Source organism: Podarcis vaucheri (assembly GCF_965113315.1).
Source record: "Podarcis vaucheri genome assembly, chromosome: 2".
NCBI classification, from domain to species: Eukaryota; Metazoa; Chordata; class Lepidosauria; order Squamata; family Lacertidae; genus Podarcis; species Podarcis vaucheri.
The window spans coordinates 12,037,871-12,182,049 of record NC_138760.1 but is presented as its reverse complement, the minus strand read 5'-3'; positions in this window follow the sequence as shown (position 1 = coordinate 12,182,049).

The window sequence follows — 144,179 nt, the reverse complement described above, 5'->3', positions numbered from 1 at the left end:
TTGAGAAGAAATTGTGACCCCGCGGCTTAGGGATTTTTTCAAAAAAAGTTGTTCAGACGTCGAGGGCTAATTCTGTTTCCCATGATAAAAACCCATCTGTTTCCACCGAAAAACATTTCAGGGGATCACTTGCAACAGTTTGCCAACATTTTTGAGTGAATTGCAGAACGTCCGATTTTGATAAGAAATTGTGACCGCGCGGCTTAGGGATTTTTTCAAAAAAAGGTGTTCAGACGTCGAGGGCTAATTCTGTTTCCCATGATAAAAACCCATCTGTTTCCACCTAAAAATATTTCAGGGGATCACTTGAAACAGTTTGCCAACATTTTTGAGTGAATTGCAGAACGTCAGATTTTGAGCTGAAATTGTGACCGCGCGGCTTAGGGATTTTTTCAAAAAAAGTTGTTCAGACGTCGAGGGCTAATTCTGTTTCCGATGATAAAAACCCATCTGTTTCCACCGAAAAACATTTCAGGGGGTCACTTGCAACAGTTTGTCAACATTTTTGAGTGAATTGCAGAACGTTAGATTTTGAGAAGAAATTGTGACCACGCGGCTTAGGGATTTTTTCAAAAAAAGTTGTTCAGACGTCGCGGGCTAATTCTGTTTCCGATGCTAAAAACCCATCTGTTTCCACTGAAAAACATTTCAGGGGATCACTTGCAACAGTTTGCCAACATTTTTCTGTGAATTGCAGAACGTCAGATTTTGAGCAGAAATTGTGACCGCGCGGCTTAGGGATTTTTTCAAAAAAAGTTGTTCAGACGTCGAGGGCTAATTCTGTTTCCGATGATAAAAACCCATCTGTTTCCACCGAAAAACATTTCAGGGGATCACTTGCAACACTTTGCCAACATTTTTGAGTGAATTGCAGAACGTCAGATTTTTGGCAGAAATTGTGACCGCGCGGCTTAGGGATTTTTTCAAAAAAAGTTTTTAAGACGTTGAGGGCTAATTCTGTTCCCGATGATAAAAACCCATCTGTTTCCACCGAAAAACATTTCAGGAGATCACTTGTAACACTTTGCCAACATTTTTCAGTGAATTGCAGAACGTCAGATTTTGAGAAGAAATTGTGACCGCGCGGCTTAGGGATTTTTTTTAAAAAAGTTGTTCAGACGTCGAGGGCTAATTCTGTTTCCGATGATAAAAACCCATCTGTTTCCACCCAAAAACATTTCATGGGATCACTTGCAACAGTTTGCCAACATTTTTGAGTGAATTGCTGAACGTCAGATTTTGAGAAGAAATTGTGACCGCGCGGCTTAGGGATTTTTTCAAAAAAAATTTTTAAGACGTTGAGGGCTAATTCTGTTCCCGATGATAAAAACCCATCTGTTTCCACCGAAAAACATTTCAGGAGATCACTTGTAACACTTTGCCAACATTTTTCAGTGAATTGCAGAACGTCAGATTTTGAGAAGAAATTGTGACCGCGCGGCTTAGGGATTTTTTAAAAAAAAGTTGTTCAGACGTCGAGGGCTAGTTCTGTTTCCGATGATAAAAACCCATCTGTTTCCACAGAAAAACATTTCAGGGGATCACTTGCAACAGTTTGCCAACATTTTTGAGTGAATTGCAGAACGTCAGATTTTGAGAAGAAATTGTGACCGCGCGGCTTACGGAATTTTTCAAAAAAAGTTGTTCAGACGTCGAGGGCTAATTCTGTTTCCGATGATAAAAACCCATCTGTTTCCACCAAAAAACATTTCAGGGGATCACTTGCAACAGTTTGCCAACATTTTTGAGTGAATTGCAGAACGTCCGATTTTGATAAGAAATTGTGACCGCGCGGCTTAGGGATTTTTTCAAAAAAAGTTGTTCAGACGTCGAGGGCTAATTCTGTTTCCCATGATAAAAACCCATCTGTTTCCACCTAAAAATATTTCAGGGGATCACTTGAAACAGTTTGCCAACATTTTTGAGTGAATTGCAGAACGTCAGATTTTGAGCTGAAATTGTGACCGCGCGGCTTAGGGATTTTTTCAAAAAAAGTTGTTCAGACGTCGAGGGCTAATTCTGTTTCCGATGATAAAAACCCATCTGTTTCCACCGAAAAACATTTCAGGGGATCACTTTCAACAGTTTCCCAACATTTTTGAGTGAATTGCAGAACGTCAGATTTTGAGAAGAAATTGTGACCTCGCGGCTTGGGGATTTTTTCAAAAAAAGTTGTTCAGACGTCGAGTGCTAATTCTGTTTCCGATGATAAAAACCCATTGTTTCCACCGAACAATATTTCAGGGGATCACTTGAAACAGTTTGTCAACATTTTTGAGTGAATTGCAGAACGTCAGATTTTGAGCAGAAATTGTGACCGCGTGGCTTAGGGATTTTTTCAAAAAAAGTTGTTTTGACGTCGAGGGTAATTCTGTTTCCGATGATAAAAACCCATCTGTTTCCACCGAAAAACATTTCAGGGGATCACTTTCAACAGTTTCCCAACATTTTTCTGTGAATTGCAGAACGTCAGATTTTGAGCAGAAATTGTGACCGCGCGGCTTAGGGATTTTTTCAAAAAAAGTTGTTCAGACGTCGAGGGCTAATTCTGTTTCCGATGATAAAAACCCATTGTTTCCACCGAAAAATTTTTCAGGGGATCACTTGAAACAGTTTGTCAACATTTTTGAGTGAATTGCAGAATGTCTGATTTTGAGCAGAAATTGTGACCGCGTGGTTTAGGGATTTTTTCAAAAAAAGTTGTTCTGACGTCGAGGGTAATTCTGTTTCCGATGATAAAAACCCATCTGTTTCCACCGAAAAACATTTCAGGGGATCACTTGAAACACTTTGCCAACATTTTTGAGTGAATTGCAGAACGTCAAATTTTTCGCAGAAATTGTGACCGCCCGGCTTAGGGATTTTTTCAAAAAAAGTTTTTAAGACGTTGAGGGCTAATTCTGTTCCCGATGATAAAAAACCATCTGTTTCCACCGAAAAACATTTCAGGAGATCACTTGTAACACTTTCCCAACATTTTTCAGTGAATTGCAGAACGTCAGATTTTGAGAAGAAATTGTGACCGCGCGGCTTAGGGATTTTTTAAAAAAAAGTTGTTCAGACGTCGAGGGCTAATTCTGTTTCCGATGATAAAAACCCATCTGTTTCCACCGAAAAACATTTCAGGGGATCAATTGCAACAGTTTGCCAACATTTTTGAGTGAATTGCAGAACGTCAGATTTTGAGAAGAAATTGTGACCGCGCGGCTTAGGGAATTTTTCAAAAAAAGTTGTTCAGACGTCGAGGGCTAATTCTGTTTCCGATGATAAAAACCCATCTGTTTCCACCGAAAAACATTTCAGGGGATCACTTGCAACACTTTGCCAACATTTTTGAGTGAATTGCAGAACGTCAGATTTTTGGCAGAAATTGTGACCGCGCGGCTTAGGGATTTTTTCAAAAAAAGTTTTTAAGACTTTGAGGGCTAATTCTGTTCCCGATGGTAAAAAACCATCTGTTTCCACCGAAAAACATTTCAGGAGATCACTTGTAACACTTTGCCAAAATTTTTCAGTGAATTGCAGAACGTCAGATTTTGAGAAGAAATTGTGACCGCGCGGCTCAGGGATTTTTTTAAAAAAAGTTGTTCAGACGTCGAGGGCTAATTCTGTTTCCGATGATAAAAACCCATCTGTTTCCACCGAAAAACATTTCAGGGGATCACTTGTAACACTTTCCCAACATTTTTCAGTGAATTGCAGAACGTCAGATTTTGAGAAGAAATTGTGACCGCGCGGCTTAGGGATTTTTTTAAAAAAAGTTGTTCAGACGTCGAGGGCTAATTCTGTTTCCGATGATAAAAACCCATCTGTTTCCACCGAAAAACATTTCAGGGGATCAATTGCAACAGTTTGCCAACATTTTTGAGTGAATTGCAGAACGTTAGATTTTGAGAAGAAATTGTGACCGCGCGGCTTAGGGAATTTTTCAAAAAAAGTTGTTCAGACGTCGAGGGCTAATTCTGTTTCCGATGATAAAAACCCATCTGTTTCCACTGAAAAACATTTCAGGGGATCACTTGCAACAGTTTGCCAACATTTTTCTGTGAATTGCAGAACGTCAGATTTTGAGCAGAAATTGTGACCGCGCGGCTTAGGGATTTTTTCAAAAAAAGTTGTTCAGACGTCGAGGGCTAATTCTGTTTCCGATGATAAAAACCCATCTGTTTCCACCGAAAAACATTTCAGGGGATCACTTGCAACACTTTGCCAACATTTTTGAGTGAATTGCAGAACGTCAGATTTTTGGCAGAAATTGTGACCGCGCGGCTTAGGGATTTTTTCAAAAAAAGTTTTTAAGACTTTGAGGGCTAATTCTGTTCCCGATGATAAAAAACCATCTGTTTCCACCGAAAAACATTTCAGGAGATCACTTGTAACACTTTGCCAAAATTTTTCAGTGAATTGCAGAACGTCAGATTTTGAGAAGAAATTGTGACCGCGCGGCTCAGGGATTTTTTTTAAAAAAGTTGTTCAGACGTCGAGGGCTAATTCTGTTTCCGATGATAAAAACCCATCTGTTTCCACCGAAAAACATTTCAGGGGATCACTTGCAACAGTTTGCCAACATTTTTGAGTGAATTGCAGAACGTCAGATTTTGAGAAGAAATTGTGACCGCGCGGCTTAGGGAATTTTTTTAAAAAAGTTGTTCAGACGTCGAGGGCTAATTCTGTTTCCCATGATAAAAACCAATCTGTTTCCACCGAAAAACATTTCAGGGGATCACTTGCAACAGTTTGCCAACATTTTTGAGTGAATTGCAGAACGTCAGATTTTGAGAAGAAATTGTGACCGCGCGGCTTAGGGATTTTTTCAAAAAAAGTTGTTCAGACGTCGAGGGCTAATTCTGTTTCCGATGATAAAAACCCATCTGTTTCCACCGAATAACATTTCAGGGGATCACTTGCAACAGTTTGCCAACATTTTTGAGTGAATTGCAGAAGGTCAGATTTTGAGAAGAAATTGTGACCGCGCGGCTTAGGGATTTTTTCAAAAAAAGTTGTTCAGACGTCGAGGGCTAATTCTGTTTCCGATGATAAAAACCCATCTGTTTCCACTGAAAAACATTTCAGGGGATCACTTGCAACACTTTGCCAACATTTTTCTGTGAATTGCAGAACGTCAGATTTTTAGCAGAAATTGTGACCGCGCGGCTTAGGGATTTTTTCAAAAAAATTGTTCAGACGTCGAGGGCTAATTCTGTTTCCGATGATAAAAACCCATCTGTTTCCACCGAAAAACATTTCAGGGGATCACTTGTAACACTTTGCCAACATTTTTGAGTGAATTGCAGAACGTCAGATTTTGAGAAGAAATTGTGACCGCGCGGCTTTGGGATTTTTTCAAAAAAAGTTTTTACGACATCGAGGGCTAATTCTGTTTCCGATGATAAAAACCCATCTGTTTCCACCGAAAAACATTTCAGGAGATCACTTGCAACAGTTTGCCAACATTTTTGAGTGAATTGCAGAACGTCAGATTTTGAGAAAAAATTGTGACCGCGCGGCTTAGGGATTTTTTCGAAAATAGTTGTTCAGACCTCGAGGGCTAATTCTGTTTCCGATGATAAAAACCCATCTGTTTCCACCTAAAAATATTTCAGGGGATCACTTGAAACAGTTTGTCAACATTTTTGAGTGAATTGAAGAACATCAGATTTTGAGCAGAAATTGTGACCGCGCGGCTTTGGGATTTTTTTAAAAAAGGTTGTTCTGACGTCGAGGGCTAATTCTGTATCCGATGATAAAAACCCATCTGTTTCCACCGAAAAACATTTCAGGGGATCACTTGCAACACTTTGCCAACATTTTTGAGTGAATTGCAGAACGTCAGATTTTTGGCAGAAATTGTGACCGCGCGGCTTAGGGATTTTTTCAAAAAAAGTTTTTAAGACGTTGAGGGCTAATTCTGTTCCCGATGATAAAAACCCATCTGTTTCCACCGAAAAACATTTCAGGAGATCACTTGTAACACTTTGCCAACATTTTTCAGTGAATTGCAGAACGTCAGATTTTGAGAAGAAATTGTGACCGCGCGGTTTAGGGATTTTTTTAAAAAAAGTTGTTCAGACGTCGAGGGCTAATTCTGTTTCCGATGAGAAAAACCCATCTGTTTCCACCAAAAAACATTTCAGGGGATCACTTGAAACAGTTTGCCAACATTTTTGAGTGAATTGCAGAACGTCAGATTTTGAGCTGAAATTGTGACCGCGCGGCTTAGGGATTTTTTCAAAAAAAGTTGTTCAGACGTCGAGGGCTAATTCTGTTTCCGATGATAAAAACCCATCTGTTTCCACCGAAAAACATTTCAGGGGGTCACTTGCAACAGTTTGTCAACATTTTTGAGTGAATTGCAGAACGTTAGATTTTGAGAAGAAATTGTGACCACGCGGCTTAGGGATTTTTTCAAAAAAAGTTGTTCAGACGTCGCGGGCTAATTCTGTTTCCGATGCTAAAAACCCATCTGTTTCCACTGAAAAACATTTCAGGGGATCACTTGCAACAGTTTGCCAACATTTTTCTGTGAATTGCAGAACGTCAGATTTTGAGCAGAAATTGTGACCGCGCGGCTTAGGGATTTTTTCAAAAAAAGTTTTTAAGACGTTGAGGGCTAATTCTGTTCCCGATGATAAAAACCCATCTGTTTCCACCGAAAAACATTTCAGGAGATCACTTGTAACACTTTGCCAACATTTTTCAGTGAATTGCAGAACGTCAGATTTTGAGAAGAAATTGTGACCGCGCGGCTTAGGGATTTTTTTTAAAAAAGTTGTTCAGACGTCGAGGGCTAATTCTGTTTCCGATGATAAAAACCCATCTGTTTCCACCCAAAAACATTTCATGGGATCACTTGCAACAGTTTGCCAACATTTTTGAGTGAATTGCTGAACGTCAGATTTTGAGAAGAAATTGTGACCGCGCGGCTTAGGGATTTTTTCAAAAAAAAATTTTAAGACGTTGAGGGCTAATTCTGTTCCCGATGATAAAAACCCATCTGTTTCCACCGAAAAACATTTCAGGAGATCACTTGTAACACTTTGCCAACATTTTTCAGTGAATTGCAGAACGTCAGATTTTGAGAAGAAATTGTGACCGCGCGGCTTAGGGATTTTTTTAAAAAAAGTTGTTCAGACGTCGAGGGCTAGTTCTGTTTCCGATGATAAAAACCCATCTGTTTCCACAGAAAAACATTTCAGGGGATCACTTGCAACAGTTTGCCAACATTTTTGAGTGAATTGCAGAACGTCAGATTTTGAGAAGAAATTGTGACCGCGCGGCTTACGGAATTTTTCAAAAAAAGTTGTTCAGACGTCGAGGGCTAATTCTGTTTCCGATGATAAAAACCCATCTGTTTCCACCAAAAAACATTTCAGGGGATCACTTGCAACAGTTTGCCAACATTTTTGAGTGAATTGCAGAACGTCCGATTTTGATAAGAAATTGTGACCGCGCGGCTTAGGGATTTTTTCAAAAAAAGTTGTTCAGACGTCGAGGGCTAATTCTGTTTCCCATGATAAAAACCCATCTGTTTCCACCTAAAAATATTTCAGGGGATCACTTGAAACAGTTTGCCAACATTTTTGAGTGAATTGCAGAACGTCAGATTTTGAGCTGAAATTGTGACCGCGCGGCTTAGGGATTTTTTCAAAAAAAGTTGTTCAGACGTCGAGGGCTAATTCTGTTTCCGATGATAAAAACCCATCTGTTTCCACCGAAAAACATTTCAGGGGATCACTTTCAACAGTTTCCCAACATTTTTGAGTGAATTGCAGAACGTCAGATTTTGAGAAGAAATTGTGACCTCGCGGCTTGGGGATTTTTTCAAAAAAAGTTGTTCAGACGTCGAGTGCTAATTCTGTTTCCGATGATAAAAACCCATTGTTTCCACCGAAAAATATTTCAGGGGATCACTTGAAACAGTTTGTCAACATTTTTGAGTGAATTGCAGAACGTCAGATTTTGAGCAGAAATTGTGACCGCGTGGCTTAGGGATTTTTTCAAAAAAAGTTGTTTTGACGTCGAGGGTAATTCTGTTTCCGATGATAAAAACCCATCTGTTTCCACCGAAAAACATTTCAGGGGATCACTTTCAACAGTTTCCCAACATTTTTCTGTGAATTGCAGAACGTCAGATTTTGAGCAGAAATTGTGACCGCGCGGCTTAGGGATTTTTTCAAAAAAAGTTGTTCAGACGTCGAGGGCTAATTCTGTTTCCGATGATAAAAACCCATTGTTTCCACCGAAAAATTTTTCAGGGGATCACTTGAAACAGTTTGTCAACATTTCTGAGTGAATTGCAGAATGTCTGATTTTGAGCAGAAATTGTGACCGCGTGGTTTAGGGATTTTTTCAAAAAAAGTTGTTCTGACGTCGAGGGTAATTCTGTTTCCGATGATAAAAACCCATCTGTTTCCACCGAAAAACATTTCAGGGGATCACTTGAAACACTTTGCCAACATTTTTGAGTGAATTGCAGAACGTCAAATTTTTCGCAGAAATTGTGACCGCCCGGCTTAGGGATTTTTTCAAAAAAAGTTTTTAAGACGTTGAGGGCTAATTCTGTTCCCGATGATAAAAAACCATCTGTTTCCACCGAAAAACATTTCAGGAGATCACTTGTAACACTTTCCCAACATTTTTCAGTGAATTGCAGAACGTCAGATTTTGAGAAGAAATTGTGACCGCGCGGCTTAGGGATTTTTTAAAAAAAAGTTGTTCAGACGTCGAGGGCTAATTCTGTTTCCGATGATAAAAACCCATCTGTTTCCACCGAAAAACATTTCAGGGGATCAATTGCAACAGTTTGCCAACATTTTTGAGTGAATTGCAGAACGTCAGATTTTGAGAAGAAATTGTGACCGCGCGGCTTAGGGAATTTTTCAAAAAAAGTTGTTCAGACGTCGAGGGCTAATTCTGTTTCCGATGATAAAAACCCATCTGTTTCCACCGAAAAACATTTCAGGGGATCACTTGTAACACTTTGCCAACATTTTTCAGTGAATTGCAGAACGTCAGATTTTGAGAAGAAATTGTGACCGCGCGGCTTAGGGATTTTTTTAAAAAAAGTTGTTCAGACGTCGAGGGCTAATTCTGTTTCCGATGATAAAAACCCATCTGTTTCCACCGAAAAACATTTCAGGGGATCAATTGCAACAGTTTGCCAACATTTTTGAGTGAATTGCAGAACGTCAGATTTTGAGAAGAAATTGTGACCGCGCGGCTTAGGGAATTTTTCAAAAAAAGTTGTTCAGACGTCGAGGGCTAATTCTGTTTCCGATGATAAAAACCCATCTGTTTCCACTGAAAAACATTTCAGGGGATCACTTGCAACAGTTTGCCAACATTTTTCTGTGAATTGCAGAACGTCAGATTTTGAGCAGAAATTGTGACCGCGCGGCTTAGGGATTTTTTCAAAAAAAGTTGTTCAGACGTCGAGGGCTAATTCTGTTTCCGATGATAAAAACCCATCTGTTTCCACCGAAAAACATTTCAGGGGATCACTTGCAACACTTTGCCAACATTTTTGAGTGAATTGCAGAACGTCAGATTTTTGGCAGAAATTGTGACCGCGCGGCTTAGGGATTTTTTCAAAAAAAGTTTTTAAGACTTTGAGGGCTAATTCTGTTCCCGATGATAAAAAACCATCTGTTTCCACCGAAAAACATTTCAGGAGATCACTTGTAACACTTTGCCAAAATTTTTCAGTGAATTGCAGAACGTCAGATTTTGAGAAGAAATTGTGACCGCGCGGCTCAGGGATTTTTTTTAAAAAAGTTGTTCAGACGTCGAGGGCTAATTCTGTTTCCGATGATAAAAACCCATCTGTTTCCACCGAAAAACATTTCAGGGGATCACTTGCAACAGTTTGCCAACATTTTTGAGTGAATTGCAGAACGTCAGATTTTGAGAAGAAATTGTGACCGCGCGGCTTAGGGAATTTTTTTAAAAAAGTTGTTCAGACGTCGAGGGCTAATTCTGTTTCCGATGATAAAAACCAATCTGTTTCCACCGAAAAACATTTCAGGGGATCACTTGCAACAGTTTGCCAACATTTTTGAGTGAATTGCAGAACGTCAGATTTTGAGAAGAAATTGTGACCGCGCGGCTTAGGGATTTTTTCAAAAAAAGTTGTTCAGACGTCGAGGGCTAATTCTGTTTCCGATGATAAAAACCCATCTGTTTCCACCGAATAACATTTCAGGGGATCACTTGCAACAGTTTGCCAACATTTTTGAGTGAATTGCAGAAGGTCAGATTTTGAGAAGAAATTGTGACCGCGCGGCTTAGGGATTTTTTCAAAAAAAGTTGTTCAGACGTCGAGGGCTAATTCTGTTTCCGATGATAAAAACCCATCTGTTTCCACTGAAAAACATTTCAGGGGATCACTTGCAACACTTTGCCAACATTTTTCTGTGAATTGCAGAACGTCAGATTTTTAGCAGAAATTGTGACCGCGCGGCTTAGGGATTTTTTCAAAAAAATTGTTCAGACGTCGAGGGCTAATTCTGTTTCCGATGATAAAAACCCATCTGTTTCCACCGAAAAACATTTCAGGGGATCACTTGTAACACTTTGCCAACATTTTTGAGTGAATTGCAGAACGTCAGATTTTGAGAAGAAATTGTGACCGCGCGGCTTTGGGATTTTTTCAAAAAAAGTTTTTACGACATCGAGGGCTAATTCTGTTTCCGATGATAAAAACCCATCTGTTTCCACCGAAAAACATTTCAGGAGATCACTTGCAACAGTTTGCCAACATTTTTGAGTGAATTGCAGAACGTCAGATTTTGAGAAAAAATTGTGACCGCGCGGCTTAGGGATTTTTTCGAAAATAGTTGTTCAGACCTCGAGGGCTATTTCTGTTTCCGATGATAAAAACCCATCTGTTTCCACCTAAAAATATTTCAGGGGATCACTTGAAACAGTTTGTCAACATTTTTGAGTGAATTGAAGAACATCAGATTTTGAGCAGAAATTGTGACCGCGCGGCTTTGGGATTTTTTTAAAAAAGGTTGTTCTGACGTCGAGGGCTAATTCTGTATCCGATGATAAAAACCCATCTGTTTCCACCGAAAAACATTTCAGGGGATCACTTGCAACACTTTGCCAACATTTTTGAGTGAATTGCAGAACGTCAGATTTTTGGCAGAAATTGTGACCGCGCGGCTTAGGGATTTTTTCAAAAAAAGTTTTTAAGACGTTGAGGGCTAATTCTGTTCCCGATGATAAAAACCCATCTGTTTCCACCGAAAAACATTTCAGGAGATCACTTGTAACACTTTGCCAACATTTTTCAGTGAATTGCAGAACGTCAGATTTTGAGAAGAAATTGTGACCGCGCGGTTTAGGGATTTTTTTAAAAAAAGTTGTTCAGACGTCGAGGGCTAATTCTGTTTCCGATGATAAAAACCCATCTGTTTCCACCGAAAAACATTTCAGGGGATCACTTGCAACAGTTTGCCACCATTTTTGAGTGAATTGCAGAATGTCCGATTTTGAGAAGAAATTGTGACCGCGCGGCTTAGGGATTTTTTCAAAAAAAGTTGTTCAGACGTCGAGGGCTAATTCTGTTTCCGATGATAAAAACCCATCTGTTTCCACCGAACAACATTTCAGGGGATCACTTACAACAGTTTGCCAACTTTTGAGTGAATTGCAGAACGTCAGATTTTGAGCAGAAATTGTGACGGCGCGGCTTAGGGATTTTTTCAAAAAAAGTTGTTCAGACGTCAAGGGCTATTTCTGTTCCCGATGATAAAAACCCATCTGTTTCCACCGAAAAAAAATTTCAGGGGATCACTTGCAACAGTTTGCCAACTTTTTAGTGAATTGCAGAACGTCAGATTTCGAGAAGAAATCTTGACCGCGCGGCATAGGGATTTTTTCAAAAAAAGTTGTTCGGACGTCGCGGGCTAATTCTGTTTCCGATGATAAAAACCCATCTGTTTCCACCGAAAAACATTTCAGGGGATCACTTGCAACAGTTTGCCAACATTTTTGAGTGAATTGCAGAACGTCAGATTTTGAGAAGAAATTGTGACCGCGCGGCTTAGGGATTTTTTTAAAAAAAGTTGTTCAGACGTCGAGGGCTAAATCTGTTTCCGATTATAAAAACCCATCTGTTTCCACCGAAAAACATTTCAGCGGATCACTTGCAACAGTTTGCCAACATTTTTGAGTGAATTGCAGAACGTCAGATTTTTGATGAAATTGTGACCGCGCGGCTTAGGGATTTTTTCAAAAAAAGTTGTTAAGACGTTGAGGGCTGATTCTGTTTCCGATGATAAAAACCCATCTGTTTCCACCGAATAACATTTAAGGGGATCACTTGCAACAGTTTGCCAACATTTTTGAGTGAATTGCAGAAGGTCAGATTTTGAGAAGAAATTGTGACCGCGCGGCTTAGGGATTTTTTCAAAAAAAGTTGTTCAGACGTCAAGGGCTAATTCTGTTTCCGATGATAAAAACCCATCTGTTTCCACCTAAAAATATTTCAGGGGATCATTTGGAACACTTTGCCAACATTTTTGAGTGAATTGCAGAATGTCAGATTTTTGGCAGAAATTGTGACCGCGCGGCTTAGGGATTTTTTCAAAAAAAGTTGTTCAGACGTCGACGGCTAATTCTGTTTCCGATGATAAAAACCCATCTGTTTCCACCGAAAAACATTTCAGGGGATCACTTGCAACACTTTGCCAACATTTTTGAGTGAATTGCAGAACGTCCGATTTTGAGAAGAAATTGTGACCGCGCGGCTTAGGGATTTTTTCAAAAAAAGTTGTTCAGACGTCGAGGGCTAATTCTGTTTCCGATGATAAAAACCCATCTGTTTCCACCTAAAAATATTTCAGGGGATCTCTTGAAACAGTTTTCCAACATTTTTGAGTGAATTGCAGAACGTCAGATTTTGAGCAGAAATAGTGACCGCGCGGATTAGGGATTTTTTCAAAAAAAGTTGTTCAGACGTCAAGGGCTAATTCTGTTTCCGATGATAAAAACCCATCTGTTTGCACCGAAAAACATTTCAGGGGATCACTTGCAACAGTTTGCCAACATTTTTGAGTGAATTGCAGAACGTCAGATTTTGAGCAGAAATTGTGACCGCGCGGCTTAGGGATTTTTTCAAAAAAAGTTGTTCAGACGTCAAGGGCTAATTCTGTTTCCGATGATAAAAACCCATCTGTTTCCACCGAAAAACATTTCAGGGGATCACTTGCAACAGTTTGCCAACATTTTTGAGTGAATTGCAGAACGTCAGATTTTGAGAAGAAATTGTGACCGCGCGGCTTAGGGATTTTTTCAAAAAAAGTTGTTCAGACGTCGAGGGCTAATTCTGTTTCCGATGATAAAAACCCATCTGTTTCCACCGAAAAACATTTCAGGGGATCACTTGCAACAGTTTGCCAACATTTTTCTGTGAATTGCAGAACGTCAGATTTTGAGAAGAAATTGTGACCGCGCGGCTAAGGGATTTTTTCAAAAAAATTGTTCAGACGTCGAGGGCTAATTCTATTTCCGATGATAAAAACCCATCTGTTTCCACCGAAAAACATTTCAGGGGATCACTTGCAACACTTTGCCAACATTTTTGAGTGAATTGCAGAACGTCAGATTTTGAGAAGAAATTGTGACCGCGCGGCTTAGGGATTTTTTCAAAAAAAGTTGTTCAGACGTCGAGGGCTAATTCTGTTTCCGATGATAAAAACCCATCTGTTTCCACCGAAAAACATTTCAGGGGATCACTTGCAACACTTTGCCAACATTTTTCTGTGAATTGCAGAACGTCAGATTTTGAGCAGAAATTGTGACCGCGCGGCTTAGGGATTGTTTCAAAAAAAGTTTTTACGACATCGAGGGCTAATTCTGTTTCCGATGATAAAAACCCATCTGTTTCCACCGAAAAACATTTCAGGAGATCACTTGCAACAGTTTGCCAACATTTTTGAGTGAATTGCAGAACGTCAGATTTTGAGAAAAAATTGTGACCGCGCGGCTTAGGGATTTTTTCGAAAATAGTTGTTCAGACGTCGAGGGCTAATTCTGTTTCCGATGATAAAAACCCATCTGTTTCCACCTAAAAATATTTCAGGGGATCACTTGAAACAGTTTGTCAACATTTTTGAGTGAATTGAAGAACATCAGATTTTGAGCAGAAATTGTGACCGCGCGGCTTTGGGATTTTTTTAAAAAAGGTTGTTCTGACGTCGAGGGCTAATTCTGTTTCCGATGATAAAAACCCATCTGTTTCCACCGAAAAACATTTCAGGGGATCACTTGCAACACTTTGCCAACATTTTTGAGTGAATTGCAGAACGTCAGATTTTTGGCAGAAATTGTGACCGCGCGGCTTAGGGATTTTTTCAAAAAAAGTTTTTAAGACGTTGAGGGCTAATTCTGTTCCCGATGATAAAAACCCATCTGTTTCCACCGAAAAACATTTCAGGAGATCACTTGTAACACTTTGCCAACATTTTTCAGTGAATTGCAGAACGTCAGATTTTGAGAAGAAATTGTGACCGCGCGGTTTAGGGATTTTTTTTAAAAAAGTTGTTCAGACGTCGAGGGCTAATTCTGTTTCCGATGATAAAAACCCATCTGTTTCCACCGAAAAACATTTCAGGGGATCACTTGCAACAGTTTGCCACCATTTTTGAGTGAATTGCAGAATGTCCGATTTTGAGAAGAAATTGTGACCGCGCGGCTTAGGGATTTTTTCAAAAAAAGTTGTTCAGACGTCGAGGGCTAATTCTGTTTCCGATGATAAAAACCCATCTGTTTCCACCGAACAACATTTCAGGGGATCACTTACAACAGTTTGCCAACTTTTGAGTGAATTGCAGAACGTCAGATTTTGAGAAGAAATTGTGACCGCGCGGCTTAGGGATTTTTTCAAAAAAAGTTGTTCAGACGTCAAGGGCTATTTCTGTTCCCGATGATAAAAACCCATCTGTTTCCACCGAAAAAAAATTTCAGGGGATCACTTGCAACAGTTTGCCAACTTTTGAGTGAATTGCAGAACGTCAGATTTCGAGAAGAAATCTTGACCGCGCGGCATAGGGATTTTTTCAAAAAAAGTTGTTCGGACGTCGCGGGCTAATTCTGTTTCCGATGATAAAAACCCATCTGTTTCCACCGAAAAACATTTCAGGGGATCACTTGCAACAGTTTGCCAACATTTTTGAGTGAATTGCAGAACGTCAGATTTTGAGAAGAAATTGTGACCGCGCGGCTTAGGGATTTTTTTTAAAAAAGTTGTTCAGACGTCGAGGGCTAAATCTGTTTCCGATTATAAAAACCCATCTGTTTCCACCGAAAAACATTTCAGCGGATCACTTGCAACAGTTTGCCAACATTTTTGAGTGAATTGCAGAACGTCAGATTTTTGATGAAATTGTGACCGCGCGGCTTAGGGATTTTTTCAAAAAAAGTTGTTAAGACGTTGAGGGCTGATTCTGTTTCCGATGATAAAAACCCATCTGTTTCCACCGAATAACATTTAAGGGGATCACTTGCAACAGTTTGCCAACATTTTTGAGTGAATTGCAGAAGGTCAGATTTTGAGAAGAAATTGTGACCGCGCGGCTTAGGGATTTTTTCAAAAAAAGTTGTTCAGACGTCAAGGGCTAATTCTGTTTCCGATGATAAAAACCCATCTGTTTCCACCTAAAAATATTTCAGGGGATCATTTGGAACACTTTGCCAACATTTTTGAGTGAATTGCAGAACGTCAGATTTTTGGCAGAAATTGTGACCGCGCGGCTTAGGGATTTTTTCAAAAAAAGTTGTTCAGACGTCGACGGCTAATTCTCTTTCCGATGATAAAAACCCATCTGTTTCCACCGAAAAACATTTCAGGGGATCACTTGCAACACTTTGCCAACATTTTTGAGTGAATTGCAGAACGTCCGATTTTGAGAAGAAATTGTGACCGCGCGGCTTAGGGATTTTTTCAAAAAAAGTTGTTCAGACGTCGAGGGCTAATTCTGTTTCCGATGATAAAAACCCATCTGTTTCCACCTAAAAATATTTCAGGGGATCTCTTGAAACAGTTTTCCAACATTTTTGAGTGAATTGCAGAACGTCAGATTTTGAGCAGAAATAGTGACCGCGCGGCTTAGGGATTTTTTCAAAAAAAGTTGTTCAGACGTCAAGGGCTAATTCTGTTTCCGATGATAAAAACCCATCTGTTTGCACCGAAAAACATTTCAGGGGATCACTTGCAACAGTTTGCCAACATTTTTGAGTGAATTGCAGAACGTCAGATTTTGAGCAGAAATTGTGACCGCGCGGCTTAGGGATTTTTTCAAAAAAAGTTGTTCAGACGTCAAGGGCTAATTCTGTTTCCGATGATAAAAACCCATCTGTTTCCACCGAAAAACATTTCAGGGGATCACTTGCAACAGTTTGCCAACATTTTTCTGTGAATTGCAGAACGTCAGATTTTGAGAAGAAATTGTGACCGCGCGGCTTAGGGATTTTTTCAAAAAAAGTTTTTACGACATCGAGGGCTAATTCTGTTTCCGATGATAAAAACCCATCTGTTTCCACCGAAAAACATTTCAGGAGATCACTTGCAACAGTTTGCCAACATTTTTATGTGAATTGCAGAACGTCAGATTTTTAGCAGAAATTGTGACCGCGCGGCTTAGGGATTTTTTCAAAAAAATTGTTCAGACGTCGAGGGCTAATTCTGTTTCCGATGATAAAAACCCATCTGTTTCCACCGAAAAACATTTCAGGGGATCACTTGCAACACTTTGCCAACATTTTTGAGTGAATTGCAGAACGTCAGATTTTGAGAAGAAATTGTGACCGCGCGGCTTAGGGATTTTTTCAAAAAAAGTTGTTCAGACGTCGAGGGCTAATTCTGTTTCCGATGATAAAAACCCATCTGTTTCCACCGAAAAACATTTCAGGGGATCACTTGCAACACTTTGCCCACATTTTTCAGTGAATTGCAGAACGTCAGATTTTGAGAAGAAATTGTGACCGCGCGGCTTAGGGATTTTTTCAAAAAAAGTTGTTCAGACGTCGAGGGCTAATTCTGTTTCCGATGTTAAAAACCCATCTGTTTCCACCGAAAAACATTTCAGGGGATCACTTGCAACACTTTGCCAACATTTTTCTGTGAATTGCAGAACGTCAGATTTTTAGCAGAAATTGTGACCGCGCGGCTTAGGGATTTTTTCAAAAAAATTGTTCAGACGTCGAGGGCTAATTCTGTTTCCGATGATAAAAACCCATCTGTTTCCACCGAAAAACATTTCAGGGGATCACTTGCAACACTTTGCCAACATTTTTGAGTGAATTGCAGAACGTCAGATTTTGAGAAGAAATTGTGACCGCGCGGCTTAGGGATTTTTTCAAAAAAAGTTTTTACGACATCGAGGGCTAATTCTGTTTCCGATGATAAAAACCCATCTGTTTCCACCGAAAAACATTTCAGGAGATCACTTGCAACAGTTTGCCAACATTTTTCTGTGAATTGCAGAACGTCAGATTTTTAGCAGAAATTGTGACCGCGCGGCTTAGGAATTTTTTCAAAAAAAATGTTCAGACGTCGAGGGCTAATTCTGTTTCCGATGATAAAAACCCATCTGTTTCCACCGAAAAACATTTCAGGGGATCACTTGCAACACTTTGCCAACATTTTTCTGTGAATTGCAGAACGTCAGATTTTGAGAAGAAATTGTGACCGCGCGGCTTAGGGATTTTTTCAAAAAAAGTTGTTCAGACGTCGAGGGCTAATTCTGTTTCCGATGATAAAAACCCATCTGTTTCCACCTAAAAATATTTCAGGGGATCTCTTGAAACAGTTTTCCAACATTTTTGAGTGAATTGCAGAACGTCAAATTTTGAGAAGAAATTGTGACCGCGCGCCTTAGGGATTTTTTCAAAAAAAGTTCTTCAGACGTCGAGGGCTAATTCTGTTTCCGATGATAAAAACCCATCTGTTTCCACCGAAAAATATTTCAGGGGATCACTTTCAACAGTTTGTCAACATTTTTGAGTGAATTGCAGAACGTCAGATTTTTAGCAGAAATTGTGACCGCGCGGCTTAGGGATTTTTTCAAAAAAATTGTTCAGACGTCGAGGACTAATTCTGTTTCCGATGATAAAAACCCATCTGTTTCCACCGAAAAACATTTCAGGGGATCACTTGCAACACTTTGCCAACATTTTTGAGTGAATTGCAGAACGTCAGATTTTGAGAAGAAATTGTGACCGCGCGGCTTAGGGATTTTTTCAAAAAAAGTTTTTACGACATCGAGGGCTAATTCTGTTTCCCATGATAAAAACCCACCTGTTTCCACCGAAAAACATTTCAGGAGATCACTTGCAACAGTTTGCCAACATTTTTCTGTGAAATGCAGAACGTCAGATTTTTAGCAGAAATTGTGACCGCGCGGCTTAGGGATTTTTTCAAAAAAAGTTTTTACGACATCGAGGGCTAATTCTGTTTCCGATGATAAAAACCCATCTGTTTCCACCGAAAAACATTTCAGGAGATCACTTGCAACACTTTGCCAACATTTTTCTGTGAATTGCAGAACGTCAGATTTTGAGAAGAAATTGTGACCACGCGGCTTAGGGATTTTTTGAAAAAAAGTTGTTCAGACGTCGAGGGCTAATTCTGTTTCCGATGATAAAAACCCATCTGTTTCCACCTAAAAATATTTCAGGGGATCTCTTGAAACAGTTTTCCAACATTTTTGAGTGAATTGCAGAACGTCAGATTTTGAGAAGAAATTGTGACCGCGCGGCTTAGGGATTTTTTCAAAAAAAGTTCTTCAGACGTTGAGGGCTAATTCTGTTTCCGATGATAAAAACCCATCTGTTTCCACCGAAAAATATTTCAGGGGATCACTTGCAACAGTTTGTCAACATTTTTGAGTGAATTGCAGAACGTCAGATTTTGAGAAGAAATTGTGACCGCGCGGCTTAGGGATTTTTTCAAAAAAAGTTGTTCAGACGTCGAGGGCTCATTCTGTTTCCGATGATAAAAACCCATCTGTTTCCACCGAAAAACATTTCAGGGGATCACTTGCAACACTTTGCCAACATTTTTCTGTGAATTGCAGAACGTCAGATTTTTAGCAGAAATTGTGACCGCGCGGCTTAGGGATTTTTTCAAAAAAATTGTTCAGACGTCGAGGGCTAATTCTGTTTCCGATGATAAAAACCCATCTGTTTCCACCGAAAAACATTTCAGGGGATCACTTCCAACACTTTGCCAACATTTTTGAGTGAATTGCAGAACGTCAGATTTTGAGAAGAAATTGTGACCGCGCGGCTTAGGGATTTTTTCAAAAAAATTGTTCAGACGTCGAGGGCTAATTCTGTTTCCGATGATAAAAACCCATCTGTTTCCACCGAAAAACATTTCAGGGGATCACTTGCAACACTTTGCCAACATTTTTCTGTGAATTGCAGAACGTCAGATTTTGAGAAGAAATTGTGACCGCGCGGCTTAGGGATTTTTTCAAAAAAAGTTGTTCAGACGTCGAGGGCTAATTCTGTTTCCGATGATAAAAACCCATCTGTTTCCACCTAAAAATATTTCAGGGGATCTCTTGAAACAGTTTTCCAACATTTTTGAGTGAATTGCAGAACGTCAGATTTTGAGAAGAAATTGTGACCGCGCGGCTTAGGGATTTTTTCAAAAAAAGTTCTTCAGACGTCGAGGGCTAATTCTGTTTCCGATGATAAAAACCCATCTGTTTCCACCGAAAAATATTTCAGGGGATCACTTGCAACAGTTTGCCAACATTTTTGAGTGAATTGCAGAACGTCAGATTTTGAAAAGAAATTGTGACCGCGCGGCTTAGGTATTTTTTCAAAAAAAGTTGTCCAGAAGTCAAGGGCTAAGTCTGTTTCCGGTGATAAAAACCCATCTGTTTCCACCGAAAAACATTTCAGGGGATCACTTGCAACACTTTGCCAACATTTTTGAGTGAATTGCAGAACGTCAGATTTTGAGAAGAAATTGTGACCGCGAGGCTTAGGGATTTTTTCAAAAAAAGTTGTTCAGACGTCAAGGGCTAATTCTGTTTCCGATGATAAAAACCCATCTGTTTCCACCGAAAAACATTTCAGGGGATCACTTGCAACACTTTGCCAACATTTTTGAGTGAATTGCAGAACGTCAGATTTTGAGAAGAAATTGTGACCGCGCGGCTTAGGGATTTTTTCAAAAAAAGTTTTTACGACATCGAGGGCTAATTCTGTTTCCGATGATAAAAACCCATCTGTTTCCACCGAAAAACATTTCAGGAGATCACTTGCAACAGTTTGCCAACATTTTTCTGTGAATTGCAGAACGTCAGATTTTTAGCAGAAATTGTGACCGCGCGGCTTAGGGATTTTTTCAAAAAAAGTTGTTCAGACGTCGAGGGCTAATTCTGTTTCCGATGATAAAAACCCATCTGTTTCCACCTAAAAATATTTCAGGGGATCACTTGCAACACTTTGCCAACATTTTTGAGTGAATTGCAGAACGTCAGATTTTGAGAAGAAATTGTGACCGCGCGGCTTAGGGATTTTTTCAAAAACAGTTGTTCAGACGTCAAGGGCTAATTCTGTTTCCAATGATAAAAACCCATCTGTTTCCACCGAAAAACATTTCAGGGGATCACTTGCAACAGTTTGCCAACATTTTTGAGTGAATTGCAGAACGTCCGATTTTGAGATGAAATTGTGACCGCGCGGCTTAGGGATTTTTTCAAAAAAAGTTGTTCAGACGTCGAGGGCTAATTCTGTTTCCGATGATAAAAACCCATCTGTTTCCACCGAAAAACATTTCAGGGGATCACTTGCAACAGTTTGCCAACATTTTTCTGTGAATTGCACAATGTCAGATTTTGAGCAGAAATTGTGACCGCGCGACTTACGGATTTTTTCAAAAAAGTTGTTCAGACGTCGAGGGCTAATTCTGTTTCCGATGATAAAAACCCATCTGTTTCCACCGAAAAACATTTCAGGGGATCACTTGCAACACTTTGCCAACATTTTTGAGTGAATTGCAGAACGTCAGATTTTTGGCAGAAATTGTGACCGCGCGGCTTAGGGATTTTTTCAAAAAAAGTTTTTAACACGTCGAGGGCTAATTCTGTTCCCAATGATAAAAACCCATCTGTTTCCACCGAAAAACATTTCAGGAGATCACTTGCAACACTTTGCCAACATTTTTCAGTGAATTGCAGAACGTCAGATTTTGAGAAGAATTTGTGACCGTGCGGCTTAGGGATTTTTTCAGAAAAAGTTGTTCAGACGTCGAGGGCTAATTCTGTTTCCGATGATAAAAACCCATCTGGTTCCACCGAAAAACATTTCAGGAGATCACTTGCAACACTTTGCCAACATTTTTCAGTGAATTGCAGAACGTCAGGTTTTGAGAAGAAATTGTGACCGCGCGGCTTAGGGATTTTTTCAAAAAAAGTTGTTCAGACCTCGAGGGCTAATTCTGTTTCCAATGATAAAAACCCATCTGTTTCCACCGAAAAACATTTCAGGGGATCACTTGCAACAGTTTGCCAACATTTTTGAGTGAATTGCAGAGCGTCAGATTTTGAGCAGAAATTGTGACCACGCGGCTTAGGGATTTTTTCCAAAAAAGTTGTTCTGACGTCGAGGGCTAATTCTGTTTCCGATGATAAAAACCCATCTGTTTCCACCGAAAAGCATTTCAGGGGATCACTTGCAACAGTTTGCCAACATTTTTGAGTGACTTGCAGAACGTCAGATTTTGAGAAGAAATTGTGACCGCGCGGCTTAGGGATTTTTTCAAAAACAGTTGTTCAGACGTCAAGGGCTAATTCTGTTTCCGATGATAAAAACCCATCTGTTTCCACCGAAAAACATTTCAGGGGATCACTTGCAACAGTTTGCCAACATTTTTGAGTGAATTGCAGAACGTCAGATTTTGAGAAGAAATTGTGACCGCGCGGCTTAGGGATTTTTTCAGAAAAAGTTGTTCTGACGTCGAGGGCTAATTCTGTTTCCGATGATAAGAACCCATCTGTTTCCACCGAAAAACATTTCAGGGGATCACTTGCAACAGTTTGCCAACATTTTTCAGTGAATTGCAGAACGTCAGATTTTGAGCAGAAATTGTGACCGCGCGGCTTAGAATCATAGAATCATAGAATCATAGAATCATAGAGTTGGAAGAGACCACAAGGGCCATCGAGTCCAACCCCCTGCCAAGCAGGAAACACCATCAGAGCACTCCTGACATATGGTTGTCAAGCCTCTGCTTAAAGACCTCCAAAGTAGGAGACTCCACCACACTCCTTGGCAGCAAATTCCACTGTCGAACAGCTCTTACTGTCAGGAAGTTCTTCCTAATGTTTAGGTGGAATCTTCTTTCTTGTAGTTTGGATCCATTGCTCCGTGTCCGCTTCTCCGGAGCAGCAGAAAACAACCTTTCTCCCTCCTCTATGTGACATCCTTTTATATATTTGAACATGGCTATCATATCACCCCTTAACCTCCTCTTCTCCAGGCTAAACATGCCCAGCTCCCTTAGCCGTTCCTCATAAGGCATCGTTTCCAGGCCTTTGACCATTTTGGTTGCCCTCCTCTGGACACGTTCCAGTTTGTCAGTGTCCTTCTTGAATTGTGGTGCCCAGAACTGGACACAGTACTCCAGGTGTGGTCTGACCAGAGCAGAATACAGTGGCACTATTACTTCCCTTGATCTAGATGCTATACTCCTATTGATGCAGCCCAAGCCCAGAATTGCATTGGCTTTTTTAGCTGCCGCGTCACACTGTTGGCTCATGTCAAGTTTGTGGTCAACCAAGACTCCTAGATCCTTTTCACATGTACTGCTCTCAAGCCAGGTGTCACCCATCTTGTATTTGTGCCTCTCATTTTTTTTGCCCAAGTGCAATACTTTACATTTCTCCCTGTTAAAATTCATCTTGTTTATTTTTGCCCAGTTCTCTAATCTGTCAAGGTCGTTTTGAAGTGTGATCCTGTCCTCTGGGGTGTTAGCCACCCCTCCCAGTTTGGTGTCATCTGCAAATTTGATCAGGATGCCCTTGAGTCCATCATCCAAGTCGTTGATAAAGATGTTGAATAAGACAGAACCCTGTGGCACCCCACTAGTCACTCTTCTCCAGGATGAAGAGGAACCATTGATGAGCACCCTTTGGGTTCGGTCAGTCAGCCAGTTACAAATCCACTGAGTGGTAGCATAGTCAAGACCGCATTTTACCAGCTTCTTTACAAGAATATCATGGGGCACCTTGTCAAATGCCTTGCTGAAATCAAGGTAGGCTACATCCACTGCGTTCCCTTCATCTACCAGGCTTGTAATTCTGTCAAAAAACGAGATCAGGTTAGTCTGACATGACTTATTTTTCAGAAATCCATGCTGACTATTGGTGATCACAGCATCCCTTTCTAGGTGCTCACAGACTGTTTGCTTAATGATCTGCTCCAGAATCTTCCCTGCTATTGATGTCAGACTGACTGGGCGGTAATTATTTGGGTCCTCTCTTTTCCCCTTTTTGAAAATAGGGACAACATTTGCCCTCCTCCAGTCTGCCGGGACTTCGCCTGTTCTCCAGGAATTCTCAAAGATGACTGCCAGTGGTTCTGAGATCACATCTGCCAGTTCTTTTAATACTCTTGGATGCAGTTCATCTGGCCCTGGAGACTTGAATACATCTAAACTAGCCAAATATTCTTGTACTATCTCCTTAGTTATTCTGGGCTGTGTTTCCTTTGCTGAATCATTTGCTCCAAATTCTTCAGGTCGGGCATTGTTTTCTTTATCGGAGAAGACTGAGGCAAAGAAGGCATTGAGTAGTTCAGCCCTTTCTGTGTCCCCTGTTTGCATTTCACCATCTTCTCCTCTGAGTGACCCCACAGTTTCTTTGTTCTTCCTTTTGCTACGAACATACCCATAAAAGCCTTTTTTGTTGCTTTTAACCTCTCTAGCAAGCCTGAGTTCATTCTGTGCTTTAGCTTTTCTGACTTTGTGTCTACATGTGCTGGCTATTTGTTTGAATTCCTCTTTGGTGGTTTCCCCCCTTTTCCATTTTTTGTACACATCCTTTTTTAATCTTAATTCAGTTAAAAGTTCTTTAGATAGCCACCCTGGCTTCTTTAGGCACCTTCCATGTTTCCGTCTCATTGGTATTGCCTGACGTTGTGCTTTTAGTATCTCCCTCTTAACAAACTCCCAGCCATCATGAACTCCCTTTCCTTTTAGTATTGTTGTCCATGGGATCTCACCCAGCACTTCCCTAAGTTTTATGAAGTCGGCTTTCTTAAAGTCAAGAAATTGAGTCCTAGTATGCTTGGCTGCTCCTTTCCACTGTATAGTAAACTTCAGAAGAGCATGATCACTCGCGCCTAATGATCCTTCCACTTCTACCCCACTAACCAGGTCATCAACATTGGTTAGGACCAGATCTAAAATGGCTGTTCCTCTTGTTGCTTCTCCCACTTTCTGGACAATGAAGTTGTCTGCAAGGCCAGTGAGGAATCTGTTTGACCTTATGCTCTTGGCTGAGTTTGACGTCCAACAAATATCCGGGTAATTGAAGTCCCCCATTACTACTATCTCCCTTCCTTTTGCATGCTTGGCCATCTGTTCCAGGAAGGCATCATCTATGTCCTCCGTTTGGCTTGGGGATCTATAGTAAACTCCCACAATGAGGTCTCTGTTATTCTTCTCTCCCTTAATTTTGACCCAAATGCTCTCACTTTGGCTTTGAGGATCTAAATCTTGGATCTCTTCACAGGTATACACATCCCTGACATATAACGCCACTCCTCCTCCTTTCTTGTCTGGTCTGTTTCTCTGAAATAGATTGTATCCCCCCATTATTACATTCCAATCGTGGGACTTATCCCACCAGGTTTCAGTGATGCCTATTATGTCATATTTAGTTTGCTGTACCAAGAGCTCAAGCTCATCTTGTTTATTTCCCATGCTTTGCGCATTAGTGTACAGACATTGAAGTCCATTAATCATTCCCCCGTGTCTCTTATTTAAGGATTTTTTCCTCCCACCACTAGGTCCGTGTGCTGTTTTCTCCATTTGGTCTATGACATTTGGATGATCATCTTCATTAATTGATAGGCTCCTACCTTCAGGAGCACTGTCTCCCTCCCCCACATTAGTCAGTTTAAAGCCCTCCTGATGAGGTTTCTGAGATTTTTGGCAAAAACATTTCTCCCAACCGTTGTGAGGTGCAACCCATCACTTGCCAGAAGTCCATCTTCAAGAAACTGCAGTCCGTGATCTAAGAATCCAAACCGTTCCTGTTTACACCATTTGCGAAGCCAGCTGTTCACTTCCACTATTTTCCCCTCTCTCCCTGGGCCACGTCGTTCAACTGGGAGGACAGATGAGATGACAATTTGTGCATTTAGTTGCTTCAATTTCCTGCCGAGAGCCTCGTAGTCTCTTTTGATCTTCTGGAGGCTATTGCTTGCAGTGTCATTGGTTCCCACATGAACCAAGAGGAAGGGGTATTTGTCAGTGGGTTTTATGATTCCTTGCAGTCGTTCAGTTACATCTTGGATCTTAGCCCCGGGGAGACAGCACACTTCCCGAGACATCTTGTCAGGCCCACAGATCACTGCTTCTGTTCCCCTCAGTAGGGAATCCCCTATCACCACTACACGCCTCCTCTTGGGTTTGGTCGGGGTTCTTCCGTGAGCTGTCCGTTCCAAGGTCGCCTGCACATTCCCTGAGGACTGACTTTGCTGCTCGTCTTCATATACCTGATTGACTGTAATGAGGGAGAGATCCTCAAATGGAGTCTGCTCTTCGTCTTCCATGCTAGGGGAGAGGACCTCAAAGCGATTGTGTATTTCTAAGCAATCAGAGTGAACCCTGGGCCTCCTACGTCTTTGAGTCACGTTTCTCCATATATCTGGCTCCTGTGTTGGTGAACTAGACTCCTTCTCAGGGTGGTCCCCTGTCTCCTCCTTGGTGGAGACGGTGTGCTCTGTTGCTTCCAAGAAGAGCTCCAGCTCTCTAATTCTTTGGAGCGTAGCTACACGTTCCTCCAGTTGCTGGACTTTGTCTTTTAAGAGAGCAATCAACATGCAATTGCTGCAGGTAAAGCTGCCTGCAACCTTTGGCAAGATGGCAAACATTGCGCAGGAATTGCTTAGGGATTTTTTCAAAAAAAGTTGTTCAGACGTAGAGGGCTAATTCTGTTTCCGATGATAAAAACCCATCTGTTTCCACCGAAAAACATTTCAGAGGATCACTTGCAACAGTTTGCCAACATTTTGGAGTGAATTGCAGAACGTCAGATTTTGAGCAGAAATTGTGACCGCGCGGCTTAGGGATTTTTTCAAAAAAATTGTTCAGACGTCGAGGGCTAAATCTGTTTCCGATGATAAAAACCCATCTTTTTCCACCGAAAAACCTTTCAGGGGATCACTTGCAACAGTTTCCCAACATTTTTGAGTGAATTGCAGAACGTCAGATTTTGAGCAGAAATTGTAACCGCGTGGCTTAGGGATTTTTTCAAAAAAAGTTGTTCAGATGTCGAGGGCTAATTCTGTTCCGATGATAAAAACCCATCTGTTTCCACTGAAAAACCTTTCAGGGGATCACTTGCAACACTTTCCCAACATTTTGGAGTGAATTGCAGAACGTCAGATTTTTAGCAGAAATCGTGACCGCGCGGATTAGGGATTTTTTCAAAAAAAGTTGTTCAGACGTCGAGGGCTAATTCTGTTCCGATGATAAAAACCCATCTGTTTCCATCAAAAAACATTTCAGGGGATCACTTGCAACAGTTTCCCAACATTATTGAGTGAATTGCAGAACGTCAGATTTTGAGAAGAAATTGTGACCGCGCGGCTTAGGGATTTTTTCAAAAAAAGTTGTTCTGACGTCGAGGGCTAATTCTGTTTCCGATGATAAAAACCCATCTGTTTCCACCGAAAAACATTTCAGGAGATCACTTGCAACAGTTTGTCAACATATTTTAGTGAATTGCAGTACATCAGATTTTGAGAAGAAATTGTGACCGCGCGGCTTAGGGATTTTTTCAAAAAAAGTTGTTCAGACGTCGAGGGCTAATTCTGTTTCCGATGATAAAAACCCATCTGTTTCCACCTAAAAATATTTCAGGGGATCACTTGAAACAGTTTGCCAACATTATTGAGTGAATTGCAGAACGTCAGATTTTGAGAAGAAAATGTGACCGCTCGGCTTAGGGATTTTTTCAAAAAAAGTTGTTCAGACGTCAAAGGCTAATTCTCTTTCCGATGATAAAAACCCATCTGTTTCCACCGAAAAACATTTCAGGGGATCACTTGCAACAGTTTGTCAACATATTTTAGTGAATTGCAGAACATAAGATTTTGAGAAGAAATTGTGACCGCGCGGCTTAGGGATTTTTTCAAAAAAAGTTGTTCAGACGTTGAGGGCTAATTCTGTTTCCGATGATAAAAACCCATCTGTTTCCACCGAAAAACCTTTCAGGGGATCAATTGCAACAGTTTGTCAACATATTTTAGTGAATTGCAGAACATAAGATTTTGAGAAGAAATTGTGACCGCGCGGCTTAGGGATTTTTTCAAAAAAAGTTGTTCAGACGTTGAGGGCTAATTCTGTTTCCGATGATAAAAACCAATCTGTTTCCACCGAAAAACATTTCAGGGGATCACTTGCATCAGTTTGCCAACATTTTTCTGTGAATTGCAGAACGTCAGATTTTGAGCAGAAATTGTGACCGCGCGGCTTAGGGATTTTTTCAAAAAAAGTTGTTCAGACGTCGAGGGCTAATTCTGTTTCCGATGATAAAAACCCATCTGTTTCCACCTAAAAATATTTCAGGGGATCACTTGAAACAGTTTGCCAACATTATTGAGTGAATTGCAGAACGTCAGATTTTGAGAAGAAATTGTGACCGCGCGGCTTAGGGATTTTTTCAAAAAAAGTTGTTCAGACGTCGAGGGCTAATTCTGTTTCCGATGATAAAAACCCATCTGTTTCCACCGAAAAACATTTCAGGGGATCACTTGCAACAGTTTGCCAACATTTTTCAGTGAATTGCAGAACGTCAGATTTTGAGCAGAAATTGTGACCGCGCGGCTTAGGGATTTTTTCAAAAAAAGTTGTTCTGACGTCGAGGGCTAATTCTGTTTCCGATGATAAAAACCCATCTGTTTCCACCGAAAAACATTTCAGGAGATCACTTGCAACAGTTTGTCAACATATTTTAGTGAATTGCAGTACATCAGATTTTGAGAAGAAATTGTGACCGCGCGGCTTAGGGATTTTTTCAAAAAAAGTTGTTCAGACGTCGAGGGCTAATTCTGTTTCCGATGATAAAAACCAATCTGTTTCCACCAAAAAACATTTCAGGGGATCACTTGCATCAGTTTGCCAACATTTTTCTGTGAATTGCAGAACGTCAGATTTTGAGCAGAAATTGTGACCGCGCGGCTTAGGGATTTTTTCAAAAAAAGTTGTTCAGACGTCGAGGGCTAATTCTGTTTCCGATGATAAAAACCCATCTGTTTCCACCTAAAAATATTTCAGGGGATCACTTGAAACAGTTTGCCAACATTATTGAGTGAATTGCAGAACGTCAGATTTTGAGAAGAAATTGTGACCGCGCGGCTTAGGGATTTTTTCAAAAAAAGTTGTTCAGACGTCGAGGGCTAATTCTGTTTCCGATGATAAAAACCCATCTGTTTCCACCGAAAAACATTTCAGGGGATCACTTGCAACAGTTTGCCAACATTTTTCTGTGAATTGCAGAACGTCAGATTTTGAGAAGAAATTGTGACCGCGCCTTAGGGATTTTTTCAAAAACAGTTGTTCAGACGTCGAGGGCTAATTCTGTTTCCGATGATAAAAACCCATCTGTTTCCACCGAAAAACATTTCAGGGGATCACTTGCAACAGTTTGTCAACATTTTTGAGTGAATTGCAGAACGTCAGATTTTGAGAAGAAATTGTGACCGCGCGGCTTAGGGATTTTTTCAAAAAAAGTTGTTCAGACGTCGAGGGCTAATTCTGTTTCCGATGATAAAAACCCATCTGTTTCCACCGAAAAACATTTCAGGGGATCACTTGCAACAGTTTGTCAACATTTTTGAGTGAATTGCAGAACGTCAGATTTTGAGAAGAAATTGTGACCGCGCGGCTTAGGGATTTTTTCAAAAACAGTTGTTCAGACGTCGAGGGCTAATTCTGTTTCCGATGATAAAAACCCATCTGTTTCCACCGAAAAACATTTCAGGGGATCACTTGCAACAGTTTGTCAACATTTTTGAGTGAATTGCAGAACGTCAGATTTTTAGAAGAAATTGTGAACGCGCGGCTTAGGGATATTTTCAAAAAAAGTTGTTCAGACGTCGAGGGCTAATTCTGTTTCCGATGATAAAAAAACCAATCTTTTTCCACCGAAAAACATTTCAGGGGATCACTTGCATCAGTTTGCCAACATTTTTCTGTGAATTGCAGAACGTCAGATTTTGAGCAGAAATTGTGACCGCGCGGCTTAGGGATTTTTTCAAAAAAAGTTGTTCTGACGTCGAGGGCTAATTCTGTTTCCGATGATAAAAACCCATCTGTTTCCACCAAAAAACATTTCAGGGGATCACTTGCAACAGTTTGTCAACATTTTTGAGTGAATTGCAGAACGTCAGATTTTTAGAAGAAATTGTGAACGCGCGGCTTAGGGATATTTTCAAAAAAAGTTGTTCAGACGTCGAGGGCTAATTCTGTTTCCGATGATAAAAAACCAATCTTTTTCCACCGAAAAACATTTCAGGGGATCACTTGCATCAGTTTGCCAACATTTTTCTGTGAATTGCAGAACGTCAGATTTTGAGCAGAAATTGTGACCGCGCGGCTTAGGGATTTTTTCAAAAAAAGTTGTTCTGACGTCGAGGGCTAATTCTGTTTCCGATGATAAAAACCCACCTGTTTCCACCGAAAAACATTTCAGGGGATCCCTTCCAACACTTTGCCAACATTTTTGAGTGAATTGCAGAACGTCAGATTTTGAGAAGAAATTGTGACCGCGCGGCTTAGGGATTTTTTTCAAAAAAAGTTGTTCAGACGTCGAGGGCTAAGTCTGTTTCCGATGATAAAAACCCACCTGTTTCCACCGAAAAACATTTCAGGGGATCCCTTCCAACACTTTGCCAACATTTTTGAGTGAATTGCAGAACGTCAGATTTTGAGAAGAAATTGTGACCGCGCGGCTTAGGGATTTTTTCAAAAAAAGTTGTTCAGACGTCGAGGGCTAATTCTGTTTCCGATGATAAAAACCCATCTGTTTCCACCGAAAAACATTTCAGGGGATCACTTGCAACAGTTTGCCAACATTTTTCTGTGAATTGCAGAACGTCAGATTTTGAGAAGAAATTGTGACCGCGCCTTAGGGATTTTTTCAAAAACAGTTGTTCAGACGTCGAGGGCTAATTCTGTTTCCGATGATAAAAACCCATCTGTTTCCACCGAAAAACATTTCAGGGGATCACTTGCAACAGTTTGTCAACATTTTTGAGTGAATTGCAGAACGTCAGATTTTGAGAAGAAATTGTGACCGCGCGGCTTAGGGATTTTTTCAAAAAAAGTTGTTCAGACGTCGAGGGCTAATTCTGTTTCCGATGATAAAAACCCATCTGTTTCCACCGAAAAACATTTCAGGGGATCACTTGCAACAGTTTGCCAACATTTTTGAGTGAATTGCAGAACGTCAGATTTTGAGAAGAAATTGTGACCGCGCGGCTTAGGGATTTTTTCAAAAACAGTTGTTCAGACGTCGAGGGCTAATTCTGTTTCCGATGATAAAAACCCATCTGTTTCCATCGAAAAACATTTCACGGGATCACTTGCAACAGTTTGCCAACATTTTTCTGTGAATTGCAGAACGTCAGATTTTGAGAAGAAATTGTGACCGCGCCTTAGGGATTTTTTCAAAAACAGTTGTTCAGACGTCGAGGGCTAATTCTGTTTCCGATGATAAAAACCCATCTGTTTCCACCGAAAAACATTTCAGGGGATCACTTGCAACAGTTTGTCAACATTTTTGAGTGAATTGCAGAACGTCAGATTTTGAGAAGAAATTGTGACCGCGCGGCTTAGGGATTTTTTCAAAAAAAGTTGTTCAGACGTCGAGGGCTAATTCTGTTTCCGATGATAAAAACCCATCTGTTTCCACCGAAAAACATTTCAGGGGATCACTTGCAACAGTTTGCCAACATTTTTGAGTGAATTGCAGAACGTCAGATTTTGAGAAGAAATTGTGACCGCGCGGCTTAGGGATTTTTTCAAAAAAAGTTGTTCAGACGTCGAGGGCTAATTCTGTTTCCGATGATAAAAACCCATCTGTTTCCACCGAAAAACATTTCACGGGATCACTTGCAACAGTTTGCCAACATTTTTCTGTGAATTGCAGAACGTCAGATTTTTAGCAGAAATTGTGATCGCGCGGCTTAGGGATTTTTTCAAAAACAGTTGTTCAGACGTCAAGGGCTAATTCTGTTTCCGATGATAAAAACCCATCTGTTTCCACCGAAAAACATTTCAGGGGATGACTTGCAACAGTTTGCCAACATTTTTGAGTGAATTGCAGAACGTCAGATTTTGAGCAGAAATTGTGACCGCGCGGCTTAGGGATTTTTTTCAAAAAAAGTTGTTCAGACGTCGAGGGCTAATTCTGTTTCCGATGATAAAAACCCACCTGTTTCCACCGAAAAACATTTCAGGGGATCCCTTCCAACACTTTGCCAACATTTTTGAGTGAATTGCAGAACGTCAGATTTTGAGAAGAAATTGTGACCGCGCGGCTTAGGGATTTTTTCAAAAAAAGTTGTTCAGACGTCGAGGGCTAATTCTGTTTCCGATGATAAAAACCCATCTGTTTCCACCGAAAAACATTTCAGGGGATCACTTGCAACAGTTTGCCAACATTTTTCTGTGAATTGCAGAACGTCAGATTTTGAGAAGAAATTGTGACCGCGCCTTAGGGATTTTTTCAAAAACAGTTGTTCAGACGTCGAGGGCTAATTCTGTTTCCGATGATAAAAACCCATCTGTTTCCACCGAAAAACATTTCAGGGGATCACTTGCAACAGTTTGTCAACATTTTTGAGTGAATTGCAGAACGTCAGATTTTGAGAAGAAATTGTGACCGCGCGGCTTAGGGATTTTTTCAAAAAAAGTTGTTCAGACGTCGAGGGCTAATTCTGTTTCCGATGATAAAAACCCATCTGTTTCCACCGAAAAACATTTCAGGGGATCACTTGCAACAGTTTGTCAACATTTTTGAGTGAATTGCAGAACGTCAGATTTTGAGAAGAAATTGTGACCGCGCGGCTTAGGGATTTTTTCAAAAACAGTTGTTCAGACGTCGAGGGCTAATTCTGTTTCCGATGATAAAAACCCATCTGTTTCCACCGAAAAACATTTCAGGGGATCACTTGCAACAGTTTGTCAACATTTTTGAGTGAATTGCAGAACGTCAGATTTTTAGAAGAAATTGTGAACGCGCGGCTTAGGGATATTTTCAAAAAAAGTTGTTCAGACGTCGAGGGCTAATTCTGTTTCCGATGATAAAAAACCAATCTTTTTCCACCGAAAAACATTTCAGGGGATCACTTGCATCAGTTTGCCAACATTTTTCTGTGAATTGCAGAACGTCAGATTTTGAGCAGAAATTGTGACCGCGCGGCTTAGGGATTTTTTCAAAAAAAGTTGTTCTGACGTCGAGGGCTAATTCTGTTTCCGATGATAAAAACCCATCTGTTTCCACCGAAAAACATTTCAGGGGATCACTTGCAACAGTTTGTCAACATTTTTGAGTGAATTGCAGAACGTCAGATTTTTAGAAGAAATTGTGAACGCGCGGCTTAGGGATATTTTCAAAAAAAGTTGTTCAGACGTCGAGGGCTAATTCTGTTTCCGATGATAAAAAACCAATCTTTTTCCACCGAAAAACATTTCAGGGGATCACTTGCATCAGTTTGCCAACATTTTTCTGTGAATTGCAGAACGTCAGATTTTGAGCAGAAATTGTGACCGCGCGGCTTAGGGATTTTTTCAAAAAAAGTTGTTCTGACGTCGAGGGCTAATTCTGTTTCCGATGATAAAAACCCACCTGTTTCCACCGAAAAACATTTCAGGGGATCCCTTCCAACACTTTGCCAACATTTTTGAGTGAATTGCAGAACGTCAGATTTTGAGAAGAAATTGTGACCGCGCGGCTTAGGGATTTTTTCAAAAACAGTTGTTCAGACGTCGAGGGCTAATTCTGTTTCCGATGATAAAAACCCATCTGTTTCCACCGAAAAACATTTCAGGGGATCACTTGCATCAGTTTGCCAACATTTTTCTGTGAATTGCAGAACGTCAGATTTTGAGCAGAAATTGTGACCGCGCGGCTTAGGGATTTTTTCAAAAAAAGTTGTTCTGACGTCGAGGGCTAATTCTGTTTCCGATGATAAAAACCCACCTGTTTCCACCGAAAAACATTTCAGGGGATCCCTTCCAACACTTTGCCAACATTTTTGAGTGAATTGCAGAACGTCAGATTTTGAGAAGAAATTGTGACCGCGCGGCTTAGGGATTTTTTCAAAAACAGTTGTTCAGACGTCGAGGGCTAATTCTGTTTCCGATGATAAAAACCCATCTGTTTCCACCGAAAAACATTTCACGGGATCACTTGCAACAGTTTGCCAACATTTTTCTGTGAATTGCAGAACGTCAGATTTTTAGCAGAAATTGTGATCGCGCGGCTTAGGGATTTTTTCAAAAACAGTTGTTCAGACGTCGAGGGCTAATTCTGTTTCCGATGATAAAAACCCATCTGTTTCCACCGAAAAACATTTCAGGGGATGACTTGCAACAGTTTGCCAACATTTTTGAGTGAATTGCAGAACGTCAGATTTTGAGAAGAAATTGTGACCGCGCGGCTTAGGGATTTTTTTCAAAAAAAGTTGTTCAGACGTCGAGGGCTAAGTCTGTTTCCGATGATAAAAACCCACCTGTTTCCACCGAAAAACATTTCAGGGGATCCCTTCCAACACTTTGCCAACATTTTTGAGTGAATTGCAGAACGTCAGATTTTGAGAAGAAATTGTGACCGCGCGGCTTAGGGATTTTTTCAAAAAAAGTTGTTCAGACGTCGAGGGCTAATTCTGTTTCCGATGATAAAAACCCATCTGTTTCCACCGAAAAACATTTCAGGGGATCATTTGCAACAGTTTGCCAACATTTTTCTGTGAATTGCAGAACGTCAGATTTTGAGAAGAAATTGTGACCGCGCGGCTTAGGGATTTTTTCAAAAACAGTTGTTCAGACGTCAAGGGCAAATTCTGTTTCCGATGATAAAAACCCATCTGTTTCCACCGAAAAACATTTCAGGGGATCACTTGCAACAGTTTGCCAACATTTTTGAGTGAATTGCAGAACGTCAGATTTTGAGAAGAAATTGTGACCGCGCCTTAGGGATTTTTTCAAAAACAGTTGTTCAGACGTCGAGGGCTAATTCTGTTTCCGATGATAAAAACCCATCTGTTTCCACCGAAAAACATTTCAGGGGATCACTTGCAACAGTTTGTCAACATTTTTGAGTGAATTGCAGAACGTCAGATTTTGAGAAGAAATTGTGACCGCGCGGCTTAGGGATTTTTTCAAAAAAAGTTGTTCAGACGTCGAGGGCTAATTCTGTTTCCGATGATAAAAAACCATCTGTTTCCACCGAAAAACATTTCAGGGGATCACTTGCAACAGTTTGCCAACATTTTTGAGTGAATTGCAGAACGTCAGATTTTGAGAAGAAATTGTGACCGCGCAGCTTAGGGATTTTTTCAAAAAAAGTTGTTCAGACGTCGCGGGCTAATTTTGTTTCCGATGATAAAAACCCATCTGTTTCCACCGAAAAACATTTCAGGGGATCACTTGCAACAGTTTGGCACCATTTTTCAGTGAATTGCAGAACGTCAGATTTTGAGAAGAAATTGTGACCGCGCGGCTTAGGGATTTTTTCAAAAAAAGTTGGTCAGACGTCGCGGGCTAATTCTGTTTCCGATGATAAAAACCCATCTGTTTCCACCGAAAAACATTTCAGGAGATCACTTGCAACACTTTGCCAACATTTTTGAGTGAATTGCAGAACGTCAGATTTTGAGAAGAAATTGTGACCGCGCGGCTTAGGGATTTTTTCAAAAAAAGTTGTTCAGACGTCGAGGGCTAATTCTGTTTCCGATGATAAAAACCCATCTGTTTCCACCGAAAAATATTTCAGGGGATCACTTGCAACAGTTTGCCAACATTTTTGAGTGAATTGCAGAACGTCAGATTTTGAGAAGAAATTGTGACCGCGCGGCTTAGGGATTTTTTCAAAAAAAGTTGTTCAGACGTCGCGGGCTAATTTTGTTTCCGATGATAAAAACCCATCTGTTTCCACCGAAAAACATTTCAGGGGATCACTTGCAACAGTTTGGCACCATTTTTGAGTGAATTGCAGAACGTCATATTTTTGCTGAAATTGTGAACGCGGCTTAGTGATTTTTTCAAAAAAAGTTGTTCAGACGTCGAGGGCTAATTCTGTTTCCGATGATAAAAACCCATCTGTTTCCACCGAAAAACATTTCAGGGGATCACTTACAACAGTTTGTCAACATTTTTGAGTGAATTGCAGAACGTCAGATTTTGAGAAGAAATTGTGACCGCGCGGCTTAGGGATTTTTTTCAAAAAAAGTTGTTCAGACGTCAAGGGCTAATTCTGTTTCCGATGATAAAAACCCATCTGTTTCCACCGAAAAACATTTCAGGGGATCACTTGCAACAGTTTGTCAACATTTTTGAGTGAATTGCAGAACGTCAGATTTTGAGAAGAAATTGTGACCGCGCGGCTTAGGGATTTTTTCAAAAAAAGTTGTTCAGACGTCGCGGGCTAATTCTGTTTCCGATGATAAAAACCCATCTGTTTCCACCGAAAAACATTTCAGGAGATCACTTGCAACACTTTGCCAACATTTTTGAGTGAATTGCAGAACGTCAGATTTTGAGAAGAAATTGTGACCGCGCGGCTTAGGGATTTTTTCATAAACAGTTGTTCAGACGTCAAGGGCTAATTCTGTTTCCGATGATAAAAACCCATATGTTTCCACCGAAAAACATTTCAGGGGATCACTTGCAACAGTTTGCCAACATTTTTGAGTGAATTGCAGAACGTCAGATTTTGAGAAGAAATTGTGACCGCGCGGCTTAGGGATTTTTTCAAAAACAGTTGTTCAGACGTCAAGGGCTAATTCTGTTTCCGATGATAAAAACCCATCTGTTTCCACCGAAAAACATTTCAGGGGATCACTTGCAACAGTTTGCCAACATTTTTGAGTGAATTGCAGAACGTCAGATTTTGAGAAGAAATTGTGACCGCGCGGCTTAGGGATTTTTTCAAAAAAAAGTTGTTCAGACGTCGAGGGCTAATTCTGTTTCCGATGATAAAAACCCATCTGTTTCCACCGAAAAACATTTCAGGGGATCACTTGCAACAGTTTGCCAACATTTTTCAGTGAATTGCAGAACGTCAGATTTTGAGAAGAAATTGTGACCGCGCGGCTTAGGGATTTTTTCAAAAACAGTTGTTCAGACGTTGAGGGCTAAGTCTGTTTCCGATGATAAAAACCCATCTGTTTCCACCGAAAAACATTTCAGGGGATCACTTGCAACAGTTTGTCAACATTTTTGAGTGAATTGCAGAACGTCAGATTTTGAGAAGAAATTGTGACCGCGCGGCTTAGGGATTTTTTCAAAAAAAGTTGTTCAGACGTCGAGGGCTAATTCTGTTTCCGATGATAAAAACCCATCTGTTTCCACTGAAAAACATTTCAGGGGATCACTTGCAACAGTTTGTCAACATTTTTGAGTGAATTGTAGAACGTCAGATTTTGAGAAGAAATTGTGACCGCGCGGCTTAGGGATTTTTTCAAAAAAAGTTGTTCAGACGTCGAGGGCTAAGTCTGTTTCCGATGATAAAAAGCCATCAGTTTCCACCGAAAAACATTTCAGGGGATGACTTGCAACAGTTTGCCAACATTTTTCAGTGAATTGCAGAACGTCAGATTTTGAGCAGAAATTGTGACCGCGCGGCTTAGGGATTTTTTCAAAAAAAGTTGTTCAGACGTCAAGGGCTAATTCTGTTTCCGATGATAAAAACCCATCTGTTTCCACCGAAAAACATTTCAGGGGATCACTTGCAACAGTTTGCCAACATTTTTGAGTGAATTGCAGAACGTCAGATTTTGAGAAGAAATTGTGACCGCGCAGCTTAGGGATTTTTTCAAAAAAAGTTGTACAGACGTCGCGGGCTAATTTTGTTTCCGATGATAAAAACCCATCTGTTTCCACCGAAAAACATTTCAGGGGATCACTTGCAACAGTTTGGCACTATTTTTCAGTGAATTGCAGAACGTCAGATTTTGAGAAGAAATTGTGACCGCGCGGCTTAGGGATTTTTTCAAAAAAAGTTGTTCAGACGTCGCGGGCTAATTCTGTTTCCGATGATAAAAACCCATCTGTTTCCACCGAAAAAACATTTCAGGAGATCACTTGCAACACTTTGCCAACATTTTTGAGTGAATTGCAGAACGTCAGATTTTGAGAAGAAATTGTGACCGCGCGGCTTAGGGATTTTTTCAAAAAAAGTTGTTCAGACATCGAGGGCTAATTCTGTTTCCGATGATAAAAACCCATCTGTTTCCACCGAAAAACATTTCAGGGGATCACTTGCAACAGTTTGCCAACATTTTTGAGTGAATTGCAGAACGTCAGATTTTGAGAAGAAATTGTGACCGCGCGGCTTAGGAATTTTTTCAAAAAAAGTTGTTCAGACGTCGCGGGCTAATTTTGTTTCCGATGATAAAAACCCATCTGTTTCCACCGAAAAACATTTCAGGGGATCACTTGCAACAGTTTGGCACCATTTTTGAGTGAATTGCAGAACGTCATATTTTTGCTGAAATTGTGAACGCGGCTTAGGGATTTTTTCAAAAAAAGTTGTTCAGACGTCGAGGGCTAATTCTGTTTCCGATGATAAAAACCCATCTGTTTCCACCGAAAAACATTTCAGGGGATCACTTGCAACAGTTTGCCAACATTTTTGAGTGAATTGCAGAACGTCAGATTTTGAGAAGAAATTGTGACCGCGCGGCTTAGGGATTTTTTCAAAAACAGTTGTTCAGACGTCGAGGGCTAAGTCTGTTTCCGATTTTAAAAACCCATCAGTTTCCACCGAAAAACATTTCAGGGGATGACTTGCAACAGTTTGCCAACATTTTTCAGTGAATTGCAGAACGTCAGATTTTGAGCAGAAATTGTGACCCCGCGGCTTAGGGATTTTTTCAAAAAAAGTTGTTCAGACGTCGCGGGCTAATTCTGTTTCCGATGATAAAAACCCATCTGTTTCCACCGAAAAACATTTCAGGAGATCACTTGCAACACTTTGCCAACATTTTTGAGTGAATTGCAGAACGTCAGATTTTGCGAAGAAATTGTGACCGCGCGGCTTAGGGATTTTTTCAAAAAAGTTGTTCAGACGTCGAGGGCTAATTCTGTTTCCGATGATAAAAAACCATCTGTTTCCACCGAAAAACATTTCAGGGGATCACTTGCAACAGTTTGCCAACATTTTTGAGTGAATTGCAGAACGTCACATTTTGAGAAGAAATTGTGACCGCGCGGCTTAGGAATTTTTTCAAAAACAGTTGTTCAGACGTCAAGGGCTAATTCTGTTTCCGATGATAAAAACTCATCTGTTTCCACCGAAAAACATTTCAGGGGATGACTTGCAACAGTTTGCCAACATTTTTCAGTGAATTGCAGAACGTCAGATTTTGAGAAGAAATTGTGACCGCGCGGCTTAGGGATTTTTTCAAAAAAAGTTGTTCAGACGTCGAGGGCTAATTCTGTTTCCGATGATAAAAACCCATCTGTTTCCACCAAAAAACATTTCAGGGGATCACTTGCAACAGTTTGCCAACATTTTTGAGTGAATTGCAGAATGTTAGATTTTGAGAAGAAATTTTGACCGCGCGGCTTAGGGATTTTTTCAAAAACAGTTATTCAGACGTCAAGGGCTAATTCTGTTTCCGATGATAAAAACCCATCTGTTTCCACCGAAAAACATTTCAGGGGATCACTTGAAACAGTTTGCCAACATTTTTGAGTGAATTGCAGAACGTCAGATTTTGAGAAGAAATTGTGACCGCGCGGCTTAGGGATTTTTTCAAAAACAGTTGTTCAGACGTTGAGGGCTAATTCTGTTTCCGATGATAAAAACCCATCTGTTTCCACCGAAAAACATTTCAGGGGATCACTTGCAACAGTTTGTCAACATTTTTGAGTGAATTGCAGAACGTCAGATTTTGAGAAGAAATTGTGACCGCGCGGCTTAGGGATTTTTTCAAAAAAAGTTGTTCAGACGTCGGGGGCTAAGTCTGTTTCCGATGATAAAAACCCATCTGTTTCCACCGAAAAACATTTCAGGGGATCACTTGCAACAGTTTGTCAACATTTTTTAGTGAATTGCAGAACGTCAGATTTTGAGAAGAAATTGTGACCGCGCGGCTTAGGGATTTTTTCCAAAAAAGTTGTTCAGACGTCGAGGGCTAAGTCTGTTTCCGATGATAAAAACCCATCAGTTTCCACCGAAAAACATTTCAGGGGATGACTTGCAACAGTTTGCCAACATTTTTCAGTGAATTGCAGAACGTCAGATTTTGAGCAGAAATTGTGACCGCGCGGCTTAGGGATTTTTTCAAAAACAGTTGTTCAGACGTCAAGGGCTAATTCTGTTTCCGATGATAAAAACCCATCTGTTTCCACCGAAAAACATTTCAGGGGATCACTTGAAACAGTTTGCCAACATTTTTGAGTGAATTGCAGAACGTCAGATTTTGAGCAGAAATTGTGACCGCGCGGCTTAGGGATTTTTTCAAAAAAAGTTGTTCAGACGTCGCGGGCTAAGTCTCTTTCCGATGATAAAAACCCATCTGTTTCCACCGAAAAACATTTCAGGGGATCACTTGCAACAGTTTGCCAACATTTTTGAGTGAATTGCAGAACGTCAGATTTTGAGAAGAAATTGTGACCGCGCGGCTTAGGGATTTTTTCAAAAACAGTTGTTCAGATGTCAAGGGCTAATTCTGTTTCCGATGATAAAAACCCATCTGTTTCCACCGAAAAACATTTCAGGGGATCACTTGCAACAGTTTGCCAACATTTTTGAGTGAATTGCAGAACGTCAGATTTTGAGAAGAAATTGTGACCGCGCGGCTTAGGGATTTTTTCAAAAACAGTTGTTCAGACGTCGAGGGCTAATTCTGTTTCCGATGATAAAAACCCATCTGTTTCCACCGAAAAACATTTCAGGGGATCACTTGCAACAGTTTGCCAACATTTTTCATTGAATTGCAGAACGTCAGATTTTGAGAAGAAATTGTGACCGCGCGGCTTAGGGATTTTTTCAAAAACAGTTGTTCAGACGTTGAGGGCTAAGTCTCTTTCCGATGATAAAAACCCATCTGTTTCCACCGAAAAACATTTCAGGGGATCACTTGCAACAGTTTGCCAACATTTTTGAGTGAATTGCAGAACGTCAGATTTTGAGAAGAAATTGTGACCGCGCGGCTTAGGGATTTTTTCAAAAACAGTTGTTCAGACGTCAAGGGCTAATTCTGTTTCCGATGATAAAAACCCATCTGTTTCCACCGAAAAACATTTCAGGGGATCACTTGCAACAGTTTGCCAACATTTTTGAGTGAATTGCAGAACGTCAGATTTTGAGAAGAAATTGTGACCGCGCGGCTTAGGGATTTTTTCAAAAAAAGTTGTTCAGACGTCGAGGGCTAATTCTGTTTCCGATGATAAAAACCCATCTGTTTCCACCGAAAAACATTTCAGGGGATCACTTGCAACAGTTTGCCAACATTTTTCAGTGAATTGCAGAACGTCAGATTTTGAGAAGAAATTGTGACCGCGCGGCTTAGGGATTTTTTCAAAAACAGTTGTTCAGACGTTGAGGGCTAAGTCTGTTTCCGATGATAAAAACCCATCTGTTTCCACCGAAAAACATTTCAGGGGATCACTTGCAACAGTTTGCCAACATTTTTCAGTGAATTGCAGAACGTCAGATTTTGAGAAGAAATTGTGACCGCGCGGCTTAGGGATTTTTTCAAAAACAGTTGTTCAGACGTTGAGGGCTAAGTCTGTTTCCGATGATAAAAACCCATCTGTTTCCACCGAAAAACATTTCAGGGGATCACTTGCAACAGTTTGCCAACATTTTTGAGTGAATTGCAGAACGTCAGATTTTGAGAAGAAATTGTGACCGCGCGGCTTAGGGATTTTTTCAAAAACAGTTGTTCAGACGTCAAGGGCTAATTCTGTTTCCGATGATAAAAACCCATCTGTTTCCACCGAAAAACATTTCAGGGGATCACTTGCAACAGTTTGCCAACATTTTTGAGTGAATTGCAGAACGTCAGATTTTGAGAAGAAATTGTGACCGCGCGGCTTAGGGATTTTTTCAAAAAAAGTTGTTCAGACGTCGAGGGCTAATTCTGTTTCCGATGATAAAAACCCATCTGTTTCCACCGAAAAACATTTCAGGGGATCACTTGCAACAGTTTGCCAACATTTTTCAGTGAATTGCAGAACGTCAGATTTTGAGAAGAAATTGTGACCGCGCGGCTTAGGGATTTTTTCAAAAACAGTTGTTCAGACGTTGAGGGCTAAGTCTGTTTCCGATGATAAAAACCCATCTGTTTCCACCGAAAAACATTTCAGGGGATCACTTGCAACAGTTTGTCAACATTTTTGAGTGAATTGCAGAACGTCAGATTTTGAGAAGAAATTGTGACCGCGCGGCTTAGGGATTTTTTCAAAAAAAGTTGTTCAGACGTCGAGGGCTAATTCTGTTTCCGATGATAAAAACCCATCTGTTTCCACTGAAAAACATTTCAGGGGATCACTTGCAACAGTTTGCCAACATTTTTGAGTGAATTGCAGAACGTCAGATTTTGAGAAGAAATTGTGACCGCGCGGCTTAGGGATTTTTTCAAAAACAGTTGTTCAGACGTCGAGGGCTAATTCTGTTTCCGATGATAAAAACCCATCTGTTTCCACCGAAAAACATTTCAGGGGATCACTTGCAACAGTTTGCCAACATTTTTCATTGAATTGCAGAACGTCAGATTTTGAGAAGAAATTGTGACCGCGCGGCTTAGGGATTTTTTCAAAAACAGTTGTTCAGACGTTGAGGGCTAAGTCTCTTTCCGATGATAAAAACCCATCTGTTTCCACCGAAAAACATTTCAGGGGATCACTTGCAACAGTTTGCCAACATTTTTGAGTGAATTGCAGAACGTCAGATTTTGAGAAGAAATTGTGACCGCGCGGCTTAGGGATTTTTTCAAAAACAGTTGTTCAGACGTCAAGGGCTAATTCTGTTTCCGATGATAAAAACCCATCTGTTTCCACCGAAAAACATTTCAGGGGATCACTTGCAACAGTTTGCCAACATTTTTGAGTGAATTGCAGAACGTCAGATTTTGAGAAGAAATTGTGACCGCGCGGCTTAGGGATTTTTTCAAAAAAAGTTGTTCAGACGTCGAGGGCTAATTCTGTTTCCGATGATAAAAACCCATCTGTTTCCACCGAAAAACATTTCAGGGGATCACTTGCAACAGTTTGCCAACATTTTTCAGTGAATTGCAGAACGTCAGATTTTGAGAAGAAATTGTGACCGCGCGGCTTAGGGATTTTTTCAAAAACAGTTGTTCAGACGTTGAGGGCTAAGTCTGTTTCCGATGATAAAAACCCATCTGTTTCCACCGAAAAACATTTCAGGGGATCACTTGCAACAGTTTGCCAACATTTTTGAGTGAATTGCAGAACGTCAGATTTTGAGAAGAAATTGTGACCGCGCGGCTTAGGGATTTTTTCAAAAACAGTTGTTCAGACGTCAAGGGCTAATTCTGTTTCCGATGATAAAAACCCATCTGTTTCCACCGAAAAACATTTCAGGGGATCACTTGCAACAGTTTGCCAACATTTTTGAGTGAATTGCAGAACGTCAGATTTTGAGAAGAAATTGTGACCGCGCGGCTTAGGGATTTTTTCAAAAAAAGTTGTTCAGACGTCGAGGGCTAATTCTGTTTCCGATGATAAAAACCCATCTGTTTCCACTGAAAAACATTTCAGGGGATCACTTGCAACAGTTTGCCAACATTTTTGAGTGAATTGCAGAACGTCAGATTTTGAGAAGAAATTGTGACCGCGCGGCTTAGGGATTTTTTCAAAAACAGTTGTTCAGACGTTGAGGGCTAAGTCTGTTTCCGATGATAAAAACCCATCTGTTTCCACCGAAAAACATTTCAGGGGATCACTTGCAACAGTTTGTCAACATTTTTGAGTGAATTGCAGAACGTCAGATTTTGAGAAGAAATTGTGACCGCGCGGCTTAGGGATTTTTTCAAAAAAAGTTGTTCAGACGTCGAGGGCTAATTCTGTTTCCGATGATAAAAACCCATCTGTTTCCACTGAAAAACATTTCAGGGGATCACTTGCAACAGTTTGCCAACATTTTTGAGTGAATTGCAGAACGTCAGATTTTGAGAAGAAATTGTGACCGCGCGGCTTAGGGATTTTTTCAAAAACAGTTGTTCAGACGTCGAGGGCTAATTCTGTTTCCGATGATAAAAACCCATCTGTTTCCACCGAAAAACATTTCAGGGGATCACTTGCAACAGTTTGCCAACATTTTTCATTGAATTGCAGAACGTCAGATTTTGAGAAGAAATTGTGACCGCGCGGCTTAGGGATTTTTTCAAAAACAGTTGTTCAGACGTTGAGGGCTAAGTCTCTTTCCGATGATAAAAACCCATCTGTTTCCACCGAAAAACATTTCAGGGGATCACTTGCAACAGTTTGCCAACATTTTTGAGTGAATTGCAGAACGTCAGATTTTGAGAAGAAATTGTGACCGCGCGGCTTAGGGATTTTTTCAAAAACAGTTGTTCAGACGTCAAGGGCTAATTCTGTTTCCGATGATAAAAACCCATCTGTTTCCACCGAAAAACATTTCAGGGGATCACTTGCAACAGTTTGCCAACATTTTTGAGTGAATTGCAGAACGTCAGATTTTGAGAAGAAATTGTGACCGCGCGGCTTAGGGATTTTTTCAAAAAAAGTTGTTCAGACGTCGAGGGCTAATTCTGTTTCCGATGATAAAAACCCATCTGTTTCCACCGAAAAACATTTCAGGGGATCACTTGCAACAGTTTGCCAACATTTTTCAGTGAATTGCAGAACGTCAGATTTTGAGAAGAAATTGTGACCGCGCGGCTTAGGGATTTTTTCAAAAACAGTTGTTCAGACGTTGAGGGCTAAGTCTGTTTCCGATGATAAAAACCCATCTGTTTCCACCGAAAAACATTTCAGGGGATCACTTGCAACAGTTTGCCAACATTTTTGAGTGAATTGCAGAACGTCAGATTTTGAGAAGAAATTGTGACCGCGCGGCTTAGGGATTTTTTCAAAAACAGTTGTTCAGACGTCAAGGGCTAATTCTGTTTCCGATGATAAAAACCCATCTGTTTCCACCGAAAAACATTTCAGGGGATCACTTGCAACAGTTTGCCAACATTTTTGAGTGAATTGCAGAACGTCAGATTTTGAGAAGAAATTGTGACCGCGCGGCTTAGGGATTTTTTCAAAAAAAGTTGTTCAGACGTCAAGGGCTAATTCTGTTTCCGATGATAAAAACCCATCTGTTTCCACCGAAAAACATTTCAGGGGATCACTTGCAACAGTTTGCCAACATTTTTCAGTGAATTGCAGAATGTCAGATTTTGAGAAGAAATTGTGACCGCGCGGCTTAGGGATTTTTTCAAAAACAGTTGTTCAGACGTTGAGGGCTAAGTCTGTTTCCGATGATAAAAACCCATCTGTTTCCACCGAAAAACATTTCAGGGGATCACTTGCAACAGTTTGTCAACATTTTTGAGTGAATTGCAGAACGTCAGATTTTGAGAAGAAATTGTGACCGCGCGGCTTAGGGATTTTTTCAAAAAAAGTTGATCAGACGTCGAGGGCTAATTCTGTTTCCGATGATAAAAACCCATCTGTTTCCACTGAAAAACATTTCAGGGGATCACTTGCAACAGTTTGTCAACATTTTTGAGTGAATTGCAGAACGTCAGATTTTGAGAAGAAATTGTGACCGCGCGGCTTAGGGATTTTTTCAAAAAAAGTTGTTCAGACGTCGAGGGCTAAGTCTGTTTCCGATGATAAAAACCCATCAGTTTCCACCGAAAAACATTTCAGGGGATGACTTGCAACAGTTTGCCAACATTTTTGAGTGAATTGCAGAACGTCAGATTTTGAGCAGAAATCGTGACCGCGGGGCTTAGGGATTTTTTCAAAAAAAGTTGTTCAGACGTCGAGGGCTAAGTCTGTTTCCGAAGATAAAAACCCATCAGTTTCCACCGAAAAACATTTCAGGGGATGACTTGCAACAGTTTGCCAACATTTTTCAGTGAATTGCAGAACGTCAGATTTTGAGCAGAAATTGTGACCGCGCGGCTTAGGGATTTTTTCAAAAAAAGTTGTTCAGACGTCGCGGGCTAATTTTGTTTCCGATGATAAAAACCCATCTGTTTCCACCGAAAAACATTTCAGGGGATCACTTGCAACAGTTTGGCACCATTTTTCAGTGAATTGCAGAACGTCAGATTTTGAGAAGAAATTGTGACCGCGCGGCTTAGGGATATTTTCAAAAAAAGTTGTTCAGACGTCGCGGGCTAATTTTGTTTCAAATGATAAAAACCCATCTGTTTCCACCGAAAAACATTTCAGGGGATCACTTGCAACAGTTTGGCACCATTTTTGAGTGAATTGCAGAACGTCATATTTTTGCTGAAATTGTGAACGCGCCTTAGGGATTTTTTCAAAAAAAGTTGTTCAGACGTCGAGGGCTAATTCTGTTTCCGATGATAAAAAACCATCTGTTTCCACCGAAAAACATTTCAGGGGATCACTTGCAACAGTTTGCCAACATTTTTCAGTGAATTGCAGAACGTCAGATTTTGAGAAGAAATTGTGACCGCGCGGCTTAGAGATTTTTTCAAAAACAGTTGTTCAGACGTCAAGGGCTAATTCTGTTTCCAATGATAAAAACCCATCTGTTTCCACCGAAAAACATTTCAGGGGATCACTTGCAACAGTTAGTCAACATATTTTAGTGAATTGCAGAACATCAGATTTTGAGAAGAAATTGTGACCGCGCGGCTTAGAGATTTTTTCAAAAAAAGTTGTTCAGACGTTGAGGGCTAATTCTGTTTCCGATGATAAAAACCCATCTGTTTCCACGGAAAACATTTCAGGGGATCACTTGCAACAGTTTGCCAACATTTTTGTGTGACTTGCAGAACGTCATATTTTTGCTGAAATTGTGAACGCGCCTTAGGGATTTTTTCAAAAAAAGTTGTTCAGACGTCGAGGGCTAATTCTGTTTCCGATGATAAAAACCCATCTGTTTCCACCGAAAAACATTTCAGGGGATCACTTGCAACAGTTTGTCAACATTTTTGAGTGAATTGCAGAACGTCAGATTTTGAGCAGAAATTGTGACCGCGCGGCTTAGGGATTTTTTCAAAAAAAGTTGTTCAGACGTCGAGGGCTAATTCTGTTTCCGATGATAAAAACCCATCTGTTTCCACTGAAAAACATTTCAGGGGATCACTTGCAACAGTTTGCCAACATTTTTGAGTGAATTGCAGAACGTCAGATTTTGAGAAGAAATTGTGACCGCGCGGCTTAGGGATTTTTTCAAAAACAGTTGTTCAGACGTTGAGGGCTAAGTCTGTTTCCGATGATAAAAACCCATCTGTTTCCACCGAAAAACATTTCAGGGGATCACTTGCAACAGTTTGTCAACATTTTTGAGTGAATTGCAGAACGTCAGATTTTGAGAAGAAATTGTGACCGCGCGGCTTAGGGATTTTTTCAAAAAAAGTTGTTCAGACGTCGAGGGCTAATTCTGTTTCCGATGATAAAAACCCATCTGTTTCCACTGAAAAACATTTCAGGGGATCACTTGCAACAGTTTGCCAACATTTTTGAGTGAATTGCAGAACGTCAGATTTTGAGAAGAAATTGTGACCGCGCGGCTTAGGGATTTTTTCAAAAACAGTTGTTCAGACGTCGAGGGCTAATTCTGTTTCCGATGATAAAAACCCATCTGTTTCCACCGAAAAACATTTCAGGGGATCACTTGCAACAGTTTGCCAACATTTTTCATTGAATTGCAGAACGTCAGATTTTGAGAAGAAATTGTGACCGCGCGGCTTAGGGATTTTTTCAAAAACAGTTGTTCAGACGTTGAGGGCTAAGTCTCTTTCCGATGATAAAAACCCATCTGTTTCCACCGAAAAACATTTCAGGGGATCACTTGCAACAGTTTGCCAACATTTTTGAGTGAATTGCAGAACGTCAGATTTTGAGAAGAAATTGTGACCGCGCGGCTTAGGGATTTTTTCAAAAACAGTTGTTCAGACGTCAAGGGCTAATTCTGTTTCCGATGATAAAAACCCATCTGTTTCCACCGAAAAACATTTCAGGGGATCACTTGCAACAGTTTGCCAACATTTTTGAGTGAATTGCAGAACGTCAGATTTTGAGAAGAAATTGTGACCGCGCGGCTTAGGGATTTTTTCAAAAAAAGTTGTTCAGACGTCGAGGGCTAATTCTGTTTCCGATGATAAAAACCCATCTGTTTCCACCGAAAAACATTTCAGGGGATCACTTGCAACAGTTTGCCAACATTTTTCAGTGAATTGCAGAACGTCAGATTTTGAGAAGAAATTGTGACCGCGCGGCTTAGGGATTTTTTCAAAAACAGTTGTTCAGACGTTGAGGGCTAAGTCTGTTTCCGATGATAAAAACCCATCTGTTTCCACCGAAAAACATTTCAGGGGATCACTTGCAACAGTTTGCCAACATTTTTGAGTGAATTGCAGAACGTCAGATTTTGAGAAGAAATTGTGACCGCGCGGCTTAGGGATTTTTTCAAAAACAGTTGTTCAGACGTCAAGGGCTAATTCTGTTTCCGATGATAAAAACCCATCTGTTTCCACCGAAAAACATTTCAGGGGATCACTTGCAACAGTTTGCCAACATTTTTGAGTGAATTGCAGAACGTCAGATTTTGAGAAGAAATTGTGACCGCGCGGCTTAGGGATTTTTTCAAAAAAAGTTGTTCAGACGTCAAGGGCTAATTCTGTTTCCGATGATAAAAACCCATCTGTTTCCACCGAAAAACATTTCAGGGGATCACTTGCAACAGTTTGCCAACATTTTTCAGTGAATTGCAGAATGTCAGATTTTGAGAAGAAATTGTGACCGCGCGGCTTAGGGATTTTTTCAAAAACAGTTGTTCAGACGTTGAGGGCTAAGTCTGTTTCCGATGATAAAAACCCATCTGTTTCCACCGAAAAACATTTCAGGGGATCACTTGCAACAGTTTGTCAACATTTTTGAGTGAATTGCAGAACGTCAGATTTTGAGAAGAAATTGTGACCGCGCGGCTTAGGGATTTTTTCAAAAAAAGTTGTTCAGACGTCGAGGGCTAATTCTGTTTCCGATGATAAAAACCCATCTGTTTCCACTGAAAAACATTTCAGGGGATCACTTGCAACAGTTTGTCAACATTTTTGAGTGAATTGCAGAACGTCAGATTTTGAGAAGAAATTGTGACCGCGCGGCTTAGGGATTTTTTCAAAAAAAGTTGTTCAGACGTCGAGGGCTAAGTCTGTTTCCGATGATAAAAACCCATCAGTTTCCACCGAAAAACATTTCAGGGGATGACTTGCAACAGTTTGCCAACATTTTTGAGTGAATTGCAGAACGTCAGATTTTGAGCAGAAATCGTGACCGCGGGGCTTAGGGATTTTTTCAAAAAAAGTTGTTCAGACGTCGAGGGCTAAGTCTGTTTCCGAAGATAAAAACCCATCAGTTTCCACCGAAAAACATTTCAGGGGATGACTTGCAACAGTTTGCCAACATTTTTCAGTGAATTGCAGAACGTCAGATTTTGAGCAGAAATTGTGACCGCGCGGCTTAGGGATTTTTTCAAAAAAAGTTGTTCAGACGTCGCGGGCTAATTTTGTTTCCGATGATAAAAACCCATCTGTTTCCACCGAAAAACATTTCAGGGGATCACTTGCAACAGTTTGGCACCATTTTTCAGTGAATTGCAGAACGTCAGATTTTGAGAAGAAATTGTGACCGCGCGGCTTAGGGATATTTTCAAAAAAAGTTGTTCAGACGTCGCGGGCTAATTTTGTTTCAAATGATAAAAACCCATCTGTTTCCACCGAAAAACATTTCAGGGGATCACTTGCAACAGTTTGGCACCATTTTTGAGTGAATTGCAGAACGTCATATTTTTGCTGAAATTGTGAACGCGCCTTAGGGATTTTTTCAAAAAAAGTTGTTCAGACGTCGAGGGCTAATTCTGTTTCCGATGATAAAAAACCATCTGTTTCCACCGAAAAACATTTCAGGGGATCACTTGCAACAGTTTGCCAACATTTTTCAGTGAATTGCAGAACGTCAGATTTTGAGAAGAAATTGTGACCGCGCTGCTTAGAGATTTTTTCAAAAACAGTTGTTCAGACGTCAAGGGCTAATTCTGTTTCCAATGATAAAAACCCATCTGTTTCCACCGAAAAACATTTCAGGGGATCACTTGCAACAGTTAGTCAACATATTTTAGTGAATTGCAGAACATCAGATTTTGAGAAGAAATTGTGACCGCGCGGCTTAGAGATTTTTTCAAAAAAAGTTGTTCAGACGTTGAGGGCTAATTCTGTTTCCGATGATAAAAACCCATCTGTTTCCACGGAAAACATTTCAGGGGATCACTTGCAACAGTTTGCCAACATTTTTGTGTGACTTGCAGAACGTCATATTTTTGCTGAAATTGTGAACGCGCCTTAGGGATTTTTTCAAAAAAAGTTGTTCAGACGTCGAGGGCTAATTCTGTTTCCGATGATAAAAACCCATCTGTTTCCACCGAAAAACATTTCAGGGGATCACTTGCAACAGTTTGTCAACATTTTTGAGTGAATTGCAGAACGTCAGATTTTGAGCAGAAATTGTGACCGCGCGACTTAGGGATTTTTTCAAAAAAAGTTGTTCTGACGTCGAGGGCTAATTCTGTTTCCGATGATAAAAACCCATCTGTTTCCACCGAAAAACATTTCAGGGGATCACTTGCAACAGTTTGCCAACATTTTTGAGTGAATTGCAGAACGTCAGATTTTGAGAAGAAATTGTGACCGCGCGGCTTAGGGATTTTTTCAAAAAAAGTTGTTCAGACGTCGAGGGCTAATTCTGTTTCCGATGATAAAAACCCATCTGTTTCAACCGAAAAACATTTCAGGGGATCACTTGAAACAGTTTGCCAACATTTTTGAGTGAATTGCAGAACGTCAGATTTTGAGAAGAAATTGTGACCGCGCGGCTTAGGGATTTTTTCAAAAAAAGTTGTTCAGACGTCGAGGGCTAAGTCTGTTTCCGATGATAAAAACCCATCAGTTTCCACCGAAAAACATTTCAGGGGATCACTTGCAACAGTTTGCCAACATTTTTGAGTGAATTGCAGAACGTCAGATTTTGAGCAGAAATTGTGACCGCGCGACTTAGGGATTTTTTCAAAAAAAGTTGTTCTGACGTCGAGGGCTAATTCTGTTTCCGATGATAAAAACCCATCTGTTTCCACCAAAAAACATTTCAGGGGATCACTTGCAACAGTTTGCCAACATTTTTGAGTGAATTGCAGAACGTCAGATTTTGAGAAGAAATTGTGACCGCGCGGCTTAGGGATTTTTTCAAAAAAAGTTGTTCAGACGTCGAGGGCTAATTCTGTTTCCGATGATAAAAACCCATCTGTTTCAACCGAAAAACATTTCAGGGGATCACTTGCAACAGTTTGCCAACATTTTTGAGTGAATTGCAGAACGTTGGATTTTGAGAAGAAATTGTGACCGCGCGGCTTAGAGATTTTTTCAAAAAAAGTTGTTCAGACGTCAAGGGCTAATTTTGTTTCCGATGATAAAAACCCATCTGTTTCCACCGAAAAACATTTCAGGGGATCACTTGCAACATTTTGCCAACATTTTTCAGTGAATTGCAGAACGTCAGATTTTGAGCAGAAATTGTGACCGCGCGGCTTAGGGATTTTTTCAAAAAAAAAAGTTGTTCTGACGTCGAGGGCTATTTCTGTTTCCGATGATAAAAACCCATCTGTTTCCACCGAAAAACATTTCAGGGGATCACTTGCAACAGTTTGTCAACATATTTTAGTGAATTGCAGAACATCAGATTTTGAGCAGAAATTGTGACCGCGCGGCTTAGGGATTTTTTCAAAAAAAGTTGTTCAGACGTCGAGGGCTAATTCTGTTTCCGATGATAAAAACCCATCTGTTTCCACCGAAAAACATTTCAGGGGATCACTTGCAACAGTTTGTCAACATTTTTGAGTGAATTGCAGAACGTCAGATTTTGAGCAGAAATTGTGACCGCGCGACTTAGGGATTTTTTCAAAAAAAGTTGTTCTGACGTCGAGGGCTAATTCTGTTTCCGATGATAAAAACCCATCTGTTTCCACCGAAAAACATTTCAGGGGATCACTTGCAACAGTTTGCCAACATTTTTGAGTGAATTGCAGAACGTCAGATTTTGAGAAGAAATTGTAACCGCGCGGCTTAGGGATTTTTTCAAAAAAAGTTGTTCAGACGTCGAGGGCTAATTCTGTTTCCGATGATAAAAACCCATCTGTTTCAACCGAAAAACATTTCAGGGGATCACTTGCAACAGTTTGCCAACATTTTTGAGTGAATTGCAGAACGTCAGATTTTGAGAAGAAATTGTGACCGCGCGGCTTAGGGATTTTTTCAAAAAAAGTTGTTCAGACGTCAAGGGCTAATTTTGTTTCCTATGATAAAAACCCATCTGTTTCCACCGAAAAACATTTCAGGGGATCACTTGCAACAGTTTGCCAACATTTTTCAGTGAATTGCAGAACGTCAGATTTTGAGAAGAAATTGTGACCGCGCGGCTTAGGGATTTTTTCAAAAAAAGTTGTTCTGACGTCGAGGGCTAATTCTGTTTCCGATGATAAAAACCCATCTGTTTCCACCAAAAAACATTTCAGGGGATCACTTGCAACAGTTTGCCAACATTTTTCAGTGAATTGCAGAACGTTAGATTTTTACAGAAATTGTGACCGCACGGCTTAGGGATTTTTTCAAAAAAAGTTATTCAGACGTCGAGGGTAAATTCTGTTCCCGATGATAAAAACCCATCTGTTTCCACGGAAAACCTTTCAGGGGATCACTTGCAACAGTTTGGCACCATTTTTGAGTGAATTGCAGAACGTCAGATTTTGAGAAGAAATTGTGACCGCGCGGCTTAGGGATTTTTTCCAAAAAAGTTGTTCTGACGTCGAGGGCTAATTCTGTTTCCGATGATAAAAACCCATCTGTTTCCACCGAAAAACATTTCAGGAGATCACTTGCAACGTCGAGGGCTAATTCTGTTTCCGATGATAAAAACCCATCTGTTTCCACCGAAAAACATTTCAGGGGATCAGTTGCAACAGTTTGCCAACATTTTTCAGTGAATTGCAGAACGTCAGATTTTTAGCAGAAATTGTGACCGCGCGGCTTAGGGATTTTTTCAAAAAAAGTTGTTCAGACGTCAAGGGCTAATTCTGTTTCCGATGATAAAACCCCATCTGTTTCCACCTAAAAATATTTCAGGGGATCACTCGGAACAGTTTGCCAACATTTTTGAGTGAATTGCAGAACGGCAAATTTTTAGCAGAAATTGTGACCGCGCGGCTTAGGGATTTTTTCAAAAAAAGTTGTTCAGACGTCGAGGGCTAATTCTGTTTCCGATGATAAAAACCCATCTGTTTCCACCGAAAAACATTTCAGGGGATCACTTGCAACAGTTTGCCAACATTTTTCAGTGAATTGCAGAACGTCAGATTTTTAGCAGAAATTGTGACCGCGCGGCTTAGGGATTTTTTCAAAAAAAGTTGTTCAGACGTCAAGGGCTAATTCTGTTTCCGATGATAAAAACCCATCTGTTTCCACCTAAAAATATTTCAGCGGATCACTTGAAACTGTTTGCCAACATTTTTCTGTGAATTGCAGAACGTCAGATTTTGAGAAGAAATTGTGACCGCGCGGCTTAGGGATTTTTTCAAAAACAGTTGTTCAGACGTCAAGGGCTAATTCTGTTTCCGATGATAAAAACCCATCTGTTTCCACCGAAAAACATTTCAGGGGATCACTTGCAACAGTTTGCCAATATTTTTGAGTGAATTGCAGAACGTCAGATTTTGAGAAGAAATTGTGACCGCGCGGCTTAGGGATTTTTTCAAAAAAAGTTGTTCAGACGTCAAGGGCTAATTCTGTTTCCGATGATAAAAACCCATCTGTTTCCACCTAAAAATATTTCAGCGGATCACTTGAAACTGTTTGCCAACATTTTTCTGTGAATTGCAGAACGTCAGATTTTGAGAAGAAATTGTGACCGCGCGGCTTAGGGATTTTTTCAAAAACAGTTGTTCAGACGTCAAGGGCTAATTCTGTTTCCGATGATAAAAACCCATCTGTTTCCACCGAAAAACATTTCAGGGGATCACTTGCAACAGTTTGCCAATATTTTTGAGTGAATTGCAGAACGTCAGATTTTGAGAAGAAATTGTGACCGCGCGGCTTAGGGATTTTTTCAAAAACAGTTGTTCAGACGTTGAGGGCTAAGTCTGTTTCCGATGATAAAAACCCATCTGTTTCCACCGAAAAATATTTCAGGGGATCACTTGAAACAGTTTGCCAACATTATTGAGTGAATTGCAGAACGTCAGATTTTGAGCAGAAATTGTGACCGCGCGGCTTAGGGATTTTTTCAAAAAAAGTTGTTCTGACGTCGAGGGCTAATTCTGTTTCCGATGATAAAAACCCACCTGTTTCCACCGAAAAACATTTCAGGGGATACCTTGCAACACTTTGCCAACATTTTTGAGTGAATTGCAGAACGTCAGATTTTTGGCAGAAATTGTGACCGCGCGGCTTAGGGATTTTTTCAAAAAAAGTTGTTCAGACGTCGAGGGCTAATTCTGTTTCCGATGATAAAAAACCATCTGTTTCCACCGAAAAACATTTCAGGGGATCACTTGCAACAGTTTGCCAACATTTTTCAGTGAATTGCAGAACGTCAGATTTTGAGAAGAAATTGTGACCGCGCGGCTTAGAGATTTTTTCAAAAAAAGTTGTTCAGACGTCAAGGGCTAATTCTGTTTCCAATGATAAAAACCCATCTGTTTCCACCGAAAAACATTTCAGGGGATCACTTGCAACAGTTAGTCAACATATTTTAGTGAATTGCAGAACATCAGATTTTGAGAAGAAATTGTGACCGCTCGGCTTAGGGATTTTTTCAAAAAAAGTTGTTCAGACGTTGAGGGCTAATTCTGTTTCCGATGATAAAAACCCATCTGTTTCCACGGAAAACATTTCAGGGGATCACTTGCAACAGTTTGCCAACATTTTTGAGTGACTTGCAGAATGTCATATTTTTGCTGAAATTGTGAACGCGCCTTAGGGATTTTTTCAAAAAAAGTTGTTCAGACGTCGAGGGCTAATTCTGTTTCCGATGATAAAAACCCATCTGTTTCCACCGAAAAACATTTCAGGGGATCACTTGCAACAGTTTGTCAACATTTTTGAGTGAATTGCAGAACGTCAGATTTTGAGCAGAAATTGTGACCGCGCGACTTAGGGATTTTTTCAAAAAAAGTTGTTCTGACGTCGAGGGCTAATTCTGTTTCCGATGATAAAAACCCATCTGTTTCCACCGAAAAACATTTCAGGGGATCACTTGCAGCAGTTTGCCAACATTTTTGAGTGAATTGCAGAACGTCAGATTTTGAGCAGAAATTGTGACCGCGCGGCTTAGGGATTTTTTCAAAAAAAGTTGTTCAGACGTCAAGGGCTAATTCTGTTTCCGATGATAAAAACCCATCTGTTTCCACCGAAAAACATTTCAGGGGATGACTTGCAACAGTTTGCCAACATTTTTGAGTGAATTGCAGAACGTCAGATTTTGAGAAGAAATTGTGACCGCGCGGCTTAGGGATATTTTCAAAAAAAGTTGTACAGACGTCGCGGGCTAATTTTGTTTCCGATGATAAAAACCCATCTGTTTCCACCGAAAAACATTTCAGGGGATCACTTGCAACAGTTTGCCAACATTTTTGAGTGAATTGCAGAACGTCAGATTTTGAGCAGAAATTGTGACCGCGCGACTTAGGGATTTTTTCAAAAAAAGTTGTTCTGACGTCGAGGGCTATTTCTGTTCCCGATGATAAAAACCCATCTGTTTCCACCGAAAAACATTTCAGGGGATCACTTGCAACAGTTTGCCAACATTTTTGAGTGAATTGCAGAACGTCAGATTTTTAGAAGAAATTGTGACCGCGCGACTTAGGGATTTTTTCAAAAAAAGTTGTTCTGACGTCGAGGGCTATTTCTGTTCCCGATGATAAAAACCCATCTGTTTCCACCGAAAAACATTTCAGGGGATCACTTGCAACAGTTTGCCAACATTTTTGAGTGAATTGCAGAACGTCAGATTTTTAGAAGAAATTGTGACCGCGCGGCTTAGGGATTTTTTCAAAAAAAATTGTTCAAACGTCGAGGGCTAATTCTGTTCCCGATGATAAAAACCCATCTGTTTCCACCGAAAAACATTTCAGGGGATCACTTGCAACAGTTTGCCAACATTTTTGAGTGAATTGCAGAACGTCAGATTTTTAGAAGAAATTGTGACCGCGCGGCTTAGGGATTTTTTCAAAAAAAATTGTTCAAACGTCGAGGGCTAATTCTGTTTCCGATGATAAAAACCCATCTGTTTCCACCGAAAAACATTTCAGGAGATCACTTGCAACACTTTGCCAACATTTTTCAGTGAATTACAGAACGTCAGATTTTTAGCAGAAATTGTGACCGCGCGGCTTAGGGATTTTTTCAAAAAAAGTTGTTCAGACGTCAAGGGCTAATTCTGTTTCCGATGATAAAAACCCATCTGTTTCCACCTAAAAATATTTCAGGGGATCACTTGAAACAGTTTGCCAACATTTTTGAGTGAATTGCAGAACGTCAGATTTTTAGCAGAAATTGTGACCGCGCGGCTTAGGGATTTTTTCAAAAAAAGTTGTTCAGACGTCAAGGGCTAATTCTGTTTCCGATGATAAAAACCCATCTGTTTCCACCTAAAAATATTTCAGGGGATCACTTGAAACAGTTTGCCAACATTTTTGAGTGAATTGCAGAACGTCAGATTTTTGGCAGAAATTGTGACCGCGCGGCTTAGGGATTTTTTCAAAAAAAATTGTTCAAACGTCGAGGGCTAATTCTGTTTCCGATGATAAAAACCCATCTGTTTCCACCGAAAAACATTTCAGGAGATCACTTGCAACACTTTGCCAACATTTTTCAGTGAATTACAGAACGTCAGATTTTTAGCAGAAATTGTGACCGCGCGGCTTAGGGATTTTTTCAAAAAAAGTTGTTCAGACGTCAAGGGCTAATTCTGTTTCCGATGATAAAAACCCATCTGTTTCCACCTAAAAATATTTCAGGGGATCACTTGAAACAGTTTGCCAACATTTTTGAGTGAATTGCAGAACGTCAGATTTTGAGAAGAAATTGTGACCGCGCGGCTTAGGGATTTTTTCAAAAAACGTTGTTCAGACGTCAAGGGCTAATTCTGTTTCCTATAATAAAAACCCATCTGTTTCCACCGAAAAACATTTCAGGGGATCACTTGCAACACTTTGCCAACATTTTTCAGTGAATTACAGAACGTCAGATTTTTAGCAGAAATTGTGACCGCGCGGCTTAGGGATTTTTTCAAAAAAAGTTGTTCAGACGTCGAGGGCTAATTCTGTTTCCGATGATAAAAACCCATCTGTTTCCACCGAAAAACATTTCAGGGGATCACTTGCAACACTTTGCCAACATTTTTCAGTGAATTGCAGAACGTCAGATTTTGAGAAGAAATTGTGACCGCGCGGCTTAGGGATGTTTTCATAAAAAGATGTTCAGACCTCGAGGGCTAATTCTGTTTCCGATGATAAAAACCCATCTATTTCCACCGAAAAACATTTCAGGGGATCACTTGCAACACTTTGCCAACATTTTTCAGTGAATTGCAGAACGTCAGATTTTGAGAAGAAATTGTGACCGCGCGGCTTAGGGATTTTTTCAAAAACAGTTGTTCAGACGTCAAGGGCTAATTCTGTTTCCGATGATAAAAACCCATCTGTTTCCACCGAAAAACATTTCAGGGGATCACTTGCAACAGTTTGCCAACATTTTTGAGTGAATTGCAGAACGTCAGATTTTGAGAAGAAATTGTGACCGCGCGGCTTAGGGATTTTTTCAAAAAACGTTTTTCAGACGTCGAGGGCTAATTTTGTTTCCGATAATAAAAACCCATCTGTTTCCACTGAAAAACATTTCAGGGGATCACTTGCAACAGTTTGCCAACATTTTTGAGTGAATTGCAGAACGTCTGATTTTTAGCAGAAATTGTGACCGCGCGGCTTAGGGATTTTTTCAAAAAAAGTTGTTCAGACCTCGAGGGCTAATTCTGTTTCCGATGATAAAAACCCATCTGTTTCCACCGAAAAACATTTCAGGGGATCACTTGCAACAGTTTTCCAACATTTTTGAGTGAATTGCAGAACGTCAGATTTTGAGAAGAAATTGTGACCGCGCGGCTTAGGGATTTTTTCAAAAAAAGTTGTTCAGACGTCGAGGGCTAATTCTGTTTCCGATGATAAAAACCCATCTGTTTCCACCGAAAAACATTTCAGGGGATCACTTGCAACACTTTGCCAACATTTTTCAGTGAATTGCAGAACGTCAGATTTTGAGAAGAAATTGTGACCGCGCGGCTTAGGGATGTTTTCATAAAAAGATGTTCAGACCTCGAGGGCTAATTCTGTTTCCGATGATAAAAACCCATCTGTTTCCACCGAAAAACATTTCAGGGGATCACTTGCAACAGTTTGCCAACATTTTTGAGTTAATTGCAGAACGTCAGATTTTGAGAAGAAATTGTGACCGCGCGGCTTAGGGATTTTTTCAAAAACAGTTGTTCAGACCTCGTGGGCTAATTCTGTTTCCGATGATAAAAACCCATCTGTTTCCACCGAAAAACATTTCAGGGGATCACTTGCAACAGTTTGCCAACATTTTTGAGTGAATTGCAGAACGTCAGATTTTTAGCAGAAATTGTGACCGCGCGGCTTGGGGATTTTTTCAAAAAAAGTTGTTCAGACGTCGAGGGCTAATTCTGTTTCCGATGATAAAAACCCATCTGTTTCCACCGAAAAACATTTCAGGGGATCACTTGCAACAGTTTGCCAACATTTTTAAGTGAATTGCAGAACGTCAGATTTTTAGCAGAAATTGTGACCGCGCGGCTTAGGGATTTTTTCAAAAAAAGTTTTTAAGACGTCGAGGGCTATTTCTGTTCCCGATGATAAAAACCCATCTGTTTCCACCGAAAAACATTTCAGGGGATCACTTGCAACAGTTTGCCAACATTTTTGAGTGAATTGCAGAACGTCAGATTTTGAGAAGAAATTGTGACCGCGCGGCTTAGGGATTTTTTCAAAAAACGTTTTTCAGACGTCGAGGGCTAATTCTGTTTCCGATAATAAAAACCCATCTGTTTCCACTGAAAAACATTTCAGGGGATCACTTGCAACAGTTTGCCAACATTTTTGAGTGAATTGCAGAACGTCTGATTTTTAGCAGAAATTGTGACCGCGCGGCTTAGGGATTTTTTCAAAAAAAGTTGTTCAGACCTCGAGGGCTAATTCTGTTTCCGATGATAAAAACCCATCTGTTTCCACTGAAAAACATTTCAGGGGATCACTTGCAACAGTTTGCCAACATTTTTGAGTTAATTGCAGAACGTCAGATTTTGAGAAGAAATTGTGACCGCGCGGCTTAGGGATTTTTTCAAAAAAAGTTGTTCAGACGTCGAGGGCTAATTCTGTTTCCGATGATAAAAACCCATCTGTTTCCACCGAAAAACATTTCAGGGGATCACTTGCAACACTTTGCCAACATTTTTCAGTGAATTGCAGAACGTCAGATTTTGAGAAGAAATTGTGACCGCGCGGCTTAAGGATGTTTTCATAAAAAGATGTTCAGACCTCGAGGGCTAATTCTGTTTCCGATGATAAAAACCCATCTGTTTCCACCGAAAAACATTTCAGGGGATCACTTGCAACACTTTGCCAACATTTTTCAGTGAATTGCAGAACGTCAGATTTTGAGAAGAAATTGTGACCGCGCGGCTTAGGGATGTTTTCAAAAAAAGATGTTCAGACCTCGAGGGCTAATTCTGTTTCCGATGATAAAAACCCATCTGTTTCCACCGAAAAACATTTCAGGGGATCACTTGCAACAGTTTGCCAACATTTTTGAGTGAATTGCAGAACGTCAGATTTTTAGCAGAAATTGTGACCGCGCGGCTTAGGGATTTTTTCAAAAAAAGTTGTTCAGACGTCGCGGGCTAATTCTGTTTCCGATGATAAAAACCCATCTGTTTCCACCGAAAAACATTTCAGGGGATCACTTGCAACAGTTTGCCAACATTTTTGAGTTAATTGCAGAACGTCAGATTTTGAGAAGAAATTGTGACCGCGCGGCTTGGGGATTTTTTCAAAAAAAGTTGTTCAGACGTCAAGGGCTAATTCTGTTTCCGATGATAAAAACCCATCTGTTTCCACCGAAAAACATTTCAGGGGATCACTTGCAACAGTTTGCCAACATTTTTAAGTCAATTGCAGAACGTCAGATTTTGAGAAGAAATTGTGACCGCGCGGCTTAGGGATTTTTTCAAAAAAAGTTTTTAAGACGTCGAGGGCTATTTCTGTTCCCGATGATAAAAACCCATCTGTTTGCACCGAAAAACATTTCAGGGGATCACTTGCAACAGTTTGCCAACATTTTTGAGTGAATTGCAGAACGTCAGATTTTGAGAAGAAATTGTGACCGCGCGGCTTAGGGATTTTTTCAAAAAAAATTGTTCAAACGTCGAGGGCTAATTCTGTTTCCGATGATAAAAACCCATCTGTTTCCACCGAAAAACATTTCAGGAGATCACTTGCAACACTTTGCCAACATTTTTCAGTGAATTACAGAACGTCAGATTTTTAGCAGAAATTGTGACCGCGCGGCTTAGGGATTTTTTCAAAAAAAGTTTTTCAGACATCGAGGGCTAATTCTGTTTCCGGTGATAAAAACCCTTCTGTTTCCACCGAAAAAACATTTCAGGGGATCACTTGCAACAGTTTGACAACATTTTTCTGTGACTTGCATAACGTCAGATTTTTAGCAGAAATTGTGACCGCGCGGCTTAGGGATTATTTCAAAAACAGTTGTTCAGACGTCAAGGGCTAATTCTGTTTCCGATGATAAAAACCCATCTGTTTCCACCGAAAAACATTTCAGGGGATCACTTGCAACAGTTTGCCAACATTTTTGAGTGAATTGCAGAACGTCAGATTTTGAGAAGAAATTGTGACCGCGCGGCTTAGGGATTTTTTCAAAAAACGTTTTTCAGACGTCGAGGGCTAATTCTGTTTCCGATAATAAAAACCCATCTGTTTCCACTGAAAAACATTTCAGGGGATCACTTGCAACAGTTTGCCAACATTTTTGAGTTAATTGCAGAACGTCAGATTTTTAGCAGAAATTGTGACCGCGCGGCTTAGGGATTTTTTCAAAAAAAGTTGTCCAGACCTCGAGGGCTAATTCTGTTTCCGATGATAAAAACCCATCTGTTTCCACCGAAAAACATTTCAGGGGATCACTTGCAACAGTTTGCCAACATTTTTGAGTTAATTGCAGAACGTCAGATTTTGAGAAGAAATTGTGACCGCGCGGCTTAGGGATTTTTTCAAAAAAAGTTGTTCAGACGTCGAGGGCTAATTCTGTTTCCGATGATAAAAACCCATCTGTTTCCACCGAAAAACATTTCAGGGGATCCCTTGCAACACTTTGCCAACATTTTTCAGTGAATTGCAGAACGTCAGATTTTGAGAAGAAATTGTGACCGCGCGGCTTAGGGATGTTTTCATAAAAAGATGTTCAGACCTCGAGGGCTAATTCTGTTTCCGATGATAAAAACCCATCTATTTCCACCGAAAAACATTTCAGGGGATCACTTGCAACACTTTGCCAACATTTTTCAGTGAATTGCAGAACGTCAGATTTTGAGAAGAAATTGTGACCGCGCGGCTTAGGGATTTTTTCAAAAAAAATTGTTCAAACGTCGAGGGCTAATTCTGTTTCCGATGATAAAAACCCATCTGTTTCCACCGAAAAACATTTCAGGAGATCACTTGCAACACTTTGCCAACATTTTTCAGTGAATTACAGAACGTCAGATTTTTAGCAGAAATTGTGACCGCGCGGCTTAGGGATTTTTTCAAAAAAAGTTGTTCAGACGTCAAGGGCTAATTCTGTTTCCGATGATAAAAACCCATCTGTTTCCACCTAAAAATATTTCAGGGGATCACTTGAAACAGTTTGCCAACATTTTTGAGTGAATTGCAGAACGTCAGATTTTTGGCAGAAATTGTGACCGCGCGGCTTAGGGATTTTTTCAAAAAAAGTTGTTCAGACATCGAGGGCTAATTCTGTTTCCGGTGATAACAACCCATCTGTTTCCACCGAAAAACATTTCAGGGGATCACTTGCAACAGTTTGACAACATTTTTCTGTGACTTGCAGAACGTCAGATTTTTAGCAGAAATTGTGACCGCGCGGCTTAGGGATTATTTCAAAAACAGTTGTTCAGACGTCAAGGGCTAATTCTGTTTCCGATGATAAAAACCCATCTGTTTCCACCGAAAAACATTTCAGGGGATCACTTGCAACAGTTTGCCAACATTTTTGAGTGAATTGCAGAACGTCAGATTTTGAGAAGAAATTGTGACCGCGCGGCTTAGGGATTTTTTCAAAAAACGTTTTTCAGACGTCGAGGGCTAATTCTGTTTCCGATAATAAAAACCCATCTGTTTCCACTGAAAAACATTTCAGGGGATCACTTGCAACAGTTTGCCAACATTTTTGAGTTAATTGCAGAACGTCAGATTTTTAGCAGAAATTGTGACCGCGCGGCTTAGGGATTTTTTCAAAAAAAGTTGTCCAGACCTCGAGGGCTAATTCTGTTTCCGATGATAAAAACCCATCTGTTTCCACCGAAAAACATTTCAGGGGATCACTTGCAACAGTTTGCCAACATTTTTGAGTTAATTGCAGAACGTCAGATTTTGAGAAGAAATTGTGACCGCGCGGCTTAGGGATTTTTTCAAAAAAAGTTGTTCAGACGTCGAGGGCTAATTCTGTTTCCGATGATAAAAACCCATCTGTTTCCACCGAAAAACATTTCAGGGGATCCCTTGCAACACTTTGCCAACATTTTTCAGTGAATTGCAGAACGTCAGATTTTGAGAAGAAATTGTGACCGCGCGGCTTAGGGATGTTTTCATAAAAAGATGTTCAGACCTCGAGGGCTAATTCTGTTTCCGATGATAAAAACCCATCTATTTCCACCGAAAAACATTTCAGGGGATCACTTGCAACACTTTGCCAACATTTTTCAGTGAATTGCAGAACGTCAGATTTTGAGAAGAAATTGTGACCGCGCGGCTTAGGGATTTTTTCAAAAAAAATTGTTCAAACGTCGAGGGCTAATTCTGTTTCCGATGATAAAAACCCATCTGTTTCCACCGAAAAACATTTCAGGAGATCACTTGCAACACTTTGCCAACATTTTTCAGTGAATTACAGAACGTCAGATTTTTAGCAGAAATTGTGACCGCGCGGCTTAGGGATTTTTTCAAAAAAAGTTGTTCAGACGTCAAGGGCTAATTCTGTTTCCGATGATAAAAACCCATCTGTTTCCACCTAAAAATATTTCAGGGGATCACTTGAAACAGTTTGCCAACATTTTTGAGTGAATTGCAGAACGTCAGATTTTTGGCAGAAATTGTGACCGCGCGGCTTAGGGATTTTTTCAAAAAAAGTTGTTCAGACATCGAGGGCTAATTCTGTTTCCGGTGATAACAACCCATCTGTTTCCACCGAAAAACATTTCAGGGGATCACTTGCAACAGTTTGACAACATTTTTCTGTGACTTGCAGAACGTCAGATTTTTAGCAGAAATTGTGACCGCGCGGCTTAGGGATTTTTTCAAAAACAGTTGTTCAGACGTCAAGGGCTAATTCTGTTTCCGATGATAAAAACCCATCTGTTTCCACCGAAAAACATTTCAGGGGATCACTTGCAACAGTTTGCCAACATTTTTGAGTGAATTGCAGAACGTCAGATTTTGAGAAGAAATTGTGACCGCGCGGCTTAGGGATTTTTTCAAAAAACGTTTTTCAGACGTCGAGGGCTAATTCTGTTTCCGATAATAAAAACCCATCTGTTTCCACTGAAAAACATTTCAGGGGATCACTTGCAACAGTTTGCCAACATTTTTGAGTGAATTGCAGAACGTCTGATTTTTAGCAGAAATTGTGACCGCGCGGCTTAGGGATTTTTTCAAAAAAAGTTGTTCAGACCTCGAGGGCTAATTCTGTTTCCGATGATAAAAACCCATCTGTTTCCACCGAAAAACATTTCAGGGGATCACTTGCAACAGTTTGCCAACATTTTTGAGTTAATTGCAGAACGTCAGATTTTGAGAAGAAATTGTGACCGCGCGGCTTAGGGATTTTTTCAAAAAAAGTTGTTCAGACCTCGAGGGCTAATTCTGTTTCCGATGATAAAAACCCATCTGTTTCCACCGAAAAACATTTCAGGGGATCACTTGCAACACTTTGCCAACATTTTTCAGTGAATTGCAGAACGTCAGATTTTGAGAAGAAATTGTGACCGCGCGGCTTAGGGATGTTTTCAGAAAAAGATGTTCAGACCTCGAGGGCTAATTCTGTTTCCGATGATAAAAACCCATCTGTTTCCACCTAAAAATATTTTAGGGGATCACTTGAAACAGTTTGCCAACATTTTTGAGTGAATTGCAGAACGTCAGATTTTTGGCAGAAATTGTGACCGCGTGGCTTAGGGATTTTTTCAAAAAAAGTTGTTCAGACATCGAGGGCTAATTCTGTTTCCGGTGATAAAAACCCATCTGTTTCCACCGAAAAACATTTCAGGGGATCACTTGCAACAGTTTGACAACATTTTTCTGTGACTTGCAGAACGTCAGATTTTTAGCAGAAATTGTGACCGCGCGGCTTAGGGATTTTTTCAAAAACAGTTGTTCAGACGTCAAGGGCTAATTCTGTTTCCGATGATAAAAACCCATCTGTTTCCACCGAAAAACATTTCAGGGGATCACTTGCAACAGTTTGCCAACATTTTTGAGTGAATTGCAGAACGTCAGATTTTGAGAAGAAATTGTGACCGCGCGGCTTAGGGATTTTTTCAAAAAACGTTTTTCAGACGTCGAGGGCTAATTCTGTTTCCGATAATAAAAACCCATCTGTTTCCACTGAAAAACATTTCAGGGGATCACTTGCAACAGTTTGCCAACATTTTTGAGTGAATTGCAGAACGTCTGATTTTTAGCAGAAATTGTGACCGCGCGGCTTAGGGATTTTTTCAAAAAAAGTTGTTCAGACCTCGAGGGCTAATTCTGTTTCCGATGATAAAAACCCATCTGTTTCCACCGAAAAACATTTCAGGGGATCACTTGCAACAGTTTGCCAACATTTTTGAGTTAATTGCAGAACGTCAGATTTTGAGAAGAAATTGTGACCGCGCGGCTTAGGGATTTTTTCAAAAAAAGTTGTTCAGACCTCGAGGGCTAATTCTGTTTCCGATGATAAAAACCCATCTGTTTCCACCGAAAAACATTTCAGGGGATCACTTGCAACAGTTTGCCAACATTTTTGAGTTAATTGCAGAACGTCAGATTTTGAGAAGAAATTTTGACCGCGCGGCTTAGGGATTTTTTCAAAAAAAGTTGTTCAGACGTTGAGGGCTAATTCTGTTTCCGATGATAAAAACCCATCTGTTTCCACCGAAAAACATTTCAGGGGATCACTTGCAACACTTTGCCAACATTTTTCAGTGAATTGCAGAACGTCAGATTTTGAGAAGAAATTGTGACCGCGCGGCTTAGGGATGTTTTCATAAAAAGATGTTCAGACCTCGAGGGCTATTTCTGTTTCCTATGATAAAAACCCATCTGTTTCCACCTAAAAATATTTCAGGGGATCACTTGAAACAGTTTGCCAACATTTTTGAGTGAATTGCAGAACGTCAGATTTTTGGCAGAAATTGTGACCGCGCGGCTTAGGGATTTTTTCAAAAAAAGTTGTTCAGACATCGAGGGCTAATTCTGTTTCCGGTGATAAAAACCCATCTGTTTCCACCGAAAAACATTTCAGGGGATCACTTGCAACAGTTTGACAACATTTTTCTGTGACTTGCAGAACGTCAGATTTTTAGCAGAAATTGTGACCGCGCGGCTTAGGGATTTTTTCAAAAACAGTTGTTCAGACGTCAAGGGCTAATTCTCTTTCCGATGATAAAAACCCATCTGTTTCCACCGAAAAACATTTCAGGGGATCACTTGCAACAGTTTGCCAACATTTTTGAGTGAATTGCAGAACGTCAGATTTTGAGAAGAAATTGTGACCGCGCGGCTTAGGGATTTTTTCAAAAAACGTTTTTCAGACGTCGAGGGCTAATTCTGTTTCCGATAATAAAAACCCATCTGTTTCCACTGAAAAACATTTCAGGGGATCACTTGCAACAGTTTGCCAACATTTTTGAGTGAATTGCAGAACGTCTGATTTTTGGCAGAAATTGTGACCGCGCGGCTTAGGGATTTTTTCAAAAAAAGTTGTTCAGACATCGAGGGCTAATTCTGTTTCCGGTGATAAAAACCCATCTGTTTCCACCGAAAAACATTTCAGGGGATCACTTGCAACAGTTTGACAACATTTTTCTGTGACTTGCAGAACGTCAGATTTTTAGCAGAAATTGTGACCGCGCGGCTTAGGGATTTTTTCAAAAACAGTTGTTCAGACGTCAAGGGCTAATTCTGTTTCCGATGATAAAAACCCATCTGTTTCCACCGAAAAACATTTCAGGGGATCACTTGCAACAGTTTGCCAACATTTTTGAGTGAATTGCAGAACGTCAGATTTTGAGAAGAAATTGTGACCGCGCGGCTTAGGGATTTTTTCAAAAAACGTTTTTCAGACGTCGAGGGCTAATTCTGTTTCCGATAATAAAAACCCATCTGTTTCCACTGAAAAACATTTCAGGGGATCACTTGCAACAGTTTGCCAACATTTTTGAGTGAATTGCAGAACGTCTGATTTTTAGCAGAAATTGTGACCGCGCGGCTAAGGGATTTTTTCAAAAAAAGTTGTTCAGACGTCAAGGGCTAATTCTGTTTCCGATGATAAAAACCCATCTGTTTCCACCTAAAAACATTTCAGGGGATCACTTGCAACAGTTTGCCAACATTTTTGAGTGAATTGCAGAACGTCTGATTTTTGGCAGAAATTGTGACCGCGCGGCTTAGGGATTTTTTCAAAAAAAGTTGTTCAGACATCGAGGGCTAATTCTGTTTCCGGTGATAACAACCCATCTGTTTCCACCGAAAAACATTTCAGGGGATCACTTGCAACAGTTTGACAACATTTTTCTGTGACTTGCAGAACGTCAGATTTTTAGCAGAAATTGTGACCGCGCGGCTTAGGGATTTTTTCAAAAACAGTTGTTCAGACGTCAAGGGCTAATTCTGTTTCCGATGATAAAAACCCATCTGTTTCCACCGAAAAACATTTCAGGGGATCACTTGCAACAGTTTGCCAACATTTTTGAGTGAATTGCAGAACGTCAGATTTTGAGAAGAAATTGTGACCGCGCGGCTTAGGGATTTTTTCAAAAAACGTTTTTCAGACGTCGAGGGCTAATTCTGTTTCCGATAATAAAAACCCATCTGTTTCCACTGAAAAACATTTCAGGGGATCACTTGCAACAGTTTGCCAACATTTTTGAGTGAATTGCAGAACGTCTGATTTTTAGCAGAAATTGTGACCGCGCGGCTAAGGGATTTTTTCAAAAAAAGTTGTTCAGACGTCAAGGGCTAATTCTGTTTCCGATGATAAAAACCCATCTGTTTCCACCTAAAAACATTTCAGGGGATCACTTGCAACAGTTTGCCAACATTTTTGAGTGAATTGCAGAACGTCTGATTTTTGGCAGAAATTGTGACCGCGCGGCTTAGGGATTTTTTCAAAAAAAGTTGTTCAGACATCGAGGGCTAATTCTGTTTCCGGTGATAACAACCCATCTGTTTCCACCGAAAAACATTTCAGGGGATCACTTGCAACAGTTTGACAACATTTTTCTGTGACTTGCAGAACGTCAGATTTTTAGCAGAAATTGTGACCGCGCGGCTTAGGGATTTTTTCAAAAACAGTTGTTCAGACGTCAAGGGCTAATTCTGTTTCCGATGATAAAAACCCATCTGTTTCCACCGAAAAACATTTCAGGGGATCACTTGCAACAGTTTGCCAACATTTTTGAGTGAATTGCAGAACGTCAGATTTTGAGAAGAAATTGTGACCGCGCGGCTTAGGGATTTTTTCAAAAAACGTTTTTCAGACGTCGAGGGCTAATTCTGTTTCCGATAATAAAAACCCATCTGTTTCCACCGAAAAACATTTCAGGGGATCACTTGCAACAGTTTGACAACATTTTTCTGTGACTTGCAGAACGTCAGATTTTTAGCAGAAATTGTGACCGCGCGGCTTAGGGATTTTTTCAAAAACAGTTGTTCAGACGTCAAGGGCTAATTCTGTTTCCGATGATAAAAACCCATCTGTTTCCACCGAAAAACATTTCAGGGGATCACTTGCAACAGTTTGCCAACATTTTTGAGTGAATTGCAGAACGTCAGATTTTGAGAAGAAATTGTGACCGCGCGGCTTAGGGATTTTTTCAAAAAACGTTTTTCAGACGTCGAGGGCTAATTCTGTTTCCGATAATAAAAACCCATCTGTTTCCACTGAAAAACATTTCAGGGGATCACTTGCAACAGTTTGCCAACATTTTTGAGTGAATTGCAGAACGTCTGATTTTTAGCAGAAATTGTGACCGCGCGGCTTAGGGATTTTTTCAAAAAAAGTTGTTCAGACCTCGAGGGCTAATTCTGTTTCCGATGATAAAAACCCATCTGTTTCCACCGAAAAACATTTCAGGGGATCACTTGCAACAGTTTGCCAACATTTTTGAGTTAATTGCAGAACGTCAGATTTTGAGAAGAAATTGTGACCGCGCGGCTTAGGGATTTTTTCAAAAAAAGTTGTTCAGACCTCGAGGGCTAATTCTGTTTCCGATGATAAAAACCCATCTGTTTCCACCGAAAAACATTTCAGGGGATCACTTGCAACAGTTTGCCAACATTTTTGAGTTAATTGCAGAACGTCAGATTTTGAGAAGAAATTTTGACCGCGCGGCTTAGGGATTTTTTCAAAAAAAGTTGTTCAGACGTTGAGGGCTAATTCTGTTTCCGATGATAAAAACCCATCTGTTTCCACCGAAAAACATTTCAGGGGATCACTTGCAACACTTTGCCAACATTTTTCAGTGAATTGCAGAACGTCAGATTTTGAGAAGAAATTGTGACCGCGCGGCTTAGGGATGTTTTCATAAAAAGATGTTCAGACCTCGAGGGCTATTTCTGTTTCCTATGATAAAAACCCATCTGTTTCCACCTAAAAATATTTCAGGGGATCACTTGAAACAGTTTGCCAACATTTTTGAGTGAATTGCAGAACGTCAGATTTTTGGCAGAAATTGTGACCGCGCGGCTTAGGGATTTTTTCAAAAAAAGTTGTTCAGACATCGAGGGCTAATTCTGTTTCCGGTGATAAAAACCCATCTGTTTCCACCGAAAAACATTTCAGGGGATCACTTGCAACAGTTTGACAACATTTTTCTGTGACTTGCAGAACGTCAGATTTTTAGCAGAAATTGTGACCGCGCGGCTTAGGGATTTTTTCAAAAACAGTTGTTCAGACGTCAAGGGCTAATTCTGTTTCCGATGATAAAAACCCATCTGTTTCCACCGAAAAACATTTCAGGGGATCACTTGCAACAGTTTGCCAACATTTTTGAGTGAATTGCAGAACGTCAGATTTTGAGAAGAAATTGTGACCGCGCGGCTTAGGGATTTTTTCAAAAAACGTTTTTCAGACGTCGAGGGCTAATTCTGTTTCCGATAATAAAAACCCATCTGTTTCCACTGAAAAACATTTCAGGGGATCACTTGCAACAGTTTGCCAACATTTTTGAGTGAATTGCAGAACGTCTGATTTTTGGCAGAAATTGTGACCGCGCGGCTTAGGGATTTTTTCAAAAAAAGTTGTTCAGACATCGAGGGCTAATTCTGTTTCCGGTGATAAAAACCCATCTGTTTCCACCGAAAAACATTTCAGGGGATCACTTGCAACAGTTTGACAACATTTTTCTGTGACTTGCAGAACGTCAGATTTTTAGCAGAAATTGTGACCGCGCGGCTTAGGGATTTTTTCAAAAACAGTTGTTCAGACGTCAAGGGCTAATTCTGTTTCCGATGATAAAAACCCATCTGTTTCCACCGAAAAACATTTCAGGGGATCACTTGCAACAGTTTGCCAACATTTTTGAGTGAATTGCAGAACGTCAGATTTTGAGAAGAAATTGTGACCGCGCGGCTTAGGGATTTTTTCAAAAAACGTTTTTCAGACGTCGAGGGCTAATTCTGTTTCCGATAATAAAAACCCATCTGTTTCCACTGAAAAACATTTCAGGGGATCACTTGCAACAGTTTGCCAACATTTTTGAGTGAATTGCAGAACGTCTGATTTTTAGCAGAAATTGTGACCGCGCGGCTAAGGGATTTTTTCAAAAAAAGTTGTTCAGACGTCAAGGGCTAATTCTGTTTCCGATGATAAAAACCCATCTGTTTCCACCTAAAAACATTTCAGGGGATCACTTGCAACAGTTTGCCAACATTTTTGAGTGAATTGCAGAACGTCTGATTTTTGGCAGAAATTGTGACCGCGCGGCTTAGGGATTTTTTCAAAAAAAGTTGTTCAGACATCGAGGGCTAATTCTGTTTCCGGTGATAACAACCCATCTGTTTCCACCGAAAAACATTTCAGGGGATCACTTGCAACAGTTTGACAACATTTTTCTGTGACTTGCAGAACGTCAGATTTTTAGCAGAAATTGTGACCGCGCGGCTTAGGGATTTTTTCAAAAACAGTTGTTCAGACGTCAAGGGCTAATTCTGTTTCCGATGATAAAAACCCATCTGTTTCCACCGAAAAACATTTCAGGGGATCACTTGCAACAGTTTGCCAACATTTTTGAGTGAATTGCAGAACGTCAGATTTTGAGAAGAAATTGTGACCGCGCGGCTTAGGGATTTTTTCAAAAAACGTTTTTCAGACGTCGAGGGCTAATTCTGTTTCCGATAATAAAAACCCATCTGTTTCCACCGAAAAACATTTCAGGGGATCACTTGCAACAGTTTGACAACATTTTTCTGTGACTTGCAGAACGTCAGATTTTTAGCAGAAATTGTGACCGCGCGGCTTAGGGATTTTTTCAAAAACAGTTGTTCAGACGTCAAGGGCTAATTCTGTTTCCGATGATAAAAACCCATCTGTTTCCACCGAAAAACATTTCAGGGGATCACTTGCAACAGTTTGCCAACATTTTTGAGTGAATTGCAGAACGTCAGATTTTGAGAAGAAATTGTGACCGCGCGGCTTAGGGATTTTTTCAAAAAACGTTTTTCAGACGTCGAGGGCTAATTCTGTTTCCGATAATAAAAACCCATCTGTTTCCACTGAAAAACATTTCAGGGGATCACTTGCAACAGTTTGCCAACATTTTTGAGTGAATTGCAGAACGTCTGATTTTTAGCAGAAATTGTGACCGCGCGGCTTAGGGATTTTTTCAAAAAAAGTTGTTCAGACCTCGAGGGCTAATTCTGTTTCCGATGATAAAAACCCATCTGTTTCCACCGAAAAACATTTCAGGGGATCACTTGCAACAGTTTGCCAACATTTTTGAGTTAATTGCAGAACGTCAGATTTTGAGAAGAAATTGTGACCGCGCGGCTTAGGGATTTTTTCAAAAAAAGTTGTTCAGACCTCGAGGGCTAATTCTGTTTCCGATGATAAAAACCCATCTGTTTCCACCGAAAAACATTTCAGGGGATCACTTGCAACAGTTTGCCAACATTTTTGAGTTAATTGCAGAACGTCAGATTTTGAGAAGAAATTTTGACCGCGCGGCTTAGGGATTTTTTCAAAAAAAGTTGTTCAGACGTTGAGGGCTAATTCTGTTTCCGATGATAAAAACCCATCTGTTTCCACCGAAAAACATTTCAGGGGATCACTTGCAACACTTTGCCAACATTTTTCAGTGAATTGCAGAACGTCAGATTTTGAGAAGAAATTGTGACCGCGCGGCTTAGGGATGTTTTCATAAAAAGATGTTCAGACCTCGAGGGCTATTTCTGTTTCCTATGATAAAAACCCATCTGTTTCCACCTAAAAATATTTCAGGGGATCACTTGAAACAGTTTGCCAACATTTTTGAGTGAATTGCAGAACGTCAGATTTTTGGCAGAAATTGTGACCGCGCGGCTTAGGGATTTTTTCAAAAAAAGTTGTTCAGACATCGAGGGCTAATTCTGTTTCCGGTGATAAAAACCCATCTGTTTCCACCGAAAAACATTTCAGGGGATCACTTGCAACAGTTTGACAACATTTTTCTGTGACTTGCAGAACGTCAGATTTTTAGCAGAAATTGTGACCGCGCGGCTTAGGGATTTTTTCAAAAACAGTTGTTCAGACGTCAAGGGCTAATTCTGTTTCCGATGATAAAAACCCATCTGTTTCCACCGAAAAACATTTCAGGGGATCACTTGCAACAGTTTGCCAACATTTTTGAGTGAATTGCAGAACGTCAGATTTTGAGAAGAAATTGTGACCGCGCGGCTTAGGGATTTTTTCAAAAAACGTTTTTCAGACGTCGAGGGCTAATTCTGTTTCCGATAATAAAAACCCATCTGTTTCCACTGAAAAACATTTCAGGGGATCACTTGCAACAGTTTGCCAACATTTTTGAGTGAATTGCAGAACGTCTGATTTTTGGCAGAAATTGTGACCGCGCGGCTTAGGGATTTTTTCAAAAAAAGTTGTTCAGACATCGAGGGCTAATTCTGTTTCCGGTGATAAAAACCCATCTGTTTCCACCGAAAAACATTTCAGGGGATCACTTGCAACAGTTTGACAACATTTTTCTGTGACTTGCAGAACGTCAGATTTTTAGCAGAAATTGTGACCGCGCGGCTTAGGGATTTTTTCAAAAACAGTTGTTCAGACGTCAAGGGCTAATTCTGTTTCCGATGATAAAAACCCATCTGTTTCCACCGAAAAACATTTCAGGGGATCACTTGCAACAGTTTGCCAACATTTTTGAGTGAATTGCAGAACGTCAGATTTTGAGAAGAAATTGTGACCGCGCGGCTTAGGGATTTTTTCAAAAAACGTTTTTCAGACGTCGAGGGCTAATTCTGTTTCCGATAATAAAAACCCATCTGTTTCCACTGAAAAACATTTCAGGGGATCACTTGCAACAGTTTGCCAACATTTTTGAGTGAATTGCAGAACGTCTGATTTTTAGCAGAAATTGTGACCGCGCGGCTTAGGGATTTTTTCAAAAAAAGTTGTTCAGACCTCGAGGGCTAATTCTGTTTCCGATGATAAAAACCCATCTGTTTCCACCGAAAAACATTTCAGGGGATCACTTGCAACAGTTTGCCAACATTTTTGAGTTAATTGCAGAACGTCAGATTTTGAGAAGAAATTTTGACCGCGCGGCTTAGGGATTTTTTCAAAAAAAGTTGTTCAGACGTTGAGGGCTAATTCTGTTTCCGATGATAAAAACCCATCTGTTTCCACCGAAAAACATTTCAGGGGATCACTTGCAACACTTTGCCAACATTTTTCAGTGAATTGCAGAACGTCAGATTTTGAGAAGAAATTGTGACCGCGCGGCTTAGGGATGTTTTCATAAAAAGATGTTCAGACCTCGAGGGCTATTTCTGTTTCCTATGATAAAAACCCATCTGTTTCCACCTAAAAATATTTCAGGGGATCACTTGAAACAGTTTGCCAACATTTTTGAGTGAATTGCAGAACGTCAGATTTTTGGCAGAAATTGTGACCGCGCGGCTTAGGGATTTTTTCAAAAAAAGTTGTTCAGACATCGAGGGCTAATTCTGTTTCCGGTGATAAAAACCCATCTGTTTCCACCGAAAAACATTTCAGGGGATCACTTGCAACAGTTTGACAACATTTTTCTGTGACTTGCAGAACGTCAGATTTTTAGCAGAAATTGTGACCGCGCGGCTTAGGGATTTTTTCAAAAACAGTTGTTCAGACGTCAAGGGCTAATTCTGTTTCCGATGATAAAAACCCATCTGTTTCCACCGAAAAACATTTCAGGGGATCACTTGCAACAGTTTGCCAACATTTTTGAGTGAATTGCAGAACGTCAGATTTTGAGAAGAAATTGTGACCGCGCGGCTTAGGGATTTTTTCAAAAAACGTTTTTCAGACGTCGAGGGCTAATTCTGTTTCCGATAATAAAAACCCATCTGTTTCCACTGAAAAACATTTCAGGGGATCACTTGCAACAGTTTGCCAACATTTTTGAGTGAATTGCAGAACGTCTGATTTTTGGCAGAAATTGTGACCGCGCGGCTTAGGGATTTTTTCAAAAAAAGTTGTTCAGACATCGAGGGCTAATTCTGTTTCCGGTGATAAAAACCCATCTGTTTCCACCGAAAAACATTTCAGGGGATCACTTGCAACAGTTTGACAACATTTTTCTGTGACTTGCAGAACGTCAGATTTTTAGCAGAAATTGTGACCGCGCGGCTTAGGGATTTTTTCAAAAACAGTTGTTCAGACGTCAAGGGCTAATTCTGTTTCCGATGATAAAAACCCATCTGTTTCCACCGAAAAACATTTCAGGGGATCACTTGCAACAGTTTGCCAACATTTTTGAGTGAATTGCAGAACGTCAGATTTTGAGAAGAAATTGTGACCGCGCGGCTTAGGGATTTTTTCAAAAAACGTTTTTCAGACGTCGAGGGCTAATTCTGTTTCCGATAATAAAAACCCATCTGTTTCCACTGAAAAACATTTCAGGGGATCACTTGCAACAGTTTGCCAACATTTTTGAGTGAATTGCAGAACGTCTGATTTTTAGCAGAAATTGTGACCGCGCGGCTTAGGGATTTTTTCAAAAAAAGTTGTTCAGACCTCGAGGGCTAATTCTGTTTCCGATGATAAAAACCCATCTGTTTCCACCGAAAAACATTTCAGGGGATCACTTGCAACAGTTTGCCAACATTTTTGAGTTAATTGCAGAACGTCAGATTTTGAGAAGAAATTGTGACCGCGCGGCTTAGGGATTTTTTCAAAAAAAGTTGTTCAGACGTCGAGGGCTAATTCTGTTTCCGATGATAAAAACCCATCTGTTTCCACCGAAAAACATTTCAGGGGATCACTTGCAACAGTTTGCCAACATTTTTGAGTGAATTGCAGAACGTCAGATTTTGAGAAGAAATTGTGACCGCGCGGCTTAGGGATTTTTTCAAAAAACGTTTTTCAGACGTCGAGAGCTAATTCTGTTTCCGATAATAAAAACCCATCTGTTTCCACTGAAAAACATTTCAGGGGATCACTTGCAACAGTTTGCCAACATTTTTGAGTGAATTGCAGAACGTCTGATTTTTGGCAGAAATTGTGACCGCGCGGCTTAGGGATTTTTTCAAAAAAAGTTGTTCAGACATCGAGGGCTAATTCTGTTTCCGGTGATAAAAACCCATCTGTTTCCACCGAAAAACATTTCAGGGGATCACTTGCAACAGTTTGACAACATTTTTCTGTGACTTGCAGAACGTCAGATTTTTAGCAGAAATTGTGACCGCGCGGCTTAGGGATTTTTTCAAAAACAGTTGTTCAGACGTCAAGGGCTAATTCTGTTTCCGATGATAAAAACCCATCTGTTTCCACCGAAAAACATTTCAGGGGATCACTTGCAACAGTTTGCCAACATTTTTGAGTGAATTGCAGAACGTCAGATTTTGAGAAGAAATTGTGACCGCGCGGCTTAGGGATTTTTTCAAAAAACGTTTTTCAGACGTCGAGGGCTAATTCTGTTTCCGATAATAAAAACCCATCTGTTTCCACTGAAAAACATTTCAGGGGATCACTTGCAACAGTTTGCCAACATTTTTGAGTGAATTGCAGAACGTCTGATTTTTAGCAGAAATTGTGACCGCGCGGCTTAGGGATTTTTTCAAAAAAAGTTGTTCAGACCTCGAGGGCTAATTCTGTTTCCGATGATAAAAACCCATCTGTTTCCACCGAAAAACATTTCAGGGGATCACTTGCAACAGTTTGCCAACATTTTTGAGTTAATTGCAGAACGTCAGATTTTGAGAAGAAATTGTGACCGCGCGGCTTAGGGATTTTTTCAAAAAAAGTTGTTCAGACGTCGAGGGCTAATTCTGTTTCCGATGATAAAAACCCATCTGTTTCCACCGAAAAACATTTCAGGGGATCACTTGCAACACTTTGCCAACATTTTTCAGTGAATTGCAGAACGTCAGATTTTGAGAAGAAATTGTGACCGCGCGGCTTAGGGATGTTTTCATAAAAAGATGTTCAGACCTCGAGGGCTAATTCTGTTTCCGATGATAAAAACCCATCTGTTTCCACCGAAAAACATTTCAGGGGATCACTTGCAACACTTTGCCAACATTTTTCAGTGAATTGCAGAACGCCAGATTTTGAGAAGAAATTGTGACCGCGCGGCTTAGGGATGTTTTCAAAAAAAGATGTTCAGACGTCGCGGGCTAATTCTGTTTCCGATGATAAAAACCCATCTGTTTCCACCGAAAAACATTTCAGGGGATCACTTGCAACAGTTTGCCAACATTTTTGAGTTAATTGCAGAACGTCAGATTTTGAGAAGAAATTGTGACCGCGCGGCTTAGGGATTTTTTCAAAAACAGTTGTTCAGACCTCGTGGGCTAATTCTGTTTCCGATGATAAAAACCCATCTGTTTCCACCGAAAAACATTTCAGGGGATCACTTGCAACAGTTTGCCAACATTTTTGAGTGAATTGCAGAACGTCAGATTTTTAGCAGAAATTGTGACCGCGCGGCTTGGGGATTTTTTCAAAAAAAGTTGTTCAGACGTCAAGGGCTAATTCTGTTTCCGATGATAAAAACCCATCTGTTTCCACCGAAAAACATTTCAGGGGATCACTTGCAACTGTTTGCCAACATTTTTAAGTGAATTGCAGAACGTCAGATTTTGAGAAGAAATTGTGACCGCGCGGCTTAGGGATTTTTTCAAAAACAGTTGTTCAGACGTCAAGGGCTAATTCTGTTTCCGATGATAAAAACCCATCTGTTTCCACCGAAAAACATTTCAGGGGATCACTTGCAACAGTTTGCCAACATTTTTGAGTGAATTGCAGAACGTCAGATTTTGAGAAGAAATTGTGACCGCGCGGCTTAGGGATTTTTTCAAAAAAAGTTGTTCAGACGTCGAGGGCTAATTCTGTTTCCGATGATAAAAACCCATCTGTTTCCACCGAAAAACATTTCAGGGGATCACTTGCAACAGTTTGCCAACATTTTTGAGTGAATTGCAGAACGTCAGATTTTGAGAAGAAATTGTGACCGCGCGGCTTAGGGATTTTTTCAAAAAAAGTTGTTCAGACGTCGAGGGCTAATTCTGTTTCCGATGATAAAAACCCATCTGTTTCCACCGAAAAACATTTCAGGGGATCACTTGCAACACTTTGCCAACATTTTTCAGTGAATTGCAAAACGTCAGATTTTGAGAAGAAATTGTGACCGCGCGGCTTAGGGATGTTTTCATAAAAAGATGTTCAGACCTCGAGGGCTAATTCTGTTTCCGATGATAAAAACCCATCTGTTTCCACCGAAAAACATTTCAGGGGATCACTTGCAACACTTTGCCAACATTTTTCAGTGAATTGCAGAACGTCAGATTTTGAGAAGAAATTGTGACCGCGCGGCTTAGGGATGTTTTCAAAAAAAGATGTTCAGACCTCGAGGGCTAATTCTGTTTCCGATGATAAAAACCCATCTGTTTCCACCGAAAAATATTTCAGGGGATCACTTGCAACAGTTTGCCAACATTTTTGAGTGAATTGCAGAACGTCAGATTTTAGCAGAAATTGTGACCGCGCGGCTTAGGGATTTTTTCAAAAAAAGTTGTTCAGACGTCGCGGGCTAATTCTGTTTCCGATGATAAAAACCCATCTGTTTCCACCGAAAAACATTTCAGGGGATCACTTGCAACAGTTTGCCAACATTTTTGAGTTAATTGCAGAACGTCAGATTTTGAGAAGAAATTGTGACCGCGCGGCTTAGGGATTTTTTCAAAAACAGTTGTTCAGACCTCGTGGGCTAATTCTGTTTCCGATGATAAAAACCCATCTGTTTCCACCGAAAAACATTTCAGGGGATCACTTGCAACAGTTTGCCAACATTTTTGAGTGAATTGCAGAACGTCAGATTTTTAGCAGAAATTGTGACCGCGCGGCTTGGGGATTTTTTCAAAAAAAGTTGTTCAGACGTCAAGGGCTAATTCTGTTTCCGATGATAAAAACCCATCTGTTTCCACCGAAAAACATTTCAGGGGATCACTTGCAACTGTTTGCCAACATTTTTAAGTGAATTGCAGAACGTCAGATTTTGAGAAGAAATTGTGACCGCGCGGCTTAGGGATTTTTTCAAAAACAGTTGTTCAGACGTCAAGGGCTAATTCTGTTTCCGATGATAAAAACCCATCTGTTTCCACCGAAAAACATTTCAGGGGATCACTTGCAACAGTTTGCCAACATTTTTGAGTGAATTGCAGAACGTCAGATTTTGAGAAGAAATTGTGACCGCGCGGCTTAGGGATTTTTTCAAAAAAAGTTGTTCAGACGTCGAGGGCTAATTCTGTTTCCGATGATAAAAACCCATCTGTTTCCACCGAAAAACATTTCAGGGGATCACTTGCAACAGTTTGCCAACATTTTTGAGTGAATTGCAGAACGTCAGATTTTGAGAAGAAATTGTGACCGCGCGGCTTAGGGATTTTTTCAAAAAAAGTTGTTCAGACGTCGAGGGCTAATTCTGTTTCCGATGATAAAAACCCATCTGTTTCCACCGAAAAACATTTCAGGGGATCACTTGCAACACTTTGCCAACATTTTTCAGTGAATTGCAAAACGTCAGATTTTGAGAAGAAATTGTGACCGCGCGGCTTAGGGATGTTTTCATAAAAAGATGTTCAGACCTCGAGGGCTAATTCTGTTTCCGATGATAAAAACCCATCTGTTTCCACCGAAAAACATTTCAGGGGATCACTTGCAACACTTTGCCAACATTTTTCAGTGAATTGCAGAACGTCAGATTTTGAGAAGAAATTGTGACCGCGCGGCTTAGGGATGTTTTCAAAAAAAGATGTTCAGACCTCGAGGGCTAATTCTGTTTCCGATGATAAAAACCCATCTGTTTCCACCGAAAAACATTTCAGGGGATCACTTGCAACAGTTTGCCAACATTTTTGAGTGAATTGCAGAACGTCAGATTTTAGCAGAAATTGTGACCGCGCGGCTTGGGGATTTTTTCAAAAAAAGTTGTTCAGACGTCGAGGGCTAATTCTGTTTCCGATGATAAAAACCCATCTGTTTCCACCGAAAAACATTTCAGGGGATCACTTGCAACAGTTTGCCAACATTTTTAAGTGAATTGCAGAACGTCAGATTTTGAGAAGAAATTGTGACCGCGCGGCTTAGGGATTTTTTCAAAAAAAATTGTTCAAACGTCGAGGGCTAATTCTGTTTCCGATGATAAAAACCCATCTGTTTCCACCGAAAAACATTTCAGGGGATCACTTGCAACAGTTTGCCAACATTTTTGAGTGAATTGCAGAACGTCAGATTTTTAGCAGAAATTGTGACCGCGCGCCTTAGGGATTTTTTCAAAAAAAGTTGTTCAGACGTCGCGGGCTAATTCTGTTTCCGATGATAAAAACCCATCTGTTTCCACCGAAAAACATTTCAGGGGATCACTTGCAACAGTTTGCCAACATTTTTGAGTTAATTGCAGAACGTCAGATTTTGAGAAGAAATTGTGACCGCGCGGCTTAGGGATTTTTTCAAAAACAGTTGTTCAGACCTCGAGGGCTAATTCTGTTTCCGATGATAAAAACCCATCTGTTTCCACCGAAAAACATTTCAGGGGATCACTTGCAACAGTTTGCCAACATTTTTGAGTGAATTGCAGAAAGTCAGATTTTTAGCAGAAATTGTGACCGCGCGGCTTGGGGATTTTTTCAAAAAAAGTTGTTCAGACATCAAGGGCTAATTCTGTTTCCGATGATAAAAACCCATCTGTTTCCACCGAAAAACATTTCAGGGGATCACTTGCAACAGTTTGCCAACATTTTTAAGTGAATTGCAGAACGTCAGATTTTGAGAAGAAATTGTGACCGCGCGGCTTAGGGATTTTTTCAAAAAAAATTGTTCAAACGTCGAGGGCTAATTCTGTTTCCGATGATAAAAACCCATCTGTTTCCACCGAAAAACATTTCAGGGGATCACTTGCAACAGTTTGCCAACATTTTTCATTGAATTGCAGAACGTCAGATTTTGAGAAGAAATTGTGACCGCGCGGCTTAGGGATGTTTTCAAAAAAAGATGTTCAGACCTCGAGGGCTAATTCTGTTTCCGATGATAAAAACCCATCTGTTTCCACCGAAAAACATTTCAGGGGATCACTTGCAACTGTTTGCCAACATTTTTGAGTGAATTGCAGAACGTCAGATTTTTAGCAGAAATTGTGACTGCGCGGCTTAGGGATTTTTTCAAAAAAAGTTGTTCAGACGTCAAAGGCTAATTCTCTTTCCGATGATAAAAACCCATCTGTTTCCACCCAAAAATATTTCAGGGGATCACTTGCAACAGTTTGTCAACATTTTTGAGTGAATTGCAGAACGTCAGATTTTGAGAAGAAATTGTGACCGCGCGGCTTAGGGATTTTTTCAAAAACAGTTGTTCAGACGTCAAAGGATAATTCTGTTTCCGATGATAAAAACCCATCTGTTTCCAAACAAAAACATTTCAGGGGATCACTTGCAACAGTTTGTCAACATTTTTGAGTGAATTGCAGAACGTCAGATTTTGAGAAGAAATTGTGACCGCGCGGCTTAGGGATTTTTTCAAAAAAAGTTGTTCAGACCTCGAGGGCTAATTCTGTTTCCGATGATAAAAACCCATCTGTTTCCACCGAAAAACATTTCAGGGGATCACTTGCAACAGTTTGCCAACATTTTTGAGTGAATTGCAGAACGTCAGATTTTGAGAAGAAATTGTGACCGCGCGGCTTAGGGATGTTTTCAAAAAAAGATGTTCAGACCTCGAGGGCTAATTCTGTATCCGATGATAAAAACCCATCTGTTTCCACCGAAAAACATTTCAGGGGATCACTTGCAACAGTTTGCCAACATTTTTGAGTGAATTGCAGAACGTCAGATTTTTAGCAGAAATTGTGACCGCGCGGCTTAGGGGTTTTTTCAAAAACAGTTGTTCAGACGTCAAAGGCTAATTCTGTTTCCGATGATAAAAACCCATCTGTTTCCACCTAAAAATATTTCAGGGGATCACTTGAAACAGTTTGCCAACATTTTTCTGTGAATTGCAGAACGTCAGATTTTTAGCAGAAATTGTGACCGCGCGGCTTAGGGATTTTTTCAAAAAAAGTTGTTCAGACCTCGAGGGCTAATTCTGTTTCCGATGATAAAAACCCATCTGTTTCCACCGAAAAACATTTCAGGGGATCACTTGCAACAGTTTGACAACATTTTTCTGTGACTTGCAGAACGTCAGATTTTTAGCAGAAATTGTGACCGCGCGGCTTAGGGATTTTTTCAAAAACAGTTGTTCAGACCTCGAGGGCTAATTCTGTTTCCGATGATAAAAACCCATCTGTTTCCACCGAAAAACATTTCAGGGGATCACTTGCAACAGTTTGCCAACATTTTTCAGTGAATTGCAGAACGTCAGATTTTGAGAAGAAATTGTGACCGCGCGGCTTAGGGATGTTTTCAAAAAAAGATGTTCAGACCTCGAGGGCTAATTCTGTTTCCGATGATAAAAACCCATCTGTTTCCACCGAAAAACATTTCAGGGGATCACTTGCAACCGTTTGCCAACATTTTTGAGTGAATTGCAGAACGTCAGATTTTTAGCAGAAATTGTGACTGCGCGGCTTAGGGATTTTTTCAAAAAAAGTTGTTCAGACGTCAAAGGCTAATTCTCTTTCCGATGATAAAAACCCATCTGTTTCCACCCAAAAACATTTCAGGGGATCACTTGCAACAGTTTGTCAACATTTTTGAGTGAATTGCAGAACGTCAGATTTTGAGAAGAAATTGTGACCGCGCGGCTTAGGGATTTTTTCAAAAACAGTTGTTCAGACGTCAAAGGATAATTCTGTTTCCGATGATAAAAACCCATCTGTTTCCAAACAAAAACATTTCAGGGGATCACTTGCAACAGTTTGTCAACATTTTTGAGTGAATTGCAGAACGTCAGATTTTGAGAAGAAATTGTGACCGCGCGGCTTAGGGATTTTTTCAAAAAAAGTTGTTCAGACCTCGAGGGCTAATTCTGTTTCCGATGATAAAAACCCATCTGTTTCCACCGAAAAACATTTCAGGGGATCACTTGCAACAGTTTGTCAACATTTTTGAGTGAATTGCAGAACGTCAGATTTTGAGAAGAAATTGTGACCGCGCGGCTTAGGGATTTTTTCAAAAAAAGTTGTTCAGACCTCGAGGGCTAATTCTGTTTCCGATGATAAAAACCCATCTGTTTCCACCGAAAAACATTTCAGGGGATCACTTGCAACAGTTTGCCAACATTTTTGAGTGAATTGCAGAACGTCAGATTTTGAGAAGAAATTGTGACCGCGCGGCTTAGGGATGTTTTCAAAAAAAGATGTTCAGACCTCGAGGGCTAATTCTGTATCCGATGATAAAAACCCATCTGTTTCCACCGAAAAACATTTCAGGGGATCACTTGCAACAGTTTGCCAACATTTTTGAGTGAATTGCAGAACGTCAGATTTTTAGCAGAAATTGTGACCGCGCGGCTTAGAGATTTTTTCAAAAAAAGTTGTTCAGACGTCAAGGGCTAATTCTGTTTCCGATGATAAAAACCCATCTGTTTCCACCTAAAAATATTTCAGGGGATCACTTTAAACAGTTTGCCAACATTTTTCTGTGAATTGCAGAACGTCAGATTTTTAGCAGAAATTGTGACCGCGCGGCTTAGGGATTTTTTCAAAAAAAGTTGTTCAGAACTCGAGGGCTAATTCTGTTTCCGATGATAAAAACCCATCTGTTTCCACCGAAAAACATTTCAGGGGATCACTTGCAACAGTTTGACAACATTTTTCTGTGACTTGCAGAACGTCAGATTTTTAGCAGAAATTGTGACCGCGCGGCTTAGGGGTTTTTTCAAAAACAGTTGTTCAGACGTCAAAGGCTAATTCTGTTTCCGATGATAAAAACCCATCTGTTTCCACCTAAAAATATTTCAGGGGATCACTTGAAACAGTTTGCCAACATTTTTCTGTGAATTGCAGAACGTCAGATTTTTAGCAGAAATTGTGACCGCGCGGCTTAGGGATTTTTTCAAAAAAAGTTGTTCAGACCTCGAGGGCTAATTCTGTTTCCGATGATAAAAACCCATCTGTTTCCACCGAAAAACATTTCAGGGGATCACTTGCAACAGTTTGACAACATTTTTCTGTGACTTGCAGAACGTCAGATTTTTAGCAGAAATTGTGACCGCGCGGCTTAGGGATTTTTTCAAAAACAGTTGTTCAGACCTCGAGGGCTAATTCTGTTTCCGATGATAAAAACCCATCTGTTTCCACCGAAAAACATTTCAGGGGATCACTTGCAACAGTTTGCCAACATTTTTGAGTGAATTGCAGAACGTCAGATTTTTAGCAGAAATTGTGACCGCGCGGCTTGGGGATTTTTTCAAAAAAAGTTGTTCAGACGTCAAGGGCTAATTCTGTTTCCGATGATAAAAACCCATCTGTTTCCACCGAAAAACATTTCAGGGGATCACTTGCAACAGTTTGCCAACATTTTTAAGTGAATTGCAGAACGTCAGATTTTGAGAAGAAATTGTGACCGCGCGGCTTAGGGATTTTTTCAAAAAAAATTGTTCAGACCTCGAGGGCTAATTCTGTTTCCGATGATAAAAACCCATCTGTTTCCACCGAAAAACATTTCAGGGGATCACTTGCAACAGTTTGCCAACATTTTTCAGTGAATTGCAGAACGTCAGATTTTGAGAAGAAATTGTGACCGCGCGGCTTAGGGATGTTTTCAAAAAAAGATGTTCAGACCTCGAGGGCTAATTCTGTTTCCGATGATAAAAACCCATCTGTTTCCACCGAAAAACATTTCAGGGGATCACTTGCAACCGTTTGCCAACATTTTTGAGTGAATTGCAGAACGTCAGATTTTTAGCAGAAATTGTGACTGCGCGGCTTAGGGATTTTTTCAAAAAAAGTTGTTCAGACGTCAAAGGCTAATTCTCTTTCCGATGATAAAAACCCATCTGTTTCCACCCAAAAACATTTCAGGGGATCACTTGCAACAGTTTGTCAACATTTTTGAGTGAATTGCAGAACGTCAGATTTTGAGAAGAAATTGTGACCGCGCGGCTTAGGGATTTTTTCAAAAACAGTTGTTCAGACGTCAAAGGATAATTCTGTTTCCGATGATAAAAACCCATCTGTTTCCAAACAAAAACATTTCAGGGGATCACTTGCAACAGTTTGTCAACATTTTTGAGTGAATTGCAGAACGTCAGATTTTGAGAAGAAATTGTGACCGCGCGGCTTAGGGATTTTTTCAAAAAAAGTTGTTCAGACCTCGAGGGCTAATTCTGTTTCCGATGATAAAAACCCATCTGTTTCCACCGAAAAACATTTCAGGGGATCACTTGCAACAGTTTGTCAACATTTTTGAGTGAATTGCAGAACGTCAGATTTTGAGAAGAAATTGTGACCGCGCGGCTTAGGGATTTTTTCAAAAAAAGTTGTTCAGACCTCGAGGGCTAATTCTGTTTCCGATGATAAAAACCCATCTGTTTCCACCGAAAAACATTTCAGGGGATCACTTGCAACAGTTTGCCAACATTTTTGAGTGAATTGCAGAACGTCAGATTTTGAGAAGAAATTGTGACCGCGCGGCTTAGGGATGTTTTCAAAAAAAGATGTTCAGACCTCGAGGGCTAATTCTGTATCCGATGATAAAAACCCATCTGTTTCCACCGAAAAACATTTCAGGGGATCACTTGCAACAGTTTGCCAACATTTTTGAGTGAATTGCAGAACGTCAGATTTTTAGCAGAAATTGTGACCGCGCGGCTTAGAGATTTTTTCAAAAAAAGTTGTTCAGACGTCAAGGGCTAATTCTGTTTCCGATGATAAAAACCCATCTGTTTCCACCTAAAAATATTTCAGGGGATCACTTTAAACAGTTTGCCAACATTTTTCTGTGAATTGCAGAACGTCAGATTTTTAGCAGAAATTGTGACCGCGCGGCTTAGGGATTTTTTCAAAAAAAGTTGTTCAGAACTCGAGGGCTAATTCTGTTTCCGATGATAAAAACCCATCTGTTTCCACCGAAAAACATTTCAGGGGATCACTTGCAACAGTTTGACAACATTTTTCTGTGACTTGCAGAACGTCAGATTTTTAGCAGAAATTGTGACCGCGCGGCTTAGGGGTTTTTTCAAAAACAGTTGTTCAGACGTCAAAGGCTAATTCTGTTTCCGATGATAAAAACCCATCTGTTTCCACCTAAAAATATTTCAGGGGATCACTTGAAACAGTTTGCCAACATTTTTCTGTGAATTGCAGAACGTCAGATTTTTAGCAGAAATTGTGACCGCGCGGCTTAGGGATTTTTTCAAAAAAAGTTGTTCAGACCTCGAGGGCTAATTCTGTTTCCGATGATAAAAACCCATCTGTTTCCACCGAAAAACATTTCAGGGGATCACTTGCAACAGTTTGACAACATTTTTCTGTGACTTGCAGAACGTCAGATTTTTAGCAGAAATTGTGACCGCGCGGCTTAGGGATTTTTTCAAAAACAGTTGTTCAGACCTCGAGGGCTAATTCTGTTTCCGATGATAAAAACCCATCTGTTTCCACCGAAAAACATTTCAGGGGATCACTTGCAACAGTTTGCCAACATTTTTGAGTGAATTGCAGAACGTCAGATTTTTAGCAGAAATTGTGACCGCGCGGCTTGGGGATTTTTTCAAAAAAAGTTGTTCAGACGTCAAGGGCTAATTCTGTTTCCGATGATAAAAACCCATCTGTTTCCACCGAAAAACATTTCAGGGGATCACTTGCAACAGTTTGCCAACATTTTTAAGTGAATTGCAGAACGTCAGATTTTGAGAAGAAATTGTGACCGCGCGGCTTAGGGATTTTTTCAAAAAAAATTGTTCAGACCTCGAGGGCTAATTCTGTTTCCGATGATAAAAACCCATCTGTTTCCACCGAAAAACATTTCAGGGGATCACTTGCAACAGTTTGCCAACATTTTTCAGTGAATTGCAGAACGTCAGATTTTGAGAAGAAATTGTGACCGCGCGGCTTAGGGATGTTTTCAAAAAAAGATGTTCAGACCTCGAGGGCTAATTCTGTTTCCGATGATAAAAACCCATCTGTTTCCACCGAAAAACATTTCAGGGGATCACTTGCAACAGTTTGTCAACATTTTTGAGTGAATTGCAGAACGTCAGATTTTGAGAAGAAATTGTGACCGCGCGGCTTAGGGATTTTTTCAAAAAAAGTTGTTCAGACCTCGAGGGCTAATTCTGTTTCCGATGATAAAAACCCATCTGTTTCCACCGAAAAACATTTCAGGGGTTCACTTGCAACAGTTTGTCAACATTTTTGAGTGAATTGCAGAACGTCAGATTTTGAGAAGAAATTGTGACCGCGCGGCTTAGGGATTTTTTCAAAAAAAGTTGTTCAGACCTCGAGGGCTAATTCTGTTTCCGATGATAAAAACCCATCTGTTTCCACCGAAAAACATTTCAGGGGATCACTTGCAACAGTTTGCCAACATTTTTGAGTGAATTGCAGAACGTCAGATTTTGAGAAGAAATTGTGACTGCGCGGCTTAGGGATGTTTTCAAAAAAAGATGTTCAGACCTCGAGGGCTAATTCTGTATCCGATGATAAAAACCCATCTGTTTCCACCGAAAAACATTTCAGGGGATCACTTGCAACAGTTTGCCAACATTTTTGAGTGAATTGCAGAACGTCAGATTTTTAGCAGAAATTGTGACCGCGCGGCTTAGAGATTTTTTCAAAAAAAGTTGTTCAGACGTCAAGGGCTAATTCTGTTTCCGATGATAAAAACCCATCTGTTTCCACCTAAAAATATTTCAGGGGATCACTTGAAACAGTTTGCCAACATTTTTCTGTGAATTGCAGAACGTCAGATTTTTAGCAGAAATTGTGACCGCGCGGCTTAGGGATTTTTTCAAAAAAAGTTGTTCAGAACTCGAGGGCTAATTCTGTTTCCGATGATAAAAACCCATCTGTTTCCACCGAAAAACATTTCAGGGGATCACTTGCAACAGTTTGACAACATTTTTCTGTGACTTGCAGAACGTCAGATTTTTAGCAGAAATTGTGACCGCGCGGCTTAGGGGTTTTTTCAAAAACAGTTGTTCAGACGTCAAAGGCTAATTCTGTTTCCGATGATAAAAACCCATCTGTTTCCACCTAAAAATATTTCAGGGGATCACTTGAAACAGTTTGCCAACATTTTTCTGTGAATTGCAGAACGTCAGATTTTTAGCAGAAATTGTGACCGCGCGGCTTAGGGATTTTTTCAAAAAAAGTTGTTCAGACCTCGAGGGCTAATTCTGTTTCCGATGATAAAAACCCATCTGTTTCCACCGAAAAACATTTCAGGGGATCACTTGCAACAGTTTGACAACATTTTTCTGTGACTTGCAGAACGTCAGATTTTTAGCAGAAATTGTGACCGCGCGGCTTAGGGATTTTTTCAAAAACAGTTGTTCAGACCTCGAGGGCTAATTCTGTTTCCGATGATAAAAACCCATCTGTTTCCACCGAAAAACATTTCAGGGGATCACTTGCAACAGTTTGCCAACATTTTTGAGTGAATTGCAGAACGTCAGATTTTTAGCAGAAATTGTGACCGCGCGGCTTGGGGATTTTTTCAAAAAAAGTTGTTCAGACGTCAAGGGCTAATTCTGTTTCCGATGATAAAAACCCATCTGTTTCCACCGAAAAACATTTCAGGGGATCACTTGCAACAGTTTGCCAACATTTTTAAGTGAATTGCAGAATGTCAGATTTTGAGAAGAAATTGTGACCACGCGGCTTAGGGATTTTTTCAAAAAAAGATGTTCAGACCTCGAGGGCTAATTCTGTTTCCGATGATAAAAACCCATCTGTTTCCACCGAAAAACATTTCAGGGGATCACTTGCAACCGTTTGCCAACATTTTTGAGTGAATTGCAGAACGTCAGATTTTTAGCAGAAATTGTGACTGCGCGGCTTAGGGATTTTTTCAAAAAAAGTTGTTCAGACGTCAAAGGCTAATTCTCTTTCCGATGATAAAAACCCATCTGTTTCCACCCAAAAACATTTCAGGGGATCACTTGCAACAGTTTGTCAACATTTTTGTGTGAATTGCAGAACGTCAGATTTTGAGAAGAAATTGTGACCGCGCGGCTTAGGGATTTTTTCAAAAACAGTTGTTCAGACGTCAAAGGATAATTCTGTTTCCGATGATAAAAACCCATCTGTTTCCAAACAAAAACATTTCAGGGGATCACTTGCAACAGTTTGTCAACATTTTTGAGTGAATTGCAGAACGTCAGATTTTGAGAAGAAATTGTGACCGCGCGGCTTAGGGATTTTTTCAAAAAAAGTTGTTCAGACCTCGAGGGCTAATTCTGTTTCCGGTGATAAAAACCCATCTGTTTCCACCGAAAAACATTTCAGGGGATCACTTGCAACAGTTTGTCAACATTTTTGAGTGAATTGCAGAACGTCAGATTTTGAGAAGAAATTGTGACCGCGCGGCTTAGGGATTTTTTCAAAAAAAGTTGTTCAGACCTCGAGGGCTAATTCTGTTTCCGATGATAAAAACCCATCTGTTTCCACCGAAAAACATTTCAGGGGATCACTTGCAACAGTTTGCCAACATTTTTGAGTGAATTGCAGAACGTCAGATTTTGAGAAGAAATTGTGACCGCGCGGCTTAGGGATGTTTTCAAAAAAAGATGTTCAGACCTCGAGGGCTAATTCTGTATCCGATGATAAAAACCCATCTGTTTCCACCGAAAAACATTTCAGGGGATCACTTGCAACAGTTTGCCAACATTTTTGAGTGAATTGCAGAACGTCAGATTTTTAGCAGAAATTGTGACCGCGCGGCTTAGAGATTTTTTCAAAAAAAGTTGTTCAGACGTCAAGGGCTAATTCAGTTTCCGATGATAAAAACCCATCTGTTTCCACCTAAAAATATTTCAGGGGATCACTTGAAACAGTTTGCCAACATTTTTCTGTGAATTGCAGAACGTCAGATTTTTAGCAGAAATTGTGACCGCGCGGCTTAGGGATTTTTTCAAAAAAAGTTGTTCAGAACTCGAGGGCTAATTCTGTTTCCGATGATAAAAACCCATCTGTTTCCACCGAAAAACATTTCAGGGGATCACTTGCAACAGTTTGACAACATTTTTCTGTGACTTGCAGAACGTCAGATTTTTAGCAGAAATTGTGACCGCGCGGCTTAGGGGTTTTTTCAAAAACAGTTGTTCAGACGTCAAAGGCTAATTCTGTTTCCGATGATAAAAACCCATCTGTTTCCACCTAAAAATATTTCAGGGGATCACTTGAAACAGTTTGCCAACATTTTTCTGTGAATTGCAGAACGTCAGATTTTTAGCAGAAATTGTGACCGCGCGGCTTAGGGATTTTTTCAAAAAAAGTTGTTCAGACCTCGAGGGCTAATTCTGTTTCCGATGATAAAAACCCATCTGTTTCCACCGAAAAACATTTCAGGGGATCACTTGCAACAGTTTGACAACATTTTTCTGTGACTTGCAGAACGTCAGATTTTTAGCAGAAATTGTGACCGCGCGGCTTAGGGATTTTTTCAAAAACAGTTGTTCAGACCTCGAGGGCTAATTCTGTTTCCGATGATAAAAACCCATCTGTTTCCACCGAAAAACATTTCAGGGGATCACTTGCAACAGTTTGCCAACATTTTTGAGTGAATTGCAGAACGTCAGATTTTTAGCAGAAATTGTGACCGCGCGGCTTGGGGATTTTTTCAAAAAAAGTTGTTCAGACGTCAAGGGCTAATTCTGTTTCCGATGATAAAAACCCATCTGTTTCCACCGAAAAACATTTCAGGGGATCACTTGCAACAGTTTGCCAACATTTTTAAGTGAATTGCAGAACGTCAGATTTTGAGAAGAAATTGTGACCGCGCGGCTTAGGGATTTTTTCAAAAAAAGATGTTCAGACCTCGAGGGCTAATTCTGTTTCCGATGATAAAAACCCATCTGTTTCCACCGAAAAACATTTCAGGGGATCACTTGCAACCGTTTGCCAACATTTTTGAGTGAATTGCAGAACGTCAGATTTTTAGCAGAAATTGTGACTGCGCGGCTTAGGGATTTTTTCAAAAAAAGTTGTTCAGACGTCAAAGGCTAATTCTCTTTCCGATGATAAAAACCCATCTGTTTCCACCCAAAAACATTTCAGGGGATCACTTGCAACAGTTTGTCAACATTTTTGTGTGAATTGCAGAACGTCAGATTTTGAGAAGAAATTGTGACCGCGCGGCTTAGGGATTTTTTCAAAAACAGTTGTTCAGACGTCAAAGTATAATTCTGTTTCCGATGATAAAAACCCATCTGTTTCCAAACAAAAACATTTCAGGGGATCACTTGCAACAGTTTGTCAACATTTTTGAGTGAATTGCAGAACGTCAGATTTTGAGAAGAAATTGTGACCGCGCGGCTTAGGGATTTTTTCAAAAAAAGTTGTTCAGACCTCGAGGGCTAATTCTGTTTCCGATGATAAAAACCCATCTGTTTCCACCGAAAAACATTTCAGGGGATCACTTGCAACAGTTTGTCAACATTTTTGAGTGAATTGCAGAACGTCAGATTTTGAGAAGAAATTGTGACCGCGCGGCTTAGGGATTTTTTCAAAAAAAGTTGTTCAGACCTCGAGGGCTAATTCTGTTTCCGATGATAAAAACCCATCTGTTTCCACCGAAAAACATTTCAGGGGATCACTTGCAACAGTTTGCCAACATTTTTGAGTGAATTGCAGAACGTCAGATTTTGAGAAGAAATTGTGACCGCGCGGCTTAGGGATGTTTTCAAAAAAAGATGTTCAGACCTCGAGGGCTAATTCTGTATCCGATGATAAAAACCCATCTGTTTCCACCGAAAAACATTTCAGGGGATCACTTGCAACAGTTTGCCAACATTTTTGAGTGAATTGCAGAACGTCAGATTTTTAGCAGAAATTGTGACCGCGCGGCTTAGAGATTTTTTCAAAAAAAGTTGTTCAGACGTCAAGGGCTAATTCAGTTTCCGATGATAAAAACCCATCTGTTTCCACCTAAAAATATTTCAGGGGATCACTTGAAACAGTTTGCCAACATTTTTCTGTGAATTGCAGAACGTCAGATTTTTAGCAGAAATTGTGACCGCGCGGCTTAGGGATTTTTTCAAAAAAAGTTGTTCAGAACTCGAGGGCTAATTCTGTTTCCGATGATAAAAACCCATCTGTTTCCACCGAAAAACATTTCAGGGGATCACTTGCAACAGTTTGACAACATTTTTCTGTGACTTGCAGAACGTCAGATTTTTAGCAGAAATTGTGACCGCGCGGCTTAGGGGTTTTTTCAAAAACAGTTGTTCAGACGTCAAAGGCTAATTCTGTTTCCGATGATAAAAACCCATCTGTTTCCACCTAAAAATATTTCAGGGGATCACTTGAAACAGTTTGCCAACATTTTTCTGTGAATTGCAGAACGTCAGATTTTTAGCAGAAATTGTGACCGCGCGGCTTAGGGATTTTTTCAAAAAAAGTTGTTCAGACCTCGAGGGCTAATTCTGTTTCCGATGATAAAAACCCATCTGTTTCCACCGAAAAACATTTCAGGGGATCACTTGCAACAGTTTGACAACATTTTTCTGTGACTTGCAGAACGTCAGATTTTTAGCAGAAATTGTGACCGCGCGGCTTAGGGATTTTTTCAAAAACAGTTGTTCAGACCTCGAGGGCTAATTCTGTTTCCGATGATAAAAACCCATCTGTTTCCACCGAAAAACATTTCAGGGGATCACTTGCAACAGTTTGCCAACATTTTTGAGTGAATTGCAGAACGTCAGATTTTTAGCAGAAATTGTGACCGCGCGGCTTGGGGATTTTTTCAAAAAAAGTTGTTCAGACGTCAAGGGCTAATTCTGTTTCCGATGATAAAAACCCATCTGTTTCCACCGAAAAACATTTCAGGGGATCACTTGCAACAGTTTGCCAACATTTTTAAGTGAATTGCAGAACGTCAGATTTTGAGAAGAAATTGTGACCGCGCGGCTTAGGGATTTTTTCAAAAAAAGATGTTCAGACCTCGAGGGCTAATTCTGTTTCCGATGATAAAAACCCATCTGTTTCCACCGAAAAACATTTCAGGGGATCACTTGCAACCGTTTGCCAACATTTTTGAGTGAATTGCAGAACGTCAGATTTTTAGCAGAAATTGTGACTGCGCGGCTTAGGGATTTTTTCAAAAAAAGTTGTTCAGACGTCAAAGGCTAATTCTCTTTCCGATGATAAAAACCCATCTGTTTCCACCCAAAAACATTTCAGGGGATCACTTGCAACAGTTTGTCAACATTTTTGTGTGAATTGCAGAACGTCAGATTTTGAGAAGAAATTGTGACCGCGCGGCTTAGGGATTTTTTCAAAAACAGTTGTTCAGACGTCAAAGTATAATTCTGTTTCCGATGATAAAAACCCATCTGTTTCCAAACAAAAACATTTCAGGGGATCACTTGCAACAGTTTGTCAACATTTTTGAGTGAATTGCAGAACGTCAGATTTTGAGAAGAAATTGTGACCGCGCGGCTTAGGGATTTTTTCAAAAAAAGTTGTTCAGACCTCGAGGGCTAATTCTGTTTCCGATGATAAAAACCCATCTGTTTCCACCGAAAAACATTTCAGGGGATCACTTGCAACAGTTTGTCAACATTTTTGAGTGAATTGCAGAACGTCAGATTTTGAGAAGAAATTGTGACCGCGCGGCTTAGGGATTTTTTCAAAAAAAGTTGTTCAGACCTCGAGGGCTAATTCTGTTTCCGATGATAAAAACCCATCTGTTTCCACCGAAAAACATTTCAGGGGATCACTTGCAACAGTTTGCCAACATTTTTGAGTGAATTGCAGAACGTCAGATTTTGAGAAGAAATTGTGACCGCGCGGCTTAGGGATGTTTTCAAAAAAAGATGTTCAGACCTCGAGGGCTAATTCTGTATCCGATGATAAAAACCCATCTGTTTCCACCGAAAAACATTTCAGGGGATCACTTGCAACAGTTTGCCAACATTTTTGAGTGAATTGCAGAACGTCAGATTTTTAGCAGAAATTGTGACCGCGCGGCTTAGAGATTTTTTCAAAAAAAGTTGTTCAGACGTCAAGGGCTAATTCAGTTTCCGATGATAAAAACCCATCTGTTTCCACCTAAAAATATTTCAGGGGATCACTTGAAACAGTTTGCCAACATTTTTCTGTGAATTGCAGAACGTCAGATTTTTAGCAGAAATTGTGACCGCGCGGCTTAGGGATTTTTTCAAAAAAAGTTGTTCAGAACTCGAGGGCTAATTCTGTTTCCGATGATAAAAACCCATCTGTTTCCACCGAAAAACATTTCAGGGGATCACTTGCAACAGTTTGACAACATTTTTCTGTGACTTGCAGAACGTCAGATTTTTAGCAGAAATTGTGACCGCGCGGCTTAGGGGTTTTTTCAAAAACAGTTGTTCAGACGTCAAAGGCTAATTCTGTTTCCGATGATAAAAACCCATCTGTTTCCACCTAAAAATATTTCAGGGGATCACTTGAAACAGTTTGCCAACATTTTTCTGTGAATTGCAGAACGTCAGATTTTTAGCAGAAATTGTGACCGCGCGGCTTAGGGATTTTTTCAAAAAAAGTTGTTCAGACCTCGAGGGCTAATTCTGTTTCCGATGATAAAAACCCATCTGTTTCCACCGAAAAACATTTCAGGGGATCACTTGCAACAGTTTGACAACATTTTTCTGTGACTTGCAGAACGTCAGATTTTTAGCAGAAATTGTGACCGCGCGGCTTAGGGATTTTTTCAAAAACAGTTGTTCAGACCTCGAGGGCTAATTCTGTTTCCGATGATAAAAACCCATCTGTTTCCACCGAAAAACATTTCAGGGGATCACTTGCAACAGTTTGCCAACATTTTTGAGTGAATTGCAGAACGTCAGATTTTTAGCAGAAATTGTGACCGCGCGGCTTGGGGATTTTTTCAAAAAAAGTTGTTCAGACGTCAAGGGCTAATTCTGTTTCCGATGATAAAAACCCATCTGTTTCCACCGAAAAACATTTCAGGGGATCACTTGCAACAGTTTGCCAACATTTTTAAGTGAATTGCAGAACGTCAGATTTTGAGAAGAAATTGTGACCGCGCGGCTTAGGGATTTTTTCAAAAAAAGATGTTCAGACCTCGAGGGCTAATTCTGTTTCCGATGATAAAAACCCATCTGTTTCCACCGAAAAACATTTCAGGGGATCACTTGCAACCGTTTGCCAACATTTTTGAGTGAATTGCAGAACGTCAGATTTTTAGCAGAAATTGTGACTGCGCGGCTTAGGGATTTTTTCAAAAAAAGTTGTTCAGACGTCAAAGGCTAATTCTCTTTCCGATGATAAAAACCCATCTGTTTCCACCCAAAAACATTTCAGGGGATCACTTGCAACAGTTTGTCAACATTTTTGTGTGAATTGCAGAACGTCAGATTTTGAGAAGAAATTGTGACCGCGCGGCTTAGGGATTTTTTCAAAAACAGTTGTTCAGACGTCAAAGTATAATTCTGTTTCCGATGATAAAAACCCATCTGTTTCCAAACAAAAACATTTCAGGGGATCACTTGCAACAGTTTGTCAACATTTTTGAGTGAATTGCAGAACGTCAGATTTTGAGAAGAAATTGTGACCGCGCGGCTTAGGGATTTTTTCAAAAAAAGTTGTTCAGACCTCGAGGGCTAATTCTGTTTCCGATGATAAAAACCCATCTGTTTCCACCGAAAAACATTTCAGGGGATCACTTGCAACAGTTTGTCAACATTTTTGAGTGAATTGCAGAACGTCAGATTTTGAGAAGAAATTGTGACCGCGCGGCTTAGGGATTTTTTCAAAAAAAGTTGTTCAGACCTCGAGGGCTAATTCTGTTTCCGATGATAAAAACCCATCTGTTTCCACCGAAAAACATTTCAGGGGATCACTTGCAACAGTTTGCCAACATTTTTGAGTGAATTGCAGAACGTCAGATTTTGAGAAGAAATTGTGACCGCGCGGCTTAGGGATGTTTTCAAAAAAAGATGTTCAGACCTCGAGGGCTAATTCTGTATCCGATGATAAAAACCCATCTGTTTCCACCGAAAAACATTTCAGGGGATCACTTGCAACAGTTTGCCAACATTTTTGAGTGAATTGCAGAACGTCAGATTTTTAGCAGAAATTGTGACCGCGCGGCTTAGAGATTTTTTCAAAAAAAGTTGTTCAGACGTCAAGGGCTAATTCTGTTTCCGATGATAAAAACCCATCTGTTTCCACCTAAAAATATTTCAGGGGATCACTTGAAACAGTTTGCCAACATTTTTCTGTGAATTGCAGAACGTCAGATTTTTAGCAGAAATTGTGACCGCGCGGCTTAGGGATTTTTTCAAAAAAAGTTGTTCAGAACTCGAGGGCTAATTCTGTTTCCGATGATAAAAACCCATCTGTTTCCACCGAAAAACATTTCAGGGGATCACTTGCAACAGTTTGACAACATTTTTCTGTGACTTGCAGAACGTCAGATTTTTAGCAGAAATTGTGACCGCGCGGCTTAGGGGTTTTTTCAAAAACAGTTGTTCAGACGTCAAAGGCTAATTCTGTTTCCGATGATAAAAACCCATCTGTTTCCACCTAAAAATATTTCAGGGGATCACTTGAAACAGTTTGCCAACATTTTTCTGTGAATTGCAGAACGTCAGATTTTTAGCAGAAATTGTGACCGCGCGGCTTAGGGATTTTTTCAAAAAAAGTTGTTCAGACCTCGAGGGCTAATTCTGTTTCCGATGATAAAAACCCATCTGTTTCCACCGAAAAACATTTCAGGGGATCACTTGCAACAGTTTGACAACATTTTTCTGTGACTTGCAGAACGTCAGATTTTTAGCAGAAATTGTGACCGCGCGGCTTAGGGATTTTTTCAAAAACAGTTGTTCAGACCTCGAGGGCTAATTCTGTTTCCGATGATAAAAACCCATCTGTTTCCACCGAAAAACATTTCAGGGGATCACTTGCAACAGTTTGCCAACATTTTTGAGTGAATTGCAGAACGTCAGATTTTTAGCAGAAATTGTGACCGCGCGGCTTGGGGATTTTTTTAAAAAAAGTTGTTCAGACGTCAAGGGCTAATTCTGTTTCCGATGATAAAAACCCATCTGTTTCCACCGAAAAACATTTCAGGGGATCACTTGCAACAGTTTGCCAACATTTTTAAGTGAATTGCAGAACGTCAGATTTTGAGAAGAAATTGTGACCGCGCGGCTTAGGGATGTTTTCAAAAAAAGATGTTCAGACCTCGAGGGCTAATTCTGTATCCGATGATAAAAACCCATCTGTTTCCACCGAAAAACATTTCAGGGGATCACTTGCAACAGTTTGCCAACATTTTTGAGTGAATTGCAGAACGTCAGATTTTTAGCAGAAATTGTGACCGCGCGGCTTGGGGATTTTTTCAAAAAAAGTTGTTCAGACGTCAAGGGCTAATTCTGTTTCCGATGATAAAAACCCATCTGTTTCCACCGAAAAACATTTCAGGGGATCACTTGCAACAGTTTGCCAACATTTTTAAGTGAATTGCAGAACGTCAGATTTTGAGAAGAAATTGTGACCGCGCCGCTTAGGGATGTTTTCAAAAAAAGATGTTCAGACCTCGAGGGCTAATTCTGTATCCGATGATAAAAACCCATCTGTTTCCACCGAAAAACATTTCAGGGGATCACTTGCAACAGTTTGCCAACATTTTTGAGTGAATTGCAGAACGTCAGATTTTTAGCAGAAATTGTGACAGCGCGGCTTGGGGATTTTTTCAAAAAAAGTTGTTCAGACGTCAAGGGCTAATTCTGTTTCCGATGATAAAAACCCATCTGTTTCCACCGAAAAACATTTAAGGGGATCACTTGCAACAGTTTGCCAACATTTTTAAGTGAATTGCAGAACGTCAGATTTTGAGAAGAAATTGTGAGCGCGCGGCTTAGGGATTTTTTCAAAAAAAGATGTTCAGACCTCGAGGGCTAATTCTGTTTCCGATGATAAAAACCCATCTGTTTCCACCGAAAAACATTTCAGGGGATCACTTGCAACCGTTTGCCAACATTTTTGAGTGAATTGCAGAACGTCAGATTTTTAGCAGAAATTGTGACTGCGAGGCTTAGGGATTTTTTCAAAAAAAGTTGTTCAGACGTCAAAGGCTAATTCTCTTTCCGATGATAAAAACCCATCTGTTTCCACCCAAAAACATTTCAGGGGATCACTTGCAACAGTTTGTCAACATTTTTGAGTGAATTGCAGAACGTCAGATTTTGAGAAGAAATTGTGACCGCGCGGCTTAGGGATTTTTTCAAAAACAGTTGTTCAGACGTCAAAGGATAATTCTGTTTCCGATGATGAAAACCCATCTGTTTCCAAACAAAAACATTTCAGGGGATCACTTGCAACAGTTTGTCAACATTTTTGAGTGAATTGCAGAACGTCAGATTTTGAGAAGAAATTGTGACCGCGCGGCTTAGGGATTTTTTCAAAAAAAGTTGTTCAGACCTCGAGGGCTAATTCTGTTTCCGATGATAAAAACCCATCTGTTTCCACCGAAAAACATTTCAGGGGATCACTTGCAACAGTTTGCCAACATTTTTGAGTGAATTGCAGAACGTCAGATTTTGAGAAGAAATTGTGACCGCGCGGCTTAGGGATGTTTTCAAAAAAAGATGTTCAGACCTCGAGGGCTAATTCTGTATCCGATGATAAAAACCCATCTGTTTCCACCGAAAAACATTTCAGGGGATCACTTGCAACAGTTTGCCAACATTTTTGAGTGAATTGCAGAACGTCAGATTTTTAGCAGAAATTGTGACCGCGCGGCTTAGAGATTTTTTCAAAAAAAGTTGTTCAGACGTCAAGGGCTAATTCTGTTTCCGATGATAAAAACCCATCTGTTTCCACCTAAAAATATTTCAGGGGATCACTTGAAACAGTTTGCCAACATTTTTCTGTGAATTGCAGAACGTCAGATTTTTAGCAGAAATTGTGACCGCGCGGCTTAGGGATTTTTTCAAAAAAAGTTGTTCAGAACTCGAGGGCTAATTCTGTTTCCGATGATAAAAACCCATCTGTTTCCACCGAAAAACATTTCAGGGGATCACTTGCAACAGTTTGACAACATTTTTCTGTGACTTGCAGAACGTCAGATTTTTAGCAGAAATTGTGACCGCGCGGCTTAGGGGTTTTTTCAAAAACAGTTGTTCAGACGTCAAAGGCTAATTCTGTTTCCGATGATAAAAACCCATCTGTTTCCACCTAAAAATATTTCAGGGGATCACTTGAAACAGTTTGCCAACATTTTTCTGTGAATTGCAGAACGTCAGATTTTTAGCAGAAATTGTGACCGCGCGGCTTAGGGATTTTTTCAAAAACAGTTGTTCAGACCTCGAGGGCTAATTCTGTTTCCGATGATAAAAACCCATCTGTTTCCACCGAAAAACATTTCAGGGGATCACTTGCAACAGTTTGCCAACATTTTTGAGTGAATTGCAGAACGTCAGATTTTTAGCAGAAATTGTGACCGCGCGGCTTGGGGATTTTTTCAAAAAAAGTTGTTCAGACGTCACGGGCTAATTCTGTTTCCGATGATAAAAACCCATCTGTTTCCACCCAAAAACATTTCAGGGGATCACTTGCAACAGTTTGCCAACATTTTTAAGTGAATTGCAGAACGTCAGATTTTGAGAAGAAATTGTGACCGCGCGGCTTAGGGATTTTTTCAAAAAAAATTGTTAAAACGTCGAGGGCTAATTCTGTTTCCGATGATAAAAACCCATCTGTTTCCACCGAAAAACATTTCAGGGGATCACTTGCAACAGTTTGCCAACATTTTTCAGTGAATTGCAGAACGTCAGATTTTGAGAAGAAATTGTGACCGCGCGGCTTAGGGATGTTTTCAAAAAAAGATGTTCAGACCTCGAGGGCTAATTCTGTTTCCGATGATAAAAACCCATCTGTTTCCACCGAAAAACATTTCAGGGGATCACTTGCAACCGTTTGCCAACATTTTTGAGTGAATTGCAGAACGTCAGATTTTTAGCAGAAATTGTGACTGCGCGGCTTAGGGATTTTTTCAAAAAAAGTTGTTCAGACGTCAAAGGCTAATTCTCTTTCCGATGATAAAAACCCATCTGTTTCCACCCAAAAACATTTCAGGGGATCACTTGCAACAGTTTGTCAACATTTTTGAGTGAATTGCAGAACGTCAGATTTTGAGAAGAAATTGTGACCGCGCGGCTTAGGGATTTTTTCAAAAACAGTTGTTCAGACGTCAAAGGATAATTCTGTTTCCGATGATAAAAACCCATCTGTTTCCAAACAAAAACATTTCAGGGGATCACTTGCAACAGTTTGCCAACATTTTTGAGTGAATTGCAGAACGTCAGATTTTGAGAAGAAATTGTGACCGCGCGGCTTAGGGATGTTTTCAAAAAAAGATGTTCAGACCTCGAGGGCTAATTCTGTATCCGATGATAAAAACCCATCTGTTTCCACCGAAAAACATTTCAGGGGATCACTTGCAACAGTTTGCCAACATTTTTGAGTGAATTGCAGAACGTCAGATTTTTAGCAGAAATTGTGACCGCGCGGCTTGGGGATTTTTTCAAAAAAAGTTGTTCAGACGTCAAGGGCTAATTCTGTTTCCGATGATAAAAACCCATCTGTTTCCACCGAAAAACATTTCAGGGGATCACTTGCAACAGTTTGCCAACATTTTTAAGTGAATTGCAGAACGTCAGATTTTGAGAAGAAATTGTGACCGCGCGGCTTAGGGATTTTTTCAAAAAAAATTGTTCAAACGTCGAGGGCTAATTCTGTTTCCGATGATAAAAACCCATCTGTTTCCACCCAAAAACATTTCAGGGGATCACTTGCAACAGTTTGTCAACATTTTTGAGTGAATTGCAGAACGTCAGATTTTGAGAAGAAATTGTGACCGCGCGGCTTAGGGATTTTTTCAAAAACAGTTGTTCAGACGTCAAAGGATAATTCTGTTTCCGATGATAAAAACCCATCTGTTTCCAAACAAAAACATTTCAGGGGATCACTTGCAACAGTTTGTCAACATTTTTGAGTGAATTGCAGAACGTCAGATTTTGAGAAGAAATTGTGACCGCGCGGCTTAGGGATTTTTTCAAAAAAAGTTGTTCAGACCTCGAGGGCTAATTCTGTTTCCGATGATAAAAACCCATCTGTTTCCACCGAAAAACATTTCAGGGGATCACTTGCAACAGTTTGTCAACATTTTTGAGTGAATTGCAGAACGTCAGATTTTGAGAAGAAATTGTGACCGCGCGGCTTAGGGATTTTTTCAAAAAAAGTTGTTCAGACCTCGAGGGCTAATTCTGTTTCCGATGATAAAAACCCATCTGTTTCCACCGAAAAACATTTCAGGGGATCACTTGCAACAGTTTGCCAACATTTTTGAGTGAATTGCAGAACGTCAGATTTTGAGAAGAAATTGTGACCGCGCGGCTTAGGGATGTTTTCAAAAAAAGATGTTCAGACCTCGAGGGCTAATTCTGTATCCGATGATAAAAACCCATCTGTTTCCACCGAAAAACATTTCAGGGGATCACTTGCAACAGTTTGCCAACATTTTTGAGTGAATTGCAGAACGTCAGATTTTTAGCAGAAATTGTGACCGCGCGGCTTAGAGATTTTTTCAAAAAAAGTTGTTCAGACGTCAAGGGCTAATTCTGTTTCCGATGATAAAAACCCATCTGTTTCCACCTAAAAATATTTCAGGGGATCACTTGAAACAGTTTGCCAACATTTTTCTGTGAATTGCAGAACGTCAGATTTTTAGCAGAAATTGTGACCGCGCGGCTTAGGGATTTTTTCAAAAAAAGTTGTTCAGAACTCGAGGGCTAATTCTGTTTCCGATGATAAAAACCCATCTGTTTCCACCGAAAAACATTTCAGGGGATCACTTGCAACAGTTTGACAACATTTTTCTGTGACTTGCAGAACGTCAGATTTTTAGCAGAAATTGTGACCGCGCGGCTTAGGGGTTTTTTCAAAAACAGTTGTTCAGACGTCAAAGGCTAATTCTGTTTCCGATGATAAAAACCCATCTGTTTCCACCTAAAAATATTTCAGGGGATCACTTGAAACAGTTTGCCAACATTTTTCTGTGAATTGCAGAACGTCAGATTTTTAGCAGAAATTGTGACCGCGCGGCTTAGGGATTTTTTCAAAAAAAGTTGTTCAGACCTCGAGGGCTAATTCTGTTTCCGATGATAAAAACCCATCTGTTTCCACCGAAAAACATTTCAGGGGATCACTTGCAACAGTTTGACAACATTTTTCTGTGACTTGCAGAACGTCAGATTTTTAGCAGAAATTGTGACCGCGCGGCTTAGGGATTTTTTCAAAAACAGTTGTTCAGACCTCGAGGGCTAATTCTGTTTCCGATGATAAAAACCCATCTGTTTCCACCGAAAAACATTTCAGGGGATCACTTGCAACAGTTTGCCAACATTTTTGAGTGAATTGCAGAACGTCAGATTTTTAGCAGAAATTGTGACCGCGCGGCTTGGGGATTTTTTCAAAAAAAGTTGTTCAGACGTCAAGGGCTAATTCTGTTTCCGATGATAAAAACCCATCTGTTTCCACCGAAAAACATTTCAGGGGATCACTTGCAACAGTTTGCCAACATTTTTAAGTGAATTGCAGAACGTCAGATTTTGAGAAGAAATTGTGACCGCGCGGCTTAGGGATTTTTTCAAAAAAAATTGTTCAAACGTCGAGGGCTAATTCTGTTTCCGATGATAAAAACCCATCTGTTTCCACCGAAAAACATTTCAGGGGATCACTTGCAACAGTTTGCCAACATTTTTCAGTGAATTGCAGAACGTCAGATTTTGAGAAGAAATTGTGACCGCGCGGCTTAGGGATGTTTTCAAAAAAAGATGTTCAGACCTCGAGGGCTAATTCTGTTTCCGATGATAAAAACCCATCTGTTTCCACCGAAAAACATTTCAGGGGATCACTTGCAACCGTTTGCCAACATTTTTGAGTGAATTGCAGAACGTCAGATTTTTAGCAGAAATTGTGACTGCGCGGCTTAGGGATTTTTTCAAAAAAAGTTGTTCAGACGTCAAAGGCTAATTCTCTTTCCGATGATAAAAACCCATCTGTTTCCACCCAAAAACATTTCAGGGGATCACTTGCAACAGTTTGTCAACATTTTTGAGTGAATTGCAGAACGTCAGATTTTGAGAAGAAATTGTGACCGCGCGGCTTAGGGATTTTTTCAAAAACAGTTGTTCAGACGTCAAAGGATAATTCTGTTTCCGATGATAAAAACCCATCTGTTTCCAAACAAAAACATTTCAGGGGATCACTTGCAACAGTTTGTCAACATTTTTGAGTGAATTGCAGAACGTCAGATTTTGAGAAGAAATTGTGACCGCGCGGCTTAGGGATTTTTTCAAAAAAAGTTGTTCAGACCTCGAGGGCTAATTCTGTTTCCGATGATAAAAACCCATCTATTTCCACCGAAAAACATTTCAGGGGATCACTTGCAACAGTTTGTCAACATTTTTGAGTGAATTGCAGAACGTCAGATTTTGAGAAGAAATTGTGACCGCGCGGCTTAGGGATTTTTTCAAAAAAAGTTGTTCAGACCTCGAGGGCTAATTCTGTTTCCGATGATAAAAACCCATCTGTTTCCACCGAAAAACATTTCAGGGGATCACTTGCAACAGTTTGCCAACATTTTTGAGTGAATTGCAGAACGTCAGATTTTGAGAAGAAATTGTGACCGCGCGGCTTAGGGATGTTTTCAAAAAAAGATGTTCAGACCTCGAGGGCTAATTCTGTATCCGATGATAAAAACCCATCAGTTTCCACCGAAAAACATTTCAGGGGATCACTTGCAACAGTTTGCCAACATTTTTGAGTGAATTGCAGAACGTCAGATTTTTAGCAGAAATTGTGACCGCGCGGCTTAGAGATTTTTTCAAAAAAAGTTGTTCAGACGTCAAGGGCTAATTCTGTTTCCGATGATAAAAACCCATCTGTTTCCACCTAAAAATATTTCAGGGGATCACTTGAAACAGTTTGCCAACATTTTTCTGTGAATTGCAGAACGTCAGATTTTTAGCAGAAATTGTGACCGCGCGGCTTAGGGATTTTTTCAAAAAAAGTTGTTCAGAACTCGAGGGCTAATTCTGTTTCCGATGATAAAAACCCATCTGTTTCCACCGAAAAACATTTCAGGGGATCACTTGCAACAGTTTGACAACATTTTTCTGTGACTTGCAGAACGTCAGATTTTTAGCAGAAATTGTGACCGCGCGGCTTAGGGGTTTTTTCAAAAACAGTTGTTCAGACCTCGAGGGCTAATTCTGTTTCCGATGATAAAAACCCATCTGTTTCCACCGAAAAACATTTCAGGGGATCACTTGCAACAGTTTGCCAACATTTTTGAGTGAATTGCAGAACGTCAGATTTTTAGCAGAAATTGTGACCGCGCGGCTTGGGGATTTTTTCAAAAAAAGTTGTTCAGACGTCAAGGGCTAATTCTGTTTCCGATGATAAAAACCCATCTGTTTCCACCGAAAAACATTTCAGGGGATCACTTGCAACAGTTTGCCAACATTTTTAAGTGAATTGCAGAACGTCAGATTTTGAGAAGAAATTGTGACCGCGCGGCTTAGGGATTTTTTAAAAAAAAATTGTTCAAACGTCGAGGGCTAATTCTGTTTCCGATGATAAAAACCCATCTGTTTCCACCGAAAAACATTTCAGGGGATCACTTGCAACAGTTTGCCAACATTTTTCAGTGAATTGCAGAACGTCAGATTTTGAGAAGAAATTGTGACCGCGCGGCTTAGGGATGTTTTCAATAAAAGATGTTCAGACCTCGAGGGCTAATTCTGTTTCCGATGATAAAAACCCATCTGTTTCCACCGAAAAACATTTCAGGGGATCACTTGCAACCGTTTGCCAACATTTTTGAGTGAATTGCAGAACGTCAGATTTTTAGCAGAAATTGTGACTGCGCGGCTTAGGGATTTTTTCAAAAAAAGTTGTTCAGACGTCAAAGGCTAATTCTCTTTCCGATGATAAAAACCCATCTGTTTCCACCCAAAAACATTTCAGGGGATCACTTGCAACAGTTTGTCAACATTTTTGAGTGAATTGCAGAACGTCAGATTTTGAGAAGAAATTGTGACCGCGCGGCTTAGGGATTTTTTCAAAAACAGTTGTTCAGACGTCAAAGGATAATTCTGTTTCCGATGATAAAAACCCATCTGTTTCCAAACAAAAACATTTCAGGGGATCACTTGCAACAGTTTGTCAACATTTTTGAGTGAATTGCAGAACGTCAGATTTTGAGAAGAAATTGTGACCGCGCGGCTTAGGGATTTTTTCAAAAAAAGTTGTTCAGACCTCGAGGGCTAATTCTGTTTCCGATGATAAAAACCCATCTGTTTCCACCGAAAAACATTTCAGGGGATCACTTGCAACAGTTTGTCAACATTTTTGAGTGAATTGCAGAACGTCAGATTTTGAGAAGAAATTGTGACCGCGCGGCTTAGGGATTTTTTCAAAAAAAGTTGTTCAGACCTCGAGGGCTAATTCTGTTTCCGATGATAAAAACCCATCTGTTTCCACCGAAAAACATTTCAGGGGATCACTTGCAACAGTTTGCCAACATTTTTGAGTGAATTGCAGAACGTCAGATTTTGAGAAGAAATTGTGACCGCGCGGCTTAGGGATGTTTTCAAAAAAAGATGTTCAGACCTCGAGGGCTAATTCTGTATCCGATGATAAAAACCCATCTGTTTCCACCGAAAAACATTTCAGGGGATCACTTGCAAGAGTTTGCCAACATTTTTGAGTGAATTGCAGAACGTCAGATTTTTAGCAGAAATTGTGACCGCGCGGCTTAGAGATTTTTTCAAAAAAAGTTGTTCAGACGTCAAGGGCTAATTGTGTTTCCGATGATAAAAACCCATCTGTTTCCACCTAAAAATATTTCAGGGGATCACTTGAAACAGTTTGCCAACATTTTTCTGTGAATTGCAGAACGTCAGATTTTTAGCAGAAATTGTGACCGCGCGGCTTAGGGATTTTTTCAAAAAAAAGTTGTTCAGAACTCGAGGGCTAATTCTGTTTCCGATGATAAAAACCCATCTGTTTCCACCGAAAAACATTTCAGGGGATCACTTGCAACAGTTTGACAACATTTTTCTGTGACTTGCAGAACGTCAGATTTTTAGCAGAAATTGTGACCGCGCGGCTTAGGGGTTTTTTCAAAAACAGTTGTTCAGACGTCAAAGGCTAATTCTGTTTCCGATGATAAAAACCCATCTGTTTCCACCTAAAAATATTTCAGGGGATCACTTGAAACAGTTTGCCAACATTTTTCTGTGAATTGCAGAACGTCAGATTTTTAGCAGAAATTGTGACCGCGCGGCTTAGGGATTTTTTCAAAAAAAGTTGTTCAGACCTCGAGGGCTAATTCTGTTTCCGATGATAAAAACCCATCTGTTTCCACCGAAAAACATTTCAGGGGATCACTTGCAACAGTTTGACAACATTTTTCTGTGACTTGCAGAACGTCAGATTTTTAGCAGAAATTGTGACCGCGCGGCTTAGGGATTTTTTCAAAAACAGTTGTTCAGACCTCGAGGGCTAATTCTGTTTCCGATGATAAAAACCCATCTGTTTCCACCGAAAAACATTTCAGGGGATCACTTGCAACAGTTTGCCAACATTTTTGAGTGAATTGCAGAACGTCAGATTTTTAGCAGAAATTGTGACCGCGCGGCTTGGGGATTTTTTCAAAAAAAGTTGTTCAGACGTCAAGGGCTAATTCTGTTTCCGATGATAAAAACCCATCTGTTTCCACCGAAAAACATTTCAGGGGATCACTTGCAACAGTTTGCCAACATTTTTAAGTGAATTGCAGAACGTCAGATTTTGAGAAGAAATTGTGACCGCGCGGCTTAGGGATTTTTTCAAAAAAAAATGTTCAAACGTCGAGGGCTAATTCTGTTTCCGATGATAAAAACCCATCTGTTTCCACCGAAAAACATTTCAGGGGATCACTTGCAACAGTTTGCCAACATTTTTCAGTGAATTGCAGAACGTCAGATTTTGAGAAGAAATTGTGACCGCGCGGCTTAGGGATGTTTTCAAAAAAAGATGTTCAGACCTCGAGGGCTAATTCTGTTTCCGATGATAAAAACCCATCTGTTTCCACCGAAAAACATTTCAGGAGATCACTTGCAACACTTTGCCAACATTTTTCAGTGAATTGCAGAACGTCAGATTTTGAGAAGAAATTGTGACCGCGCGGCTTAGGGATTTTTTCAAAAACAGTTGTTCAGACGTCAAAGGATAATTCTGTTTCCGATGATAAAAACCCATCTGTTTCCAAACAAAAACATTTCAGGGGATCACTTGCAACAGTTTGTCAACTTTTTTGAGTGAATTGCAGAACGTCAGATTTTGAGAAGAAATTGTGACCGCGCGGCTTAGGGATTTTTTCAAAAAAAGTTGTTCAGACCTCGAGGGCTAATTCTGTTTCCGATGATAAAAACCCATCTGTTTCCACCGAAAAACATTTCAGGGGATCACTTGCAACAGTTTGCCAACATTTTTGAGTGAATTGCAGAACGTCAGATTTTTAGCAGAAATTGTGACCGCGCGGCTTGGGGATTTTTTCAAAAAAAGTTGTTCAGACGTCAAGGGCTAATTCTGTTTCCGATGATAAAAACCCATCTGTTTCCACCGAAAAACATTTCAGGGGATCACTTGCAACAGTTTGCCAACATTTTTAAGTGAATTGCAGAACGTCAGATTTTGAGAAGAAATTGTGACCGCGCGGCTTAGGGATTTTTTCAAAAAAAATTGTTCAAACGTCGAGGGCTAATTCTGTTTCCGATGATAAAAACCCATCTGTTTCCACCGAAAAACATTTCAGGGGATCACTTGCAACAGTTTGCCAACATTTTTCAGTGAATTGCAGAACATCAGATTTTGAGAAGAAATTGTGACCGCGCGGCTTAGGGATGTTTTCAAAAAAAGATGTTCAGACCTCGAGGGCTAATTCTGTTTCCGATGATAAAAACCCATCTGTTTCCACCGAAAAACATTTCAGGGGATCACTTGCAACCGTTTGCCAACATTTTTGAGTGAATTGCAGAACGTCAGATTTTTAGCAGAAATTGTGACTGCGCGGCTTAGGGATTTTTTCAAAAAAAGTTGTTCAGACGTCAAAGGCTAATTCTCTTTCCGATGATAAAAACCCATCTGTTTCCACCCAAAAACATTTCAGGGGATCACTTGCAACAGTTTGTCAACATTTTTGAGTGAATTGCAGAACGTCAGATTTTGAGAAGAAATTGTGACCGCGCGGCTTAGGGATTTTTTCAAATAAAGTTGTTCAGACCTCGAGGGCTAATTCTGTTTCCGATGATAAAAACCCATCTGTTTCCACCGAAAAACATTTCAGGGGATCACTTGCAACAGTTTGTCAACATTTTTGAGTGAATTGCAGAACGTCAGATTTTGAGAAGAAATTGTGACCGCGCGGCTTAGGGATTTTTTCAAAAAAAGATGTTCAGACCTCGAGGGCTAATTCTGTATCCGATGATAAAAACCCATCTGTTTCCACCGAAAAACATTTCAGGGGATCACTTGCAACAGTTTGCCAACATTTTTGAGTGAATTGCAGAACGTCAGATTTTTAGCAGAAATTGTGACCGCGCGGCTTAGGGATTTTTTCAAAAAAAGTTGTTCAGAACTCGAGGGCTAATTCTGTTTCCGATGATAAAAACCCATGTGTTTCCACCGAAAAACATTTCAGGGGATCACTTGCAACAGTTTGACAACATTTTTCTGTGACTTGCAGAACGTCAGATTTTTAGCAGAAATTGTGACCGCGCGGCTTAGGGGTTTTTTCAAAAAAAGTTGTTCAGACGTCAAAGGCTAATTCTGTTTCCGATGATAAAAACCCATCTGTTTCCACCTAAAAATATTTCAGGGGATCACTTGAAACAGTTTGTCAACATTTTTGAGTGAATTGCAGAACGTCAGATTTTTAGCAGAAATTGTGACCGCGCGGCTTAGGGATTTTTTCAAAAAAAGTTGTTCAGACGTCAAAGGCTAATTCTCTTTCCGATGATAAAAACCCATCTGTTTCCACCCAAAAACATTTCAGGGGATCACTTGCAACAGTTTGTCAACATTTTTGAGTGAATTGCAGAACGTCAGATTTTGAGAAGAAATTGTGACCGCGCGGCTTAGGGATTTTTTCAAAAACAGTTGTTCAGACGTCAAAGGATAATTCTGTTTCCGATGATAAAAACCCATCTGTTTCCAAACAAAAACATTTCAGGGGATCACTTGCAACAGTTTGTCAACATTTTTGAGTGAATTGCAGAACGTCAGATTTTGAGAAGAAATTGTGACCGCGCGGCTTAGGGATTTTTTCAAAAAAAGTTGTTCAGACCTCGAGGGCTAATTCTGTTTCCGATGATAAAAACCCATCTGTTTCCACCGAAAAACATTTCAGGGGATCACTTGCAACAGTTTGTCAACATTTTTGAGTGAATTGCAGAACGTCAGATTTTGAGAAGAAATTGTGACCGCGCGGCTTAGGGATTTTTTCAAAAAAAGTTGTTCAGACCTCGAGGGCTAATTCTGTTTCCGATGATAAAAACCCATCTGTTTCCACCGAAAAACATTTCAGGGGATCACTTGCAACAGTTTGCCAACATTTTTGAGTGAATTGCAGAACGTCAGATTTTGAGAAGAAATTGTGACCGCGCGGCTTAGGGATGTTTTCAAAAAAAGATGTTCAGACCTCGAGGGCTAATTCTGTATCCGATGATAAAAACCCATCTGTTTCCACCGAAAAACATTTCAGGGGATCACTTGCAACAGTTTGCCAACATTTTTGAGTGAATTGCAGAACGTCAGATTTTTAGCAGAAATTGTGACCGCGCGGCTTAGAGATTTTTTCAAAAAAAGTTGTTCAGACGTCAAGGGCTAATTCTGTTTCCGATGATAAAAACCCATCTGTTTCCACCTAAAAATATTTCAGGGGATCACTTGAAACAGTTTGCCAACATTTTTCTGTGAATTGCAGAACGTCAGATTTTTAGCAGAAATTGTGACCGCGCGGCTTAGGGATTTTTTCAAAAAAAGTTGTTCAGAACTCGAGGGCTAATTCTGTTTCCGATGATAAAAACCCATCTGTTTCCACCGAAAAACATTTCAGGGGATCACTTGCAACAGTTTGACAACATTTTTCTGTGACTTGCAGAACGTCAGATTTTTAGCAGAAATTGTGACCGCGCGGCTTAGGGGTTTTTTCAAAAACAGTTGTTCAGACGTCAAAGGCTAATTCTGTTTCCGATGATAAAAACCCATCTGTTTCCACCTAAAAATATTTCAGGGGATCACTTGAAACAGTTTGCCAACATTTTTCTGTGAATTGCAGAACGTCAGATTTTTAGCAGAAATTGTGACCGCGCGGCTTAGGGATTTTTTCAAAAAAAGTTGTTCAGACCTCGAGGGCTAATTCTGTTTCCGATGATAAAAACCCATCTGTTTCCACCGAAAAACATTTCAGGGGATCACTTGCAACAGTTTGACAACATTTTTCTGTGACTTGCAGAACGTCAGATTTTTAGCAGAAATTGTGACCGCGCGGCTTAGGGATTTTTTCAAAAACAGTTGTTCAGACCTCGAGGGCTAATTCTGTTTCCGATGATAAAAACCCATCTGTTTCCACCGAAAAACATTTCAGGGGATCACTTGCAACAGTTTGCCAACATTTTTGAGTGAATTGCAGAACGTCAGATTTTTAGCAGAAATTGTGACCGCGCGGCTTGGGGATTTTTTCAAAAAAAGTTGTTCAGACGTCAAGGGCTAATTCTGTTTCCGATGATAAAAACCCATCTGTTTCCACCGAAAAACATTTCAGGGGATCACTTGCAACAGTTTGCCAACATTTTTAAGTGAATTGCAGAACGTCAGATTTTGAGAAGAAATTGTGACCGCGCGGCTTAGGGATTTTTTCAAAAAAAATTGTTCAAACGTCGAGGGCTAATTCTGTTTCCGATGATAAAAACCCATCTGTTTCCACCGAAAAACATTTCAGGGGATCACTTGCAACAGTTTGCCAACATTTTTCAGTGAATTGCAGAACGTCAGATTTTGAGAAGAAATTGTGACCGCGCGGCTTAGGGATGTTTTCAAAAAAAGATGTTCAGACCTCGAGGGCTAATTCTGTTTCCGATGATAAAAACCCATCTGTTTCCACCGAAAAACATTTCAGGGGATCACTTGCAACCGTTTGCCAACATTTTTGAGTGAATTGCAGAACGTCAGATTTTTAGCAGAAATTGTGACTGCGCGGCTTAGGGATTTTTTCAAAAAAAGTTGTTCAGACGTCAAAGGCTAATTCTCTTTCCGATGATAAAAACCCATCTGTTTCCACCCAAAAACATTTCAGGGGATCACTTGCAACAGTTTGTCAACATTTTTGAGTGAATTGCAGAACGTCAGATTTTGAGAAGAAATTGTGACCGTGCGGCTTAGGGATTTTTTCAAAAACAGTTGTTCAGACGTCAAAGGATAATTCTGTTTCCGATGATAAAAACCCATCTGTTTCCAAACAAAAACATTTCAGGGGATCACTTGCAACAGTTTGTCAACATTTTTGAGTGAATTGCAGAACGTCAGATTTTGAGAAGAAATTGTGACCGCGCGGCTTAGGGATTTTTTCAAAAAAAGTTGTTCAGACCTCGAGGGCTAATTCTGTTTCCGATGATAAAAACCCATCTGTTTCCACCGAAAAACATTTCAGGGGATCACTTGCAACAGTTTGTCAACATTTTTGAGTGAATTGCAGAACGTCAGATTTTGAGAAGAAATTGTGACCGCGCGGCTTAGGGATTTTTTCAAAAAAAGTTGTTCAGACCTCGAGGGCTAATTCTGTTTCCGATGATAAAAACCCATCTGTTTCCACCGAAAAACATTTCAGGGGATCACTTGCAACAGTTTGCCAACATTTTTGAGTGAATTGCAGAACGTCAGATTTTGAGAAGAAATTGTGACCGCGCGGCTTAGGGATGTTTTCAAAAAAAGATGTTCAGACCTCGAGGGCTAATTCTGTATCCGATGATAAAAACCCATCTGTTTCCACCGAAAAACATTTCAGGGGATCACTTGCAACAGTTTGCCAACATTTTTGAGTGAATTGCAGAACGTCAGATTTTTAGCAGAAATTGTGACCGCGCGGCTTGGGGATTTTTTCAAAAAAAGTTGTTCAGACGTCAAGGGCTAATTCTGTTTCCGATGATAAAAACTCATCTGTTTCCACCTAAAAATATTTCAGGGGATCACTTGAAACAGTTTGCCAACATTTTTCTGTGAATTGCAGAACGTCAGATTTTTAGCAGAAATTGTGACCGCGCGGCTTAGGGATTTTTTCAAAAAAAGTTGTTCAGACCTCGAGGGCTAATTCTGTTTCCGATGATAAAAACCCATCTGTTTCCACCGAAAAACATTTCAGGGGATCACTTGCAACAGTTTGACAACATTTTTCTGTGACTTGCAGAACGTCAGATTTTTAGCAGAAATTGTGACCGCGCGGCTTAGGGATTTTTTCAAAAACAGTTGTTGAGACGACAAGGGCTAATTCTGTTTCCGATGATAAAAACCCATCTGTTTCCACCGAAAAACATTTCAGGGGATCACTTGCAACAGTTTGCCAACATTTTTCAGTGAATTGCAGAACGTCAGATTTTGAGAAGAAATTGTGACCGCGCGGCTTAGGGATGTTTTCAAAAAAAGATGTTCAGACCTCGAGGGCTAATTCTGTTTCCGATGATAAAAACCCATCTGTTTCCACCGAAAAACATTTCAGGGGATCACTTGCAACAGTTTGCCAACATTTTTGAGTGAATTGCAGAACGTCAGATTTTTAGCAGAAATTGTGTCCGCGCGGCTTAGAGATTTTTTCAAAAAAAGTTGTTCAGACGTCAAGGGCTAATTCTGTTTCCGATGATAAAAACCCATCTGTTTCCACCGAAAAACATTTCAGGAGATCACTTGCAACACTTTGCCAACATTTTTCAGTGAATTGCAGAACGTCAGATTTTGAGAAGAAATTGTGACCGCGCGGCTTAGGGATGTTTTCAAAAAAAGATGTTCAGACCTCGAGGGCTAATTCTGTTTCCGATGATAAAAACCCATATGTTTCCACCGAAAAACATTTCAGGGGATCACTTGCAACAGTTTGACAACATTTTTCTGTGACTTGCAGAACGTCAGATTTTTAGCAGAAATTGTGACCGCGCGGCTTAGGGATTTTTTCAAAAACAGTTGTTCAGACGTCAAGGGCTAATTCTGTTTCCGATGATAAAAACCCATCTGTTTCCACCGAAAAACATTTCAGGGGATCACTTGCAACAGTTTGCCAACATTTTTCAGTGAATTGCAGAACGTCAGATTTTGAGAAGAAATTGTGACCGCGCGGCTTAGGGATGTTTTCAAAAAAAGATGTTCAGACCTCGAGGGCTAATTCTGTTTCCGATGATAAAAACCCATCTGTTTCCACCGAAAAACATTTCAGGGGATCACTTGCAACAGTTTGCCAACATTTTTGAGTGAATTGCAGAACGTCAGATTTTTAGCAGAAATTGTGTCCGCGCGGCTTAGAGATTTTTTCAAAAAAAGTTGTTCAGACGTCAAGGGCTAATTCTGTTTCCGATGATAAAAACCCATCTGTTTCCACCGAAAAACATTTCAGGAGATCACTTGCAACACTTTGCCAACATTTTTCAGTGAATTGCAGAACGTCAGATTTTGAGAAGAAATTGTGACCGCGCGGCTTAGGGATGTTTTCAAAAAAAGATGTTCAGACCTCGAGGGCTAATTCTGTTTCCGATGATAAAAACCCATATGTTTCCACCGAAAAACATTTCAGGGGATCACTTGCAACAGTTTGACAACATTTTTGAGTGAATTGCAGAACGTCAGATTTTTAGCAGAAATTGTGACCGCGCGGCTTAGAGATTTTTTCAAAAAAAGTTGTTCAGACGTCAAGGGCTAATTCTGTTTCCGATGATAAAAACCCATCTGTTTCCACCTAAAAATATTTCAGGGGATCACTTGAAACAGTTTGCCAACATTTTTCTGTGAATTGCAGAACGTCAGATTTTTAGCAGAAATTGTGACCGCGCGGCTTAGGGATTTTTTCAAAAAAAGTTGTTCAGACCTCGAGGGCTAATTCTGTTTCCGATGATAAAAACCCATCTGTTTCCACCGAAAAACATTTCAGGGGATCACTTGCAACAGTTTGCCAACATTTTTGAGTGAATTGCAGAACGTCAGATTTTGAGAAGAAATTGTGACCGCGCGGCTTAGGGATGTTTTCAAAAAAAGATGTTCAGACCTCGAGGGCTAATTCTGTATCCGATGATTAAAAACCCATCTGTTTCCACCGAAAAACATTTCAGGGGATCACTTGCAACAGTTTGCCAACATTTTTGAGTGTATTGCAGAACGTCAGATTTTTAGCAGAAATTGTGACCGCGCGGCTTAGAGATTTTTTAAAAAAAAGTTGTTCAGACGTCAAGGGCTAATTCTGTTTCCGATGATAAAAACCCATCTGTTTCCACCTAAAAATATTTCAGGGGATCACTTGAAACAGTTTGCCAACATTTTTCTGTGAATTGCAGAACGTCAGATTTTTAGCAGAAATTGTGACCGCGCGGCTTAGGGATTTTTTCAAAAAAAGTTGTTCAGAACTCAAGGGCTAATTCTGTTTCCGATGATAAAAACCCATCTGTTTCCACCGAAAAACATTTCAGGGGATCACTTGCAACAGTTTGACAACATTTTTCTGTGACTTGCAGAACGTCAGATTTTTAGCAGAAATTGTGACCGCGCGGCTTAGGGATTTTTTCAAAAACAGTTGTTCAGACGTCAAGGGCTAATTCTGTTTCCGATGATAAAAACCCATCTGTTTCCACCGAAAAACATTTCAGGGGATCACTTGCAACAGTTTGACAACATTTTTCTGTGACTTGCAGAACGTCAGATTTTTAGCAGAAATTGTGACCGCGCGGCTTAGGGATTTTTTCAAAAACAGTTGTTCAGAAGTCAAGGGCTAATTCTGTTTCCGATGATAAAAACCCATCTGTTTCCACCGAAAAACATTTCAGGGGATCACTTGCAACAGTTTGCCAACATTTTTGAGTGAATTGCCGAACGTCAGATTTTTGGCAGAAATTGTGACCGCGCGGCTTAGGGATTTTTTCAAAAAAAGTTGTTCAGACGTCGAGGGCTAATTCTGTTTCCGATGATAAAAACCCATCTGTTTCCACCGAAAAACATTTCAGGGGATCACTTGCAACACTTTGCCAACATTTTTGAGTGAATTGCAGAACGTCAGATTTTTAGCAGAAATTGTGACCGCTCGGCTTAGGGATTTTTTCAAAAAAAGTTGTTCAGACCTCGAGGGCTAATTCTGTTTCCGATGATAAAAACCCATCTGTTTCCACCGAAAAACATTTCAGGGAATCACTTGCAACAGTTTGCCAACATTTTTGAGTTAATTGCAGAACGTCAGATTTTGAGAAGAAATTGTGACCGCGCGGCTTAGGGATTTTTTCAAAAAAAGTTGTTCAGACGTCGAGGGCTAATTCTGTTTCCGATGATAAAAACCCATCTGTTTCCACCGAAAAACATTTCAGGGGATCACTTGCAACACTTTGCCAACATTTTTCAGTGAATTGCAGAACGTCAGATTTTGAGAAGAAATTGTGACCGCGCGGCTTAGGGATGTTTTCATAAAAAGATGTTCAGACCTCGAGGGCTAATTCTGTTTCCGATGATAAAAACCCATCTGTTTCCACCGAAAAACATTTCAGGGGATCACTTGCAACACTTTGCCAACATTTTTCAGTGAATTGCAGAACGTCAGAATTTGAGAAGAAATTGTGACCGCGCGGCTTAGGGATGTTTTCAAAAAAAGATGTTCAGACCTCGAGGGCTAATTCTGTTTCCGATGATAAAAACCCATCTGTTTCCACCGAAAAACATTTCAGGGGATCACTTGCAACACTTTGCCAACATTTTTGAGTGAATTGCAGAACGTCAGATTTTTAGCAGAAATTGTGACCGCGCGGCTTAGGGATTTTTTCAAAAAAAGTTGTTCAGACGTCGCGGGCTAATTCTGTTTCCGATGATAAAAACCCATCTGTTTCCACCGAAAAACATTTCAGGGGATCACTTGCAACAGTTTGCCAACATTTTTGAGTTAATTGCAGAACGTCAGATTTTGAGAAGAAATTGTGACCGCGCGGCTTAGGGATTTTTTCAAAAACAGTTGTTCAGACCTCGAGGGCTAATTCTGTTTCCGATGATAAAAACCCATCTGTTTCCACCGAAAAACATTTCAGGGGATCACTTGCAACAGTTTGCCAACATTTTTGAGTGAATTGCAGAACGTCAGATTTTTAGCAGAAATTGTGACCGCGCGGCTTGGGGATTTTTTCAAAAAAAGTTGTTCAGACGTCAAGGGCTAATTCTGTTTCCGATGATAAAAACCCATCTGTTTCCACCGAAAAACATTTCAGGGGATCACTTGCAACAGTTTGCCAACATTTTTAAGTGAATTGCAGAACGTCAGATTTTGAGAAGAAATTGTGACCGCGCGGCTTAGGGATTTTTTCAAAAAAAAGTGTTCAAACGTCGAGGGCTAATTCTGTTTCCGATGATAAAAACCCATCTGTTTCCACCGAAAAACATTTCAGGGGATCACTTGCAACAGTTTGCCAACATTTTTGAGTGAATTGCAGAACGTCAGATTTTGAGAAGAAATTGTGACCACGCGGCTTAGGGATTTTTTCAAAAACAGTTGTTCAGACGTCAAAGGCTAATTCTCTTTCCGATGATAAAAACCCATCTGTTTCCACCCAAAAACATTTCAGGGGATCACTTGCAACAGTTTGCCAACATTTTTGAGTGAATTGCAGAACGTCAGATTTTGAGAAGAAATTGTGACCGCGCGGCTTCGGGATTTTTTCAAAAAAAGTTGTTCAGACGTCGAGGGCTAATTCTGTTTCCGGTGATAAAAACCCATCTGTTTCCACCGAAAAACATTTCAGGGGATCACTTGCAACAGTTTGCAAACATTTTTGAGTGAATTGCAGAACGTCAGATTTTGAGAAGAAATTGTGACCACGCGGCTTAGGGATTTTTTTCAAAAAAAGTTGTTCAGACGTCAAGGGCTAATTCTGTTTCCGATGATAAAAACCCATCTGTTTCCACCGAAAAACATTTCAGGGGATCAATTGCAACAGTTTGCCAATATTTTTGAGTGAATTGCAGAACGTCAGATTTTGAGAAGAAATTGTGACCGCGCAGCTTAGGGATTTTTTCAAAAACAGTTGTTCAGACGTCAAAGGCTAATTCTCTTTCCGATGATAAAAACCCATCTGTTTCCACCCAAAAACATTTCAGGGGATCACTTGCAACAGTTTGCCAACATTTTTGAGTGAATTGCAGAACGTCAGATTTTTGGCAGAAATTGTGACCGCGCGGCTTAGGGATTTTTTCAAAAAAAGTTTTTAAGACGTCGAGGGCTATTTCTGTTCCCGATGATAAAAACCCATCTGTTTCCACCGAAAAACATTTCAGGGGATCACTTGCAACAGTTTGCCAACATTTTTGAGTGAATTGCAGAACGTCAGATTTTGAGAAGAAATTGTGACCGCGCGGCTTAGGGATTTTTTCAAAAAAAAATTGTTCAAACGTCGAGGGCTAATTCTGTTTCCGATGATAAAAACCCATCTGTTTCCACCGAAAAACATTTCAGGAGATCACTTGCAACACTTTGCCAACATTTTTCAGTGAATTACAGAACGTCAGATTTTTAGCAGAAATTGTGACCGCGCGGCTTAGGGATTTTTTCAAAAAAAATTGTTCAAACGTCGAGGGCTAATTCTGTTTCCGATGATAAAAACCCATCTGTTTCCACCGAAAAACATTTCAGGAGATCACTTGCAACAGTTTGACAACATTTTTCTGTGACTTGCAGAACGTCAGATTTTTAGCAGAAATTGTGACCGCGCGGCTTAGGGATTTTTTCAAAAACAGTTGTTCAGACGTCAAGGGCTATTTCTGTTCCCGATGATAAAAACCCATCTGTTTCCACCGAAAAACATTTCAGGGGATCACTTGCAACAGTTTGCCAACATTTTTGAGTGAATTGCAGAACGTCAGATTTTTGGCAGAAATTGTGACCGCGCGGCTTAGGGATTTTTTCAAAAAAAGTTGTTCAGACATCGAGGGCTAATTCTGTTTCCGATGATAAAAACCCATCTGTTTCCACCGAAAAACATTTCAGGGGATCACTTGCAACAGTTTGCCAACATTTTTAAGTGAATTGCAGAACGTCAGATTTTGAGAAGAAATTGTGACCGCGCGGCTTAGGGATTTTTTCAAAAAAAATTGTTCAAACGTCGAGGGCTAATTCTGTTTCCGATGATAAAAACCCATCTGTTTCCACCGAAAAACATTTCAGGGGATCACTTGCAACAGTTTGCCAACATTTTTGAGTGAATTGCAGAACGTCAGATTTTGAGAAGAAATTGTGACCACGCGGCTTAGGGATTTTTTCAAAAAAAGTTGTTCAGACGTCAAGGGCTAATTCTGTTTCCGATGATAAAAACCCATCTGTTTCCACCGAAAAACATTTCAGGGGATCACTTGCAACAGTTTGCCAACATTTTTAAGTGAATTGCAGAACGTCAGATTTTGAGAAGAAATTGTGACCGCGCGGCTTAGGGATTTTTTCAAAAAAAATTGTTCAAACGTCGAGGGCTAATTCTGTTTCCGATGATAAAAACCCATCTGTTTCCACCGAAAAACATTTCAGGGGATCACTTGCAACAGTTTGCCAACATTTTTGAGTGAATTGCAGAACGTCAGATTTTGAGAAGAAATTGTGACCACGCGGCTTAGGGATTTTTTCAAAAACAGTTGTTCAGACGTCAAAGGCTAATTCTCTTTCCGATGATAAAAACCCATCTGTTTCCACCCAAAAACATTTTAGGGGATCACTTGCAACAGTTTGCAAACATTTTTGAGTGAATTGCAGAACGTCAGATTTTGAGAAGAAATTGTGACCACGCTTCTTAGGGATTTTTTTCAAAAAAAGTTGTTCAGACGTCAAGGGCTAATTCTGTTTCCGATGATAAAAACCCATCTGTTTCCACCGAAAAACATTTCAGGGGATCACTTGCAACAGTTTGCCAATATTTTTGAGTGAATTGCAGAACGTCAGATTTTTAGAAGAAATTGTGACCGCGCAGCTTAGGGATTTTTTCAAAAACAGTTGTTCAGACGTCAAAGGCTAATTCTCTTTCCGATGATAAAAACCCATCTGTTTCCACCCAAAAACATTTCAGGGGATCACTTGCAACAGTTTGCCAACATTTTTGAGTGAATTGCAGAACGTCAGATTTTTGGCAGAAATTGTGACCGCGCGGCTTAGGGATTTTTTCAAAAAAAGTTTTTAAGACGTCGAGGGCTATTTCTGTTCCCGATGATAAAAACCCATCTGTTTCCACCGAAAAACATTTCAGGGGATCACTTGCAACAGTTTGCCAACATTTTTGAGTTAATTGCAGAACGTCAGATTTTGAGAAGAAATTGTGACCGCGCGGCTTAGGGATTTTTTCAAAAAAAATTGTTCAAACGTCGAGGGCTAATTCTGTTTCCGATGATAAAAACCCATCTGTTTCCACCGAAAAACATTTCAGGAGATCACTTGCAACACTTTGCCAACATTTTTCAGTGAATTACAGAACGTCAGATTTTTAGCAGAAATTGTGACCGCGCGGCTTAGGGATTTTTTCAAAAAAAATTGTTCAAACGTCGAGGGCTAATTCTGTTTCCGATGATAAAAACCCATCTGTTTCCACCGAAAAACATTTCAGGAGATCACTTGCAACAGTTTGCCAACATTTTTGAGTGAATTGCAGAACGTCAGATTTTTGGCAGAAATTGTGACCGCGCGGCTTAGGGATTTTTTCAAAAAAAGTTGTTCAGACATCGAGGGCTAATTCAGTTTCCGATGATAAAAACCCATCTGTTTCCACCGAAAAACATTTCAGGAGATCACTTGCAACACTTTGCCAACATTTTTCAGTGAATTACAGAACGTCAGATTTTTAGCAGAAATTGTGACCGCGCGGCTTAGGGATTTTTTCAAAAAAAGTTGTTCAGACGTCAAGGGCTAATTCTGTTTCCGATGATAAAAACCCATCTGTTTCCACCTAAAAATATTTCAGGGGATCACTTGAAACAGTTTGCCAACATTTTTGAGTGAATTGCAGAACGTCAGATTTTTGGCAGAAATTGTGACCGCGCGGCTTAGGGATTTTTTCAAAAAAAGTTGTTCAGACATCGAGGGCTAATTCTGTTTCCGGTGATAAAAACCCATCTGTTTCCACCGAAAAACATTTCAGGGGATCACTTGCAACAGTTTGACAACATTTTTCTGTGACTTGCAGAACGTCAGATTTTTAGCAGAAATTGTGACCGCGCGGCTTAGGGATTTTTTCAAAAACAGTTGTTCAGACGTCAAGGGCTAATTCTGTTTCCGATGATAAAAACCCATCTGTTTCCACCGAAAAACATTTCAGGGGATCACTTGCAACAGTTTGCCAACATTTTTGAGTGAATTGCAGAACGTCAGATTTTGAGAAGAAATTGTGACCGCGCGGCTTAGGGATTTTTTCAAAAAACGTTTTTCAGACGTCGAGGGCTAATTCTGTTTCCGATAATAAAAACCCATCTGTTTCCACTGAAAAACATTTCAGGGGATCACTTGCAACAGTTTGCCAACATTTTTGAGTGAATTGCAGAACGTCAGATTTTGAGAAGAAATTGTGACCACGCGGCTTAGGGATTTTTTCAAAAACAGTTGTTCAGACGTCAAAGGCTAATTCTCTTTCCGATGATAAAAACCCATCTGTTTCCACCCAAAAACATTTCAGGGGATCACTTGCAACAGTTTGCCAACATTTTTGAGTGAATTGCAGAACGTCAGATTTTGAGAAGAAATTGTGACCGCGCGGCTTCGGGATTTTTTCAAAAAAAGTTGTTCAGACGTCGAGGGCTAATTCTGTTTCCGGTGATAAAAACCCATCTGTTTCCACCGAAAAACATTTCAGGGGATCACTTGCAACAGTTTGCAAACATTTTTGAGTGAATTGCAGAACGTCAGATTTTGAGAAGAAATTGTGACCACGCGGCTTAGGGATTTTTTTCAAAAAAAGTTGTTCAGACGTCAAGGGCTAATTCTGTTTCCGATGATAAAAACCCATCTGTTTCCACCGAAAAACATTTCAGGGGATCACTTGCAACAGTTTGCCAATATTTTTGAGTGAATTGCAGAACGTCAGATTTTGAGAAGAAATTGTGACCGCGCAGCTTAGGGATTTTTTCAAAAACAGTTGTTCAGACGTCAAAGGCTAATTCTCTTTCCGATGATAAAAACCCATCTGTTTCCACCCAAAAACATTTCAGGGGATCACTTGCAACAGTTTGCCAACATTTTTGAGTGAATTGCAGAACGTCAGATTTTTGGCAGAAATTGTGACCGCGCGGCTTAGGGATTTTTTCAAAAAAAGTTTTTAAGACGTCGAGGGCTATTTCTGTTCCCGATGATAAAAACCCATCTGTTTCCACCGAAAAACATTTCAGGGGATCACTTGCAACAGTTTGCCAACATTTTTGAGTGAATTGCAGAACGTCAGATTTTGAGAAGAAATTGTGACCGCGCGGCTTAGGGATTTTTTCAAAAAAAATTGTTCAAACGTCGAGGGCTAATTCTGTTTCCGATGATAAAAACCCATCTGTTTCCACCGAAAAACATTTCAGGAGATCACTTGCAACACTTTGCCAACATTTTTCAGTGAATTACAGAACGTCAGATTTTTAGCAGAAATTGTGACCGCGCGGCTTAGGGATTTTTTCAAAAAAAATTGTTCAAACGTCGAGGGCTAATTCTGTTTCCGATGATAAAAACCCATCTGTTTCCACCGAAAAACATTTCAGGAGATCACTTGCAACAGTTTGACAACATTTTTCTGTGACTTGCAGAACGTCAGATTTTTAGCAGAAATTGTGACCGCGCGGCTTAGGGATTTTTTCAAAAACAGTTGTTCAGACGTCAAGGGCTATTTCTGTTCCCGATGATAAAAACCCATCTGTTTCCACCGAAAAACATTTCAGGGGATCACTTGCAACAGTTTGCCAACATTTTTGAGTGAATTGCAGAACGTCAGATTTTTGGCAGAAATTGTGACCGCGCGGCTTAGGGATTTTTTCAAAAAAAGTTGTTCAGACATCGAGGGCTAATTCTGTTTCCGATGATAAAAACCCATCTGTTTCCACCGAAAAACATTTCAGGAGATCACTTGCAACACTTTGCCAACATTTTTCAGTGAATTACAGAACGTCAGATTTTTAGCAGAAATTGTGACCGCGCGGCTTAGGGATTTTTTCAAAAAAAGTTGTTCAGACGTCAAGGGCTAATTCTGTTTCCGATGATAAAAACCCATCTGTTTCCACCTAAAAATATTTCAGGGGATCACTTGAAACAGTTTGCCAACATTTTTGAGTGAATTGCAGAACGTCAGATTTTTGGCAGAAATTGTGACGGCGCGGCTTAGGGGATTTATTCAAAAAAAGTTGTTCAGACATCGAGGGCTAATTCTGTTTCCGGTGATAAAAACCCATCTGTTTCCACCGAAAAACATTTCAGGGGATCACTTGCAACAGTTTGACAACATTTTTCTGTGACTTGCAGAACGTCAGATTTTGAGAAGAAATTGTGACCGCGCGGCTTAGGGATTTTTTCAAAAAACGTTTTTCAGACGTCAAGGGCTAATTCTGTTTCCGATGATAAAAACCCATCTGTTCCCACCTAAAAATATTTCAGGGGATCACTTGAAACAGTTTGCCAACATTTTTGAGTGAATTGCAGAACGTCAGATTTTTAGCAGAAATTGTGACCGCGCGGCTTAGGGATTTTTTCAAAAAAAAAGTTGTTTAGACGTTGAGGGCTAATTCTGTTTCCGATGATAAAAACCCATCTGTTTCCACCGAAAAACATTTCAGGGGATCACTTGCAACAGTTTGACAACATTTTTCTGTGACTTGCAGAACGTCAGATTTTTAGCAGAAATTGTGACCGCGCGGCTTAGGGATTTTTTCAAAAAAAGTTGTTCAGACGTCAAGGGCTAATTCTGTTTCCGATGATAAAAACCCATCTGTTTCCACCTAAAAATATTTCAGGGGATCACTTGCAACAGTTTGCCAACATTTTTGAGTGAATTGCAGAACGTCAGATTTTGAGAAGAAATTGTGACCGCGCGGCTTAGGTTTTTTTTCAAAAAAAATTGTTCAAACGTCGAGGGCTAATTCTGTTTCCGATGATAAAAACCCATCTGTTTCCACCGAAAAACATTTCAGGAGATCACTTGCAACACTTTGCCAACATTTTTCAGTGAATTACAGAACGTCAGATTTTTAGCAGAAATTGTGACCGCGCGGCTTAGGGATTTTTTCAAAAACAGTTGTTCAGACGTCACGGGCTATTTCTGTTCCCGATGATAAAAACCCATCTGTTTCCACCGAAAAACATTTCAGGGGATCACTTGCAACAGTTTGCCAACATTTTTGAGTGAATTGCAGAACGTCAGATTTTGAGAAGAAATTGTGACCGCGCGGCTTAGGGATTTTTTCAAAAAAAATTGTTCAAACGTCGAGGGCTAATTCTGTTTCCGATGATAAAAACCCATCTGTTTCCACCGGAAAACATTTCAGGAGATCACTTGCAACAGTTTGACAACATTTTTCTGTGACTTGCAGAACGTCAGATTTTTAGCAGAAATTGTGACCGCGCGGCTTAGGGATTTTTTCAAAAACAGTTGTTCAGACGTCAAGGGCTATTTCTGTTTCCGGTGATAAAAACCCATCTGTTTCCACCGAAAAACATTTCAGGGGATCACTTGCAACAGTTTGCCAACATTTTTCAGTGAATTGCAGAACGTCAGATTTTGAGAAGAAATTGTGACCGCGCGGCTTAGGGATGTTTTCATAAAAAGATGTTCAGACCTCGAGGGCTAATTCTGTTTCCGATGATAAAAACCCATCTGTTTCCACCGAAAAACATTTCAGGGGATCACTTGCAACAGTTTGCCAACATTTTTGAGTGAATTGCAGAACGTCAGATTTTTAGCAGAAATTGTGACCGCGCGGCTTAGGGATTTTTTCAAAAAAAGTTGTTCAGACGTCGCGGGCTAATTCTGTTTCCGATGATAAAAACCCATCTGTTTCCACCGAAAAACATTTCAGGGGATCACTTGCAACAGTTTGCCAACATTTTTGAGTTAATTGCAGAACGTCAGATTTTGAGAAGAAATTGTGACCGCGCGGCTTAGGGATTTTTTCAAAAACAGTTGTTCAGACCTCGAGGGCTAATTCTGTTTCCGATGATAAAAACCCATCTGTTTCCACCGAAAAACATTTCAGGGGATCACTTGCAACAGTTTGCCAACATTTTTGAGTGAATTGCAGAACGTCAGATTTTTAACAGAAATTGTGACCGCGCGGCTTGGGGATTTTTTCAAAAAAAGTTGTTCAGACGTCAAGGGCTAATTCTGTTTCCGATGATAAAAACCCATCTGTTTCCACCGAAAAACAATTCAGGGGATCACTTGCAACAGTTTGCCAACATTTTTAAGTGAATTGCAGAACGTCAGATTTTGAGAAGAAATTGTGACCGCGCGGCTTAGGGATTTTTTCAAAAAAAGATGTTCAGACCTCGAGGGCTAATTCTGTTTCCGATGATAAAAACCCATCTGTTTCCACCGAAAAACATTTCAGGGGATCACTTGCAACCGTTTGCCAACATTTTTGAGTGAATTGCAGAACGTCAGATTTTTAGCAGAAATTGTGACTGCGCGGCTTAGGGATTTTTTCAAAAAAAGTTGTTCAGACGTCAAAGGCTAATTCTCTTTCCGATGATAAAAACCCATCTGTTTCCACCGAAAAACATTTCAGGGGATCACTTGCAACAGTTTGTCAACATTTTTGAGTGAATTGCAGAACGTCAGATTTTGAGAAGAAATTGTGACCGCGCGGCTTAGGGATTTTTTCAAAAACAGTTGTTCAGACGTCAAAGGCTAATTCTGTTTCCGATGATAAAAACCCATCTGTTTCCACCCAAAAACATTTCAGGGGATCACTTGCAACAGTTTGTCAACATTTTTGAGTGAATTGCAGAACGTCAGATTTTGAGAAGAAATTGTGACCGCGCGGCTTAGGGATTTTTTCAAAAAAAGTTGTTCAGACCTCGAGGGCTAATTCTGTTTCCGATGATAAAAACCCATCTGTTTCCACCGAAAAACATTTCAGGGGATCACTTGCAACAGTTTGTCAACATTTTTGAGTGAATTGCAGAACCTCAGATTTTGAGAAGAAATTGTGACCGCGCGGCTTAGGGATTTTTTCAAAAAAAGTTGTTCAGACCTCGAGGGCTAATTCTGTTTCCGATGATAAAAACCCATCTGTTTCCACCGAAAAACATTTCAGGGGATCACTTGCAACAGTTTGCCAACATTTTTGAGTGAATTGCAGAACGTCAGATTTTGAGAAGAAATTGTGACCGCGCGGCTTAGGAATGTTTTCAAAAAAAGATGTTCAGACCTCGAGGGCTAATTCTGTTTCCGATGATAAAAACCCATCTGTTTCCACCGAAAAACATTTCAGGGGATCACTTGCAACAGTTTGCCAACATTTTTGAGTGAATTGCAGAACGTCAGATTTTTAGCAGAAATTGTGTCCGCGCGGCTTAGAGATTTTTTCAAAAAAAGTTGTTCAGACGTCAAGGGCTAATTCTGTTTCCGATGATAAAAACCCATCTGGTTCCACCGAAAAACATTTCAGGAGATCACTTGCAACACTTTGCCAACATTTTTCAGTGAATTGCAGAACGTCAGATTTTTAGCAGAAATTGTGACCGCGCGGCTTAGGGATGTTTTCAAAAAAAGATGTTCAGACCTCGAGGGCTAATTCTGTTTCCGATGATAAAAACCCATCTGTTTCCACCGAAAAACATTTCAGGGGATCACTTGCAACAGTTTGCCAACATTTTTGAGTGAATTGCAGAACGTCAGATTTTTAGCAGAAATTGTGTCCGCGCGGCTTAGAGATTTTTTCAAAAAAAGTTGTTCAGACGTCAAGGGCTAATTCTGTTTCCGATGATAAAAACCCATCTGTTTCCACCTAAAAATATTTCAGGGGATCGCTTGAAACAGTTTGCCAACATTTTTCTGTGAATTGCAGAACGTCAGATTTTTAGCAGAAATTGTGACCGCGCGGCTTAGGGATTTTTTCAAAAAAAGTTGTTCAGACCTCGAGGGCTAATTCTGTTTCCGATGATAAAAACCCATCTGTTTCCACCGAAAAACATTTCAGGGGATCACTTGCAACAGTTTGACAACATTTTTCTGTGACTTGCAGAACGTCAGATTTTTAGCAGAAATTGTGACCGCGCGGCTTAGGGATTTTTTCAAAAACAGTTGTTCAGACGTCAAGGGCTAATTCTGTTTCCGATGATAAAAACCCATCTGTTTCCACCGAAAAACATTTCAGGGGATCACTTGCAACAGTTTGCCAACATTTTTGAGTGAATTGCAGGACGTCAGATTTTTAGCAGAAATTGTGACCGCGCAGCTTAGAGATTTTTTCAAAAAAAGTTGTTCAGACGTCAAGGGCTAATTCTGTTTCCGATGATAAAAACCCATCTGTTTCCACCTAAAAATATTTCAGGGGATCACTTGAAACAGTTTGCCAACATTTTTCTGTGAATTGCAGAACGTCAGATTTTTAGCAGAAATTGTGACCGCGCGGCTTAGGGATTTTTTCAAAAAAAAGTTGTTCAGACGTTGAGGGCTAATTCTGTTTCCGATGATAAAAACCCATCTGTTTCCACCGAAAAACATTTCAGGGGATCACTTGCAACAGTTTGACAACATTTTTCTGTGACTTGCAGAACGTCAGATTTTTAGCAGAAATTGTGACCGCGCGGCTTAGGGATTTTTTCAAAAAAAGTTGTTCAGACGTCAAGGGCTAATTCTGTTTCCGATGATAAAAACCCATCTGTTTCCACCGAAAAACATTTCAGGGGATCACTTGCAACAGTTTGCCAACATTTTTAAGTGAACTGCAGAACGTCAGATTTTGAGAAGAAATTGTGACCGCGCGGCTTAGGGATTTTTTCAAAAACAGTTGTTCAGACGTCAAAGGCTAATTCTCTTTCCGATCATAAAAACCCATCTGTTTCCACCCAAAAACATTTCAGGGGATCACTTGCAACAGTTTGTCAACATTTTTGAGTGAATTGCAGAACGTCAGATTTTGAGAAGAAATTGTGACCGCGCGGCTTAGGGATTTTTTCAAAAAAAGTTGTTCTGACGTCGAGGGCTAATTCTGTTTCCGATGATAAAAACCCATCTGTTTCCACCGAAAAACATTTCAGGGGATCACTTGCAACAGTTTGTCAACATTTTTGAGTGAATTGCAGAACGTCAGATTTTGAGAAGAAATTGTGACCGCGCGGCTTAGGGATGTTTTCAAAAAAAGATGTTCAGACCTCGAGGGCTAATTCTGTTTCCGATGATAAAAACCCATATGTTTCCATCGAAAAACATTTCAGGGGAACACTTGCAACAGTTTGCCAACATTTTTGAGTTAATTGCAGAACGTCAGATTTTGAGAAGAAATTGTGACCGCGCGGCTTAGGGATTTTTTCAAAAACAGTTGTTCAGACCTCGAGGGCTAATTCTGTTTCCGATGATAAAAACCCATCTGTTTCCACCCAAAAACATTTCAGGGGATCACTTGCAACAGTTTGCCAACATTTTTGAGTGAATTGCAGAACGTCAGATTTTTAGCAGAAATTGTGACCGCGCGGCTTGGGGATTTTTTCAAAAAAAGTTGTTCAGACGTCAAGGGCTAATTCTGTTTCCGATGATAAAAACCCATCTGTTTCCACCGAAAAACATTTCAGGGGATCACTTGCAACAGTTTGCCAACATTTTTAAATGAATTGCAGAACGTCAGATTTTGAAAAGAAATTGTGACCGCGCGGCTTAGGGATTTTTTCAAAAAAAATTGTTCAAACGTCGAGGGCTAATTCTGTTTCCGATGATAAAAACCCATCTGTTTCCACCGAAAAACATTTCAGGAGATCACTTGCAACACTTTGCCAACATTTTTCAGTGACTTGCAGAACGTCAGATTTTTAGCAGAAATTGTGACCGCGCGGCTTAGGGATGTTTTCAAAAAAAGTTGTTCAGACGTCAAAGGCTAATTCTGTTTCCGATGATAAAAACCCATCTGTTTCCACCTAAAAATATTTCAGGGGATCGCTTGAAACAGTTTGCCAACATTTTTGAGTGAATTGCAGAACGTCAGATTTTTAGCAGAAATTGTGACCGCACGGCTTAGGGATTTTTTCAAAAAAAGTTATTCAGACGTCGAGGGTAAATTCTGTTTCCGATGATAAAAACCCATCTGTTTCCACCGAAAAACATTTCAGGGGATCACTTGCAACAGTTTGACAACATTTTTCTGTGACTTGCAGAACGTCAGATTTTTAGCAGAAATTGTGACCGCGCGGCTTAGGGATTTTTTCAAAAACAGTTGTTCAGACGTCAAGGGCTAATTCTGTTTCCGATGATAAAAACCCATCTGTTTCCACCGAAAAACATTTCAGGGGATCACTTGCAACAGTTTGCCAACATTTTTGAGTGAATTGCAGAACGTCAGATTTTGAGAAGAAATTGTGACCGCGCGGCTTAGGGATTTTTTCAAAAAAAATTGTTCAAACGTCGAGGGCTAATTCTGTTTCCGATGATAAAAACCCATCTGTTTCCACCGAAAAACATTTCAGGAGATCACTTGCAACACTTTGCCAACGTTTTTCAGTGAATTGCAGAACGTCAGATTTTGAGAAGAAATTGTGACCGCGCGGCTTAGGGATTTTTTCAAAAACAGTTGTTCAGACGTCAAAGGCTAATTCTCTTTCCGATCATAAAAACCCATCTGTTTCCACCCAAAAACATTTCAGGGGATCACTTGCAACAGTTTGTCAACATTTTTGAGTGAATTGCAGAACGTCAGATTTTGAGAAGAAATTGTGACCGCGCGGCTTTAGGGATTTTTTCAAAAAAAGTTGTTCTGACGTCGAGGGCTAATTCTGTTTCCGATGATAAAAACCCATCTGTTTCCACCGAAAAACATTTCAGGGGATCACTTGCAACAGTTTGTCAACATTTTTGAGTGAATTGCAGAACGTCAGATTTTGAGAAGAAATTGTGACCGCGCGGCTTAGGGATTTTTTTTAAAAAAGTTGTTCAGACCTCGAGGGCTAATTCTGTTTCCGATGATAAAAACCCATCTGTTTCCACCGAAAAACATTTCAGGGGATCAATTGCAACAGTTTGCCAACATTTTTCTGTGAATTGCAGAACGTCAGATTTTGAGCAGAAATTGTGACCGCGCGGCTTAGGGATTTTTTCAAAAAAAGTTGTTCAGACGTCAAGGGCTATTTCTGTTCCCGATGATAAAAACCCATCTGTTTCCACCGAAAAACATTTCAGGGGATCACTTGCAACAGTTTGCCAACATTTTTGAGTGAATTGCAGAACGTCAGATTTTGAGAAGAAATTGTGACCGCGCGGCTTAGGGATTTTTTCAAAAAAAATTGTTCAAACTTCGAGGGCTAATTCTGTTTCCGATGATAAAAACCCATCTGTTTCCACTGAAAAACATTTCAGGAGATCACTTGCAGCACTTTGGCAACATTTTTCAGTGAATTGCAGAACGTCAGATTTTGAGAAGAAATTGTGACCGCGCGGCTTAGGGATGTTTTCAAAAAAAGATGTTCAGACCTCGAGGGCTAATTCTGTTTCCGATGATAAAAACCCATCTGTTTCCACCGAAAAACATTTCAGGGGATCACTTGCAACAGTTTGCCAACATGTTTGAGTGAATTGCAGAACGTCAGATTTTGAGAAGAAATTATGACCGCGCGGCTTAGGTATTTTTTCAAAAAAAGTTGTTCAGACGTCGCGGGCTAATTCTGTTTCCGATAATAAAAACCCATCTGTTTCCACCGAAAAACATTTCAGGGGATCACTTGCAACAGTTTGCCAACATTTTTCTGTGAATTGCAGAACGTCAGATTTTTAGCAGAAATTGTGACCGCGCGGCTTAGGGATTTTTTCAAAAACAGTTGTTCAGACGTCAAAGGCTAATTCTCTTTCCGATGATAAAAACCCATCTGTTTCCACCGAAAAACATTTCAGGGGATCACTTGCAACCGTTTGCCAACATTTTTCTGTGAATTGCAGAACGTCAGATTTTGATAAGAAATTATGACCGCGCGGCTTAGGTATTTTTTCAAAAAAAGTTGTTCTGACGTCGAGGGCTAATTCTGTTTCCGATGATAAAAACCCACCTGTTTCCACCGAAAAACATTTCAGGGGATCACTTGCAACACTTTGCCAACATTTTTGAGTGAATTGCAGAACGTCAGATTTTTGGCAGAAATTGTGACCGCGCGGCTTAGGAATTTTTTCAAAAAAAGTTTTTAAGACGTCGAGGGCTAATTCTGTTCCCAATGATAAAAACCCATCTGGTTCCACCGAAAAACATTTCAGGAGATCACTTGCAACACTTTGCCAACATTTTTCAGTGAATTGCAGAACGTCAGATTTTTAGCAGAAATTGTGACCGCGCGGCTTAGGGATTTTTTCAAAAAAAGTTGTTCAGACGTCAAGGGCTATTTCTGTTCCCGATGATAAAAACCCATCTGTTTCCACCGAAAAACATTTCAGGGGATCACTTGCAACAGTTTGACAACATTTTTCTGTGACTTGCAGAACGTCAGATTTTTAGCAGAAATTGTGACCGCGCGGCTTAGGGATTTTTTCAAAAACAGTTGTTCAGACGTCAAGGGCTAATTCTGTTTCCGATGATAAAAACCCATCTGTTTCCACCGAAAAACATTTCAGGGGATCACTTGCAACAGTTTGCCAACATTTTTGAATGAATTGCAGAACGTCAGATTTTGAGAAGAAATTGTGACCGCGCGGCTTAGGGATTTTTTCAAAAAAAGTTGTTCAGACGTCAAGGGCTATTTCTGTTCCCGATGATAAAAACCCATCTGTTTCCACCGAAAAACATTTCAGGGGATCACTTGCAACAGTTTGCCAACATTTTTGAGTGAATTGCAGAACGTCAGATTTTGAGAAGAAATTGTGACCGCGCGGCTTAGGGATTTTTTCAAAAAAAATTGTTCAAACGTCGAGGGCTAATTCTGTTTCCGATGATAAAAACCCATCTGTTTCCACCGAAAAACATTTCAGGAGATCACTTGCAACACTTTGCCAACGTTTTTCAGTGAATTGCAGAACGTCAGTTTTTGAGAAGAAATTGTGACCGCGCGGCTTAGGGATGTTTTCAAAAAAAGATGTTCAGACCTCGAGGGCTAATTCTGTTTCCGATGATAAAAACCCATCTGTTTCCACCGAAAAACATTTCAGGGGATCACTTGCAACAGTTTGCCAACATTTTTCAGTGAATTGCAGAACGTCAGATTTTTAGCAGAAATTGTGACCGCGCGACTTAGAGATTTTTTTAAAAAAAGTTGTTCAGACCTCGAGAGCTAATTCTGTTTCCGATGATAAAAACCCATCTGTTTCCACCGAAAAACATTTCAGGGGATCACTTGCAACAGTTTGACAACATTTTTCTGTGACTTGCAGAACGTCAGATTTTTAGCAGAAATTGTGACCGCGCGGCTTAGGGATTTTTTCAAAAACAGTTGTTCAGACGTCAAGGGCTAATTCTGTTTCCGATGATAAAAACCCATCTGTTTCCACCGAAAAACATTTCAGGGGATCACTTGCAACAGTTTGTCAACATTTTTGAGTGAATTGCAGAACGTCAGATTTTGAGAAGAAATTGTGACCGCGCGGCTTAGGGATTTTTTCAAAAAAAGTTGTTCAGACGTCGAGGGCTAATTCTGTTTCCGATGATAAAAACCCATCTGTTTCCACCGAAAAACATTTCAGGGGATCACTTGCAACAGTTTGCCAACATTTTTGAGTGAATTGCAGAACGTCAGATTTTGAGAAGAAATTGTGACCGCGGGGCTTAGGGATTTTTTCAAAAAAAATTGTTCAAACGTCGAGGGCTAATTCTGTTTCCGATGATAAAAACCCATCTGTTTCCACTGAAAAACATTTCAGGAGATCACTTGCAGCACTTTGCCAACATTTTTCAGTGAATTGCAGAACGTCAGATTTTGAGAAGAAATTGTGACCGCGCGGCTTAGGGATGTTTTCAAAAAAAGATGTTCAGACCTCGAGGGCTAATTCTGTTTCCGATGATAAAAACCCATCTGTTTCCACCGAAAAACATTTCAGGGGATCACTTGCAACAGTTTGCCAACATGTTTGAGTGAATTGCAGAACGTCAGATTTTGAGAAGAAATTATGACCGCGCGGCTTAGGTATTTTTTCAAAAAAAGTTGTTCAGACGTCGCGGGCTAATTCTGTTTCCGATGATAAAAACCCATCTGTTTCCACCGAAAAACATTTCAGGGGATCACTTGCAACAGTTTGCCAACATTTTTCTGTGAATTGCAGAACGTCAGATTTTTGGCAGAAATTGTGACCGCGCGGCTTAGGGATTTTTTCAAAAAAAGTTTTTAAGACGTCGAGGGCTGATTCTTTTTCCGATGATAAAAACCCATCTGTTTCCACCGAAAAACATTTCAGGGGATCACTTGCAACAGTTTGCCAACATTTTTGAGTGAATTGCAGAACGTCAGATTTTGAGAAGAAATTGTGACCGCGCGGCTTAGGGATTTTTTTAAAAAAAGTTGTTCAGACCTCGAGAGCTAATTCTGTTTCCGATGATAAAAACCCATCTGTTTCCACCGAAAAACATTTCAGGGGATCACTTGCAACAGTTTGACAACATTTTTCTGTGACTTGCAGAACGTCAGATTTTTAGCAGAAATTGTGACCGCGCGGCTTCTGGATTTTTTCAAAAACAGTTGTTCAGACGTCAAGGGCTAATTCTGTTTCCGATGATAAAAACCCATCTGTTTCCACCGAAAAACATTTCAGGGGATCACTTGCAACAGTTTGTCAACATTTTTGAGTGAATTGCAGAACGTCAGATTTTGAGAAGAAATTGTGACCGCGCGGCTTAGGGATTTTTTCAAAAAAAGTTGTTCAGACGTCGAGGGCTAATTCTGTTTCCGATGATAAAAACCCATCTGTTTCCACCGAAAAACATTTCAGGGGATCACTTGCAACAGTTTGCCAACATTTTTGAGTTAATTGCAGAACGTCAGATTTTGAGAAGAAATTGTGACCGCGCGGCTTAGGGATTTTTTCAAAAAAAGTTGTTCAGACGTCAAGGGCTATTTCTGTTCCCGATGATAAAAACCCATCTGTTTCCACCGAAAAACATTTCAGGGGATCACTTGCAACAGTTTGCCAACATTTTTGAGTGAATTGCAGAACGTCAGATTTTGAGAAGAAATTGTGACCGCGGGGCTTAGGGATTTTTTCAAAAAAAATTGTTCAAACGTCGAGGGCTAATTCTGTTTCCGATGATAAAAACCCATCTGTTTCCACTGAAAAACATTTCAGGAGATCACTTGCAGCACTTTGCCAACATTTTTCAGTGAATTGCAGAACGTCAGATTTTGAGAAGAAATTGTGACCGCGCGGCTTAGGGATTTTTTCAAAAAAAGTTGTTCAGACGTCGAGGGCTAATTCTGTTTCCGATGATAAAAACCCATCTGTTTCCACCAAAAAACATTTCAGGGGATTACTTGCAACAGTTTGACAACATTTTTCTGTGACTTGCAGAACGTCAGATTTTTAGCAGAAATTGTGACCGCGCGGCTTAGGGATTTTTTCAAAAACAGTTGCTCAGACGTCAAGGGCTAATTCTGTTTCCCATGATAAAAACCCATCTGTTTCCACCTAAAAATATTTCAGGGGATCACTTGAAACAGTTTGCCAACATTATTGAGTGAATTGCAGAACGTCAGATTTTGAGAAGAAATTGTGACCGCGCGGCTTAGGGATTTTTTCAAAAAAAGTTCTTCTGACGTCGAGGGCTAATTCTGTTTCCTATGATAAAAACCCACCTGTTTCCACCGAAAAACATTTCAGGGGATCCCTTGCAACACTTTGCCAACATTTTTGAGTGAATTGCAGAACGTCAGATTTTTGGCAGAAATTGTGACCGCGCGGCTTAGGGATTTTTTCAAAAAAAGTTTTTAAGACGTCGAGGGCTAATTCTGTTCCCAATGATAAAAACCCGTCTGTTTCCACCGAAAAACATTTCAGGAGATCACTTGCAACAGTTTGTCAACATATTTTAGTGAATTGCAGAACATCAGATTTTGAGCAGAAATTGTGACCGCGCGGCTTAGGGATTTTTTCAAAAAAAGTTGTTCTGACGTCGAGGGCTAATTCTGTTTCCGATGATAAAAACCCATCTGTTTCCACCGAAAAACATTTCAGGGGATCACTTGCAACAGTTTGCCAACATTTTTCTGTGAATTGCAGAACGTCAGATTTTGAGAAGAAATTGTGACTGCGCGGCTTAGGGATTTTTTCAAAAAAAGTTGTTCAGACCTCGAGAGCTAATTCTGTTTCCGATGATAAAAACCCATCTGTTTCCACCGAAAAACATTTCAGGGGATCACTTGCAACAGTTTGACAACATTTTTCTGTGACTTGCAGAACGTCAGATTTTTAGCAGAAATTGTGACCGCGCGGCTTCGGGATTTTTTCAAAAACAGTTGTTCAGACGTCAAGGGCTAATTCTGTTTCCGATGATAAAAACCCATCTGTTTCCACCGAAAAACATTTCAGGGGATCACTTGCAACAGTTTGTCAACATTTTTGAGTGAATTGCAGAACGTCAGATTTTGAGAAGAAATTGTGACCGCGCGGCTTAGGGATTTTTTCAAAAAAAGTTGTTCAGACGTCGAGGGCTAATTCTGTTTCCGATGATAAAAACCCATCTGTTTCCACCGAAAAACATTTCAGGGGATCACTTGCAACAGTTTGCCAACATTTTTGAGTTAATTGCAGAACGTCAGATTTTGAGAAGAAATTGTGACCGCGCGGCTTAGGGATTTTTTCAAAAAAAGTTGTTCTGACGTCGAGGGCTAATTCTGTTTCCGATGATAAAAACCCATCTGTTTCCACCGAAAAACATTTCAGGGGATCACTTGCAACAGTTTGCCAACATTTTTCTGTGAATTGCAGAACGTCAGATTTTGAGAAGAAATTGTGACTGCGCGGCTTAGGGATTTTTTCAAAAAAAGTTGTTCAGACCTCGAGAGCTAATTCTGTTTCCGATGATAAAAACCCATCTGTTTCCACCGAAAAACATTTCAGGGGATCACTTGCAACAGTTTGACAACATTTTTCTGTGACTTGCAGAACGTCAGATTTTTAGCAGAAATTGTGACCGCGCAGCTTCGGGATTTTTTCAAAAACAGTTGTTCAGACGTCAAGGGCTAATTCTGTTTCCGATGATAAAAACCCATCTGTTTCCACCGAAAAACATTTCAGGGGATCACTTGCAACAGTTTGTCAACATTTTTGAGTGAATTGCAGAACGTCAGATTTTGAGAAGAAATTGTGACCGCGCGGCTTAGGGATTTTTTCAAAAAAAGTTGTTCAGACGTCGAGGGCTAATTCTGTTTCCGATGATAAAAACCCATCTGTTTCCACCGAAAAACATTTCAGGGGATCACTTGCAACAGTTTGCCAACATTTTTGAGTTAATTGCAGAACGTCAGATTTTGAGAAGAAATTGTGACCGCGCGGCTTAGGGATTTTTTCAAAAAAAGTTGTTCAGACGTCAAGGGCTATTTCTGTTCCCGATGATAAAAACCCATCTGTTTCCACCGAAAAACATTTCAGGGGATCACTTGCAACAGTTTGCCAACATTTTTGAGTGAATTGCAGAACGTCAGATTTTGAGAAGAAATTGTGACCGCGCGGCTTAGGGATTTTTTCAAAAAAAATTGTTCAAACGTCGAGGGCTAATTCTGTTTCCGATGATAAAAACCCATCTGTTTCCACTGAAAAACATTTCAGGAGATCACTTGCAGCACTTTGCCAACATTTTTCAGTGAATTGCAGAACGTCAGATTTTGAGAAGAAATTGTGACCGCGCGGCTTAGGGATGTTTTCAAAAAAAGATGTTCAGACCTCGAGGGCTAATTCTGTTTCCGATGATAAAAACCCATCTGTTTCCACCGAAAAACATTTCAGGGGATCACTTGCAACAGTTTGCCAACATGTTTGAGTGAATTGCAGAACGTCAGATTTTGAGAAGAAATTATGACCGCGCGGCTTAGGTATTTTTTCAAAAAAAGTTGTTCAGACGTCGCGGGCTAATTCTGTTTCCGATGATAAAAACCCATCTGTTTCCACCGAAAAACATTTCAGGGGATCACTTGCAACAGTTTGCCAACATTTTTCTGTGAATTGCAGAACGTCAGATTTTTGGCAGAAATTGTGACCGCGCGGCTTAGGGATTTTTTCAAAAAAAGTTTTTAAGACGTCGAGGGCTGATTCTTTTTCTGATGATAAAAACCCATCTGTTTCCACCGAAAAACATTTCAGGGGATCACTTGCAACAGTTTGCCAACATTTTTGAGTGAATTGCAGAACGTCAGATTTTGAGAAGAAATTGTGACCGCGCGGCTTAGGGATTTTTTCAAAAAAAGTTGTTCAGACGTCGAGGGCTAATTCTGTTTCCGATGATAAAAACCCATCTGTTTCCACCAAAAAACATTTCAGGGGATTACTTGCAACAGTTTGACAACATTTTTCTGTGACTTGCAGAACGTCAGATTTTTAGCAGAAATTGTGACCGCGCGGCTTAGGGATTTTTTCAAAAACAGTTGTTCAGACGTCAAGGGCTAATTCTGTTTCCCATGATAAAAACCCATCTGTTTCCACCTAAAAATATTTCAGGGGATCACTTGAAACAGTTTGCCAACATTATTGAGTGAATTGCAGAACGTCAGATTTTGAGAAGAAATTGTGACCGCGCGGCTTAGGGATTTTTTCAAAAAAAGTTCTTCTGACGTCGAGGGCTAATTCTGTTTCCTATGATAAAAACCTACCTGTTTCCACCGAAAAACATTTCAGGGGATCCCTTGCAACACTTTGCCAACATTTTTGAGTGAATTGCAGAACGTCAGATTTTGAGAAGAAATTGTGACCGCGCGGCTTAGGGATGTTTTCAAAAAAAGATGTTCAGACCTCGAGGGCTAATTCTGTTTCCGATGATAAAAACCCATCTGTTTCCACCGAAAAACATTTCAGGGGATCACTTGCAACAGTTTGCCAACATGTTTGAGTGAATTGCAGAACGTCAGATTTTGAGAAGAAATTATGACCGCGCGGCTTAGGTATTTTTTCAAAAAAAGTTGTTCAGACGTCGCGGGCTAATTCTGTTTCCGATGATAAAAACCCATCTGTTTCCACCGAAAAACATTTCAGGGGATCACTTGCAACAGTTTGCCAACATTTTTCTGTGAATTGCAGAACGTCAGATTTTTGGCAGAAATTGTGACCGCGCGGCTTAGGGATTTTTTCAAAAAAAGTTTTTAAGACGTCGAGGGCTGATTCTTTTTCCGATGATAAAAACCCATCTGTTTCCACCGAAAAACATTTCAGGGGATCACTTGCAACAGTTTGCCAACATTTTTGAGTGAATTGCAGAACGTCAGATTTTGAGAAGAAATTGTGACCGCGCGGCTTAGGGATTTTTTCAAAAAAAGTTGTTCAGACGTCGAGGGCTAATTCTGTTTCCGATGATAAAAACCCATCTGTTTCCACCAAAAAACATTTCAGGGGATTACTTGCAACAGTTTGACAACATTTTTCTGTGACTTGCAGAACGTCAGATTTTTAGCAGAAATTGTGACCGCGCGGCTTAGGGATTTTTTCAAAAACAGTTGTTCAGACGTCAAAGGCTAATTCTGTTTCCCATGATAAAAACCCATCTGTTTCCACCTAAAAATATTTCAGGGGATCACTTGAAACAGTTTGCCAACATTATTGAGTGAATTGCAGAACGTCAGATTTTGAGAAGAAATTGTGACCGCGCGGCTTAGGGATTTTTTCAAAAAAAGTTCTTCTGACGTCGAGGGCTAATTCTGTTTCCTATGATAAAAACCCACCTGTTTCCACCGAAAAACATTTCAGGGGATCCCTTGCAACACTTTGCCAACATTTTTGAGTGAATTGCAGAACGTCAGATTTTTGGCAGAAATTGTGACCGCGCGGCTTAGGGATTTTTTCAAAAAAAGTTTTTAAGACGTCGAGGGCTAATTCTGTTCCCAATGATAAAAAGCCGTCTGTTTCCACCGAAAAACATTTCAGGAGATCACTTGCAACAGTTTGTCAACATATTTTAGTGAATTGCAGAACATCAGATTTTGAGCAGAAATTGTGACCGCGCGGCTTAGGGATTTTTTCAAAAAAAGTTGTTCTGACGTCGAGGGCTAATTCTGTTTCCGATGATAAAAACCCATCTGTTTCCACCGAAAAACATTTCAGGGGATCACTTGCAACAGTTTGCCAACATTTTTCTGTGAATTGCAGAACGTCAGATTTTGAGAAGAAATTGTGACTGCGCGGCTTAGGGATTTTTTCAAAAACAGTTCTTCAGACTTCAAGGGCTAATTCTGTTTCCGATGATAAAAACCCATCTGTTTCCACCGAAAAACATTTCAGGGGATCACTTGCAACAGTTTGCCAACATTTTTGTGTGAATTGCAGAACGCCAGATTTTGAGAAGAAATTGTCACCGCGCGGCTTAGGGATTTTTTCAAAAAAAGTTGTTCAGACGTCGAGGGCTAATTCTGTTTCCGATGATAAAAACCCATCTGTTTCCACCGAAAAACATTTCAGGGGATCACTTGCAACAGTTTGCCAACATTTTTCTGTGAATTGCAGAACGTCAGATTTTGAGAAGAAATTGTGACTGCGCGGCTTAGGGATTTTTTCAAAAAAAGTTGTTCAGACGTCGAGGGCTAATTCTGTTTCCGATGATAAAAACCCATCTGTTTCCACCGAAAAACATTTCAGGGGATCACTTGCAACAGTTTGCCAACATTTTTCAGTGAATTGCAGAACGTCAGATTTTGAGCAGAAATTGTGACCGCGCGGCTTAGGGATTTTTTCAAAAACAGTTCTTCAGACTTCAAGGGCTAATTCTGTTTCCGATGATAAAAACCCATCTGTTTCCACCGAAAAACATTTCAGGGGATCACTTGCAACAGTTTGTCAACATTTTTGAGTGAATTGCAGAACGTCAGATTTTGAGAAGAAATTGTGACTGCGCGGCTTAGGGATTTTTTCAAAAAAAGTTGTTCAGACGTCGAGGGCTAATTCTGTTTCCGATGATAAAAACCCATCTGTTTCCACCGAAAAACATTTCAGGGGATCACTTGCAACAGTTTGCCAACATTTTTCAGTGAATTGCAGAACGTCAGATTTTGAGCAGAAATTGTGACCGCGCGGCTTAGGGATTTTTTCAAAAACAGTTGTTCAGACGTCGAGGGCTAATTCTGTTTCCGATGATAAAAACCCATCTGTTTCCACCGAAAAACATTTCAGGGGATCACTTGCAACAGTTTGTCAACATTTTTGAGTGAATTGCAGAACGTCAGATTTTGAGAAGAAATTGTGACCGCGCGGTTTAGGGATTTTTTCAAAAAAAGTTGTTCAGACGTCGAGGGCTAAGTCTGTTTCCGATGATAAAAACCCATCTGTTTCCACCGAAAAACATTTCAGGGGATCACTTGCAACAGTTTGCCAACATTTTTCAGTGAATTGCAGAACGTCAGATTTTTTGCAGAAATTGTGACCGCGCGGCTTAGGGATTTTTTCAAAAACAGTTGTTCAGACGTCAAAGGCTAATTCTGTTTCCGATGATAAAAACCCATCTGTTTCCACCGAAAAACATTTCAGGGGATCACTTGCAACAGTTTGCCAACATTTTTCTGTGAATTGCAGAACGTCAGATTTTGAGAAGAAATTGTGACCGCGCGGCTTAGGGATTTTTTCAAAAACAGTTGTTCAGACGTCGAGGGCTAATTCTGTTTCCGATGATAAAAACCCATCTGTTTCCACCGAAAAACATTTCAGGGGATCACTTGCAACAGTTTGCCAACATTTTTCAGTGAATTGCAGAACGTCAGATTTTGAGAAGAAATTGTGACCGCGCGGCTTAGGGATTTTTTCAAAAAAAGTTGTTCAGACGTCGCGGGCTAATTCTAATTCTGTTTCCGATGATAAAAACCCATCTGTTTCCACCGAAAAACATTTCAGGGGATCACTTGCAACAGTTTGCCAACATTTTTCAGTGAATTGCAGAACGTCAGATTTTGAGCAGAAATTGTGACCGCGCGGCTTAGGGATTTTTTCAAAAACAGTTGTTCAGACGTCGAGGGCTGATTCTGTTTCCGATGATAAAAACCCATCCGTTTCCACCGAAAAACATTTCAGGGGATCACTTGCAACAGTTTGCCAACATTTTTGAGTGAATTGCAGAACGTCAGATTTTGAGATGAAATTGTGACCGCGCGGCTTAGGGATTTTTTCAAAAAAAGTTGTTCAGACGTCGAGGGCTATTTCTGCTTCCGATGATAAAAACCCATCTGTTTCCACCGAAAAACATTTCAGGGGATCACTTGCAACAGTTTGTCAATATTTTTGAGTGAATTGCAGAACGTCAGATTTTGAGAAGAAATTGTGACCGCGCGGCTTAGGGATTTTTTCAAAAAAAGTTGTTCAGACGTCGAGGGCTAAGTCTGTTTCCGATGATAAAAACCCATCTGTTTCCACCGAAAAACATTTCAGGGGATCACTTGCAACAGTTTGCCAACATTTTTGAGTGAATTGCAGAACGTCAGATTTTGAGAAGAAATTGTGACCGCGCGGTTTAGGGATTTTTTCAAAAAAAGTTGTTCAGACGTCGAGGGCTAAGTCTGTTTCCGATGATAAAAACCCATCTGTTTCCACCGAAAAAGATTTCAGGGGATCACTTGCAACAGTTTGCCAACATTTTTCAGTGAATTGCAGAACGTCAGATTTTTTGCAGAAATTGTGACCGCGCGGCTTAGGGATTTTTTCAAAAACAGTTGTTCAGACGTCAAAGGCTAATTCTGTTTCCGATGATAAAAACCCATCTGTTTCCACCGAAAAACATTTCAGGGGATCACTTGCAACACTTTGCCAACATTTTTCTGTGAATTGCAGAACGTCAGATTTTGAGAAGAAATTGTGACCACGCGGCTTAGGGATTTTTTCAAAAACAGTTGTTCAGACGTCAAGGGCTAATTCTGTTTCCGATGATAAAAACCCATCTGTTTCCACCGAAAAACATTTCAGGGGATCACTTGCAACAGTTTGCCAACATTTTTGAGTGAATTGCAGAATGTCAGATTTTGAGAAGAAATTGTGACCGCGCAGCTTAGGGATTTTTTCAAAAAAAGTTGTTCAGACGTTGAGGGCTAATTCTGTTTCTGATGATAAAAACCCATCTGTTTCCACCGAAAAACATTTCAGGGGATCACTTGCAACAGTTTGCCAACATTTTTCTGTGAATTGCAGAACGTCAGATTTTGAGAAGAAATTGTGACCGCGCGGCTTAGGGATTTTTTCAAAAACAGTTGTTCAGACGTCGAGGGCTAATTCTGTTTCCGATGATAAAAACCCATCTGTTTCCACCGAAAAACATTTCAGGGGATCACTTGCAACAGTTTGCCAACATTTTTGAGTGAATTGCAGAACGTCAGATTTTGAGAAGAAATTGTGACCGCGCGGCTTAGGGATTTTTTCAAAAAAAGTTGTTCAGACGTCGAGGGCTAAGTCTGTTTCCGATGATAAAAACCCATCTGTTTCCACCGAAAAACATTTCAGGGGATCACTTGCAACAGTTTGCCAACATTTTTCAGTGAATTGCAGAACGTCAGATTTTTTGCAAAAATTGTGACCGCGCGGCTTAGGGATTTTTCAAAAAAACGTTGTTCAGACGTCGCGGGCTAATTCTGTTTCCGATGATAAAAACCCATCTGTTTCCACCGAAAAACATTTCAGGGGATCACTTGCAACAGTTTGCCAACATTTTTCTGTGAATTGCAGAACGTCAGATTTTGAGAAGAAATTGTGACCGCGCGGCTTAGGGATTTTTTCAAAAACAGTTGTTCAGACGACAAGGGCTAATTCTGTTTCCGATGATAAAAACCCATCTGTTTCCACCGAAAAACATTTCAGGGCATCACTTGCAACAGTTTGCCAATATTTTTGAGTGAATTGCAGAACGTCAGATTTTGAGAAGAAATTGTGACCGCGCGGCTTAGGGCTTTTTTCAAAAACAGTTGTTCAGACGTCAAAGGCTAAGTCTGTTTCCGATGATAAAAACCCATCTGTTTCCACCTAAAAATATTTCAGGGGATCACTTGAAACAGTTTGCCAACATTTTTGAGTGAATTGCAGAACGTCAGATTTTTGGCAGAAATTGTGACCGCGCGGCTTAGGGATTTTTTCAAAAAAAGTTGTTCTGACGTCGAGGGCTAATTCTGTTTCCGATGATAAAAACCCATCTGTTTCCACCGAAAAACATTTCAGGACATCACTTGCAACACTTTGCCAACATTTTTCAGTGAATTGCAGAACGTCAGATTTTGAGATGAAATTGTGACCGCGCGGCTTAGGGATTTTTTCAAAAAAAGTTGTTCAGACGTCGAGGGCTAATTCTGTTTCCGATGATAAAAACCCGTCTGTTTCCACCGAAAAACATTTCAGGAGATCACTTGCAACACTTTGCCAACATTTTTCAGTGAATTGCGGAACATCAGATTTTGAGCAGAAATTGTGCCCGGCGGCTTAGGGATTTTTTCAAAAAAAGTTGTTCTGACGTCGAGGGCTAATTCTGTTTCCGATGATAAAAACCCATCTGTTTCCACCGAAAAACATTTCAGGGGATCACTTGCAACAGTTTGCCAACATTTTTCAGTGAATTGCAGAACGTTAGATTTTTACAGAAATTGTGACCGCACGGCTTAGGGATTTTTTCAAAAAAAGTCATTCAGACGTCGAGGGTAAATTCTGTTCCCGATGATAAAAACCCATCTGTTTCCACGGAAAACCTTTCAGTGGATCACTTGCAACAGTTTGGCACCATTTTTGAGTGAATTGCAGAACGTCAGATTTTGAGAAGAAATTGTGACCGCGCGGCTTAGGGATTTTTTCAAAAAAAGTTGTTCAGACGTCGAGGGCTAATTCTGTTTCCGATGATAAAAACCCATCTGTTTCCACCGAAAAACATTTCAGGGGATCACTTGCAACAGTTTGCCAACATTTTTCAGTGAATTGCAGAACGTCAGATTTTGAGCAGAAATTGTGACCGCGCGGCTTAGGGATTTTTTCAAAAAAAGTTGTTCAGACGTCGAGGGCTAATTCTGTTTCCGATGATAAAAACCCATCTGTTTCCACCGAAAAACATTTCAGGGGATCACTTGCAACAGTTTGCCAACATTTTTCAGTGAATTGCAGAACGTCAGATTTTGAGCAGAAATTGTGACCGCGCGGCTTAGGGATTTTTTCAAAAAAAATTGTTCTGACGTCGAGGGCTAATTCTGTTTCTGATGATAAAAACCCATCTGTTTCCACCGAAAAACATTTCAGGGGATCACTTGCAACAGTTTGTCAACATATTTTAGTGAATTGCAGAACATCAGATTTTGAGAAGAAATTGTGACCGCGCGGCTTAGGGATTTTTTCAAAAAAAGTTGTTCAGACGTTGAGGGCTAATTCTGTTTCCGATGATAAAAACCCATCTGTTTCCACCGAAAAACATTTCAGGGGATCACTTGCAACAGTTTGCCAACATTTTTCTGTGAATTGCAGAACGTCAGATTTTGAGAAGAAATTGTGACCGCGCGGCTTAGGGATTTTTTCAAAAACAGTTCTTCAGACTTCAAGGGCTAATTCTGTTTCCGATGATAAAAACCCATCTGTTTCCACCGAAAAACATTTCAGGGGATCACATGCAACAGTTTGCCAACATTTTTCAGTGAATTGCAGAACGTCAGATTTTGCGAAGAAATTGTGACCGCGCGGCTTAGGGATTTTTTCAAAAAAAGTTGTTCAGACGTCAAGGGCTAATTCTGTTTCCGATGATAAAAACCCATCTGTTTCCACCGAAAAACATTTCAGGGGATCACTTGCAACAGTTTGCCAACATTTTTCAGTGAATTGCAGAACGTCAGATTTTGAGCAGAAATTGTGACCGCGCGGCTTAGGGATTTTTTCAAAAAAATTTGTTCTGACGTCGAGGGCTAATTCTGTTTCCGATGATAAAAACCCATCTGTTTCCACCGAAAAACATTTCAGGGGATCACTTGCAACAGTTTGTCAACATATTTTAGTGAATTGCAGAACATCAGATTTTGAGAAGAAATTGTGACCGCGCGGCTAAGGGATTTTTTCAAAAAAAGTTGTTCAGACGTTGAGGGCTAATTCTGTTTCCGATGATAAAAACCCATCTGTTTCCACCGAAAAACATTTCAGGGGATCACTTGCAACAGTTTGCCAACATTTTTCTGTGAATTGCAGAACGTCAGATTTTGAGAAGAAATTGTGACCGCGCGGCTTAGGGATTTTTTCAAAAACAGTTCTTCAGACTTCAAGGGTTAATTCTGTTTCCGATGATAAAAACCCATCTGTTTCCACCGAAAAACATTTCAGGGGATCACTTGCAACAGTTTGCCAACATTTTTGAGTGAATTGCAGAACGTCAGATTTTGAGAAGAAATTGTGACCGCGCGGCTTAGGGATTTTTTCAAAAAAAGTTGTTCAGACGTCGAGGGCTATTTCTGTTTCCGATGATAAAAACCCATCTGTTTCCCCCGAAAAACATTTCA